Source organism: Diadema antillarum, unplaced genomic scaffold, assembly GCF_040938485.1.
Source record: "Diadema antillarum isolate AM-2024a unplaced genomic scaffold, OU_Dant_1.0 scf00000077, whole genome shotgun sequence".
Lineage (NCBI taxonomy): Eukaryota > Metazoa > Echinodermata > Echinoidea > Diadematoida > Diadematidae > Diadema > Diadema antillarum.
In genome coordinates this window covers 861,186-1,005,364 of record NW_027270966.1, presented here as the reverse complement: position 1 = coordinate 1,005,364, position 144,179 = coordinate 861,186, and the positions used below count along the sequence as shown (strand labels likewise).

Sequence of the window (144,179 nt, the reverse complement as noted above, 5' to 3'; positions counted from 1 at the left end):
CGACAGATTCCAGCATTCATCAGACAATAAAACAGCTTTTTCTACTGATCAGTGTAGTGATTCATTTGTTGCATATCATTCATTTTATATTTAAATTCTAAAGCAGGAGAGTCAACCTGCATATTGTCTCTAAGAAGCGTTGTATTTCTAGCTGTGTCGAAAAACCTTACAAAACATACGCCACATTATAAACATCAATGACGGTAACTACGCTTCTCCGGCAAAAGATGGCGTAGAAATCTTATTCAGGCCAATCTAATTTACAAGTATGAATTATTCTGATGAGTATTGTACGTCTACTTTCCCCTTGTTGTATGTAGCAGTTGCTAAAACCTCAGTTTGGTTTCTTACCTATGGAGAAGGGAATCATTTCTTCCCTCTGCCGAACCTGGTTAGTCTCCCTGTCCAGGAATCTCTCTGGGTTGAACTCATCGGGCTTTTCCCATAACTCCGGGTCGTGATGAACAGCCCACAGGTTTGGTATGATCACGGTACCCTTGGGGATGTCGTAGCCGTTTAGGACAGTATCTTCGACGGGTGCGTGGGGCACTCCCAGCGGCGTGATGGTAGAGAACCTCTGGATCTCCAGAAGTGTCGCTTCTGTGTACGGCAAGTTTGGCCTGTCCCGGAGACTAGGTAGGCGATCCCTGCCAATGACGTTATTGAGTTCCTCGTGTACCTTCTCTTGTACCTTCTCGTTCAAGATCATGTACAAAAGGGACCACTTCAGTGTCGTCGCCGTAGTCTCCGTTCCAGCCACGAACAAATCTGCTACGGCGTGAAACATGTTTTGGTCGCTGAAAGTGTGCTTTCCGGGGTTTTCTTTTTCAGCCTCCAGGATTTGATCGGCGTACATCTCGACGTAACACGTCGGAGATCCAGGAACGCGCTCCTCACTAATCGTCTTCACCATGGGTTTCATGTACTTGTCGAACTTCGCTTGTAGCTCCAGCATACGCCCAGCACCACTCCCTGGCATAAATCTCAGGAATGGAATAAAGTTAAACAAGCCAGCGATTTCCCCAATTTCGAAGCTCTCGAAGACGGCCTCAAGGATACCCTTGAAGGCTTCGTCCTCGTAGTCGAACCGCTTCCCGAAGCTCAAGTAGCTAATGATGTTGGACACGGACACCACGATGTCGTGAAACGGCAAGAACGGCTGGGACTTGCGACTAGCGAAGCTCAGGGCAAGATGGCGCGCCTCCTCGGCAATCGTCTCCTCCATTCTGAATTTGCCCATGCCCAGAGAGCGGAGAGCGGAGAGGGAGAAGCGCCGGTGTTCCTGCTGCATCTGGCCGAAGTAGGACACGATGAGACCTGGGCACAGATCAAGACAGCGTCAATGCAAGCTTTTTGTCAAGGCCCTTTCGCTGTATGGTGAAGAGGGTGGGATTGTCGCGCTCGGCTGGGCTCGCTTCGCTTGACCGTATAGCCAACATACAGCGAGAGGACCTTGACAAAAGGCTGCTTCAATGCAAGCAATAACAACGAGTTTAATCGTGGCCATGACAAAACTGAAGGAAGAATACGAACAGGAAAGGAAATAAGAGGAGGAAGGGGATGAAGATGAAACAGGAGATTGATTAGTGGTTATTTGAGAATGATTTTTATTACGCAATACACACGTTCAAAATCAGAATCGTTAATCAAAATTGTCATAATCATTGTACTAATACCGTCAAAACTATTTCATTACCAGTGTGATGACGGCAGTCATTGTACCAGTTATGATGAAACAATTGTTTTAACTGTGTTTATCACTGGATATGAAGTGCCCAAAGTACACGTAGGAGTAAACCATTGAGAAGACTAATAATAATCTACATTAGCTTGGCTTGAAAAAAGAAACAAACAAACGTATTAAAGCGTTTTATTTACTCTGATTTGATCGGTTTATGGTTTTTCGACAAAACTACAAATAACGCTTCTTTTCGCTTCTAACGCTTTCAGCGCTTTTTCTTTCTTTAAAGCGCCAAGTCACTGTTTTTCTTTTCCGTTGTTTTGTCTTGTTTTCTTTCTTTAGCAAAATGTGTTTCGTATATTAAGATTAGGAGTTTGATGAGTAGATTTATAATTGATGTTTTAGTATTATATTTCGTATTACATATACAGTATAGATAGGGCCTCATCCACGTCAAGCTCTGCTTATGATGACAGTCCCCTGTATTGATTTCTCCTTTGTTCATGAATACAGTATGCCTTAATATGTTTTTTGATTCATAAATATGTCATTGCAGACTGATGTTATGGAAATGACATTTCTTGTATTGATTTGTATGTTAAACTCTCCTTTTTTCATAATCACTTTGTTTTCATTTGTTATTGTATTTGGAGAAAGAAAGTGCAGAAATAAGCCAAACCAAAGAAAAAAAAAAAAAAACCTTCTGCTTTTCAATGTAGATAACCACATAAAGAGAAGAATGTGTAACAAATGAATAACAATAATTGATTGATCGCACTTCAAAACAATCAAACCAGTTCAAGGCAGTCTATAACGGCTTACAGTATATAAGGCAATTTCAATGCTTTCATGCTTTTTTTTTTTATTAGTGGAAATGTAAGCAAAGAACATGGGATTCCATCGGGATTCAGACCCGAGACCTCCGGATGCTAGCCCGGTGCTCTACCGACTGACCTATAGAAAGCCCTAGTACAGTGTTCGTCTTACAAACCCGAAATTCTCAATGCTCGGATGGTCAGAAGCTATAGTAAAGTGTGTTTGTGTGTGACACACACGCACACATTTAAACCTGTTTTCCTGACGCCGGAAAACTATCCTCCCGAAATAATGATGCAAATTGTCACTGCTAACAATTCCCTCGCCAATCCATTCATTATCTCTGACAAAAGAACATGCTGGTAAACTGTATCAGTTGCTTAGTGACACCAATACGAAACAGATAGCTGCCTTGCTCATTATCAAAGTGAACCTACCCGTACACACATCGATTTGATTCGAAAATTGATCCCCACTCCTAATCAGTATTCGAATTTATTGGTGATGCTTTAATATTATGGTACCATCTCAGCTCAGTTTGCTTGGTGAGTGCCCCTAGTATAGAGGCACTGTTTCGTAAACATTAAACTATAAATTGCAAGCTGTAAACTGTTAAGCCCTTGGCTGTCATTGTAGGCCTACTTAAAATTCAGAGAGGTATATATAACTGCGTGATAACAATTATTAATGTTGTTGAAGGTAATCGTATCATTCAAGACACAGCGCGTATTGGTGGTTACATCTAAAATGACTTGCTAAAACAATGTGTTACGTACATGACTATAATAAACTGGCTGTACAGTTGACTACTAACATGCTATAATGTGATTATAATGTACTCTGCAGAATGAAAAGGCTCACCTTTTCCCTTTGCTACGTGTTCTATCATAGTGATCTTGGGTCTATCGCTGAAATCGTCGCTGGACTTGGCGAAAGCCTGTCGGATGAGGGCAAAATCGCTGAGGACAACGGTAAAGAAGGAGCCCATTCGCATACTGAACATCGGACCGTACTTCTTCGCCATATTGGCGATGATAACGTGCGGCATCTCGTCCCCTGCGAGGCTCGGCAGGCTGCCGAGGATGGGCCACTCCGGCGGACCCCGGGGCGGGAGGTTGGAGTACGCCTTCGTCGTTCGCGATCTCACCACAATAAAGGTGAGTAGAAACGTGAATCCCGCCAAAAGAAAGGGTGTCACGCCATATTGCAGGAGTGAGTCCGACAGCCGATCTAACGCCATGGCATGCATTTTTGACGAAATGGAGAATGGTGAACACAGAAAATGTGCACTAAGCTGACCGAAGAACAAACCAGCGCAGAAACTGACAGATCTGCACAGGCTGTGTATTATGCCCCGGTCGCGATCGCCTGACTGGTACTTCCTTATAAAATACAATGCAAGCGCGATCGATATTCGTGTTTGTAAGAAATAGTCTTCCTCACAGACACTCTTCTTTTTTTTTTTTTTTCATTCAGTATTTATTGGTAAAAAGCAAATGCCATTTACAGCAAAGAATAAAAAAATCAATCGAATTACAGAATCACATAATAAAAAGTGCAGCAAAACAAAGTGGATACTTAAAATATCACATAACAAATATGACAAAAATACCGTGTAGAAAAAATATACAGTGCAAATTAAATGTCGAACCTCCATTTTTGAAAATGAATACCAAGTTTACCTTTCTTTTTAGAAATTCTATATTCTATTTCTTTATTATTATTTAAGTAAGCCTGGAAAGATTCAAAAGTAGGGGTTTTATTCTGGAATTTACAGACATATATGAAATACTTTACAGATAAAAAAATATATGATATATAAGAGTCTCCATAGAGACCGAACATTTTCTCAAAATTAGAAAATATATAATTTTTCTTTTCCTTGTGATTTATAATATCTATTATTTTTTGCCATAAAGGTAGTATATGGGGACATAAAATAAACAAATGTAAAAAAGTTTCAGGCGATTTATTACAAAAGAAACATAATGATGAATCTTTTCTTTTGATTTTAAATAGAAATTCATTTAATGCTATTGCCCTATAAAACAGTTTTACAAAAAAGGATCGTAATCGAGTATCAATGGTGCTTGTCAAATTTCTCATAAGGATTTTTTCCCATATGGGAGAATTTAGGTTAAATGAGTCATTCCAAAAAGAAAAATGATTAACTGGGATGACCTTTTCCAACATTACATCATATACATACTTGGAAACCTTACGAGTTTGCATAAGTTTACCTACAGTCGTTTCAAAAATAAAATCTTGATTTATTTCCGAATGTGTGAGCCATTCTTGTGAAATATTCTTCATTAAAAAATTATATTTCCTCCTATCAGATTTATCTATATCATAATCAAGCACCAGCTCTTCAAATAATTTACTCCCAGGGTGAACAGGATCCAATAACTCATTAATATAAATCAAACCCTTCTGTAACCAATTATCATATACAAAGTATTGTTTTGATCTGGATCGAATATTCTTATTAAACCATAAAGACTGGCATGCACCTATTTCAGAATAAGCTGATCCAAATTCAATTTTAACCAATTTTTCTCTGAATGAATACCAGGACCTTAAAGAATCGGCTAACTGAACAGATGGCAATTTCTTTAAAATAGATTCTGGAGCATTAGTTTTCCACAAAATATCCGTTATCGGAGAGAAATTCTCTAGAACTGAAAGCTCCATACGTTTCCAGAAACTGTCAAAACTTTCATCATGTAACATTTTAACCCAATTCAATTTCTGAGAAAGAGCAAAAATCGAGGGGTCGATCATTCGTAAACCACCCTGGGAGTAATCATTACATAAATACTGCCTTTTAATCCTATCATTGCCCCCATTCCAAATGAACTTATACAATATAGTATTCAAAGATTTGAAAAACTTACTAGGAATCTTTATACACAAGACTGAAAATTGATAGAGGAGTTGGGGCAATAATAGGGTTTTTACAACACAAATCTTCCCAATCAAAGAGAGATTCCTAGCTCGCCAACAATTAAGTACACTTTTAATTGATTCTAATTTGGGCAAAAAATTCAAATTAAATAACTGATTTAGATTCAAAGAAAATGTTATACCAAGGGTTTTAAATTGATTTTGCGTCCATTTAAGGCCTTTTTCAGAGAAAGGAAAGTCAAGGGAGCCTTTTCTAGAACCAATCCATACAGCCTCAGATTTTGAAATATTTAGTTTACAACCAGAACAAACAGCAAAAGTGCCCAACAAATTAAACAAAGTATTGAAAGAATTTATAGATCCATCTACAAAGCATGTGGAATCATCGGCTAATAAGGATATCTTTAACTCCTTTCCCTCCACAGGGATACCTTTAATATTATCATTTTGTCTTACAGCTTGAGCCATAGTTTCAATAACTAACAAAAACAAATATGGGGAGATAGGGCAACCCTGAAAGATTCCCCTTTCCATGTCGATGGGTTTTGTTAAAAAACCGTTATTTAAGACATAGCTCTTTCTTCCAAAATAAATTGACCTAATCCAACCAATAAATTTATCTCCAAAATCAAATTTTTTTAAAACTTTCAATAAATAATTATGGTTTACACTGTCAAAAGCTTTTTGAATATCTAACAGAAGAATTGCTCCAGGTATTTCATGAAAATCAGTATACTGAATTGTATCAATTAATAATCGAATATTATTCCCAATATGTCTCCCTTTCATAAACCCAGACTGATCAGTATGAATTAATTGATCTAGTATTTTCTTAAGACGGTTTGCCAATGTTTTGGCAAGAATTTTGTAATCAACGGTTAATAAAGATATCGGTCTAAAATTCTTTAAAAACAAAGGGTCCTTATCTTTTTTTGGAATCAGAGTGATTATACCATTCCGCTGGGAAGAAGACATAAAGCCATTTTCCATGGAAAAATTTAGGGAATTTAAAAGTAAATCAGAGATATCTTGCCAAAAAACTACATAAAATTCTGCGGGGAGCCCATCAAATCCCGGAGATTTATTGTGTTTCATTGATAAAAGCGTATCATATAATTCTTTTTTAGAAAGTGGTTTTTCCAAGAAATATTTATCATTCTCGTTTAAAGTAGGAATATCAATGGATTCCAAAAAATCATCCACAACTTCTTCATTATCCTCAATATGATTTTTATATAAAGTCTGAAAAAAAGTATAAATTTCATTCTCTACTTTAGTTTGATCTGAGATAACAGCACCAATTTCGTTTTTAATTCTATATATACTTTTCTTTTCACCCATCCTTTTTTCAAGATTACAAAAATATTTCGAACTCTTTTCTCCTTCTTCTATCCAACGAACTTTCGAACGAATGATTAAACCTTGAGTTTCATAATCAAAAATTTTATTTAATTGAGAATTCAAATTTTCCAGTTCTTCAATGTAGTGTTTATTACTTGTATCTCTGCTTAATTTCATCTGAACTTCCTCAATATTCTTAAACAATTTTTCTTTTTTGGAATTTCTTTCCTTCTTTTTCCGAGAACTATACTCTATACAGGTCGCTGTAATTGAGCACTTCAAAGAATCCCATATAATATTAGGATTGCATTCAGAATAACGATGTACAATTTTAAATTCTTCAATTTTCGCTTTTACGGTGTTAATGAAATCTGAATCATTATGTAAATAATTACAATTAAGTTTCCAAAACCCTGGCCCCCTTTTTACTTGCGAGTCCTTAAAATTTAAAACAACTATTGAGTGATCAGACTGAATCCCAGGAAGAATCTTTGAACTAACACAATTATTAACAAAATTTTCTGAGACTAATATAAAATCTAATCTAGAAAGAGCTATAGGATTCTTTTGGTGTCTTGTATACTGTTTTAGGTTCGGGTGAAAGTCTCGCCAAATATCATGTAAATTGAATTCTTCCATTAAAACTGAAATCATATCCCTAGATTTAACATTTGCATGAGTTTGCTTACCACCTTTATAGTCCAAGGGTGTCAAAACAGCATTAAAATCTCCAGCACATATCAGGGGGGTATAAGTGAATTGTTCAATCTTAGCAAATATTTGGAGAAAAAAATCAGGGTCATCATTATTGGGACCATAAACATTCACTAAAGTTAAAGGTACATTATTAATTACCACTGATAAAATCAAATATCTTCCATTAGGATCAGCAAATAAAGAATTAAGAGTAAATGAAATATGATTACGAATTAAAATAGCGACACCCCTACTATTAGATGTATAGCTTGAAAAAAAGGCCCTTTCACCCCATTGCTGTTTCCAATAAGATTCATCACAAGGAGAAGAGTGGGTTTCCTGTAAAAAAATTATATCACTGTCAATTGACCGTAAGTAATGGAACACTTTTCGCCTTTTTATATGATCTTGTATACCCCGGCAATTGAAAGTTGATAATCTAACATCCATAATGTAAATATTTAACACACAATGAATTAGTACACATCTGTATAAATAAAGATAACAAAAATATGTAATCCATAAAATCAGATTGGGTATTATGAATTTTAGCACTGAAAGCATTCCACAAGAAAAAAAAAGCTGCATAAACAAAAAACTTATTCAAAATGATTGACACCAACATCATCAAACGAAAACAGATTTAGGACAACTAATGAAGAAAAAAGAGTTGCACTAGGTTGCAAGGTAAAGGGCCTCAAATCAAAAAAACAGCCCAAACCAATAGTGCAAGGCATGTGGCGATTCGAGCAGAACTGTAACTGAAAGATGACTAGAGTGCCTTCAAACAGAAGATGCAAAATACAGTACATGCATAAGTTTTGAAATTTAAACTCTAAAATAACAAACAAAAACAATTTAATGGTCTTATGACCCCTGTCTCCACCATATAAAATTTATACACACTAAAAAAATACAAAAGTATTTTCAGCCCCAGATTATATCTTAAATCATAAGATATCACTACTCACCTTATCCTGACACTCTAGGGGTGACTGTATACAACTGTATCTCATCATTTAATAAACACACAGAATTCCTCAAAAGGTCAACCATGTTTGTCATCTTAAACAAGTCAAATAATTCCGGAAAAAATAGTGATAGTTACCTTTGTACAATGGAAATAAGTCGTGATTTTTTAATCATAATATTTGAATTGTGTCCAAATATGACGTGTGATAAATACCTTTTGTGTTTATCAAAAAAAAGAAGAAATAACAGTACTCGGTGCTCACTGGTCAAACTAGTGTAAGTGCTACTATTTTTTAATACAAATATGGTACCGGTAATGATCATTTTCTAAAATGATGAAAGCACATATCTTTCCTGGTCACGACTATCTTAATGATAACATAGCAAGGTACATGTATATGAACCAATAAAAAAAACAATCAACATGGGTGGCGATGTGATAACCGACTTTCCAGAAAATATACCATAGTGTTAAAGATTATGCTATGGTGATCTTTCCGTCTGGATTTCTAAAGCACAGCTTGTCAGGAAAAATAAAAAAGGGGCGCTTGCCCTCCTCCTTGAGCCGCTTGAATGCACCAGCCTTGGATTTTCGAAGTTGAAGAACATGTTGTGAGAGATCCTCTGCAACGAATGCTTTGTGATCCAGGTACAGCGATCTTGTAGCCTTCAGCTTGTTGATACAAGCCTTGCGTGCCCTCTCCTTTGCAGTAAAGGAACCAAAACCTATGTGGATCCTTCTTGGATGATGTGGAGCATTCTCCTGTCCCTGAGGTCGAAATGACGGTGTTCGATGACATCGCTGGATATCATTGATGTCTTCTTCGGGGACATCTGCGAAGCGCAGGAAATCTTGAATGAGTTTCTTGCAGTCCTCCTTGTTGTTGGACTCCTGAATCCCAAAGACAACAAGATTATTACGTCGTGAACGATTTTCAAGATCGTCCAGTTTCCTCTCCAGCTTTCCATTGTCAGTCTGAAGCGCCTGTACAGTATCTCTCAGGTTAGCGATATCAAAAGAGAGGCTCTTGATCTTCTCATCGTGCTCTGTGACTATAGATGTGAGGTCGCCAAATTTTTTGTCAAGCAGTGACTCAATGCGAACATCCAGTCTATTCTCAAATTCAGTGAAAAACTGTACAAACCATTGTGGAGGTTGTGAGCTCGATAGGCCGGCGGCTGTTACAGCAGCGTAGCACGGCTTGTCCGTAGCAGATAGAAGCTCTCGTCTAGCAGAGGGGTCACGCGCTAGAACGTCCCCGGCGGCTCCGGGAGACTCACGAGGAGGAACCGCAGTGTCCGCATGATCATTGATCAACTTTGGTTTCTTTGCGTACGGTGAATTTTTCTCCATGATTGTGACCACAGTTGCATACGAAATCCACACTGAGTTTCACAAAAGTTACAGAAAAGTAAGAGGAAGAAAATTTACCACTTAAAAGTCACTCTTGGTCATATTCGTCACCGATAAAAGAATTCTGCTCTCACCGTGAAGTACTCACGTCCACATGCGAAGGGCGGCCATTTTTTCCTCCACAGACACTCTTCTTCTAATGTTATTATTAGGTGATCCGAGTATCCTCTCGGATCACCTATTGTATCTGTACGGATTCTTTCTTCTTCTTTCTTTATTTCTCCCCAAAAGTTGTGCAGAGGTTAGCTCAGAAAGTACTCTGCCTATCAATTTCAAACTCATACCATGTATGTATCGTGTCCCAAAGACGGCAATCAAACTAAAATCAAAGTGATCAGTCGACCGTGACGTCACTATGACGTCATTATATGAAAACACATTTTCAGTCATATCTCATTAATGGAATGAAGTTTTTCAATGAAATTTACGTCACATATATTTCAAGTTATGCGCATTCTACTCATATTCTCAAAATTCACATTTTCTCTTGGTACGTGCGCGTACGCGCGCGTTGAAATATTTGTATGCTCAAATCGAGCTCAAATTTTTTTTGCACACGTTTCAGACCATTTGGAGCATTTTTTGAAAAATTCAAAAAATCGGACGGACGCGTACGCGCGCGCGCATATACGCACGCACAGCTTATATGCAATAGAAATTTCCCGTTTTTTCACACGTATCGGCTGCCTGAAATGTCAAGGAATATTTCTACCAAGTTTCAAGTCAATCCGACTCAATATGACGTCATACGGGCCCGTCAAAGTTGAAATTCCGCGCGCGCGTCAATGGCGATATGCAGTACAACTATGCCAAAAAACTGCCAATTTTAAATCCGATTTTACTCGTCAGGATGGACGGTGACCCCCCATTTTCTATACATATTTTGAAAACTGATGAGTTGTACATGTCATTTCATGGGTTGGCAACGCTGACAAAATGATTAAAAGATATCAAATTTCTTAATAAAGTAAAAAAAGTAAATTTTCAAAATGACGTCATCAAATTTCAAGTTCATTCGAGCGTATCTCACTAGTCCTTTGTCAATTTTCACCCAGATTTCAGTATGATGTAGCTTATTTAATGTTCTTTCAAACATAAAATTACAGTGTTCTGATTGGATAACGGTATCACCTCGTAAAAATGGATTAAAAGTAATCTTGTCAAATTTGACGAGTTTACGTGTTATCTCTATGGGAGTGCAGTTTTTCTGGAAATGAAAATTGACATGACTATCTTTATCGAGCACTAGCTCACTTAAGCTTCGGTAAATTTCTCCCAGATTTTAATATGTTGTAGCTGAGACTTTACGCTACCGTAAGTGTGCCCTTTGTTTTTTCATACGATGTCAAAATCACGTCAAAAAATTGGGTTGAAATTCAGGCTTATCTTCGATGTATTGAGATATTTCTTTCTTTCTGCAACTTTCTTTGCAATAACTCAAGAAAAACGGCCTCTATCACTTCTATATTTTGCACATGTTTAGTTCATGTCACGTGAATTATTTCATAAAATAACAGCTACTTGATCGGACACCATCTTGGGTATGTAAATTAGGGTCAAAGGTCATAGGTGTTTCACCCTGTATCTTAGTGAATACATGTCTTATCTTTCCCATATTTTGCACACGCAAAGACCATGTTACAAGGATCATTTCACAAAATAATCACTTTTTACTCAGATGCCACCTTGTCTGTGCAAATTGAGGTCAAAGGTCATATGTACTTCTTTTTGTATCTTCGTTATGACGTGTTATCTCTATGGGAGGGAATTTTCTTTAATGTGAAAATTGACATGATTGTCTTTATCGAGCACTAGCTCACTTACCCTTCGGTGAATTTCTCCCAGATTTTAATATATTGTAGCTGAGACTTTGCGCTATCGTTTCATTTCCTTCGTTTTTTCATACGATGTCGGAATTACGATAAAAAATTGGTTGAAATTAAAGCTTATCTTCTATGTATTGAGATATTTCTTTCTTTCTGCAACTTTCTTTGCAATAACTCAAGAAAAACACGCCCTATCACCCCCATATTTTGCACATGTTTAGTTCATGTCTCGTACATTATTTCATAAAATAACAACTACTAGATCGGACAACATCTTGGGTATGTAAATTAGGGTCAAAGGTCATAAATGTTTCATCTTGTATCTTAGTGAATACCTGTCCTATCTTTCCCATGTTTTTCACACGTATAGACGATGTCGCGAGAATCATTTCACAAAATAACCACTATTTCATCAGATGCAATCTTGGGAGTGCAAAGGTGGGTCAAAGGTCATATGTATTCATTGCTGTATCTTCGTTATTCAGTGTATACAGAATTTGGTACCAAAGATGGCAGATATGACTCCCTTTTCTAAATGAGAATGCAAACATCACACGGCCAATGTCTCTAAACACAGATGAAACTTGTATGGTCATGCCTATTGCGATCAGGACTCGAATCATTGATAAAAAAAAAAATCGGATCACCTTAATTTGTCAGTGATGACAAATTACAATCTCTAGTAGATTTTTGTCATTGTACGTTTCTGTACTACTACAGTCAAACCTGCCTTAGCGGCCACCTGTCTATGGCGGTCACTGAAAAATTCTCCCGAGAGAAAAGTCCTGCTAAACACCCTATGTATAGCAGCCACCTGTCTAAACGCGGCCGCGGCCATAGATTTTAATTCCCGCGGTAGATTGTAACCTGTCTAGAGCAGCCACTGGCACGTGACAGAGCCGATAATTCAGAGTGTTTTCTGCTTTATATCCGTGCCAGTCATTCATGGGCAACGTCCAGTGGTCTCCACCGCTGCATTTATTACTCCTTCAGTCAAAATAATGCACTAGTGTTAAGCTTTCTCCACGACTGCACACATGCTACATGCAACAATTTCATAAACACTGGCTTTGTTCAGTGCATGAAACACGGCGTATGCATACGTACACACATACATGTACATGCTAGTACTTATAGATGTATATAGCGAAGATACATTGTACATGTAGGCAATGCACTCAAAGTTGGATAACCCGTCTTTAGTGGCCACCTGTCTATAACGGCCATTTTTTCGTCTCCCTTGGGTGGCCGCTATAGACAGGTTTGACTATATCTTGATATGACGTACTAAATCTCATTGGTACAATGCTATGTTTCTTTTAGATGTATCTGGTATACAAATTGTGCGTGCATTTCAGTTTATGTTTAAATCCACATGAGGCCTATAAGAACAAGTTTCCTTTCACATCATACAATACAAGTGGATTCAGAGAATTGGCAGCAATATTGATAGAACATATCAGTAAACGTTTAAGGAAAATCAAAGAATATGTTCGAGGGTTATGAATTTTTGAAGTTTCATTTAATGAGAAGACCACTGCAGCTTGTGATATCACATATCAATAACGTTAAATACAGAAAATAATAGCATTATTTTATAAAGAAAATTCAACATTTTACACGTTTCTTACATGATAAAAAAGTACTTGACTTTCATAAAGGCGGGATGATATTCCCCTTGACCTACGTCAGTGACAATTTGAGGAAATGCGCACCTTTTTTTTCTCTCTCAAATAATGCAATTTTACAAAATTCTCTTTATATTTCCTTTATATTGTTCTACTCATTATCTGTTGTAGTCTTCTCATCCAGCAGTGACTGCGCAGAAACTTAAAAGATCGTACCGTTTGAACGGATTTTCTGAGTTTCCTCAAATTTATTATGCATGTATACACGTGAGATACTTCGAGTATTATATACAATATGTGACCCTGCATCACAAAACCAACAAAAAGTTGCCAGATCATGATTTTCAGTTAAGGGCAAATTCTTAAAGAGCACACTCTAAGCTTTAAACTGATGTATAACTCCATTCAAATAGACTCTCCTAAGTACCTATTTGAATAATAGAAAGAAAGCACACACTCTGAAAAAGTGTGTAGTGAGTAAAGAGGCACTGAAAGTAGCCAGTGTCTATTCAAGCGCTTAATCTTTACCAAGCCGTGCCAGCTGTGCCATGAAAGGGACAAAACACATGATGTAAACCACGGGAGCAACATCAATGAAGTGATTATCACAATAAGCTGAAATTGAGCATGTTGTTTTAACACATTCTGTCCATGATTAACGCTAAGTTTCAAAGCAGAAGAGTCATCCTTTCTAAAGTTACTAGACTTTCAAGTGAAGGATTTCACGAAAAGACAGGGGCACACTGAGACTTACCTGATCATTCTATTCTCCTTCAAAAATGAGTTATAGAAAAAACTGCTGAAAACACTACACTTTCTCATTCATGTTATGATCCCAAACTAAAGAATGATGTAGAAGGATAGCTCTTTCAGAAAATATGAAAAACTCAAGATTGACTCGGTTGACCCATTTTACCTTTTTCGAGTCTTCAAAATCAAGGGGTGAGACTTTTTGGTCGTTTTGTGATGCACGGTAATATAATTATATATATATATATATATGTTTTTATTTATGATATATATGCATATATATATATATATATATATATATATATATATACAATATGTATATATATACATATATAAATATATATATACATACATAATAACTTATATTTGTATGATATACATATATATTACATACAAGTATAATTTGCGTATACAAGACATACTTCGAGCATTTGTTCTTTTGAGTTAGAACAGAGATTTTATTTTTTTTTTCTTACCTTTACTACATGGGGTAATCGAAACACAAACACAGATATACTGAAACAGACATAATTCATATTTTTAAACTCATTATACAATAATGTACATGCATGATAGATGGATACTAGTACTAGTTTGAAAGGTATGTGTATGTGCGTGCCGGCGTAAGTGCCTGTATAATATTTTTCTATTATGTAATAATGCATTTTTTTTTGGGGGGGGGGGGGCAGAGAGATGTGTTAGCAAATTAGTTTTAGCATATCATAAAATTTGTGTCTCACTTTTTTTGTTTGCTTGGTCAAAGCAATAATAGAACAAATAAAGAAAGTGTTCCATTTTTTTTCAGTCTTTTTTTTTCTCTGTCTTTTTTGTTTGTTCGTTTGTTTTTCTCACTGTAGCAACGATGCGACAAAGTTATCATAGATTAAGACAATACTGTTAGGTAATGATTATTGAACGCTATTAAGACGATTATTGAGATTATGCATAAGACCGATTGATCAATATCAGTAGTTCGCACTCACATGACAAGTGACAAATATCTTAGACAATCATTTGTTTGTTTGTTTGTTTGTTTTCTGTCTGTTTAGTTTTTCTTTTTTTTTCTTTGTTTTTGGAACAACCATCTACCAATTTGCTACAGCGTCTTTTTTCTTGTGATCTTTGTGGGACCTGTTATTGGTATCCAGATATAAAAACACGAATCAAGGACGCTTAGGAAATTACTCTAAAGAAAACACATCGGGAAGCACCCACAATGCATCAGTCCATTAAATCTTAACCGCCAGTATCGAGGTGTGGCGTATCTTCATGTAGTTCCCGTAAACCAATTGTAAACAGTGGATTACTTTCGTATTTCAAACGTGTGCTGGAACTGAAAGATATGATTTAAAGCAAATCAGACGAAGGCTGTGTCCTGTTCAAAATGATTTATCACATGAACAATGTATGAGCATAATTATTATAATAAAAGCTATAATCATTTACTTTATTTGTCCGCAATGAATATTATTCGCATATTTCACATTGCAACGAGTATACAGAAATGACAGTAAGTGCATCCAAAGGCATTACACAAACTGTAACAGAAACTGAAACATATTGGCATACCGAATATCACATACACGATCAAAACGTAATACATTGAACCTACATTAACAACTTACGCAAGGACTTTTGGCATAATCTAATATTGAAATGTGTCTATACATCATGCAGTTTATAACAGTTTTCATTTGCATCCTTTCCTGGAAAATAAACAAGTAATAAGAATTGGATCATAATTATTCCACGTTAGAAGAAAAAAGAAACGAGAAAAATATATCATAAATATATTCCATGTCTTTCATTCGCTAACACAATGTCACAAGTTCATTAATTTTTATTTTCAAAATAAAGGACCTATATAAAAGAGATCATACGTATACCGATATACTTACACAAGGCATTGTTGTACAACATGGAGATTAGATAATGGTGTTGAGAAGTTGAATTTATAACAGAAGGTGTGACATTACTCATCCTTGTGCAATCTAGTGCAATTGTGAGAGCTAATGTGGCAACGTGGAAGCGTTCATATGACTGCAAGGTTCTTTGGAGAATCAAAGGATAAATTTGCTTCCATGTACCTTATACTGCTTCAGAAACAACACACATCGTTCATTGATTAATTCAAATTAAATTTTGTTTCCACTTTGTGTTCACTGGCAACTAACATAACTGAGTTACAATGATTATTACTATACAATGACATTTTGATATTTTTTCACGTAAAATAAAACTATCAAAATGTATAATAACATAATATATTTGCAACAAAATACATTAAGTACTATTCACAAGAACCAAAGTAGGAAGCCTGTAACAAAAGTACAGATTGTGTTGATTACCCCTCCCCCCCCCCCCAGTGAAACGTGAGTTAGTGTCCTTTTCAATTGATAATACACGTTGCATATTATCTTCTTGATAATACCAAGAAGACACTTCTTGATTTCGTTATAACGGAAGTCGCCTGTAGTATACGTAAAGTTGAACCAAACGAAGAAGGTGAGTAGGCCTACCTCCTTGATTGTTACATCAGTACATGGAGATTCAAACATGTGACACAAAGGGGCTTCTTCGGTTGTACCATGGACCAACATAGTTGTACTTGTCCTGCTCGTTTTATTCGACTGCAATACACGCGATCGTGGTCGGCCTGTAAAGTCTTCTTGTTGTTGTTGTTGTTGTTGTTGTTGTTGTTGTTGTTGTTGTTGTTGTTGTTTATATATTTCAGTGAAGTGATTGGGGGTGGTTACGACGGGAATAATCAAAAAATCGAACCATAGAAATCCATGGGTGTTGTGAATTTATGTTTTCCCTATCCTTTTTTTTTTTCAAAGGAGACAGGAAAAGGGAACCGTAGCCCGACCTCCCCCCCCCCCCCCCGCGCCCTTAGTGTAGCCTTTATAATAATAATGATAATAATAATAATAATGATAATAATAATAATAATAATAATAATAATAATATATATATATATATATATATATATATATATATATATAAATATATATAATCCAGTTTACCGTTCCACTTTGCGCATGAGCAGAAAAAGGTTATCAAATTTTGTACAATCAGGCATGTTGGTTTTTTTATTCACTGAGATAAGCATCCCTGATGTAATGAATATTCATGCGACCCCTGTAAATGGTGCTTACTAGCACATCCACCTGACAGCAAGCCTGGAATTTAGCAGTGTTGGTAGAAAAAGTTTGTTTATGCATTCAACACAAAACAATAAAATGAATGCCTACCGAAGTGTCAATTGACAGACCATTCTTGTCACCGTCCTGCTCTGCGCAAGTTCATTCTTTGTTTGAACTTGAAATCCATAAATTGTGGGCATGCTTATGCATCATGCTGCTTTGAAAACGAGTGAAGTGTCTAACCAATTGAGAAAAAAAAAGAAAGGTCATTTGTACCGATGTGCCCATGAGCTAACTGTGAAATGGCTTATTCTTAGGCAGTCTTTTGAAGCGCATTCCGCGGAATGGCACACACTTCAAACGCTAAAGGGGAATGTGCCACCAGGCAACTGGTCTTCAACGTAGGTGGCGCGACTCCCTTCGGTGTCCGAAAATGGAAGCGCTGCATGAGATGCGTGAAGAGAAGGAAAAGTTCGGCATTGGCGAGTTGCTCCCCGATACACTTGCGGCGTCCTGTCACCGAGGTTCGGAAGAAGAAATAAACAAGAATAAGACTGATTGATTGTTGAGTAGATAGATAGGGTAATAGTTTAAGAGGTAATTATAGATAAATAGACACAGAGACATACTTTGTGTTTCAACTTTGTATCTTAATTAACCATCGCACGCATTTCTGAAATCTTGATCAAATACAATCGTTACACTACTATTCTTCTTCTTCTTCTTTTTCTTCTTCTACTACTACTTCTTCTTTTGATAATGCTGGCAATTTCGACTTAATAATACAGTTAAGTTTATTGTGGATTGTATAACAGTGACAAATACAAGAGGAAAAGGTCGTCAATATCAATAGAAATATTTAAAAAATCGCATAGTTTTGCTATAATGATTATTTTGATTAATTTGTCATCCCGCTGATAACAATCAAAGGTACCTGGTTACGGACGAGTTTTTGCGTTTCGACTATCTCTCACTCTTGACTAGTATGCAGTCAATGTGATAAACAGAAAATCAATAAACATGTTGTAATACCTATTTTTTTAAATTGTCTGAGAATCATGTCATTCTGGTACACATTACTTCGGCATTGGCTTACATATATTTTGATTGGCTTACATTACTTGTCGTTATCGTCAGGTAGTCAAAGATCTACAGAAAAAGCGCATGATATACCTATACAAAATGGAATGAGTTCATTCCTCCGTCGAAGTTGATTAGTCTCCTTGTCCAGGAACCTCTCTGGATTAAACTGATCAGGGTTCTCCCAAAGGTTTGGGTCATGGTGGATAGCCCAAATGTTGGACAGAATAACCGTACCCTTTGGAATGACATAGCCTCCGATTACAGCATCTTTGGTGGAAGCGTGCGGAACCGCAAGCGGAGCGACGGATGCTATCCTCTGGATCTCGAGTAGAGTTGCTTCTGTGTATGGCAACTCCGCCCTGTCAGAAAGGCTAGGCATACGACCTGCGTCAATGTGTTGGTCCAATTCGACTTGCACTCTTCTCTGTACATCAGGATGTCGCAGCATGAAAAGGAGAGCCCATTGGAGCGTATTGGCCGTTGTTTCAAATCCAGCCACAAACAGATCAGTTACAACTGCACGGAGATTTTCCTCGTCATGAAAGGCCTCCGTACTCTTTACAGTCTTGGCTGCTTTTATTTTGCTGTCATACATTCTAACGAAACACTGCTCTGGACAGCCTTCTCTTGCGTCTTTCATTCTGAGTTGGAAATATCTGTCAATTTGTGTTTGCAGAGCACGGCATTTTCTGTAGCCACTTCCTGGAACAAAACGCAGAAGTGGCAAGAAGTTAAAGGGCTCGGCACAACGCTGGATTTCGTTAATGTTATTCAGGACATCGAGGAATTCACCGACATCACTGTCGATTCGCTTTCCAAAAGTGAATACGCTGATGATGTTGGTCACGGATGTCGCCAGATCAAAGTAAGGCAAGAAAGCGCTGGATTTACGACTGGCAAAGCGAGCCACAAGGTGGCGCGCTTCCTCAACAATAATTTGTTCCATTCTTGATTTGCCCATTCCAAGCGAACGCAAGGCTGACAAGGAAAATCGGCGTTGTTCCATCTGCTTAGGCCCAAACGGCATGCTTATGATCCCTGCGATATCAGATATGAAAGAAACAACGCCTTTTTTTTTCAATTTTATGATTTGCATGCCTAGCTATAGTGATGGCTCATTAGGCGTTTTCACATCAGCCCGATAAAAATCCAAGCTCGAGATATTTTTCGCAGAAAATAGTCAGCAAAATAGCGCGCTATTTCGAAACATCGAGCTGATGTGAAAACGCCTATTGTTGTTTCCTTTCGGCAAAATATCAGTACACAACAAACCAACATAAGTACAAAATGGCACGACTGAAACTTGGGCCAAACGAAAACGGAATAATTATGACAGCAAAATCAGTATTTCTCTTGATTACTTATTCATAACAACAGGGATTTTCATTAATGCTTGATATAAAACAAATATAATTGTGTGACTATACAAAACGGGGATGAAAGTAAATCTGCAATCCCACAATAGAGCACAAATTGAATAATACCATACATTTTTGTCCCTACATACAAGGCACTCTCGCGTGATATTTACGCCAAAGAATCCAAACATGTTCATGTTTCAAACCAATATCACATGACTATTTGGGAACTCTTAGTCAAAAAATCACCTTAAGTAATGATTACACATGAGAATCGGACTCGTGCTCTTTTTTGTGGGTGCGGTTAGACAGCCAAAGTGATACCCTGATCCATTTCCATGTTGAATTAATCTAGTAAAAGGAAATCAATTCAAAACTTTTACTTGAACACGCGCTACGTAAAAGAAAGAGAAGTAAATATAACCTACAAAGAGTCACATGTTTTCTCAAAGCAGTCTTGCGAAATCAGTTGCAATCACGTTATGTAAATTAGATGAAGCAATGTGGTTTTCACCGCACTATTCTCGTGTCAGTTCCTGGATTGGATGTGTACGTGTATAGATGCACTGTCGCCTGTGTGAGGGTGTGTGTGTGTGTGTCTGTCTGTCTATATTTGTGGTCATGGATATGTCTCTGTTTGTGTGTGTATGTCTATGTGTTGGTGCGTGTTTGTGTATTATTGTAATTGCATGTATTTTGTTTTTATTACAATTGTTTTCATTCAGACATATTAGACATTGTTAGACATTATGTGTTTACATCATGTTGTAATTGTGCATCTGTGAAAAAAAAAAGTGAAATATACACAGGAAGGATACAACTGTTTGGTTAATGGTGTCCGTATTATGTTACTTTGCTACTGAGCAGTACCAACTTGTATTGCCTATGTATCATTTAAATGGAAATGAATACCATTGAAAAAAAATTCCCCTTTGATAGACAGTATCCTGATCGCCATAATTAGCACATGCCATTGATGCAAGAATATTCAGCTGATCATTATTGTTAAAGAACATCTGACTGCTTTGTGTGAGTAGTTTTTTTTAAAAATATTTTGTGTTGTGTTGTCTTTTTTTGTTTCTTTTCTTTTGTAGACACGTCTGGTATACAGTTATGTAATTCAAATCAAATTCAAGTTTCGAATTTTACCCAAGGCCTCGATCTATGACAAGCTGCTGCCTATGATCGCGGTCTTCTACTTTTCTGTTATTACAATGTCTAGATATACACAATTTTAAAAACAATTCATTCAAATTCCCTTTTTATTTTTTCCCAATGTCGTTTATTATAATGACATGTTCTGAATGAATAAAACCAAACCAAGCCAAACATTTCCTTTGTTTTCTTATTTATTGTTTCCGTACTGTTTAGACCACACAAGGGAAGGATGTATGACTTTCGGGAAAGCTACGACACTCACCATCGCCGAGGTATAAGTCATTTATTATACCAGTAATTGTTGTTACTAAAACATAAGAACTTTGGGCGTTATCTTCAAGCATATTATATTGGATTTACTAGCATTGAAAGAACGATGTCAGGACTTTAGTAGCATTATAGTAAAGCAAAACCATATTTTCATAATATGTATATGTGACCGTGCACCTCAAAACGAACATAAAATCGCACACACTGATTTTGCGTGAGGACTGAAAACAAGTGTAATGGGTCAACCTAGCCGAACGTGACTTTTTCATATTTTCTGAAAGACCAGGTCTTCTTTTACATTATGCTAAAATTTGGTATCATAAAACGGGCAGGAAAGTGTGTTTTTTAGCAGTTTATCTCGAACATTTTTGATAGAATAGTGTGATTAGGTGTGTATTCAGAATCCCTTTTTCATTTCTGAAAAACCTTGTCCACACTCTTCACTTTCAACTCTAATGACTTTTGAAAGGATTGTGCTACTGCTTTGAAAGTTGGCATTAATTATGGACAGAATGTGTTAATGAGGCATGCTTAATTTCAGTTTAATCTGATAATCCCTTCATTGTTGTTACTCCAGTGGTTTACTTCCTGGTTTTGTCCCATTCATCGCACAGCCAGCACGGTTTGGTAAAGATTAAGCGCTTGAATAGACACTGTACTTCAGAGCCTCTTTTCTCAGTTCACACTTTTTCTGAGGTTGTGCTTTCTTTCTAATATTTAGATACGTTAGGAGAGTCCATTTGATTTGAGTTATACATCATTTTAAAGCTTAAAGTCCGCTCTTTCAGAATATGGTCTTAACTAAAAATTCATGTCTGGCGACTTTTTGTTTGTTTTGAGGTGCACTGTCACATATACAAACTATGATATTCGAGTATAATACGTCTGAGTGAGTGTCAACATGTTCATACACTATTGACTGACATAAGAAAGTGGATTAATAATTATACGGTATTAGAAGTCATCTTTATGATGGAAGATATATTATTCGGTTTTATTGGTGTCAACGTAATTCGACATTAAATTGTATTACCAAGTTTAGAAAAAAATAAAATCTGTGTTTGTATAATAAGAAAAAATAGTACATTCTTTATAAATATGTAAGTAATCAAAGTGCTTTATTGTGATAGCGAATATCATAAAATGAAAATCTATTGAAAGACTAAACACACAAAATGGTGTCTGCTTGGACACTTATTTTCTTGATATGGAATGTATTGATGCCTTGAGACACGACAGTTTTTTTTTTGTTTTTTGTATTTCTGGATTTTATTGATCAGATCATAAAAAACCCCGACAGTTCACCGTTTGTTAACAAAGCGCTTTGTTGTTCATTTGTTTGGAGGAATATTATGCATATGCAATAGAATAATACAAGAATAATCCCCTGGCAGCGAGAAAAAAAAAGATCCCTATAATATTTGCGTATCTAATGTATAACAAAATGCATACACGTATAATTAATTATATTCCACTGTTTCTCTCTCTTCTCTCTTTTCTCTTTTTCTCTCTTATCATCATTGTAAATAGAGATATATCATTATTATTCCTACCATAGGCTGCGTGGTTTGGGACAGAGCCAAGCCCCAAATGTTACAGATAAAATTTGATTATTACTAAAACAAAGAATCTCTCGACTTCTTGTGTCCATCACAAAACCAACAAGAAGTGGCTAGACGCGATTTTTCCGATTTTGTTTTGTTACTTTTTTTTCTTTGAGAGAGATTTTTGTAGAAATAAAAAAACAAAACAAAACAAAACAAAACAAAAACAAAAAAGGAGATGGTATGGAACCTGATTTGATTACGCACCTTTTCCTCCGGCAATGTGATGAAGCATAGCAATTTTCGGCCTGTCCATGAAATCATTCCCAGACATTGCAAAGGCCTGTCGAAGAATCGAAAAGTCGCTGATAACGACCGTATAGAAGGAGCCAATTCGGGTGCCGAAGATAGGGCCGTATCGTTTAGCCATGTCAGCCAGGACTACGTGAGGGTGGGCCCCTACAGCAAAACTCGGCATGCAGCCTATCACTGGCCACTCCCGGGGACCGCGTGGGGGTCGCTGCAGTCCGGTGCAGGTCTTCGGTCTCCGCCGCGGCGGCCGAAGCAGCAGAACCAACATGCATGCAATCAAGAGGATCAGGAGAAGTTGGGTATTGGCGAGTGAGCCAGTCGCGAGTGACGGGGGATCAGATATGCTAGCATTCATGGTGTCGCACCGGTCTCTCCCGTATAGCTCCCACCTGAACTTAACATCTACTCACCGCAAACTTTTACAAAACGTTTTCGTGAAGTGTATTAATATACCTTTCGCTTGTTATTATCCGTGAAGAGAGAAATACCTGTCACACAAAAAAAAAAAAAAAACATCAACAACACGCAAACACGCAAACCAGCAAATACGCAATCTAAAATAAATCACTTTCACATCCTGCTTTGCCAGCTTCGCCAACATTTTTAATAACGATCATTATTTTGTTTGGTTTTGTGTGTGCGTGTGTGTGTGTGTGTGTGTGTGTGCGTGTGTGTGTGTGTGTGTGTGTGTGTGTGCGTGCGTGCGTGCGTGTGGGGGGTGGGGGTGGGTCCCTAGAGAGTCCTTGGCATGCTATTTTGGATTTTGTGAGGTTATAACGGTTATAACGGTTAAACGATAGATTGACATGATTTTATACTGTAGAATTACCGACCAACCACAAGTTAAAAAAAATGTCTTGGTATTCTCCAAAACGGCTGCTGAGTCACAAGTACAGCAGTTATGCTATGCCTCAGATAACAGCCTTCGTTCAACTATGCAGCCAATTTCAATTTCAATATCAATTTCAATTCCACTCCATATCTGCAGCTTTTCTGTTTTCAAGAATGACGTAATCAAATGCATTTTTTGTGCCATTAAATTGTCTGTGAAAAAAAAACAACATTGACTTCTCTGTGAAAAAAACAACAACATTGACTTCTCTGTGAAAAAAGAATCAAACAAACAGATATATGGGAGAGTGAAGAATTTCGATACGAAATTGAACAAAAAAAAAATATATATATATATTATAATATTGCATTGCATAATATATACTCCCTTCATGGCACGTTTAATCCTGCAGTGACCGACACAATAAACATACGTGATGGTGCTTCATGAGATGACAGCCCTTTCGTCATGACAAAACGACTAAAAATCTGTTCTCAAGGTTTTATCCACAATAGAAAGGGTTGCAAGTGCGTGTGGGGTGGAGATGGGGAGAGGGAGGAGGGAGGATTCAAGAATGGCCTGGTTTGATTTTACTTTGTAATTGATTGCTATCATGCCATCATTAACCGTCCCTTTCACAGCCTGTGTATGAGACTACATTAATGATAGGGTCAAAGAACTTTTCCTCATCTGTGGAAAACTGTAAAGTGCGTGACTGTTTTGGTTCTGTGAAAATTGTCCTCTGCTTTCGATACTATTACGTGCGATGTCTATCTATAAAGGTTTAAAAGTATCTGGAGGACAGGTAACAAAACGTTGTGGTTCATGAAACGAATTCGGATATTGATGTGCTGTACAAGCTTCAGTAGTTAAACCCTATACCATTTACCACGTAAAATAAGATGAAGACCACGATTTTATGAAAGGTGATTAAGCAGAAAAAAAAAAATACGTAGTTGTTTCGGTTGGTTATTGGATGTTCTTTTTACTTTTTTTCGGTCAAAATGATTACCAGTACGATGCTTGTGTTCAGATTTTTTTTTTTTTTTTTTTGGTGAAATCGTAAACATTTGGATTTTTTTATGGGAAACAGAGTACTTAAAAAATGAGGAGAAAACGTGCTCCTTCACAACAGTGGGTGTGATTACAGCTCACAAAATACGTCTGGTATGTATTATTCTAATAATTCATATATCACACATAATTGAATTAAGTAGAGCAGTGTGTAGCAATGTAACAATTCTTAATGTCTTAATTTTAAAGGTACCACTGGGAGCAGTGATCTAGAAAAAAAAATGTTCGAGTTATCACATTTGATGCATATGCGTAGGTCAGCACGGTATCACAGAACATCGTACCATATTGACATTTCACAAAGCCTAGAATATTAGGAAATATCAACAAATGTCTCAATAAAGCATTCCTGTAGACTGTTTATCCGAGAAACAATTCTCACCCTTTTGTATATTCAACAATACTTAAGACTGATCAACATCTTTACATTAGATGTTTCCGATCCCTCACTCACATGTTAGAACTATTTTGAAGTATTAAAGCTGGGTCTTTGTTTTACCTGCACATTGCAAAAAAAAAAAAAAAAATGCCTTTAATCCAGGGACTGAAAAAAACAACAACTAGATGATAAACCTTTCAAGAGTTTCCTTTGACGAGGAATCCATTTCAAGTTTGTATTTTCAAATAATGGAAGTTTCATAATGTCATAATTAGCATAGTGATTTACATTCATTTTTTTATGGTACCAGTATACGTTATGTACTGTATAATGTGATCTAAAAAAAAAAAACCAAAAAAAAAAAATGTTATGTACGAGGTTTTGTGATGATTTGTATGTTATGTGGATGTTGAAACAAACAAGGCCCGGTTGCCATCATGGCAACCTATAATGAAATTATCTTTATTTTCCCGATTAGCATAATCAGCTAATTAGCATATTGTGTGATATAATATGGTCGAGCTTAATGCATGAAACCTGAAAACAAGAGTAACACCATTTTTCCCGTTTTTATTTTCTCAATGACAACTCTACTTATGGTTTTTTTTTAATCAATGCAATTGCAAGAATATAATAAGCATACTATTAATGAGCTAGTTAGCATTTGTTGTTGTTTTACAGAAAAAAGGAAGAGAGAGAGAAAAAATGGGGCCATATACAAATGATTTGCCCCAATTAACATTTGTATAGACGGTCATATGCATACTTTGTTCGTGTTATTGATGAGTAGCTTTGTTTTCATCCTGGCAGTTGTGTGGCAGAAATAGAAATAGGCATATAATTGCCATTGTTTATCTAGAAATATAGAAAGAATTTCATCTAGAAAGTTAAAAAAGCAAGTTTTCGCCTTGTTTATGATTTTTCTTGCTTTCTTCCTTTTTTTTTCCATTTTAACTCTGAATTTGAACGAGCATGGAACGCTTGAGCAATTTTATTCTAAATCACACACCAAAAATAAAGATATTTTGTTTAAGGAAGTATTCCCCACCTTCTTGCCCGTTTTCTGTATAAATTAAACGATAAAAAGATTAAATATATCACATAGTAACATAATCAGCTAATTGAGCTAATTAGGTAACAGTGCAAAATAAAACTTCCCAAAGTTGCTAAAGTGGCAATCATGATTTATCTTCTTAGATAACCATCTAAAATCCCAATCAAGAATTCCAGCAATCTTGAACTTAACAACACTACTGGACAACAACTACATAACAAATCAGCTCATGACGCTAGATATGATTGTAAGACACATATATCACTAAAAAATCATATGAGGTAATATTATTACTATTACGCTAATTAGATGAATATCCTTATCAAAGCTAATACAGATAATTTCCCGAGGAACTTAGTTCAAATCAATACCCATCCAAGACAAGAATCAACAGAAAACCTCGAACTTACACACTAAAAACATCGGTGTTAGATTTAACACCATAGGTGTTAAATCTAACACCGATCAAGCTTTAATAGAGGACCACACCCACAGGTGTAGAAAATGTATTGTGACGGCGTTAAAATGTGTTCACTTGGCACTTCGTGGTGTTAATTTGACACTGTGCCTGGTGATATTTTTGACACTGCGCTAGAGTTAATTCAGTGATGACACCGCATGGTGTTGAATTGATATTGGTGGTGTTAATTTCAATGGTACAACACCCGTCCAGCTTCAATAGGAGACCATACCAACTGGTGTTACTGCGGTGTAAATGTGTTCACACATTTTTTTTTCTCAAAAATCAAGTACTTTATCGAAAGGTCTTTGTCGTCTTGTTTAAGTTCAAAATTAATAAGTGCAGTAACTAAGAAACTGTTCAAAAAACAATTTTATATTTTGAAATGACACCCGGAAGTGTTAATCTAACACCATTAATGAACACCGGAAATTTAACACCAGCTCAGTGTTTCATATTTAACACCGGACTTTTTGCAGTGTAGCAGTGTAGGCCTACTGTTTCAGATCACTGCTATCATTGATACATGGTATAATGTAATCATCCACTAGACTATTTTACAGCTTTGAAAGTTGGCATTAATTATGGACAGAATGTGTTAATGAGGCATGCTTAAATTCAGTTTAATCTGATAATCCCGTCATTGTTGTTACTCTGGTGGTTTACTTCCTGTTTTTTGTCCCATTCATTGCACAGCCAGCATGGTTTGGTAAAGATTAAGCGCTTGAATAGACACTGTACTTGAGAGCCTCTTTTCTCAGTTCACACTTTTCCTGAGTTTGTGCTTTCTTTCCAATATTTAGATAGGTTAGGAGAGTCCATTTGATTTGAGTTATACATCATTTTAAAGCTTAAAGTCTGCTCTCTCAGAATATGGTCTTAACTAAAAATTCATGTCTGGCGACTTTTTGTTTGTTTTGAGGTGCAGGGTCACATTTAGACTATGTCCTATGACGATTCTCATTATGCTCTTTATGACACTTGCATCTTTTGAAAATGGAAACTAGTTATAGAAAACCTTTAAAAGTCATGATATCCTGTTAACATATGAAACGAAAATCCAGTTTAGTGCTTCAAAATACTTCTAAAATGTGAGTGATAGAAACAAACAATGTGAAGGTATTAATCAGTATAATAAATAATAAAGGGACTGTACAGCAATGGTTGAGGTGAGGATTTATGTTTTGGACATTCCTAAGTGAGATAATGAGAAATCTCTTATGAAATATGAAAGAGCATGTGATTTTAGGAAGGATTCAACGTTTATTTGATGAAAATTGGTTTTCAAATGGCTGAGATATCCCCCAAAGTGATAATAATAAAAGGCGACATGCCCCATCTTATAGGATCTCTTTGTTTCACCTTGTTTTTGAATATCTCAGACATTTCAAAACCGATTTTCATCAAATAAAATTTCAATACCCCTTTGAATTGCATGCTCTTTGACATATCATATAGAGTGGTTTCTGAATATCTCGCAAAACGTAAAAAGCTAAATCCTCACCCCGACCAGAACTGTGCACACCCTTTAAGTACTGTGAAATATACAAAATGTGAACAAAAGTAATAATATTAATTGTTACTAGAGTAAACAGTCTACAGTTATGGTTTATTGAGAAAAAAAGAATGTTATATCCCTTTATATTTTAGGCTTCATTGCGAAAATTTTATATGTGATAACTCCTTCATTGTTGTTACTCTGGTGGTTTACTTCCTGTTTTTGTCCCATTCAGCGCACAGCCAGCACGGTTTGGTAAAGATTAAGCGCTTGAATAGACACTGTACTTCAGAGCCTCTTTTCTCAGTTCACACTTTTCCTGAGTTTGTGCTTTCTTTCCAATATTTAGATAGGTTAGGAGAGTCCATTTGATTAGAGTTATACATCATTTCAAAGCTTGAAGTCTGCTCTTTCAGAATATGGTCTTAACTAAAAATTCGTGTCTGGCGACTTTTTGTTTGTTTTGAGGTGCAGGGTCACATATGGTATCATATTTCACATACACACAACACACAATGAAAATTGTTCAGGAATGACTGCTTCAAATGATGAGATTATTGGTACAAATTAAAACAAAAAACAAATCGGAACCATTTCGTTTTTGGTATAGCCCCTTCAAACCTGTACTTTTGTCCTATAGAGTGAATCGATTAGATCTTGATTTCAGGCAGTTTCTGTTTATATTATGTAACCATAGTGATGTTCCTGAGTGTTATCAGGAATAACATTTAAAAGAGGCATGAACACTGCTGACTACGTCCTTGATATGTCTGCATAAACCTTTCGAACTATGTCTTTTTTTAATAGTGTATATATAGTGTGCAAACGCACTTTTAATGCGATAAAAGTTACAACATGATCAGTAGAAAAGGAACTAAACAAACACCAACTGGAAAACAGGTCATGTTGCCTACATTCGCCGAACACTTTTTCGGATAAAACATTCTACGATAAACATAAAAAAAAGAAAAAATTATTAGCTATATATAGATGTTGAAGGTTGCGTTTTCGGTGTGACAATGACATATAAATAGTTATAATTCAAACATACCGAACACGGTAAACTATTCATTGCACTTTTTGCTCCAATACAGAGACCCAAATTCAGAGGGAGTTAACCTTCAGTCGATAGTATCCAGTTTAAAGGACAAGTTCGTCCAAATTATGCATCTGTTGAGTGAATGCAGGAATATTACGTCGTAGTAGAACGTACAAGTGGAGTTTGAAGATAATCAGATAACCCGTTCAAAAGTAATGAATTTTACAAGTTTCGGTGCAGTCATTCCCAGATGAAAAGACTACTATAGTTCGTGACGTCACATATATACCACGCTATAAAGAAAACAAGTCTCTCGACTTGATATTGACATAATTATAGTAAAGGCAATATCATTTCCCCTGCTTTCTGAAAGAGGTATGAGTGAAGCGTTATTTCATTGAATATGCGAAAAATTTCTTTTCTTTTTATAATATGAAGGAGATTCAACGTAGTTTCTCATTTCGTTATTTTCTTTATTATATAGTTGTAGCTGGGAGGTGGCCCACCGTTCTGGTTGTAGGTACGTGACGTCACAAAGTGTTGTAGTCTTCTCATCCATTGATGGCTGCACCAAAAATTTTGAACGGATTGTCCGAATTTCCTCAAGTTTTCATTGATGTGTTATGCTACTGTTGCTCCATTTATTCCATCCGCATAAATATCTTGGTGGACTTTTCCTTCAAACAAGTAATGTGTTGAACATGTGTGGGGCAGTAACACGCAAGGTTTAATCTCGGATCGCGTTGTTGCCTTGCATGTACCCTATGAAGAAAGCATCACGTAGGCACTGTTAAAATTTTGGCCATCCTGTGAATTACTGGACGAATAAAATGAAAGGTTTTATATTTGCAAACTTTAAAGGATGCAGAGAGCTATTTGAGTCTCCCCACAACAACAACAATTATGAAAATTTAAAAGGAATACGAGCTTCATCGAGGAACTGCTCGTTTTAGAAATTCGTTTGACAAAAACATCACACGAAATCTTGATGGCAACAATAACGAACAAAGTTAAACAAGAAATATTTGAAACTGTTTCACTATTTAAACTATCACTAAAACTATTTAGATACTAGACATGTAAGGATGTAAATGCTTTCACTCGTTTGTCTAACCTTCACAGCGAAATGATTTTCATACTCAACCTCATTGTTTATGCGAGAGAATGAAAATACTGTTAGGAATATACTAACTCTACTATCAACTTTTGATGAGGACGAAACAAATGAAATTGCATAGGTCATTGTAGGACAGGAAATATGAAACAGAAAGTTATGCTATTAATGTCAGGACAATTTCGGGGAAAGCGAAGCAGCGGAAGGCAATAAGCACGTCTCACATAATCTTCAGAGCAGGACATGTCCAGTTGGTGCAAAGAAGAAAAAAAGAAACAAAAGAAAAGGGAAGTCATTTGCACTCCCCTCTTTCAACCTACAGGGGAAGAAAGACAAGATTTAACCCGTTGAGGACGAGTCCCCTGGAAACTCGGGCAGGTGTCTATGGGAAATGCGTGAATGTTGTAGCAAAATTAGCCCGTCCTCAACGGGTAAGTAACTGCATTTATAGCAAACGTGATACGTGATACGTGTACTGTAGATGATGATAATTCAACGCAGTCTTTTGGACCGTTGCTTCAAGTGAACAAGGACTTTTAATTCCCCGGCTCTTAGTAGGTACGTATACCGTCTGTCGTTCTTATCTCTTCTTTCGTTAATATTCAACCAAGATGTCGAGCCATTTCTACACGTGCACTTTTGTCGTAGAGTCAACGAACTATTTGATAGCTGGAAGGACAGTTCGTTGAACTCACCTGTAAGGTGAAATTGACAGAATTCCTGCCAAGAATTATTTTACCTAGACACAGGAAGAGGATGCCATTGCAGTCGCATAATATGATTTATTTGGGCCAGTAATAGGTAGTGTAGGAAGGAGGGTGACTATTTTCTTTTATAGGAGACCTCCGGATGATTTTCAGATTTTTACATGCGAACAACCATAAACCAGTTATACTGGGTACAGAGTTTCAGAATTTATAGTGATCAGCTGGTGACTGGGATGAGGAATAAGAATGTTTTCAAAATAAATCAAAAGGAACAAGGATGATGACATTGCAGTCTCACTATAAGAATACATGAGTTGGGGCTCAAGGAAGCAGAACTAAAGAAGAAAGCATGCATAAATTCTACACAGATGAACTAGTTAAGCGCATGGTATTGCCATTACATTGCTACATTTCTAAAAATATGTCATCATCCCTGTTCAGTGTGATATTTGTTTTGGGGTTTTTACAGACTAAATAATTATCAGTTTCTCTGCTCAAGGACCACAATAAATTCCACAAATGAAGACTTTGTTTGCAAAAACAGATAAGTCTATTTTGAAGATTTTGAAGTACGGTCTCTGTCATAAAGTACAAAATAACACCTTTTAAATGATATATTGGTCACTACATATAAAGGTACATTTTTGAAGTTATTGTCAAAAGAAGCAAAAAAAAATCGTATTATTCTTTCTATTTTTCTTGACCTTTAATCGCAAATATCTCCATTTGACAATTTTGGACTTATCGGTTTTTGCGAACAAACTTCAAATATATACATGGCGCTGTTGATTTATATACTTTATGACGTGAAATTATGAAAATCGTCTGGAATGCCCCATGTAATCGACGATGTGGGCAGTTCTTGCTTTAACCCACTGAAGCTCGACACACATTATTGTGTATTGTGAGGAACATGGCCAATTCATTAAGCACATTGTCTTGTACCGATTGCTTTCATTCGTTCCGTGTACTAAGTTTTGTCTCTTTTTATGCATCCTTTGACAGAGGTTCTTAGATAGTTAGATACTTATAAGACCAATTACTTTAATTTGAGCCATTTTAGGGATTGACGATACTTTTACATGGCACCGGCCTTCTATCTTTCAGACATAACCATTGTATAGTGTATTCATCGCTAATTCTTTAGCTCACATGAGTATAAAAAACTAAAATCGATAATATTTCACACCCTCCATTTCCCTTGCTGTCTGTTTTTTCTGTACTGAATTCACCCTTTCTGCTATTTTTTCTATCACCCAATTTCTTCGACGGTGTCTCTGCCTAATAATCTAAAAATTATCTTACCCTACCATAGGCGCGCCTGCCCCGCGGGAATTAAAGGACAAGACTTCACCGGCGTCTCCCGATGGTTTATATGTAATGGTTTATATGTAATGAATTATCCCTTAATGTCTCTAAAACAAATTTTATACGTTTCAAACCTACTGCTTCACAGAACATTAACAGCAGTTATAATATCAATATCGATGGATTATCTTTAACTGAAGTAAGATTTACTAAATTCTTAGGAATCACAATTGACTCGAGTTTAACTTGGAACGATCACATTCATAATATCCACACGTCTGTCTCAAGAACTGTAGGAATTTTATATCGACTGAAAAACTTCATTTCTCAAAATTCCCTGACTATTCTATACAATGCATTGATCTTACCACATATCACATACTGCAATATCGCTTGGGGAAACTGTGGCTCAACTAAAATTAATCCAATTTTTACTCTCCAAAAACGTGCTGTACGTTTGATTACCAATTCCCGTTACTTATCCCCATCCAATCCCCTATTTCGTCAACTAAAAACATTGAAAATTGAGGATCTTCACACCTTTCAAACTGCTGTTTTTATGTATAAATATACATTTAATTGTCTTCCAAAAATTTTTGATGGCTTCTTCACTCCAAATTTCACCGTTCATTCATATCCAACACGTCAGTCGTCCGATTACCATCTCGAAAACCCCAGAATCATTTTAGCTCAAAAATCATTAAAGCACAATGGACCAGATATTTGAAATTCTTTACCCCCTAATTTAAAACAACGTACGTCGTTGAACATTTTCAAACGAGAACTAAAAAACACCCTCATAATCCAGTATACTTCTGACACATAAATATTCATACCACCTGGTCAACAAACACCCTAAACAATGAGTTCACGGCCATAACTGAAGTAACATTCACCTCATCACACTGATACACAAAATAACACTCAACGTACAAACCAAGATTCATCCCAACACAATGCACACCGCACTGCACCGCACGCCCTTCGCACAATTACTTCCCACTCAGTGAGTGGCAAGATTTTCTTTATGTATCTCTTCGTTGAGCCCATTGCACAATTACCCCCCACTCAGTGAGTGGCAAGATTTTCTTTATGTATCTCTTTACCTGGGGCCATCATCCTCGTCAAGCTTAGCTTATGATGATGGTCCCCTGCATTTCATTTTTATCATTTCCTATTGATTATGATATTCGTTCTTGAAAAAAAAAAAGAAAATGTATGTAAGATCCAAACGTTACGAATATTAGCTGTGTAAATGACTATGTAAGTATCTTGTTGATTTGTTGATGTGTATTGATTTTGAAATGCAGAAATAAAAAAAACTGAACTGAACTGAACTTCACCGGCGTCGGCTTGCGAGTCCTTGGACCTCAACCGGCGCCCGCCGACGGGAACGGGGTAACCTTGCACTCCGGTACAGGAGATAGGCAGGCGACGTTTGTTTTTTGTTTTTTTTTTTCCTGAAACCTTTCCACTTTATTTCCTGTAATCATTAATTTGACGTAAAAATATCACGTTTTGATAATGAATAATTCGCTGTATGGTAAATTTGGTATTTGAATTAAAGTAATTGAATTAATGAATAAAATGTGTTTTTGAAACAAATTGCCATCACGGCACAGCTCTATTAAGTAAGCAACAACAGCAACTACAACAACAACAACAACAACAACAACAACAACAACAACAACAACAACAACAACTTGCGTATATTGTGTATCACACGTGTCAAATACGGCCTAGTCTATAGAACTTACAGGCCGTCTGCGTACTGTACACTACCCTGCTGCCTAGGATATTAACGCCCTCTTGTGATGAAGCTAGTAGCAGGTTGAGCTGCTCAGCAAGAATGTGGCGATTCATGTCCGCGGGCCTGCCGAAGTTGGCAAAGGGTCTGGAAACCAGACTAATACGACAGCACGCTTGTCACAGGGAGCTCGTCATACTTCGAGGGTAGGGTCACTGGCAGTGCACACAGCGCATTACCGGGTCGTATGTGGTTGTGCAACTACGTATGTGCAACTACATGTATCTCAAACTGTATCCCCCCCCCCCCCTTTCACATTGATCTCTATAGAGACCAGTGCTCTTCCAGTGTCTCCGCAAACAAGAGACTACGTGAAACATGGCTGACTTCATAGGACTGGTAACCCAAACCGGCGCAACTCCTTTTCTGCTAGCCGCTCTGTCTTTCCTCGTCGCTCTGGTACTGGTACAGTCGATGAGTACCAAGACCTACGCCAACTTGCCCCCGCGTGGTCCCCGAGAGTGGCCCGTGATCGGTAGCCTTCCTAGCCTGGCGGGCGACGAACAACCGCACGTTATCTTGGCCAACATGGCCAAGAAATACGGTCCTGTCTTCAGCATGAAGTTCGGTTACTTCTATACGGTGGTGATCAGCGATTTGGACCTTATCCGACAGGCGTTTTCGAAATCCGGCGACGACTTCAGCGACCGACCGAAAATTGCCATGATCGAGTATCTTTCACAAGGAAAAGGTAGGACCTACGACCTACTAATTTAGTATGTAATAATAATTCAAAGGTATTGTTTACCATTGGGGACACCTGTATTTTGCATTATGTGTATGGTTGTATCAAATATCCTACACACCGTAGGATCATTGGATGTATCACAAAACATCCTACCACACAAAAAATTCATAAGAAAGCTTAAAGGGATCGTAGAGTTTTGGTTAAGACAACATTTCAGTTTATCTAGCATTTTTTGGTGAGATAATGAGAAATCTCTTATGAAATATGAAAGAGCATGTAATTCCATGAGGAATTCAACGTGTATTTGATGAAAATTGGTTTTGAAATGGCTGAGATATCCAAAACAGAGCAATTCTAGTAAAGTGTGGGACCCACACTTTATTACGATCGCTTTGTTTTACTTTGTTTTTGGACGTATCCGTCATTCCAAACCCGATTTTCATCAAATAAACTTTGAATTCCTCTTAGAATGGTATGTTTGTATTTCGTAAGTGTTTTCTTGGTATCTCGCAAAAAGTTAAAAGCCCAATTCTCATCTCCACCAATACTGTACTATCCCTTTAAAATAATTTTTAAGGAGGTATCACCATTATTTTCTTTTTTCACTATGACACCATAACTGGAAAATAGAAAGAGAATTTCACAAAATTTTACTTTTTGAAAAAAGTGTAAATTTCCTCGACTTGTCACTGACGTATGTTAAGGGTGATATTATTCCCCTTGCCTTCTGAAAGAGGGAAGTCAAGTGACCTTTTATTAATTCAACTCAATTCAATTTCAATTCAATTTTCAATTGAAGCTAGAAAAGTGAAAATATGTTGAGTTTTCTTTATATTTTCTTTATGTCGTTTGTACACATGCCATCACAAGCTCTAGTAGTCTGCTCATCCAGCAGTGACTGCGCAGAAACTGCACAAATTCATAACTTTTGAATGGATTGTCCGATTTTCCTCAAACTCTCAATGATGCGTTTTACTAATATTGCTGCATTCACTCAATCAACATGTCTATGAAGGTGGACTTGTCCTAGGGATCGTACAGTTTTGGTTGAGACCTAATTTCAGATTTCTAACATTTTTTTGGTGAGATAATGAGAAACCTCTTACGAAATATGAAAGAGCATGTAATTCTATGAGGAATTCAACGTTTATTTGATGAAAATTAGTTTTGAAATGGCTGAGATATCCAAGAAAGAGCAATTCTAATAAAGTGTGGGACCCACACTTTATTACGATCGCTTTGTTTTACTTTGTTTTTGGACGTATCCGTCATTCCAAACCCGATTTTCATCAAATAAACTTTGAATTCCTCTTAGAATGGTATGTTTGTATTTCGTAAGTGTTTTCTTGGTATCTCGCAAAAAGTTAAAAGCCCAATTCTCATCTCCACCAATACTGTACTATCCCTTTAAAATAATTTTTAAGGAGGTATCACCATTATTTTCTTTTTTCACTATGACACCATAACTGGAAAATAGAAAGAGAATTTCACAAAATTTTACTTTTTGAAAAAAGTGTAAATTTCCTCGACTTGTCACTGACGTATGTTAAGGGTGATATTATTCCCCTTGCCTTCTGAAAGAGGGAAGTCAAGTGACCTTTTATTAATTCAACTCAATTCAATTTCAATTCAATTTTCAATTGAAGCTAGAAAAGTGAAAATATGTTGAGTTTTCTTTATATTTTCTTTATGTCGTTTGTACACATGCCATCACAAGCTCTAGTAGTCTGCTCATCCAGCAGTGACTGCGCAGAAACTGCACAAATTCATAACTTTTGAATGGATTGTCCGATTTTCCTCAAACTTTCACTGATGTGTTCTACTAATATTGTTGCATTCACTCAATCAACATGTCTATGAAGGTGGACTTGTCCTTCAAGATGCAAAATCAAACAAGCGAGTTACCGCGTGATTACACGTATAGTTATCCCGATTGATTTTCCTTTCTCCTCTCCCTTTCTTTCACTGAAGCACGAGAATCGATTGTCTTGGTGACTGTGTTGGTTTTGTTTTTTCTTATAGTTTGTGTTACATGTATATACTACTGTTATAAACAGCCCATTGGTATTGTTGTTGCTCGTATTAAACTTCACAACAGTCATTGACATTGCAAAAAGTGGCACTTGTACTTATTATAATAATGCTATCGCTACTGAGGTTACTTCTATGCTGCTATTACTACTACTACTACCACTACAACTACTACACTATTAACTACTACTACTACTACTACTACTACTACTACTACTACATGTACTACTATTACCAACATTAATAATACAAGAAGAAGAAGAAGAAGAAGAAGAAGAAGAAGGAGAAGAAGAAGAATCGATAACCAAAATAACCAGCGCTTTTGGCTGGTTATATATTAACCAAATGGGGTTGGGGCTAAAGCCGTTGCTGCCGATTCGATTCCAAACTATGTTCTTGTAGCCAAGGTTATTATACACCGTCTCAGTTTAACTTCTTGTGCTTTTGCTTGTTTATTTTCCTTTTCTATCATTTCTTCTCATAATACTTAAAAGGTCTAATTGCTGGTTACTTTGGTGCTAAACAGACGGAACAGCGCCGCTTCTCCCTCTCTGCGTTACGATCTTTGGGAATGGGCAAGTTTAGGATGGAGGAAACCATTGCTGAGGAAGCACGCCACCTCGCGGCAAGTTTTGCCAGTCGCAAGTCGCAAGCGTTCGTTCCCTTTCACGACATCTCCGTGTCGGTCTCCAACGTCATCTGCTGGCTAAACTTCGGAAAGCGATTCGACTACGACGACGAGGATTTCAAACGGGTTCTCGAAGCGCTCTACGGTATTGTCGAAATCACCGAAATCAGTGGTGCCTTCAACTTTCTCCCTTTCCTCAGATTTTTCCCCGGAAGCGGGTTGAAGAAATGTTTCCAACACAAAGACACTTTCGACAAGTACATCTACCCATTAATTCGGCAAGTCAAAGCTGAATACACATCGGGGAATGCGTCGTGTTTCATTCACATGTACGCAGACCAGATGAAAGAGGCGGAGAGAGAGAACCCCGGTGAACATTTCTTCAACGAAGAGAACCTACTGCTAGCCGTCGCCGACTTGTTTGTTGCTGGCACCGAGACTACGGCTACCTCGCTCAAATGGTGTTTGCTCTTTATGTTGAACAACGTAGACGTGCAGAAAAGAGTACAAATGGAGTTGGACGAGGAAGTTGGGCGCGATCGAATGCCTAGTCTTCTGGACAGACCGAAGTTGCCGTACACAGAAGCGACTCTTCTCGAGATTCAACGGATGGCATCTATCGTTCCCTTGGGGGTGCCGCACGCTCCCATCAAAGATACTGTTCTTGGAGGCTACGACATCCCAAAGGGTACCGTCGTGCTTCCTAATCTCTGGGCTGTCCACCACGACCCGGATCTTTGGGAGAACCCTGACCAGTTTAACCCAGAGAGGTTCCTGGACAAAGAGACTAATCAGGTTCGGCAGAGAGACGAACTCATACCCTTTAGTACAGGTGAGCATTGTGTTCTACATTATCATTACGAGGACGTAGGGGGATTGGAAGGTTAAGGTTATGACAAAGTGGTAGGGGTTATACTATGTAAAAGCAAAATAAAACGAGAACAAGAGTGTAACAAACACGCGCACACACACACACACACACACACCCTGTCTGGCAAAAGAAAATAAAGAAAAAAAAAAGAAATCCACGAAAGAACAAATAAGTTATACAGTACAGCAAAGGTGTCATACAAAAACAAAGTTAGTAAAGAGAACAACAACACTGAATAGAAATCAGGACTAACAAACAAGAAATTTAGATGGAAAATACAAATTAGTAAACAAATGAAGTCAGTATATCTTTGATTCAGGAATGAAATGAAAATACAATGTATTCTCATTTGTAGCGACGCATCATGCACTGTATTCATGGGACTGTGACTTCGGTCACATTCAAATATTAAAAATAAAATAAAATGATAAACAACAAACTGAATGAAAGCAAAAGATTAAACAGAGGGATGAAGGTTGAAGTGTGAGTTTTCTTCACTTTGTCTCCCTCTACAAGAGTTCATGAACTTTCGGAACATTCGAAGAGGGAGACAAAGAAGAGAAATCACACTTCAACAACAAACTAGTATAATTATTTTTGCGATGATGTCGTTAGGATGGTATTGCTTCATTTGTCCTAAGGAACCATGTCTTTGTATATCTCATTTTCCAAACATTGCAGGACGTCGAAAGTGTATCGGTGAGCAGTTAGCCAGAGTCGAACTCTTCCTCTTTCTGACACACATCTTACATCAATTTCACCTGAGGATACCCGAAGGAAGCACGCCACCAACGATGAAGGCAAAATGCAACGCCACCCTCTCGCCAGTCGAGTATTCCATGTGTGCAATCTCTCGCGAAGATGGTAATAAGAATTTTGCCAAGTAAACTTTGGGCAATGTGAAGGAAGCAATAAAGTGTTTTCTTTTTCCTTACCATAAAAATATGTGACTCTGTATCATAAATATATGTGACTCTGTATCACAAAACCCAGCAAAGTCGCCAAACATGGATTTTTCAGAGCAGATTCTGAAAAAGTAGACTGTAAGCTTTAAAAATTGTATACGTCTATTCAAATGAACGTGCTCAACCTATAAAAATCTTGGTAAGAAAGCACACACTCTGAAAAAGTGTGTACTGCTAATAGAGGCTCTGATATATAGGGTTGATTCAAATGATTAATCTTATCAAGCCGTGCTCTGTGCAATGAATGGGACACAAAATGGGATGTAAAACTTCATAGCAACAACAATGACGGGATTATATATTTAAGGTGAAATTAAGCATTCTCTTCAAACATTTTATCCATGACTTGCACCATAGCAAAGCAGTAGCATTATCCTTTCAAAGGTTATTAGAGTTGAAAGTGAAGAGTGTGCAAGGGGTTTCTGAGAACTGAAGAGGAGCCTCGAAGACATTCCTTGTCACACTATTTTAGAAAAAAAAAAGTGTTATAGAAAAATAAATCACTTAAAACAACATTTCCAATTCTTTTCATGATTACAAACTTGAGTAAAATGTAGAAGAATTTTTTTTTCCAGAAAATATGAAAAACTCAAGATTGAAAAGGTTGACTCGATTCACCTATTTTGAATCCTCATGTAAAATGAGGAGTTGCGACTTTTTGATTGTTTCGTGATGCGCGGTCACATCTGCAAAAAAACAACAACAAACAAACAAACAAACAAATATGCATCTGCCATTATTAACCATTGACGTTGGTGTGCTGTTCTTGTAGCATTTTGAGTTGGTAGGATTCGTGTTTTCTTTTTTTTTTCTGCTGAAAACTTAGGTAATGAGAAGTACTATTTTAAAGCATTATGAAAAACTGACATTTTGCTGATTTGTCGCCTTGTAAAGTCCAGTTTGTTAGATAGTGCAGATGATTTTAAATGTAACATTGGAGTCACAGGAATTAAGCACGTTTCCAAAGTAATATTAGAGGCCCCTGCGTAACACATGCACTATACATGCAAATCAAATTAGGTGATTATGCATGTCCTCACCTGTGTACACAAAATAATTTCCAATAAAGTTTCTCATTTGATATGAAATAACAAAGAAAAAGCTTGTATCCCTCTCACCACTGTTATTGTTCTGCAATAACTAAGCACTGCTTTATCTATTTATACATTTATTTGCTAATATAGTCATGAAAATCATTGTCATTATTTTTTATGTTTGTAGTCATCGACCAAGTCAGAACATACATGTAAGTACCATTATGCACAATATTAAAGGGAAAAGCTGCGTGTCCATGACGTCATAATTGTGCAAAACCTGGACATAATTGTAATAAAATGTAAAGTTTCCCAAAATAATATCATTTCACTCATTTTTTTTTTAGTTCATTAAAGTACACTTGAAATGGAATTGTAGTTTTATTGCACTTAAGCGTCTATGTTATGTGTGCTAGCGAACCAATTTATGTTTACATTATTTTATGCTAACTTTCAAAGCGAGGACAAGTTGATAAAGAATCATCCAGACTTCTTGATGTTGATAGATGTTGACAGTTGATAACAGAAAGGCAAATTTTGTGAGGCTGTAGTAGAAAACTTAATCTGAAACAACTAATTGAAATACGTAATGAAATGAGCAATGATAGGAAATGTAAAGAGAAATTGTGGTAATGTATTGTTTGAAAAAATGAATTAAAACAGATATAGAGTGTTTACATAACATTTGCGCTATATCATAAACGATCTTTACTTTCTGGAGATCCATCCATTTGCCATTCATATTGTCATGTTATTTTCAACCATTTATGTAATTTGTATTATTATTTGTCTGTTAATGTTATGTATCATGTCCATTGTTCATGTTATCATGGAAGTGGAAAATGAATTCAAATTCAAATTCGAATTCAAATTCAAATTCAAATGTGATGTAAAGCGCTGAGAAACAACTACATAGTTCGTAGAGCATTATACAAAAATGAAATTTCAGGTATTGCATTGAATTGTATTGTAAAGGTATGAAGGTGCTGTTGTTGACAAACTTATATTATATATTTTTGTAATATTAACTTTTTGATGCGACATGAGTGTGTGTGTATGTTTTTCTTAATTTTCCAATGTTTACATCTAAATTGAGATGATTGGAGATACAGTACTTTGAGAAATCTCCCTGACATAAAAATAACAATCGACGTTAATACCTAGCAATACGTGGTAGATGGTGGGGGATAGCGTTCCTGTTTATTTGTCGAAACGTGCTGGAATTGATCGGAGCTAGCCTCTGCTAATTTCCATTTTGTGAATTAAGACCAACGTCTGGAACTTAAACTACCATTATTTCTAGGTTGTTAGTGCCATGAAATCTTCCCGTTCTGGTCGTCTCATTCTGTTAGTGTGCTCATATGAAAGTCACCTTGTCCATAACGTGTATTGTAATGCAAGTAAGATTGGAATAGTACGTTTGTCCTCACCCTTTTACATGTGGTTTGGTCGTTTCCGACGTATCCTGCCCTTTAAACTACATGTATTATGTAAGCCTATATACATCCCTGGGTTCAGCGTTTCGATCGTTTCGTCCTTGTCCTATATTTTGGGTACTTTAATCGCATGATAAAACCATCGCAGAAAGACAAATCACTCCAACGATATCTAAGACCCATACCCCAAATCAGCTTACGTACAACGACGTATAGTTTTTATGCTCTTTTATAATTAAATAAAATATTAATGCTATAATAACAATGTACGGAAGCCCGTTCGTGCCACGCAGGATAAAACTTCCAGCGGAGCTAACTGGCGGCCGCCACATATTCATCGATATCGATGTTTCTCATAATTATCGATATCGCTAAAGGATAATTATCGGGCGGCCGCCACATAATTATCTGGCGGCCGCCACATAATTATCTGGCGGCCGCCACTTATCGTTTAGCGATATCGATAATTATGAGAAATATCGACCACAAGTAACGTTACAGATCTCAAGTCTACAGTCAACCGCCTTCATCACCGCTCAAGGCTCAGATAACCAGACATTTTTTTTAATATTACGAAGTGCTGTCCCGTTGCTGCTAACGACAAATAATTATTTGGTACGTAAAATGTCGTTTCCAATGTTTTATACTCCAGGAAATAGACTGAATTGAGATCTGTAACGCTACTTGTGGTCGATATTTCTCATGATTATCGATATCGCCAAACGATGATTAAGTGGCGGCCGCCCGAAAATTAAGTGGCGGCCGCCAGATAATTAATTGGCGGCCGCCAGATAATTATCTGGCGGCCGCCACTTAATTATCGTTTAGCAATATCGATAACCATGAAAAATATCGATGTTGATAACTATGTGGCGGCCGCCAATTAGCTCCACTGAAAGTTTTATCCTGCGTGGCACGAATGGGCTTCCGTAACAATGTAGCGTGGAAATGTTACATTTTGTTATATTAAATGGATTAGTCAAATACCGGTTAGTGATTGGCTAAACTCAGTCACGCGATGAAGGCACATTCGTCATGTTCGCCCATGGGCGCACATTTTTGTAATGGGAAAACATTGTCACGTAACAAAATGACAGAAGGCCTGGGACTAACCCATATAACATAACAGATGATGACTTTTGTTGTCGGGAACATGTACCAAACGTTCCACCCTCAGGCCCAAATTCACGAAGGTGGTACGAATAAAAAACCATGGTTTAAACCATGGACAAAAACCATGGAGCGCCAAGTGTCGCACGGAATATTTCGTTTCAAAATTGGTCATTTCGTCGACAAAATGACCGTTTCGTTAACGAAATTATCATTTCGTGGACGAAATATTCGTTTAATAGTACAAAATGTTGTCATTTCGTCCAAAAATAAAATAATCATTTCATCGACGAAATGACTGATTTCGTAAGGACATATTCCATGCGACACTTGGCGCTCCATAGTTTTTGTCCATGGTTTAAACCATGGTTTTATTTCTATCACCTTCGTGAATTCGGGCCTCAGGGTTTGAAATGCTATTGAGGGAGGCTATAAGTCCCTCGACTTCCTCTCGGGACTTATAACCTCCCTCAATAGCATTTCAAACCCTTCGGACAATGTCGGGTGGAACATTCGGTGATGTTCCCTCCCCCGCACGTCATCATCTACATTATAATATTCAACAGGCTCTGATATTGTACAGGATTATTATGAATACGGTCTATATAGTGAATTATAGTCAAAAGGAAGTTAAGTTTAAAAGAATTATAATTGTCCCGCCAATCTCGCAATCTCTCTCTCTCTCTCTCTCTCTCTCTCTCTCTTTACATACAATGTATATAATATATATATATATATATATATATATATATATATATATATATATATTTATATATTCTGAAAAAACAGATAATAAAATACAAATGAATAACAAAAAAGAAAATGGTTTTCCTTCTTCCCCCTCCGTGGTCAGTTGTCAGCAAACTTGTAATTATTAAGTCACTGGAATGGATTAAAAACAAAACCATATTTTTTGTTCACATGTATCAAAGGTTTAAACATTTAGAATAAGACTTTACTCTTTACTTACATCTGCATTTAGACGTTGTATCTACAACACGATGCATGTTATATATTATATACACTACGTGAATTTTGTCTGGCAATATGACTTGTATGTGAGTGTATTGAGCAAAATAATGATGTGTTATATTTTAGTATTAATAACAAAGATAGTGATAATCACAGTGGTAATAGAGGTCCATTGCAGTGACGAAAGAAAAAAAAAGAAATGTGTATTTCCCTATAAAAACCGTTAAGAGCCTGTAGACATGATAGAGATCTAATCTTATAAGCCATTTTAAGCCTCTTCCCTGTCGACCTAATTACCACCACTAATGCTTGTAAACCTTTGAATTGCACAGGCAGAACATAAGCATCTGCTTGATGGGCGGGTCAAAGGACAGTGTCTCGAAAGCTGTGACGTGTAACTCTTTTCTTTTCTTTTCTTTTTTTTTTCGTCTGGATACTTATGGATAAGTTTCAGACATTACGTCATAATGAACAACATTATAGCTTATCCTGCGGACTTTAAGAAACAAAAAAAAAAGTTTTGTGGTTTCACATCATGTCTGGTGAACTCGGTCGAGGTATCATCCTGGTAGCGATGGCATGCTTGTATGTGGTATGTGTTTAAATGTGTATGCGAAGGGGGGGGGGGAGGGATATGCCAATCTGCAAGTCTTCCTTTTGTGAAGCCTGTAAAAGACGGCACGGAAAGAGAACACTCTTTGCATATCTATGCAATGAATGCATAATCTCGTGTCCATACCGGTGTTGGTGTGACTTGATTATGCAGGCCGGAGGAATAACGGTTTTTGAAAGTAAAAGTAACGAAAAGAATAATAATAAAAAGCAGGCAGACTCGCAAAGACGTCATTCAGTTTGAATTGAGCAGTCATTACTTTTACCAGCACTCCGGTGGGGTCAGCTTCCACACCATTGATAGCCGGCATAAATCCAAGGAGGTATCATACACATCTCTGCTGAAATTTCCTGTCCAACCGACGTGGCACATCGCAGAGATCCTAAAACATGGCCGACCTGCTAGAGCTAGGGACCCAATTCGGCATCACTCCCTTGCTAATTTTTTGCCTTTGTTTCCTGATCACCATGATCCTGGTACAGTCGAGACGAATCAAGACCTACGCCAACCTGCCCCCTCGTGGCCCCCGAGAGTGGCCCGTCGTCGGAAGCCTGCCCAGCCTCGCGGGCAGCGACGAGCCGCACGTCGTTTTGACCAAAATGGCCAAGAAACACGGCCCGATCTTCAGCATGAGACTCGGGTCCTTTTACACAGTGGTCATCAGCGACTTCGAACTCATCCGTCAGGCCTTTGCAAAATCCGGTGACGATTTCAGTGATAGACCCGAGATCACTTTGGTGAAATATATAGCTGAGGGGAAGGGTAAGTCGACAACACTGAAACAACACGTACACACACTTAGTGACTTTCAGCCAGTAATCTTAATTCATTTTGTTCATTATGAGAGTATCATTGTTTTATACTGAAACAAAAATTTATGCTAAGTAAAGAGTTCTACTGGCGAAGAATCATTAGTATAAGTGCATACTTGGCGAAAAAAAAGACAACCATGCTAATAATAACTGAAATGAACTTAATAAATCTTTTTCGACGATAAGTCCCCAAACCAAACTACTTTCCTTTAGGTAATTTTATCAAGACATTTTCATTGACCTGTTGGGACCTATGGAACATTAACCACCAGTTAAATTTGCTTTGTTTTTGTTTTTTCAAAATGACGACAGAATCATTTTTTTTTTATATACTTATAAGCCTTAAGGTTTGAAATAATATGCAATGTATCAGATACTCTTTTTTTCCCATCAAAATAATGATGCACTCAATCAACTTTCTTCATACACACCGTGAGCATTTTCGTTATCACCTTAGAATTCAGTCAGAAATTTCATGAATATCGATTTGCTTTATTTTCCCTTGATGGGGATTTCGCTTTCTTTTTTCTTTTAAAACACTACCGCAGCTTAAACATCTCTGCAAGCATTTTGAGACAGTGCGTTACTTTCACCGGAGATTTGTTTGTTCCATATTTTGCAATGACAAAACAAATTACAAGGAAATGTCATGATCGTGTTTTTTTTTTTCATTTTTTCCCCTGGTCATACTCTTTTTCCAAAAGCTTTTCCGCCACTTTAAACGTGCAGCTTTAACATAGTGGAGACCGAATCCAGTTACATTTTTTTTTTTCATTTTGAGGTCTACTAAAACAAACAAATAGAGAAATGTACTTCATTTTCTCTGTGAGAATAATAGTGTGCTTAATAAACATTCAAACATCAGACTGCTACTCTCAAAAACAAAAACAAAATTAAATGAAATACACCCAGGACACTGCAAAACATCGCCCACATACCCACCAATAACTGGGAATAACTGGTTTTGATGAACATTAAAGGAACATTGATTACTTAAAGTTTTACTAAAGAGAGGAGGAAAGCCTAGTCTTTTTTTCTATTTTTTCTAACTTCTCCGCATATAGAATGTTCAGGCAAAATGAAATTTTGCACGCAAAGGCCGTTAGATATAATTTTTATTACCTTTTGATGTTGTATACTTTTAAACGCCTTATTCTTGTTTCGCTTTTGAGAAAATAATCATGTTACAACTCACCAGAGCAACAACTATACCCGTCCCCTATACTGTACAACTAAAAAAAAAAACATTATTCGATATAAGTCCCCCTTCTCCATAATCTTGATAATAGTCTTGAAAGCGCACGGCTTCGTGTACAGTTGGTACAGTTTTCGTAAGTTTTCAATGGTTGCCCATGTTTTCGTCGAAAAGTTCGTTCACCTCGTCAGTCTATTGTAAAGCAGGTGAATTAATTACGTTTTCCGAGTTGAGAGTTCGCTCTTTTCAAGATGTACAATTGAGTGATTCTGCATAATAATGGGTACTGGTCACTTTTCTTTCGACCTCGTACGTATGTGTTTTCACAGGAGCAATTCTAGTCCCAACGTCTTGTGGTCTTTTGGTAGTAAGTATAGACCAAATATTATGAGACTGAAATGACCCCCGAAAGCAAAGGGTTCTTGCATCTTACAATTATAAGAACCCCCGGCACACGTTCTATTACAAATATTTGAACAAGGGTTAAGAATGTCATTATAAGAGAGAATGCTTAATAAGTGTTTATTCATTCGGGTATGACGACTTTACATGTTACTTGCACAGTGTCGTCAACTCCTAAACAGGTAAATACTGGACTGAACAAAAATGGAGAGAAAACAAAAACAAACGAAAAACAGCGAAACTTTCTTCAAAGGGTTATTTTCTGTACCATCACGTTTATGATTATCATCCCAGAATTATAACCAAAAAAACATTAGCCTTCTCTCTCTCTCTTTCGTCAATTTCATTCCATGTGTCGGAGTACTGTTATAATCTCTTAAAGGGGATGGCAAGTAACTGATCAGTGGAAATCATTGGGAATGCCGGAGGATGATTGTTCCAATCCCTGTGGGATTCATTTAAGAGTACATTATGTATTGTTGTGTGAAAATTATTTGCTTCAGATTGGTCTCATATTCAAGTAATTTGCAGTTCAGTGTTTCCAGGTTAGCATGACTGTACAGTGTTTACCTGGAAACATTGAACTGCACATTACTTGAATATGAGACCAATCTGAAGCAAATAATTTTCACACAATAATAAATATGAAATGCACTCTTATGAATCCCCAAAGGATTGGAACAATCATCCCCCAGCATTCCGACTGATTCCCATTGATTAGTTACTAGCCATTAATTCATGATAGCAAATTGCTTGGTTATCATTTAACGATTTGGTAACACAATTATAATTTGTGTAAGTAAAAATGTACTACACTGTAAGTATGTTCCCTCTTTGAGTCATATACATTGTAATTCATATACTGATGTTTTCTGTGATATTACTGAAAAGAAATTTGATTTACGTATGAAATTATGTTGAAGAAAATGAAATCAAACAAACATACTCTATCCAACTCAGCTTCAAGTCATAGTTCATCTTGTTGCACAGTATCAGCGCATATCTATCAAAAAATAAAATAACAAGAAAACAGAACAAACAAAAACTTCAAGTAAGTTTATCTTAAATGAAAGAAAGACATTATTCAGAGGGGTGAAGGCTCAGGTTTTGAGTTTCTTCAGTTTGTCTCCCTCTATCATCGTGTTCATCGTGTCACTGCCGGCAACCAGGGACAGCCTGGTGGTAGTGTCGCTGCCCGGAAAGCGGTAGATGACAGGTTCGAGTCCCACTGGTTCCTTTTTTCCGACATGCCACAGATCAGCTCTGCAGTTGCGATCTTAACAAATTTTCATTTGTAGAGGGAGACAAACTGAAGAAACTCAAAACCTAAGTTTATCTTGTTGCACAGTACCGTTATTGATTACATGATTTCATACAGTTTTGCTGTATTTTACCGTGTGTGCTTTTTTTTTCTTTCTTTCTTTTAGGACTTGTTGCCAGCTATTTCGGGCCCAAGCAGACAGAACAGCGCCGCTTCTCCCTCTCTGCGTTACGATCTTTGGGAATGGGCAAGTTTAGGATGGAGGAAACCATTGCTGAAGAAGCGCGCCATCTAGTGGCGAGTTTTGTCAGTCGCAAGTCGCAAGCGTTCGTTCCCTTTCACGACATCGCCGTGTCGGTCTCCAATGTGATCTGTGGCCTAAATTTCGGAAAGCGATTCGACTACGACGACGAAGTCTTCAAAGGAGTTCTCGAGGCGCTGTTCGGCATCATTGAGATGACAGAGATTAGCGGCGTTATAAATTTTCTCCCATTTCTCCGCTTTCTTCCAGGTAGCGGGATGGAGAAAATCCTCAAGTACAAAACGACGTTTGACAGGTACGTCCATTCGTCGGTGCAAAAAATAAGCAGCGAATACACGTCCGGCATCGCGTCATGTTTCGTTCATATGTACGTCGACCAGATGAGAGAGGCAGAGAAGGAAAAGCCGGGTGAACATTTCTTCAGTGAAGAGAACCTTCTTAAGGCCGTGGGAGATCTTTTTATCGCTGGTACTGAGACCACCTCATCTACGCTTAGGTGGTGTCTCCTCTACATGCTGAGTAATTTAGAAGTGCAGAAAAGGGTTCAGATGGAGCTAGATGAGCAGGTTGGGCGAGACCGGATGCCTAGTCTCTTAGACAGGAAAAGGTTACCGTATACAGAATCGACGCTTCTTGAGATCCAGCGGATAACATCCATCGCCCCATTTGGTGTACCACACGCGCCCATCAAAGATGCTGTTCTTGGAGGCTACGACATTCCAAAGGGTACAGTAATCATTCCCAACATATGGGCCGTCCACCACGAACCAAGTCTATGGGAGAACCCTGACCAATTTAATCCAGAGAGATTCCTGGACAAGGAGACTAATAAGGTTCGGCTGAGGGACGAGCTCATCCCGTTTTGCGTTGGTGAGGATTATGTATAATATCTGATATAAAACACGCATGTTATTATGGTACATAATAAACACAGTTGCTTGTGATTTTTAGAAACAGCTACATGTAGACACAAAACATGATTATTATAAGGAAAGAAACTGAGCAGATTACAATCATTACTATTGATAACAGCTATAATTCACGAGGACAAACATTTAGTTTTTTATTTAAAATCAAAACAAGATGAACTAAAAAGGATAAACCGAAAAATCTGACTCTTGCAGTGTTGATAAGAAGTTGAAAACATTTTCAACGCAACTTGTACTTGCGACCAATATTACTAGTCAGTGGCAATAATACATTTGCAAATTCATAACCTCGACATAAACTAACTGTAAAAAGGCTATTCCATTTGTCGTTTTTTTTTTTAATCTGTGCATTCATGGTCAAGAGATAATAATATTCATTTCCAACGTATTTGCTAGCAACAGAAAGGGAAAAGGAAGTTAGAGAAAGAGAGAACAGTGTGTGTACGTGTGCGTGTATGTGTGAGTGTGCGTGCTCGCGTGTGTGTGTGTGTGTGTGTGTGCGATGCAGGAACTTACTTTATCGTATCACTTTGTTTGAATTCTGTAGGGCGTCGGAAGTGTATTGGCGAGCAGCTGGCGAAAGTCGAACTTTTCCTGTTCTTCACCCACCTGCTCCATCGCTTTCATTTTCGCCTTCCAGAGGGAAGCCCGCCACCTACGATGAAGGCCAGGTCCCACACAACCCTCTCTCCATTCGAATATCACGTCTGCGCAATCCCACGGAATGATGGAAACGGAATTTTGTTGGCTTCTTAAATTCTTTTCTTTTTCTACATGTTGTTGTTGTTGATGTTTGGATAACCAAAAGACTCGTGTACGTTGGATATTTATGGCATTCCTCACAAGACGGGGGGGGGGGGGTTAAACTGATTTCGAGAGTCATGATATCATATCATCAACAATATAGGGGAATATGAAAATAATAAACAATCAAAAGCAAATGTACAATTTGAACATCATGAGAGAGATGATCAGCACTGTTAAATGGGGTTATTTTTAATCTAAAGCTGACATTACAACCTATTGATCACGGAGCTCCATGCACGATTAGATCTAGACTAATCTATTGAAATAAATGCAAAAACAAGTACCCCCAACGACGGACAAGTCATAGGATCCAACACTTCCTCATCTTCAATCTTTCCGTTTCCACGTGTTTGTGCATGCGTGCGTGCGCGAGTGCGCGTATATGTAGCAAGCACTGTACAAAAGTAGCAGCAATACATAACATACAATAGTAACCATGGTAACTTCGTTCATCATACTTCATGACAACGCTATACTTTACTTAGCCTTTAAATGATCATGCTTAGGATGTGAAGCTGCATTGCATTGCAGTCTAGTGTTCAGATGAATTTAATTTCAACATCACACTACGAACACTAAAGGACAAAAGGTCAAATCTAATAACATTATTAGGTTTGCGTGTGTGCATGTTCACGAGCGGGCGTATCATATTATTCAATGACGGATGCAGGTAAGATGACGCCATGCATCTATCATGTCTATAACAATGATTGTAATGTCCCTTTTCACGTTTGGCTGTTATTATCATTTCAATTCCGCCACTCAAAAATCATTTAAAGATTTACCGACAGATGACTAGAATATATTATTGTAAAAAGTGTCCAAGTGTGGATACGAGGAGTATTACTTTCGACTGGAAAAGAATGATATAAAAGTGCAAGTTCAGATAATCATGGACAAGGATGTATCCCTGTCACACAGCAGAAGCCACCTGTCAGACATTATTGTGTATTAAAAAGATATGTGATATTCATAAAGTTAATTATCATGACTAACACTAAAGAACAGAAATATATTATAACACACTATACGTGCTTTGTGTTTGCAATGAAACATTTGTAATCAATATCTAAACAGCTAGTAATGATCTACAACTTAACATCCAACATAGCTATTTTGCTCAGAACAAGAAATTTCATTGATTAACCCTTTTCTGTGCCAACAAGTCAAATATGCACAAATTTCACACACACAAATATGAACAAGAGATAAACGTGGCATTCAAAGGGTTAAAAAAAATGGAGAATGGTATTAAGGTAAAGCAAGGACGGGGTAATAATAAGGCATGATTTTTTTTTTTGCGTAAAACGCTTACGCCTCTGTCAAAGAACAATTTGGAGACAGATAGAAAACAACATTTTGATGTATATAAAAAGCCTTGTCGACGTATAAACTATTTTTTCTGTATGTCCCTCTTTTTTTTTTTCACTGAACATGCCAAACGTCTTAAATTACTTGGTTTCGTTCTTATTTAATTTACATTCATAGTCAACATATAAGAAATGATATATTCGACACAATGTTATTGCAAGAATTGAAAAAAAAAAGTTGTGAAATGTAATGTAGACAGACACAAGGGCGCTCACATCTAACTGCACTATTTTGCTGAACTAATAAATCATAAATTTCATTAAGAACTCTCACTAAGATCAATATGTGCATCATGTGTTTTGTAATCCTTTTGAGAACCATATTTAACATAATTATGACTGCAATAAAGATAATTTGTGACTGTGCACCTCAAAACAAACAAAAAGTCGCCAGACATGAATTTTTAGTTAAGATCATATTCTAAAAGAGCAGACTTTAAGCTTTAAAATGATGTATAACTCAAATCAAATGGACTCTCCTAACCTATCTAAATATTGGAAAGAAAGCACAAACTCAGGAAAAGTGTGAACTGAGAAAAGAGGCTCTGAAGTACAGTGTCTATTCAAGTGCTTAATCTTTACCAAACCGTGCTGGCTGTGCGATGAATGGGACAAAAAACAGGAAGTAGACCACCAGAGTAACAACAATGAAGTGATTATCAGATTAAACTGAAATTAAGCATGCCTCATTAACACATTCTGACCATAATTAATGCCAACTTTCAAAGCAGTAGCACTATCCTTTCAAAAGTTACTAGAGTTGAAAGTGAAGAGTGTGGACAAGGTTTTTCAGAAATGAAAAAAGGGATTCTAAAGACACACCTAATCACACTATTCTACCAAAAATGTTCGAGATAAACTGCTAGAAAAACACACTTTCCTGCCCGTTTTATGATACCAAATTTTAGCATAATGTAAAAGAAGACCCACTCTTTCAGAAAATATGAAAAAGTCAAGTTCGGTTAGGTTGACCCATTTCACTTATTTTCAGTCCTCACGCAAAATCAGTGTGTGCGACTTTATGTTCGTTTTGAGGTGCACGGTCACATTTATAATCAATAATGACTATCATGGCATAATTTCTGGACTAATTTTCTCAAGAAAATAAAAGCACACAGATATCAACGTCTTTGGTCGTTTTGTTTCTTTTTATTACAAATAATCTTTGTCATAATTATATACATATCACAATAACATCGCATATTGGATCTCCGCCCAGCATTAGAATACGGCATCATCGACGGAAAATATAAAGGCATTCTTTCCACGACGTTGAAGTCGCATACACTTCAGTAAAAGAGAGATATCAACGAGGTGATTACAGTTACCTATTAAAATGGTATCATAATATCATTCACCATCGACAAATCTCTCAGACATGTGACCTGTGCCGTCACTAGCCTCGGAGTTCACTCATATGTATCAAATGCTCGGACAATGAGCCGATTTCAATCAACATTAATTTTTGTCAAACAAAAACAAAATCGTGATTATCTCTTAAGATACACTAAAAATTCTTTAAAGGACATTGCTCAACAAAAATAGGACAACAAACGAATAAAGAATTTGTGTCGTTTTTGAGAGGGGAAAACAGATATGCTTTGGCCTGTTCAATAAATGAAGGAGTACTACTAAAGCAAAACCTGGTTCATAGAATGCTCTTTGCTCTGTGAGTAGGTTATGCACTTATGTGTTTCAACTTGGCTTTTTTTTTTATTGTTAAGCAGCAGTTAGTTGCCCACCATGGGCGAATTTATTGAATCCACTCAAACATTTACTTTTATAACCCAAAAACATAATATTTATCTTGGATTTAACGAACTCCAAATATCTTTACACTTCTCTCATTTTCAACTCATTTTGTCTTTGCTCCAATATCGATTCGTTTCTTTAATCTTTCAAATAAGTTCTTTAAAGTTGTCCTGGGTAATCAACTTCGGGTTCAATCTAAAGTTATCTACGTTCTTGATATAGGACGCAATATCAAGCTGGTCTTGTTCCTTTAATCTAATATCCACGATTGGACAATGCGTTCTCATTGATCCCAAAGAGATGAAGGTTTGCAATGAATGAGCGAAAACATCCGGAAAGACCCATTATACGAACAGGTGCATTACAGCCGGCAGCATCGTGTTTTAGTAGAAACATCCCATATGATTCTTAAAGGATGACGTAGATAAGGAGTGAATAATGGATGTTAAGGTGGGTAGACCACCCAAGTGTCATTTCATTGAAAAGGTTTGGAAGACCACGTCTAAAAACCACATCCTCTTTTGTGGGAGAGCGCGACAGAATGATGAGTTGGTTGTTGTGCTCCTTGATATCTTAAAACGACTATATGAAATTGAACAAATAGATCAATGAATAAATGAATATACGAAAAAATAAATGAATGCATAATGAATAACTAAATCACTACACGATCACATGACTAACTACATAAAGACCTAGATAAATAAGCAACAGCATTAAAACAAAGATGAAACGAAAACTAACGTATAACATTATTGGATAAAACCGAAAGCATTTTATGACACTTTTGAATTCCGTCGACCTGTTGCCACATCCTTTGAGTACTCAAAATACCGAATGAATGTTATCTTCAAAAGACTTTAATTCGGCTTTAATAGGAGGATGGTTCGGACAAGTCTCACTAGTGTTGCTTTGGTGTTCTTCTCAAGCAGATTACCAATGATAAGTACTCATCTCCAGAAAGTTGTCTTTCTTCTATTTGTTTGTCATGATGGTTTATCATAGATGTCAAAAATTCGCCACCTGGAATATATTGAACAATACGAATGTCTGTTTCTGAAGCAATGGTCAATGATTTCACATGCTTCTGGTTGACAATCTTAAGATTTGATGGACGTATTGTCAACTTGTTAACCCACTGCTTGTATTGCAAGGTGCAATCTAGTTGGATCCGAATGTGGCATGCAGTAATAGTTTTGTTTTTGTTTGCTTTGTTTTTCTTCCACTTTGACCCTTTTCATTTTCATTCTCTGCATCCATTGCCGGACACTGGTGTCACTACTTTCCTAGCTACTGAAAATCATTTGAGTCCTCTTCCTTGTCTTTTTTTATTACTTTATATATCATACATCCTAGCGTGTCCTCGAGAACATGACATCAACAGGACACTTCGTTCTCCGTGTAGGATTCGTAGATTTCATTGTCCACCATTTCCATAACGTCGCCAGCAGCTACCGTCGTGGCGGTGATGTCTTCGTGCGCTGTACTCCCTTCCGAAACGGGGAAAATCGCAGAGTGCGTCGCTTCTTCCCCTGCAGACGACGCATGGCTCTCACCAACAGTTCGACCCGAGGTATCAACCAAAGGACTACTTTGCGCCACCGACGATGTGTGCACGGGTCGGCTGGACACCAACGGCGTGCGCGCATCCTGCCTACGCGCAGCTACGCGACCACCCCCTTCGGAATTTGGATCAGGGAAGAGACTATAGTAAAAATGTTCGCTTATTTCGCTCATGGGACGTATAGTAGATGCGCTGGTGTCAAGAAGAATTGTTGACATGGTGCGATCGTGAGACACTTCCGGTTGAGTCGTTGCTGTTGACCTACTGCTCAGCTGATGACGTAACATTTCTATTTCCGCCACGGATAGGTGTTGGCTTAAGGTTCGGATTCTTCTCATGTGCACCGCGTGGAGAAGATTCTTGAGTTCGCGCACGATCGGAAACGTGCGGCTCTCACGCCTTGTGGGGAGTCTGGGCCTTGGTTCCGAAAAGGAGCTCGCTCGAGTGAAACTTCCCAGGGATATCCTGTCGCCGTTCTTGGACCGCGTCGTGTCGTGGCGGTCGGACATCGTCAGAAACTCCGTGGCCGTCCCCGATGAGGAAGCCCGACTTCCATCGAAATTTAGAGTCATGTAGCCCGCCCCCTCGTGGCTATGTCTCTCAACGTCTCGGTTGTAATACGACGGACCATGGTACACGATGTGTGATGGATAATGATTCTTCCTGCAAAATATAAGCAAAATAGAACCAAAATCATGATGTATCACATACAAATATATCTAAAAAAATATAATTTCTCTATTTTTTTCATTTACATGATCTCTCGTGGCCTTTTGTTTGACTTTCGTTTGATGATGCAAATTTTGTAATTCTTAAAGAAGTAACAGCTGAAAACATGACAGTAAATTCCGCTCTTACGTCATACTTATTACCAATACAGAGCGTATCAAAAAAAAGAAGGTAATCCAACTTTGGAGGGCTGCCATTTCTAAATTGTCAGTTATGAAGAGCACGATGTTGGTTGAAAGGAAAGGGGAACTCTTCCTCTTTCCATTGATACCTAATTATGTTGACAATTGTCATGCGTGACTGAGCACATGGACTTTAAAGACAACATTGACAAATTGCACTTTTTCCAAGTTTGCGTGTTTAATATTGTGAAGGAACAATGCATATCTCACTGCATGGATGAGATCTGTCAATGAAAGTTGCCAAATAGGCCAACATGTACGAATGCAGGTCTGTGTTTAATGATTTGTGTGTAGGGTTTGTGTCTAGGTTTTTTCTCCTAACATTTTATGGTCCATAACCTTTAACATGGCCTTTTGTCCGATAACTTGGTCGCTCCCACATAGGTCAACCCACACAATCCATGTTTTCTCTGTTCACATTCAACACATAGCTCCCAGTGGCAAACCATGTCTTGAATATGAAGTGAATAAAATTGATGATGGTTTCGCCTTAATGGGAGGACCAAGTTATCGACAACATGGCAATGTTGAAGGTTATGAACCATAAATCGTTGGAAGAAACCCTATAACATGAATCTGCAGTCGTGCAGGCTTGCCTGATGATTCGACCACTTTCATTGACAGATCTCATCCATGCAGTGAGACACGCACTGCTCCTTCACAATAACACACAAACTTGAAAAAAGTGCAATTTGTCATTGTTGTCTTTAAAGTTCATGTGCTCAGTCATGCATGATAAATTTCAACATAATTAGGTATTGATCAATGGAAAGAGGAAGAGTTTCCCTTTCCTCACAACCAAGATTGTGCTCTTCATAACTAACAACTAAAGAATGGCAGCCCTCCAAAGTTGGATTACCATTTTTTGATACGCTCTGTAGTGTCATAATATGAATCTACACTGCTCAGTTCAGCTAAGAAAGTGCCTTTGCTTTGTTGGTAGCTTCTGTAAGTGACACGACAGACAATCTTCTTTTCTCCTGCTTTTTTTTTCAATCGTCTCCTGTTAACCTTGTGTCAATCCTCCTTTTTAATTTGCTCTTTAATCTTTCTTTGTCTTTGTGTGTGCGCGCGTGCGTTATCTTCCTACAATCTTACTCATTTATAATAATTGCAGCCAAACACTATTGGCAAATTTCATCAAACGATCACCTTTACTACGTACAGTGTACATTTGATTTAGGTAAGTACATTAACACATTATCACATTAATATATTTATCATATAATTCGCCTCACATACATACAGACACCCACAAAAACAAAATGTGACTTGTGAAATGGTAGGAAATCACCGACTACTTCAAAATTGCTCCTATTTGTTGCGCTAAATATCTTCACCATCGGGGAATATCCATCATTGTAGTAGATAATCTCGAGCACAACGTTAAGCTACAGAAAAATAGGTCATCTGCCATTTCTAGCAGCGATAAAGGGTCCTAAGATCACAGGCACCCATCAGTCCTATTCCTAGCGCTTTTTTATGCCTTGGTCCCACCCTATTGCAAACGCTGTTTGTCACCTCCTGTTTCGGCGCGTTGAACAGGATACTAAAATGCCATATCATGTCACGGGGTAGTGGCGCGTCCCCGTGGGGTTCAAAGCAGCGCTCGGTCACGTATCCTGTTCGAGGAAGTACGGATGGAGATAAAAAAGGGGGGTCCTTTCAACTTGACATGAACCCTCTTTTTAGACATCGCAAATGCTTTCTTAACCCAGATAATACCCCTAGCTGTGTCTTCTTAGCGGATTGCCCATTTTCTAGACGCACAAGTTCATGACAGTTAATGTGAAACAATGCGACATCACTTGCATAGTATTCAAATTGTCGAACGTTTCAAAGGAAAGCGATTATCATTTCTTTAATGACTCTGTAGCAGGAAATGAGGATTTTCATTTTCTCTCCCCTCCAACTCCCTTCCTCTCTTACTTTAATTTTGAGATGAGTAATTCCGCTAAAATGCTTCTGTCGGAAATGCAGCACCGTCTACCGATGGGGAGATCGGATGTTAATTGAAAATACACCACGTGGGCGGTCACCCGCTTTGAATAGCATCCACCCGCTGCAAGACCAGAAAGCACATTAAAACATATTCCATTACTTGACATACATGCCCACATTGTGAAGACTTTCTAGTTTCTTTATTTCTCCCCACCCCACCCCTACTGGGAGAGAGAGAGAGAGGATAAGGATAATAGTCTTGTTTATAGGCCTACACATATTCTTTGGCCACTGGAATGAATTGATCAAAGCTACTTTTCAGAGCCGTGACTAATGATTAGCAGACCCTTTCAGAGTAAAAACAAAAATCGACGTATTGCACAGTGAACAACACCACAAAATGGGGGGGGGGGGAGGGGGGGTGAGGTGGTTGAGAGACGGTGGGAGGAGGTCATTCATCCCCCACGTACCTTCCACGAAAGAATGTTCTTTTATCTCCCCCTAGCATCCCATCACAAGACATGAGAGAAAACATCATGAACTGAACCCCAATTATTTTTTTCTCTTCTATTTTCTAAACATCAACAGTTTTACATGGGATGAGATGGATAGGAGAGTACCAACAGTGGGCAAAGAAAGCAGCGAGTAAAAAGGAACGTGGGAGAGAGGTTGAAATCGAAGCGTTCAAGTTTTAACTCGGGTACTACTCACAGAGTCCTCTTCATACGGGAACCAACGATACGTCTATGACTGCTTTCGTGAGACGTAACTATACACGTTTACGCCTACTAGCAGTGTTATTCCTGACATAAAAGTTTCTTTTTTGTCTGTATAACTTTGGATGTTTTTAGTCGTATGATTAGAGCTGCCAAAGTATCGACATGGATAATATAGGGCACTACGCAGGTTTCCACGATTATAATATAATATAAATACTTCATATTATGAAGTATTTAAGCTCTTGGGCAAAACGCTTTCGTCACAACGCATGCATTGATTATGCCCGGTTCTGTTGATACGGTTACGGAATAACCATATCATATAGCCACAATCATCATGAATACGTTGTACCAAGGAGGTATCACCGAACTTCAGTTGGTAGTTCCGTGGCAGTTATGTGATTTGCTTTCATTTTGCGTAAATTTTATTCTAAAAAAACAGACAGCCAAAAACAATGTTCAAGCATTCCAGTCTTGGCGGTAATTCTTGAGTACACTTTGAATTGCATCTCCTGCATTTTGGCTTGCCCAACATCTACGACATTCGTGCTTCGATGTTCACAACGGAAAAAAAAAAACCCCAACAACAACAATGACTATTCCACTTCATAAAAAGCAAACAAATAGAATTAAACAGAACGGAACACGGATAGAGACACAGACAAACAAAGAACTGTATGACAACCCCTTTTAGAGCTATTCACAACGAGCAAACACAACCGTTCAGCGTTTTGCTGTACATGCCACACACTGTGGCAAAAGGGTAAAGGTGATAGAAAAATATGATAATAAGATGAGGATAATTCTTGTTTTGCTCTAACTTTGCATGACTATAAATCATCGTTAGAGATTGAGTCATATGAAACATTACTTTCAGTGTAGGCACCAAAACATTTTTTTTTTCTTTGACGTCGACACCACTGCATGCATTGGCATTCAACTCGTTTCGTCACTCACCTTCGCTGACTGCAGACCTTGTAATGTATGATGACTGTCACCAAGAGCATCAAACAGGTAGCAGCGAAAAGTGCGACAGCAACTGTCACAAGGCTAACTATGGAATGAGGTCACAGAAAAGGCAAACAGAAAGATATTACAGTTGTTGTTGGTTTTTTTTTTTCGTTGTAGAACAGAAATACGAATCATCACATATGCTCTGAGCCCTTACAAAGGATCATGTCGTATGTCCGATATATTAGATATGAATTAGGGCCTACGTTGTTAATGCAAAACTTGAGGGAACTGGATCCGGTGATCTCTATTGGTCGGTAAGAATGCAGATATCGCAACGCCTTATGTAATGTTTGCCTTTAAATATGATTACAAATCAGTTATGTAATTCATATTCTACAATGAAACATTGCATAAGAATTCTTCTGGAAGTATGACAAATCCATCGATGCCACGAAAGATGCGTTAAAGTTCTGAGGTTGTTATGGTACCCTTTAAAATAGTTCTACTCGTGACGAAAGTAAGGTATTAGATAAGAAATCCACCCCCCCCCCAAAAAAAAAAAAGAAATAGATAATCTTCAAAAGAAAAAGAAGAATACTTGCTACAGAATGATACAAAATGACCAAAACCGGATAAGAAATAAGGAAGATATGACATTTTGGAATGCCATATTTTTTTTTTTTTTTTTTTTTTTTTTTTGGGGGGGGGGGGGAACATTTCTTGACCATATTCAAATGAGCGAACTGATGATGTCATATCCTCACAATTGTCATGTATATTATGTATGACATTCGGGGGGGGGGGAATAGCTAATACAAATAAAAGATCGTGCCCATACCAAGATATAATTATCAGAGTTAACATTTTATTCTTTTGTTTTGTTTTTGTTTTGGGTTTTGTATTTGTACTGCTGAAATATGAGATAGTTATTATTTCTTTATGTGTAATGAATAAGAAACTGTGAGAGCATGACATCGTCAACGAGCTGATTTGAATATTCATGAAGACTGGTCAAGAAATGTTTTCAAAAAAAATGTGAAATTTCAAAATGTCATATCTTCCTTATTAGTTTTTCTTATCCGATTTTTGTCATTTTTGTATCATTCTGTAGGGTATATGCTTTTCTATCTTTTGAAGTTCATTTATTTGGGGGGTAGAATTCCTACGTCCAGCTACAACCTACGTGCAATATCCGGGTCCACGTCATCGTTGGTTCCAGGTCCTACGGGTGGACCTTCTCCATTGGGATAGAGCGTAATTCCGATTGTCGGTTCCCCGTTGGCTCCTCGCGGAGTAACTTCCCTAGGAGATTTAGTTCCGTCTGGATCCATGGACGGGTTCGGCGATGGTGCTGGATGAACACAAAATACCATCATTGTTGATGAAACATGAGGTAAATTGATTTGATATTTCTTGCTTTCATTAATCTCTAAATTTTTTCTTATTCATTGCAACAAATGAAATTGACAAAAGGTCTATGAGAAAGGAATGAGAATCAAAATATTATGGGTATAACAGATGATAATGCCAATATCAGTATTGTTCCCGTGATTATTACCGTATGTACCTGTATCTAATCCTCAAGGAGATACTCAAGAAATAGATGAATAAAAAATCATAATAACACATGACATTAATACTAAGCAACGACAAAGAACTGTGCATAATATATTATCATACGCACACACATACTTCCATTTTCAGAATAGCTTAAAATGTACTCCAACAAGAAAGACTGTCATGGGCAATATAAAATGCATTGCCCAAAAAAGTCCATGATGTACAAAATATATAGCATAAGGGGAAAAAGAGGAATTTAACAAAAAACGAAAATACCCACAAAAAAGGACAACCCCCTCCATCCCTCGCAAACAGAGCTCAATTTGGATGGCTCCCAAACAAGGATTCCAGGGGCACAAGGGTTTGTTAAAATGCGTTACCTTGGTAACAACGAATCGAACGATCATAAACAGCCATGATTACAGCGTCTGCATTGAATGTCCTTACACCGTTCACCAGTCGTTAACTGTTACACAAGCAACACAGCTTTCGATGATCCAACCAGTGTTTCATTCACAGTTTGAACAAGTGTGGTGATGAACAGATAACACCATAAATGCACTCCATTCCATCATGTATAACTCGAATCAGATATGGCCCTTTTGCATTATCCCTTAAAAAAAAAAATATTAAGGAAGAACATTCGCGCCGACTTTCCGTATAGCGTCACTGACTCTTGCGGGCGACATATAACGCAGCTCCGTCCACCATGATGATGAATGTTATGAATGTAAATCAACGCGAACAAGCAATTAATATGTGCAACCTGTTACTTCACCAGAAGAAGGCAGGTGCATAATGATATATAAGAGCAGCTTTCTATTCAACCAACTAATTCATACCCGCCTGAATATAGTCCAAGGTGTCACTTTATCATGAGCGTTATTACGGTTAGTACGCGATGTCGTTGACACAGACTGAAATAAACATTTATGACAAGTTTAAGCGAACTTTCGATCGTCCGAAATGGCGAGCTCTGTAACCACGCACACGTTCGTGCCAAGGCAATGTCCCATGAAGCGAGCGGAGGGATCTAGTGTGAGTTCGTGAGTCATGTCTTACGGGTAGGCAGCTGCGTATGTGTTTATTCCCGACGGTGGGTGGATAAATACCCACGTGTATTTCATGTTTTTATTTTGTAGATGGGTTCTCATTAGGTTCACCCTTTTTACCCATCGTTAATGGGCCTCACCTTGCCTTGAACTACTGTAATACATTCACGGCTACGCCCGCCTGACCTACATAGGGATTTAAGAGGTGCTTAGAATGAAATTCTTTTCTCTCAGCCATCCTAATCAGCTTTAGGACTTTTATGAATCCATTAAAGTAGTGATTACACAATCCATGTTGGTTTTTTTTTTTAAAGATACGGAACTACAAACACACCAAAATCGGATTCAGACTTGTGTTGTTGTCCCTTTTAAAGAAAGGAAGGGTCCCGCCGCGACGAAATAAGGTTAATCAAGAATAAATCATTGTTTTGACTGATCTCTGAAGGTATGGCCATAGACCGCGGCAGGGAAGTGGGTGGGGTTCCATGACATTTGCTCTTGCGACAATTACTCCCATGCCGGTCTCCACGCTAAGCCAAACATTGATTGTACCCACAATCCCAACCCTAACCCTAATCCCAATCCTGACATCAAACTAAACCTAAAACCCTATCACAGCCATTACCCTAACCCAAAGTTCTTGGAGAAAATAGACTTGAGCAACTGCCGCGGGAGCAAACCCATATTAATGTCGTGTCACCGGTGAAAAGAGACCCTCCCTGGTGGGGCCTACTGCACTTACGGTGTCACAACAAGGCATGTCACGTGCAGACGAAAAAACAATGCGTGAGCGATGTGTCCATTGTTTTACACCGTGGCCACAATAATAAAATGCTGTACAAATGGAGTTGTGCATTTGTCCCCGTTCTAGAAAAGAAAACAAGTTGTTTGCGAATTTACTGCATCTTTCATAAAGGTGCGATTATCATTATTTGTATTATCATTATTATTTTGCATTCTTTGCAATCCGAAGAATACAGTAAGTAATGTGTAAAAATAACCTTTACCTAATTTCGTTTTAGATATAGAAATTTCGTTTAAATTGGCGTTCAGCTTCCTAACGTTTTCGTGAGTGTCTATGGGGGCGAGACACACAACTTTCTCTTTTCTCTTGTCGTGCTTTTGAACAGAAGAATTCAGTTAAAACCGGGTTTGCGGCTTTCTAATCTAATCACTACAGGGTTACGTTTCGTTGAAATAAATCAGCGAAATGTAAACAGATGGTGACGCCATTCCTTTAAGTGGCCATTCAAAAAAAGACGAACAAAAAAAAAAATGAACGAAACAATGCACGATAACACAAATGACAGAAAAACAAGAAGAAAACTCCCATGGTTCTCTGGTCACCTGTCGCTTGTTTTAACTTTTATCCTTACGAAAGGCATCGGAGAATATGAATATTTTGCGACAGTGGTCAAGGTTGTCTACAGGACGCGCACAATTAACTTGGAACCCTAAGATTTATGGGGCGTCCATTTAATATCGAATGTGAAGGCTTACCTATCGACCAATGTTTCATGATTAAAAAAAAAATGAATTCTCACGGCATCACTTTATCAATTCACAGCTTTATAAACAAACAAAAACACTGCCACTGCTAATTATCAAACGATTAAATAAAAGAAGATCCAGTTTGTCATTGTGACCACCAGCATGCAGATGTGTATATAAAGTAACCCGATATTTAGCACAAGTGTATCAGGCAAGCAACCTTAAAAAAGATGTAAATGAAAATGATTATGTACCATTCCAACTGTCCATCCAATGTTAAGTGTATTATTACTCACTGATATTGAATCTGTCGGTGACGTCCACGTCATCGATGGCTAAATCACTGTCCTTTGCTCCGATGATACCTTCAAATATTACCTAGAGGATTGACGAAGAATATGAAGACAAAAACAAATGACGTTATAGGCTTATCAGCGTAGCAAGAATAGAACAATATCTGATGTAAACCGGTATTTTTTTTCTTCTAAAAGAGGTCGTGATGTTCGAACTGAGTATTCATTGATTTTATGAATATGTAGTCCATGGGCCAAGACCCGAAAAATGGGTTGTTGGTACCATCTGAGGTGGCAAAACCTTTTTGGTGTCATTTTGTTTGTCGGACATAGATATGCTTATTAAGCTATGATAGCATTTCCAAATGAGTAGCTTAGTCATAATAAATGAATTTTTAACCAATTTGGTCTCGTTTTTATATCCCTATACTTCTGAATCGAAACTAACCGCTATACAAAGAAGAGCACTGTATTCTGTATGTTCACAGGTGTTCTGTTGTAAACGGGGTGCGCTTAGTCTTTATTCAAGGCAGCGAAGGGAATATCAAAAGGGCTATGATGTCCACAGCTCTCACGCGGTGCGCTTATATAGTCTTTATCTAGAACAATGTACCGTTATCATATCTAAAGTTCCTAATAAAAGGGATTATTTACATTGTTTTCATACTACCCTCTCAACAAATACATCAGTTTTAAACAGAAATCACTCTGTTAATTTACAATATTATTTATTATAATGTAGTGTAGTGTACCGGTACATTGTTTTTGCATTATATTTCATTGTTGGATGGAAATAAAGCGACATTGGCGTGGTATTAGCGTTTTCACCGAAGCGTTTTCACCGGAAAATGACAAATAATTGAAAAATACGGTAAAATTCACGAAGAATTGCTTTTTTGTTGTTGTTGTTGTTGTTGTTGTTGTTTTTAGATAAAGGGATATACACTGTATCATAAGCTTTGGATATTCCATTCGCCGTCTTTAATAAAGACTAAGCGCTGTGGACATCATAACCTTTGGATATTCCCTTCGCTGCCTTGAATAAAGACTAAGCGCACTGCGTTTTATACAACAGAACACCTGTGAACATACAGAAGACTGTGCTCTTCTTTGTATAGCGTTTAGTCTCGATTCAGAAGTATAGGGATATATCAACGAGACCAAATTGGTTAAGAATTCATTTATTATGACTAAGCTACTCATTTGGAAATGCTATCATAGCTTAATAAGCATTATGTTCGACAAACAAAGTTACACCAAAAAGGTTTTGCCACCTCAGGTGGTACCAATATCTGGCCTGGCCCATGGACTAATGGTACACGTATGCATATCGTTGTGCAGAAGTGAAATGCTACAACTGTTTACTGTTCTGTACATTCAGGACAAACGTGAGTCTATAAGGAATCACACGCGAACAAGTGTTGTATCTTTAAGAACAGGTGGACAGGAAGGACGACCTCTTTTGTGTCCAGGTCCGTTTGTTCGAGTGACTCTTCCAAAATATCCAAGGACACGTGTAGATTTCACAACACCTGGACGAACATCATGGAGGTTACTCCAGGGCATAAACGGGGTGAATGACTTTTTGATCACTGTAGCTGACTTGAGACGGTGATTCAGCCATGAAGTATGTACTAGCGCCTTTTGGAACAGACCAGCTACAAGGCAGGTACAAGGGAGGTTCGTGAGTAACTTCCATTTTTGTCTTGTTTCACACGTAAGCTTTGGGGAAAGACAGGTGCCGTTTTATTTTTTGGCATAAATCCTCCCATTATTTTTAGCAATGGATCAGGATAACATTATTCCTACAGGATTCTGCCACATCCCTTTACGTGCTTAATTACATTTTCACCGCCGTCATGATGTATATAAAAAAAGGCGCATACAGGACGGGTAAAGGAATGTTTGGATGGTTTGATGACACAAGTGATTTCTTTCCACAAGCTATTAGTAATTATCGTTTGCATTTTTTTTCTTTCTCTCTTCCACTTGAAAATGAAATGAGGTTCGTTATTCGGAAGGTTCATGATTCCGAATAACACATATTCCCTATAACTACACTGTAGATGTTCGTCAATTCGGCAATGAAATAAGGCTTGTTATTTCGAAGGTTCGTTCATCCGAAAACACTGGCGTAGCCAGGGGGGGGGGGGGGGACGATGGGGGCGGTCGCCCCCCCCCCCCCCCCCCCCCCTAAGATTTGGACCGGGGATTTGGGAGGTGGAAAAAAAAATGCGTGTATGCTGTATGCATGCACATGGAGCGGGTCTCCTTTGCAACCTTTCATCAAATAAGATATATATTTTTAATATTTCACTCAAAGTGTGCACCAGATCGTTGAATTTCAATTCAAAATATGCAAAATCTCTCGTGCTTGGGAGGGGGTATCCCCTCCCAAACCCTTCCCCTCTGTGCCTCTTTCCCTAGCCAAGTACACTTTTTAGATCTACAAAAAATTCTGAATAATTCTGAGTGCACAAGACTTATCACTTATATTCCGAAAACTGAAGGTTCCCTCATGTATCTTAAGGGGAATTTCCCCTTTTAATCGACCCTTTCCTCCCTCAGCCCCCCCCCCCCAAAAAAAAAATCAGTTTTTTTTTTGTGTGTGATTTCTCAAATGTTGATTCCATCAAATATGCGTATACGAGATATCTCAATTTCAACCTTAAAAAGATAAAAGCTCCATCGGAAGGGAAGGGTGGAGATAACACTCGCCCACGCCTTCTCCCTGCTCGCCCCCCCCCCCCCCCCCCGGCCATGCAAAGAAGTAGACTGTGGCTATACCCAGATCGCTTTATTTCAATTCTAAAAACGCAAAAGCTCCGCGAGCGGGAAGGGGAATCCCCCTTCCCCTAAGCTCTATACCTCACTAGACTTTATACATACGCACAGATGGTGCACATTCGGAATAAGAGCTAAATTCCGTGATTTTAACACTTCGATGAAAAAGTATTGCACCAAAAATTTGCACCAGATCGCTGAATTTCAGGTCTGAAAACGCAAAATCACCTTCGTGTGGGAGGGGATATGCCCCTATCTACACCCTCGTGTGCATGCTTTTTCTGTTTGATTGCTGAACAGACAGCGTTCATGATATTCAGTGTAAGAATTAATACAAGAAGACTAGTGTATCTAAATTATACCATTTTATAGGCAAATGGTTCAATAATAATCTACACTAAAATATACGGCAACCTTAAACAAGTGGGACTGTTTCAACTCGTTAAAACACGCAAAAACGTGCATCAAATTGCACCATTTGCAACATCCAAATGCAAAAAGTTCTCGCCGTGGGAGGGGGGACACCCCCTCCCACACCCTCCCCTACCCCCTCGCTCGCTCCGCTCGCTCGGGTTCAGTCGCGTTCATGATATTCAGTGAAGAGAATTAATACAAGTGTATCTAAATTATACCATTTTATAGGCAAATTGTTCAATAATAATCTACACTAAAATATACTGCTACCTTAAACAAGTGGGACTGTTTCACGTCGATGAAACACGCAAAAACATGCATCAAATTGCACCATTTGCAAAATCAAAATGCAAAAAGTTCTTACCGTGGGAGGGGGGACACCCCCCTCCCACACCCTCCCCTCCCCCTCGCTCGCTCCGCTCGCTCGGGTTCAGTCGCGTTCATAATATTCAGTGAAAAGAATTAATACAAGAAGTGTATTTGAAATATACCATTTTATAGGCAAATTGTACAATAATAATCTACACTAAAATATACTGCTACCTTAAACAAGTGGGACTGTTTCACGTCGATAAAACGCGCAAAAACATGCATCAAATTGCACCATTTACAACATCCAAATGCAAAAAGTTCTTACCGTGGGAGGGGGGACACCCCCCTCCCACACCCTCCCCTCCCCCCTCGCTCGCTCCGCTCGCGCGGGTTCAGTCGCGTTCATGATATTCAGTGAAAAGAATTAATACAAGAATTGTATCTATAAATTATACCATTTTATAGGCAAATTGTTCAATAATAATCTACACTAAAATATACTGCTACCTTAAACAAGTGGGACTGTTTCACGTCGATGAAACGCGCAAAAACATGCATCAAATTGCACCATTTGCAACATCAAAATGCAAAAAGTTCTTACTGTGGGAGGGGGACACCCCCTCCCACACCCTCCCCTACCCCCTCGCTCGCTCCGCTCGCTCGGGTTCAGTCGCGTTCATGATATTAAGTGAAAAGAATTAATACAAGAAGTGTATCTAAATATACCATTTTATAGGCAATTGTTCAATAATAATCTACATCAAAATAAACTGCTACCATAAACAAGTGGGACTGTTTCACGTCGATAAAACGCGCAAAAACATGCATCAAATTGCACCATTTACAACATCAAAATGCAAAAAGTTCTTACTGCGGGAGGGGGGAAACCCCCCTCCCACACCCTCCCCTACCCCCTCGCTCGCTCCGCTCGCTCGGGTTCAGTCGCGTTCATGATATTCAGTGAAAAGAATCAATACAAGAAGTGTATCTAAATTATACCATTTTATAGGCAAATTGTTCAATAATAATCTACATCAAAATAAACTGCTACCATAAACAAGTGGGACTGTTTCACGTCGATAAAACGCGCAAAAACATGCATCAAATTGCACCATTTACAACATCAAAATGCAAAAAGTTCTTACCGTGGGAGGGGGGTGTCCCCCCTCCCACGGTAAGAACTTTTTCACACCCTCCCCCCCCCCCCCCCCCTCGCTCGCTCCGCTCGCTCGGGCTCGGTCGCTTCGCTCCCTCGCAGACTAACCGCCCCCCCTAAGATGAAATCCTGGCTACGCCGTTGTCCGAAAATGAAAAGAATGCGTGTATCAATGAGCCCTCAAAATAACGAACCTTATTCGTTTTCGGATAAAGGAACCTTCGGAATTCTCCCTATCGCATATAGCCGATATCAAGCGATATCACCTCGCGATGCCGATATCTGATCGATCGCTCTTGGGACGTACACTTCCGGTTTTGCGGTTTACCCACGTCAAGTCCTTCATCTATGGATATTTTCCATAATTTCGTTGCTTTGCATCATCGGCCCAGTATTGGACCACTTCGCAGAAGAATCCCTGTCATGAAATGTAAAGTTACAGATTAGAAGATAACTCTATTATTCGACAGATTATAATACAGAATTTGATATGAACTGTGAATACCAGTAGGCCCTACCTAAATCGGCGTTCAATGTCCATAAAAGCGTACATTGTACACATCGCGCGTTCATAACCGGAAGTTATATCCCAAGAATCAAAGGTAAAACAATTAGAGCGCCACATGCGTTCAGATTCGAAGAACTATATGCGATAGGGAGAATTGCCAACCCCCACCCCCCCTTTTCCCTTCATTTTCAGATTTACGGACCTTCGGAATAACGAATCATCGGAATAATGAGCCTCCGGAATAACGAACTATTTTCATTTTCGGAATAATAAACCTTCGGAACAACTACAACTGTAACAGTAACAATTAGCAAACTCTATTCCATCCGCCTCACATACTCAACGCATGTCAATACCTGAAATGCATTTTGCATGCAATAATTATCGCCATATCTAGCAAGCCTCGGGTGAGCTTTTAGGTTGTCAGGTTGTCTGATAGCTAGGATTCATATCATATTCCGGTATTAAAGGTTTTAAAACATTATCTGGAATAAAGGATAAAAGAGAGAAAGGTAATGTCGATTAAGTGGTATAATTTTTCGGAATAACGAACCTTGAGAATCAACGCCACAAAAGTTCGGATTAACAAACATCCAAGTGTAGGAACTTTCGGAATAACAAACCTTCTGAATAACGAACCTAAGTTCATTTTCGGATTGACCAACATCGGAACTTTGGAATAACGAATATTATCCACGAATTTGTGTAGATAGTACGTAAACTGTTTTATGTGGGAATCTCGGCGAGGGTTGCAGCCCCGAATTCAAATACCGAACTCAGGGATCTTTCATCCGAGCGATTTGCCTCCTCCAGTCAGCGGGAAAACTTGTCTTAGTCATCGTTAGCGCGTCAAAGTCGTGCATGAGTTAGTCAGAGAGAAAAATTCTTACACACTTGACCTTACAACGTTCTCTGTCGGTCTGTATGTCTCACTCTGTCTGCCTGTCTGTCTGTCCGTCTGTCTGCCTCTGTTTCTGTCTATGTCTCAGTCTCCTTGTGGAGAAATCTGAATAACACATTTTTCATACATCCATAGTGATTCACTTTGATTCAAACGTCATCTAAGCAAAAATAGAATCTGCTCAATATGAGAGCGACAGGCTGTCACACTGTCTGTTGGGGAAAGCAATTTGTAATAAAAGGATAAATTATGACAAAACACCCGAACAATTGCCTGTGATATCATAAGTACAATCGTAGAACAGGTTCATACTGCATTGATAGGGGGCCTATACGAACTACATGGGGATTTCAGGCGGGAAATGCACTGTGATATCACGCTCAACCTGCGCTCCATTTCGCTTTAAATTGTTTGCTTTATTTTTTTTTCTTATTTTCAAAAGACGGAGAACCATACATTTTTTCCTCATGTACCACATTTTGCCAATCTATAATCTCTACATCTTACGTATTTTGAGTCTGTCTACCCTACAATTCACACTTCCTTCCAACGTATATGAAGAACAGATAGGTAGACAAACGTTTAGGAGTGTGGACCATCGTTCTCATGAGAACGAGGGGTATAGCTGTAGGGATCACGGACAGACGGCGTGCCCAACTCTAGGTAATGAAATCCAGTACATTAGGCAAAAAGAAACAAATGTATTATTATCATCATTATCATTATTATTATTATCATTGTTACTATTGTCATTGTTATTAGTAGTATTATTTTCAATATCATTTGATTTGGTTTGACTTGATTTATTGGTTCATGTATTATCATTGTACGTGCACATTGTTGGTGCCATAATACATGAATATAAGTTGTTCTTCAATACTTTACACTATATAATCGTATGTACTGTCAGCAAAACGTACCAGCAATGCAACAATGATGATACAACAATTGTTACTCAGCCTTATCTACACATAGACAGGGCAGTTATGTCAGTGATCTGAGCACTGTTCTTTCAGCAACAGTGGGCCCTGTTCACGTTAGAACTAATAGAATACAATGCATCAGCAAAAATAACAGAAATGAACGTCCAAACTTAATGACATGAATGCACAATATGATTTCACATTCGATCGACATGCTACCATCTATTCTATCTCAGTAAGAACACGATCAAGTGTAGAATAAGAATGTATAGGTATAACGCGGTGGAACGCGGTATCATCTTAACAGGTGGCTTGTGTGATTAGGAGTCTACACTAGGATCCCTCTTCATTGACATTAATGTCCTCCCTTTGGGAGCACTATGTCGAGGGGACTGTACATAATCACGGGAGGGAGGGGAGGGGGAGGGTGAGGGGTGGGATTGAGGAGGATGCGCACGACTAGCCTTTATGAGTAGTATAATCCTTGTAAGTACTTTAGTGTCTGACGACGCTTTTAGGTCGGAAATCGATTTAAGGTAGGATAGAAAGTCGTATTGATTTATAAGAGTTTGCTCTAGAACACAATCAAAACCAGGAACCCGTAACTAAACCATCACCTGTATAGTAATGTAGTAATTATATCAATTCATATCCATCTACTAAAAATTTCTCGAGGAAGGAGAAATAGAAAAAAAAAATGCCTTTTATAATTTTCAGCATAATTATGATTGTGTTGATGTTCGCAAGTGTGGTCGCCTCTATCAGTCTACTCTGCACACACAACCGAGAAAGTCGAAGATGGCATATAGCTTTAAAAAATGTATAGATGGATATTTGAAATTTTGAAAAAAAAGGAATCTAAACAGTTTAAAGCCTAAAATACTTAACAGATTTCATCTTATAAATCACATGAAAGTGAATGTTAACTGATGGAGGATATTTTTTGTTTAATATTAAAATAGCTAATTTCAGCATTTGATCCCTCCACAGATTTATCTATCGTTTTCTTGTCGAAGTGGGGGTATTCTGTATTATTTCCCACGCGCTTACCGCATACAGAAGTCGAGTTTCCCTAACATTGCATGGAAGAATAGGCCAATGGCTTGCGATATCGTGCAGTAAACACAGTATACCTATAACAAATGGTGTATTCGTCATGCCATTGTTATTGGTTGAATGTGCAAAGAACAATCGTTTGATGTTGGTATATAGTGCACGGCTGGGTTCTATAACGAAGTAGTATAGTACCCTCAGCTTTTCTACACGAAATGATAGACGCTATATCATCATGTTAAACCGTACCCTATAGACCAATTTATGCACTCCGAACTGCCGAACTATAACCATCATGCAAGTTTGTTCCAACGAGACGTCATACTTTACCAAAGTTTCAGTCTCGGCGAAACTGAAACTTTAATGAATCTATAATTGTATATCTCCCCTCGAAACCGGCGTATAATCTTTAGTGTAATGCATTCGAAACAGTGCATTACTCGATCACTCAAAATACCTCCTCGGCAACGAACAAACCTGCACACATTAAGATGCAAGACTCACCGTGTATGTAATCCTATAGGGATCCCTTTTCTTCAACAAACTTCAGAAAGCGACTAAACCCTGGTGCCTTTCACAGTCAAACTGAGCGAGTGAATTCAAAGGGCCTGCTGTAGCTGGCAGGGCATGTATGACAAATCCGTAAAAATGTACCTGTCCATCAGAGAACCTCCCTTTGCTGTCCAGGTAAACTCTACATGCGCTGTCTAGCGGAAGATCCGGGCAAGGACTTTTTTTTTCTTTTCTCGGGGGGACGTGTTACATGATCAACTGTCAACGAATGGCCAAAACGATGAACTTCAACCCCACTGGGAGAGGCGAAAAGGACGAGATTGAAAAGTAGAGAGGCCCCCAGCGAACAGAAACGGATTCTATGAATATCGCAAGCCACTCCTTACCTGCAGATGGTCAATAATCAATTCTATTTTCATGATCTTCCGAAGAGCGATTCTAAAGATAGCAACGCGTCCTATCTTGCTATAGTTCATTCATTACTATTCTAGCCTCGTTTACAAAACTTTTCCATTCACCGCTCGCTCTAAGCTGGCAATATGTCGAACATTATTGCCAATTAGTATGTGAATTTTTACAGGAAAGTCTAGATTATGTTGTCAAATGGAGCACTGATGGCGTCACGAACAGGCAATGGGGCAAAGATGACCATCGAGTCGTTATTTTGCCCGTACTCTATTCTTTTTTATGCTTGATCATTTTATTTAGAAAATAGAAATAGTATGACAAGTTTGTGTTGATTGATACAAGGTAAGTGTGCTAATCAGGAGCTTAGCATGTTCGAGACTTATCTATCGCTTGTCGATGACAGGCGGCTCGTTACAAATATGCGTGGGCGCAAAACGTTCATACATAAACAAGATATTTGTCACGTCTTCCACACTTTCAAACAGTAAACATGACCGAATATTATAGATAGATAAACAAACACATACAAGGAAGCAGACCTCACCATTCTCTATTTTGTTTTTGTTTTTTAGCAAATACGTAAAATTATGAGGGCAGAAAAGCTGAAGAAAACTCGTACCTTTATCTTCACCCTTTTGCTCAATACCTCTTGCTTTCACGTATGATTATGTCATCACTCACAAATCATTATTATGCATTGCGTCTTGTATTCTTTTTGCGTAACAGGGGAATAAAATGCAAGGGAATTATTACGTCATACTTAAAGTTATCATCATACAGTAATGAGATGGAAGAAAGAAATGCATAAAGGAAACTACTATGGTTATGATGAAGAAATAGATGGATATGAGATCTCAGAGAAAAAGAAAGAAACGCAAACAAATCAAAACAAATCAAAGCATGGCTGTTCACCTCTGTAAAGTTATAATTCATTATACACTACGAGGCTTCACATATCACTGGCCCGGTGGCCCTCTGGCCGCTAGAAGAAGAAAAAAATGTGAGGTCACTAAAATTTGCGAGTATGTAACTTTATTTGTTTTTTTTTTTTTGTGCTTTCCTCATCCAGAATAGAAGAGAATAACTCCAGCTCAGTGCTTAAAGGGGATGGCTAGTAACTGATCAGTGGGAATTAGTGGGAATGCTGGGGGATGATTGTTCCACTGCCCCCTTGTGGGATTCATTTGAGAGTACATTATATATCTATTGTTGTGTGAAAATTATTTGCTTCAGAATGGTCTCATATTCAAGTAATGTGCAGTTTAATGCCCCGTCACTGTACAGGCATCCTAACCTGGAAACATTAAACTGCACATTACTTGAATATGAGACCATTCTGAAGCAAATAATTTTCACACAACAATAGATAAATAATGTACTCTTAAATGAATCCCACAAGGATTGGAACAATCATCCCCCAGCATTCCCGCTGATTCCCTCTGATCAGTTACTGGCCATCTCCTTTAATAAATTTTTGCATAGATATTACAGCTCGCTCCTGGGATCAGGGTTGCCACATCGCCACTGGCATGTATGGCAAACTCAATCTATTTTACGGCCAAATTCGGCCAAACTATTTTTCTCACGGCCAAATTATTCTATAATACATAAAGATAGAAGTAGGTAATTCCCTAATATGTTAAATACAATTTCATATGAGAGTGTGGTGTTAGGAAAATCATGTGTAGTCCTCAATTCGATACACTGTATCGAATATAATAGACGTACAGTGCTCTTTGTCACAGTACGTTGTATCGTGAAGCCTGTAATAACTGCCAATATATATCGAAAACTATCATACGGTTTTGTTAGATTATATTCTTTTCTAATTTTTCCTTTGTTACCTCTTGGCTACAGGATTTGACGCACTGTATCATCATAACTGCCAAAGTTTACATAATTATCTGTTCATCGTGTATTTTTGTGTTTTGTTAATGATATTTTTTTCGTTTTGTTTTCATTACATTTTATCGTAAAACATGCATACACAGTCTCACATTAAACAAAATTACACATGCTTTTTCTAAGTGCATAAATCACTTTCAATCTCAATTTCATTTCATTTTCGTATTTCTAAATGGGAAAAAGATTCATGAAATATGAACAAAATGAAATTATACAATATGTCGTTGTATATCATGCTGGATATCATGCTATGATTTCCATTTTTGATGTACAATAAAGTACTCCTAACATAGAGCATGGTGGTCAATATATCATAGTTTAATTAATAAATCTAAATTATTTCAGAAATTAAGTATACATCACATGAAAGGTATATTTGACTTAGACGATCTTCCTCATTTTCGAATATGTTTAAAGTGGAGAGGAAGCGGGGGTTGGGGTAAAACAAGCATTTTTTTTTTTTTTTTTTGGGGGGGGGGGGGGTATCACAACTTACCCTAAATGGCTCATCGCAGGAGATCTTGATGGTCGCTTTGACCCAAAAGTTCCCCAGGTTGATGGACCTGCTCCAGACCAGGTCCCGGTTGCAGCCGTAGACGTTGATGGTGCCCTTGAAGTCGCTGGGGACCGGGTCGAACATGTGATAGAAGAACGTCACCTCGGCGTTTCCCGCGGTGAGCTGCAAGGGAGGGGTCATGATGCGAGCCAGTCCCCCCGTGGTGTTGGGAGGCGTGGCCAGCCTCGCGTAGTGTCCTGAATAGGGGGAAATGCCAAGAGTTGGAGACAAAATATTGCGTCTCTTTTTATAGACCTTCAGAGTTCTCTTAATCTACATCGATGGCTATCATTGTTCAAAATAACTTTATAGTTTATACGTAAAAAAAAAAATACTGAAAATAATTCAAATACCTTTCCAATATTCGCTCCTCCCCCCCCCCCCCTCTCCACATCATAGACGGGTTTTCTTATAAAAAAAGTGTCTGTGTAGATAAAACTCCAGTTGCTCCTAATTCAAGTACAATGGCATTTATGCATTGGAAGTGCAGCTATCACGTTGTGTTTGTTCTTCTTTATTTAGCCCAATTATTTTGCCTCAACTAACTGATAAGTGGTGTACCTGTTCCTCTGTTGTTATTTGCTAGCTTCTTCGCTTTATTCTAACCGGAATACCTGCAGTAGATTATCATAATCGATACTCTATAACTCTAATCCTTAGCATTATTACATAATCACGCTTATGGTGCTTTTTTAATGGTGATTGTGATGATGTTTACTTTTATCAATAGTTTTTCTCTCCAGATACTAACACAAAACAAAACAAAAAAGTGACATAAATCACGGCTTAAAATCATTTCTTTAGATACATTTTGGGTGGGGATGATGCATGCGTCAGTCATTAACTACAAGCCGGAGGATCATTATCAAAACATTCAACTAATACATGTTGGTTTTTTTCGTGACTCGATGATATAACGAATTATTTTCAGAGTGACATTATTTTTTTTTTTTTCCAGCGCAACGTACAAACGGTGGAATGTCAGAAATGTTAGTCCGCGTTAATCCAGCCAGGTTTAGAGCGCATGTCTTATAGGGAGCGGGATAAACAGAGGACAAGTTCAGGAAACCGCCCAATAAGTCACGCATCCTCGGAGAGCGGGCTCCGTAGGCGAGTAACAGACTCCATCACAGCAACATGCAGCCTATATTAACTGTGGGCTCGAGTCAATGTCTCTTAAAGCTCCTGTATTGTCATGGTATAACGCCTATATTTCAAGCAAAGCCAAAACTGTTCTATCTGAACGGTTGATCTTTCTAATTCCCACACGTTTAAATATCCTCGGCTAGGCACATTTGAACAAATAACAGAACAGGGAAGATACTATGAGATCGCAGGATAAAATAATACATACACACTCATCCACACCCATACACACACACACACACACACACACACACACACACACACACACACACACACACACGCATAATACCCTGCATCACAAAACCAACAAAAAGTTGCCAAACACGGATCTTTAGTTAAGGACAGATTGTGGAAGAGCAGACTCTAAGCTTTAAAATGATGAATAACTCAATTGAAATGGACTCTCCTAACCTATCTTAATATTTGAAAGAAAGCACATACTCTGGAAAAGTGTGAACCGAGAAAAGAGGCTCTGAAGTGCTGGGTCTATTCAAGCGCTAATCTTCACCAAACCGTGCTACCTGTGCGATGAACAGGACAAAAAGAGCCTGGGTGTTAACCACCGGAGCAACAACAATGAAGAGATTATCAGAATAACCTGAAATTAAAGATGTTCTATTAACACATTCTGTCCATGATAATGCCAACTTTCAAAGCAGTAGCCTTATCTCTTAAAAAAGTTACTAGACTTGAAACTGAAGAGTGCACATAAGGATATCAAAAATGAAAAGGGCCGCTACGACATACCTGATCTCACTACTCTACAAAAAAAAAGAGTAGAAAAACTACTGAAAATGCACTTTTCCATTCATTTTATGATCCCAAACTTAAGAATAATGTAGAAGAAGGGTAACTCTTTCAGAAATATGAAAAACCCAATATTGACTTGGTTGACCCGTTTCACCTTTTTTTGAGTCCTCACGTAAAATCAAGGGGTGCGGCTTTTTGTTCGTTTTGTGATGCACGGTATAGGCCTATATGATAATATAAAGAGCAATTAAATCAATTTCTCCTTCTCATTGTTGTTTCATGTGTGTAAATGGGAAAATGAAACTACTGACTCTCGCATCAGTTGTTGATATCGAAGCAAATTTTCTCTCAGACTTCATTATTATAGGTTTTCCCGCCAATTTTGCACTTTTGTCAGTCCAAAATCTTATTGCTGCATTCAATTTAGCAAAAATTAGCGTAGATGACATGTTCAGGTATTTCAATTTTATGATCTCGTCATTCAAATTCAGTTTGGAGCATTCAAATTACCTTTAACCTCATTCTAATTAACACTTTTTCAACTGAAATTCGTAAGACAAGCACCATTTCGTTATTCACTCATTCAATATAGAATGATATAGTCACGTGATCACGTTATATGCTGCGCTCGTTCATTCGAATTCAATTTTTGGAATCCAATTTAACATCTTCTGCAGCCTATTTAGCACACATGTTTAAGCTTTGGTTCTTTCTTTAGTTTCTTTCATCATAGTTTTTTAACCATTATTACATTCATATCTTCGTATTCATTTTAGAGATTTTGGCAACATTTTTTTTTCCAATACGCTTATTGAGTCTACCAGTCCGAAGAATACAGATGTGGATAGTACATCATGTGGCCACAACTTATCTGGCCGTTGAGCGCTTTATTCCGGGTGTGTCGGCCAGTTCAAGGAAGTCAAGGTTATGATGCTAAAATGTTACTATAATTCTTTCTCTGTCTTCCTGAGATATACGTCATTATCTAACTTGCGCTGTCATGACTGTAAGAAGATGAAGTTAATCTGTAGTACTGATACATGTAGGTCTATAATGACAATCCGCCATGTATATGACAGAAAGGGGCGTTACCGAACAACAAACTCGAGTTATGTAGGGTCAAAGATAAATTATGATACTTTTACTGCTTAACAGCAGCCTATGTGGATGAAACAGAAACTCACATAGAAATACACTTTAAAATGTTCTCACCTTTTCAAAAAAGAAATAGCATGACGTAAATTTGAATGAAAATGTTTGGAATTTGACTGCCCATTCGCCAAATTGAATGACTCAAAAACCCTGAACGTGGAGAACCGGCCAATTTAAATGCCCTTTTTTACGAATTCGAAAGCCACGTGTGCAAATTTCATTGATCGAAATGCTAAATTGAACGCACAAGTTGCAATTTTGAAAGACAGACCGTGTGATAACGAGGGCTTTTGCTAAATTGAATGAACTTTTTATCAAATGGACTGACAAAAGTGCGAAATTGGCCGGGAAAACCTATATTTAACAACGTAAATGATACGAGTTTGAAAGAAAGGCGAAGTTTGCAATGCTTGTTTATTAATTTGTTTACTTCCATTTTGATTGGTTCTTAATTCTTTATTTCGGCATTGTTTGTTTTGGGGGTGTATCTGATGTGTCTGTTTCCCGATCGATTCTCAAAAAAAAAAAAAAAAAAAAAACTAGACTCGGGTTTAAAAGTAATCTACCTTGCCAGAGACTCTAAGGTATAGTGTATCCACTCAGTTTAATCCATGGACGTCTGTTGACGTCAGAGGAGTGTGTGTCACTGACAACATCAAAACTATAAACCAAGCTGGTCGCCGAGTAAGGTGGATATCTTTTGTTGTTGTTTTTTTTTGTATGTTGATATTATTATCGTTATTATTACTATTATTATCATTATTGATGTTATTATTATTATTATCATTATTATTATTATTATCATCATCATTTTCATTGTAGTTGTTCTTTCCCCAAGGAACTTCATCTTTATTAAAGGCATAATTTACCATGTGCAGATGAAACAAAAACCAAGCATTAATTAGTGCTTTAAAATAGTTCTAGAATGTGAGTTGGGGATAGAAACAACCACTGTAAAAATCTGAATCGGTAAAATCGATGTTAAGTATTGTTAGATACACAAAATGTGAAAAATAGTTATAATAAAAATGTTTCCAGACTAAACCGTCTACAGTTAAGGTTTATTTAGAAAAATATAGATATCTCCTTATATTCAAGCTTTATCGCGAAAATTGTATGATAGGATGTTCTGTGGTACAACAGATTTTTCTATGTCTACTAAATATCATATCTGGAAAAAAAATTAAATCACTGTTCCCATTGGTCAACAGGACAGGGCTTCAGACCATTATACGGGTGTTATTGAATTCAAAGAAGGGGTGGGTTAATTATCCTAATTGTTGTGATCGTACAGCATTTGCAATGGTCATTCGCTGGACATCAGTGAAACTTACATAGGCTACGCTTTTCTTGATAAGCCACTCATTTTGTTTTGTTTCTTTGTTGTTGTTTTTCATAGACATTACATAAATTCAAACATTTAAATGTTCAAAGTACGTGACAAGACACTCTCCGATATTTTTTTTTTCATAACACTTTAAATGAAATGATTACTGAACGCTTACATATTATCTAATCCTGTAGGAGGTTGATACAAGAAATAGAAGTAAAAAAGAACAAAACAAAGCACAAACGTGTTCCTGTACAAGGCTGTATATCCTCAGGTCCCAACGAACATACTATTGCCATTTTGATCTGACCAGTGCCATGGCATTCAAAGGACACCTGCTCTTTATGTAATTTTGTATTAGGTAATGAGGAATACTGAACATGGAACAAAAAAAAAAAAAATGACGAAGAACAACAACAGAAATGAGACCAGAATAGGTACGTTATAGGAACGAATGGAACAAGCGGAAAAATCAATTAGGACGATTATGCACATATCCTTGAAAGTTGGAAGCAACAAGATAAAAGATAATGTAGGTCACACGATAAGTTCAAACATACACATACTCGTAACAGCAGAGGGAAGAACGTTTTACTTGTTTTAAAACATGTTATTGTGACGTCGTATGAGAAATAGGTTTCCTACTATAATATCACATCTTGACGATAATCATGATTCAACTGCAGTGTTATTATTTGAGTTTATCATAAGAGATTGAATGGTGGAGGAAACTAAGCATTATGAAGTCGGTCGAATAAAAATGAACATAGGAAGAATTTTGCGAAATTGATGAAGCTTAAATAAAGCTTTAAAGCTTAAGTATTAGTGCGTAGTATAATCTTTGTATTCCATGCTGAACCTTGTTTGTTGCTGTTGTTGTTGTTTTTTCGCCCATCATAGACGTTGCAAGGCCTATTATGCATATCTATGATCGTTTTACAAAGCCGTTGTCAGGGTGATGCCGTGGGCGTACCAGGTGGATGACTCAAACAGTCAAAGCTCAGGTGTTGCACCTGTCAAAGGAATTCATGTGTATTTCGGGGCCACCGGGGAGAGAAAACGTCTTAATCTGTAATACTTCCATGTGGTGCGACGCATTCTTGACATTGTGTCATTATATATATATAAACATATGTTGTTATATACATGTAATTTATCTCGGATATTACATGAATCTTTTGCAAATGTTTGAACAATATCATTTCATGACATGTATACTTTGTACTATGTTTTGATTTTTGTTGATTGGAAATTTATACTATGGATTTTGATTTTCGTTGAATGGAAATAAACTGTGATTGATTGAATTGAATTGAAAATTGAATTGAATTGTGTAACTTGTGTTCTTTAAGTATTTCAGCGCTCGAATTTGGTCACTTGAATTTGCCCCTGTTCGACTCTCTGATTGGTTTCCTTATTTGTTTCTGTTTTTATCGTGAGTATGCAGAGCAACGCTATTTTTTTTTTTGTTAGTATACAAATGATGCACAGGATAGAGTGCGTTTGCCACGAAATAATCATGTGCATCATTTGTTTTATAAAATGGGTCGAAAACTAACAGCATTTTTCACGTACCTTTGTGGGTCAATACCAGTCAGCTACATGTAGCACTCGCTCAAGAGTCAAGATGTCCGAAGATGTTCGTCCCAAACATTTACGCACGTCGCACTCGGAAATTCCGCACATATAAGTACTGTACGTATAGGAGTATACGTACGCCACATCACATATTATGCACAAGAAAGGCCGGCCGGCAGCCCGAACTAGAAGTTGTTTACAGGATTGACAGCGCGTACAGTAGCGCGCGACGCACTTGTAACAACAACTGATGGAGTGCGCACTGCTAGTGTAAACATAATGACGTCAGGCCGTGCATGTTAGTGAGAAATTAATGCACGCACACGGTCATGACTCATTTCAGCGCTTCCAATTGGTTACATTCTTGAACCCATTTTATAATTCAAACTAATGTTATCATGTTAATGTGTTACACAAATGGGGACATTCATAGTCATCATTTTCGTTCTTCTCAACTTGAATATAATGAAACCTGTGCGCGAGAACGCCATTTTCCTTATAGGGTGACGCAGTGTGTTGTCTTTTAAACGACACTGTCCACATTTCGGACGCAAAATCATCGTTACTCGTTGTAAGTCTTGTTCTGTTTTGTTTGATCATGTTGTTTTTTATGTTCATTACATTTCAAACATGATGAATGTCTTCATAAATAGGATAATTAATGTATAATGAAGTACAATGTATAAACGTCTTTAGAGCGTACATATAACCTTGCAAACTATTATACATGTGCAAGCCATGCAAGATGATCAAGCTATGACAAAGATGCGAAACACAGAACATGTATGAAACACGGCAGGCTAAAGGATACGATACGGATAAAGTTAGATGCACTGTAGCATGCCTATCTAATGGTCAGCGGCAAGGAGAGTGAATAACCCAGTGCATCGCTCGGAGAGCTTGCCCGGTAATTGGAGCCAGGGATTCCGTCTTCCCTACTTCCTGCTCAATCAGCAGTGATCGACCGGATAACTTAGCTTCGTGCCAACTTCAAGATTCAAGACATTTTTTAAAGCTAAAAATGAACAATGGATATCATACAATACGATGGTCAAATATCTATTTTCGTCGTTCTCATTAAGTATTTTGCCAAGATTCAGTGGTCACATAAGCACAGGCTGCCAGGAAAATACAAACTAGTTTATCCTATGCTGTTACCCGTTATATCAATACAAAGAACATAAAGATCGAAATATTTTGCAACCTTATGTACCACGATAATGTGATCGAAAATGGTGGCAATTTGTTTTTTTTTCTTTTCTCTTATTACCTTTGTTTCAATATCTTTTCCTTCTCCAATCTCTCTTCCTCCCTCCTCCTCCCCTCCTCTCTCTCTCTCTCTCTTTCTCTCTCTCTCTCTTCCTGAGGGCTTTGTGAGGATGCCCGGCGGATTATATCGTTCCTTAAAGATTCATGTTTAAAAAAAGCAAACGCAAAAAAAATCAAGCAAAAAAAAAAAACAATACAAAACGAAACAAAGTCATTACATTATTACTTGTTTATAAAAAAATGTTTGTTTTCAGCTGCTCTTGATAAGAGCGGCGCATACTTTGTTAAAAGTTTTTTTCTTATCACTCGGCATGTTTAAGGGAGCTCTACTTCAAGTTTACAATAAGGTTGTGGTCAATCAATCTCGTTGTATTTATATGCACACCATATACTTATACAATGTATTAGGAGAAACTCCAGGGGGCCGTTGCATAAAAGTTACCATTGTGGTAGCTTTGCCATCTAATGGTAACTTCCATGGCATTCTTGATTTTGATTGGCTGTTGAGTATTGTTGCCATGGTAGTTACCATTGAATGGCAAAGTTAAAAGTTACCATAATGGTAACTTTTATGCAACGGGCCCCAGTTGTATGTTTTAGACCTTTGGACAATTTGTTTGTTTGTTTTTTTTTTTCATTTATCTATCTATTCAGTTTCATTTCAACAGGGATGAGTAGACAGGTGCTGTTCTTCATGAGGACCTGAATACATACAATCACACAATACACAATATACAATCAATGACATTTACAAACATACTAGTCACACAAAAAAAGATAATACACTGCAAAAAGTTCGGTGTTAAATAGTGAACACCAAGCTGGTGTTAAAGTTTCGGTGCTCATTTATGGTGTTAAATTAGCACCTCCGGGTGTCATTTCCAAATTTTAAACTGTTTTTTGAAGAGTTTCTTAGTAACTGCACTTCTTGTTGATTTTTAATTTAAACAAGACGATCAAGAATTTTACATTAAAATACTAGATTTTTGAAAAAATGTGAAAATAAATTTACACCAAAGTCACATCAGCTGGTGTGGTCTCTTATTGAAGCTGGACGGGTGTTAAACCATTGATATTAACACCAACAGATATCAAATCAACACCATGTGGTGTCATTTTTGAATTAACACCAGTACAGTGTCAGAATAACACCAGGTACAGTGTCAAATTAACACCACGAAGTGTCAGGTGAACACTTTTCAACACCATCACAGTGCATTTTTAACACCTGTGGGTCCTTTATTGAAGTTTGATCGGTGTTAGATTTAACACCCGTGGTGTTAAATCTAACACCGATGTTTTTACAGTGTACCATGGTGGCTAGGCCCACATATCTGGCCAAAAACATTGAACAAATTATTTTAAAAATGGTGTCTTAAATATGTCTTAAAACTGCGGGAGCAAGTTCAATCCACATTATTGTCTTGTTTCCCACTAAAAAACAAAACAAAACAAATGCCGCCACCATGGCAACGCATTACTCAATATTGATCAAAAATGTGTCCTGCTCATTTAAAAGATATGTCAACCACATGTTGTGCAAAGCCTGAAATCAAATGCTCAAAAACTGAGTGAGTGCACTGTGAGCTAAATGCACTGGTAATTTGCATGATTGTCATTAAAAAAAAAAAAAAAAAAAAAAAACACTCAGCAAAGAAAGAAAGTAAACGCTTTTTCAAGTTTAGATTTCTCATAGAATATTTGGCTGAAAGCTAATGTATTATATACCATATTGGAGGTAATTTGATTGGCTATCAACCTGGTAGGTCAACAAAAAGGGAAACTTAACGCATGAGTGAACACCATTGTTTTTTTTTTCTATTCCAGGGCACAAAAGTAAAAATAGCAAAACTGAACAAGTGTCATTCATGCGTTTGTACTCTTCCATAGAACTATAAGAACAAACATCAAATTTCACACAAAAAGAAACATGAATTAAGTTGCAAAAACAAACCTTTGATCTCTATGATATCTTTAAAGCCTAAAAGACCAATGAAGGCTGAAAATAATGGAAGAAAATAAAGCATCTCATGTGAAATCTAAATTCAAATGAAATGAGAGAAGAAGTAATAATTAACAAAAAATTGTGCAAATTTGAGCTTTTTTTTCAAATTTGGAGTTGTAATTAATGTTTGGTTTTTGAAATTGTCACATGAAGTTTAAATCACTAGTTAAAAAAAGATAAATTAAGAAATCCTGCTCATTTAACCATCTTTTTTTTTATTCCCTATGTCATTTGAAGTTTGACTTGACAGAAAATTCTTATTTTTCCCCTTTAGTTTCCCACTTTGTTTTTCTCAGAGGTAATAAAGACATAAAAAGGAACAAAAACTTATTCTTCCTTTTTCATTCATGTCTTTCATTGTGTAAAACTGGTCTTTTGTTGTCAATTTTTGCAATTTTTAATTTTGTGCCTTGGAGGACAAAAACGAATGTGCTCACTCATGCGTAAAGTTTTCCTTTTTTAATTAACCTATGAGCTTAATAGCCAATTAAATTACATTTAATAAGGTATATAATACATTGATTTTCAAAGAAATCTTCTATGAGAAATACGACCTCGAAAAAGTGTTTACTTTCTTTTTCGCTGAGTGTAAAAAACAAACAGACAAGCAAACAAGCAAGTGTAAAAAAAAAAAACCAACTAAACAGACAAGTAAGCTAAGTACATTTTTGAAACAGCTGTCAAACATCTCAACAACAAAAACAAAAACAACAAAAGAAGAAAGAGTAATCTGTCTACAAGTTCATTTGACCCCTCTAATAAAGTTCTGGATATCTGTGTTGCATCAGACACCTAATTCCCTGAAGGGTGTAGGGTGGAGCGTTCTTATACTTTCTTTTTTACCCCTAAAGCCACCATCCCTTCCTGTATAGACGAGCCTTGTTTAACCTATGGCGAGTTGACTTTGCATCGAGGTGAGATAATTATAAACTGCGTCTTCCATTATACAGCAACAGTCATATAGGAGGAAAAGCGGTTGACCTTAAAACACCGTAAAGATAGATGGATTCTAGGACGAGGGGTTGTGGCGAAGCTTTCAACGATTAAATACATTGTTATGAATACAGCTATTGAATTTCAGTTTTTATATCACGGGTACTGTGTATAAGAATGTAACATCTACATGTATGTTGATGTTCTCAGTGAAATTTCTGTCACAAATGTTATGACCATTAATTACCGCATCCGTTTTTGCATGATTCTACTTAAACAGATCCATGCGAAAACGAAATACTGCTGCATATGTGGTTGCATTGAAAAAAAATCATTGTCAGTGCAAATATTGAATGTAATTGGATTTATTTCCACATCATGGGGTAGAACACCCAAAATCAGAAAAACTGCTTTCCCATAGGGGTTCATACTCTCTAAAAAAAAAGATCGAGTGAAAATATTCACTCTTGAAGGAGTGAATACAAAAAAACAAAGTGAATATAGAGTGAAATTGGAGTGACTTTCGAGTGAAGATGTTAATTTTCACTCATTTTGGAGTGACCTCAGGGATCACTCGAAGATTTTGGAGTGATCCCTGACGTCACTTTAAACATTTTCACACATTTTCACTCACTTTCACACATTTTCACTCATTTTCACACATTTTCACTCAAAATTCACTCCAATTTCATTCTGAAATTCACTCTTTTTTGTATTCACTCCTTCAAGAGTGAAAATTTTCACTCGATTTTTTTTAGAGAGTAATACGATGAATGCTAGTACTGTGCTACCGAGTAACTTCTAACCTTAATGACAGATAACCATGTCGACCGCATCTTCAAAACGGACGTAAGGGGCGTAGTTGGCCGCTTGCCATCGTTCCCGATTGACTGCCTGTAACTTGCTCCCTTATGATTGTACATCATTCACGTGTAACAACGCAAATAGATAGGGAAAATGCGTTAAACACAGGCGGGGCAATGAAGAATTATAACTCGCATCCATAGACTTATAGAAAGATCAGAAACAACAAACAAACTGCAATGAGTGATATTGATATGATATTCATTTCATAGAGAAAATAACAACTGTACTCCAACATCATACATAATTATGACAGTCAGAAACACATTCCGATCACTTGCTATATTATATGACATGCATTCATTGCTCAGTTGTTATTTAGCTAATAAATGGCCGACAACCTTCATTCATATTTCTCTTTCCTTCAGTATAGCAGTATCAATATTCATGTGAAATAGTATTCAGAAATACTTTCAATAGACTAATTAAATATAGGTGTTTTCAAATTCGGCCATAAATTTGTTTGTTGATTTGTCTCGCTTTCACTGATTCTCCAAGTTTGTTTTCTCATTAGTTTTTCCTAAAGTATCCATGAACGGGCCAAGCAAGAAAAGGGCCAAGCAAGAAAAGATATTAAGTATAATGACAAGCTTGTAGAGTTGCCAGTTGTTGTTGTTTGGAGTTTTATCTCATTCTCTTAACGCGCTGGGTGTTGTATTGATTTTCTTTATGAGTATAATTGCGGGTGATTCATTTCATTTGAATTAGCCCCTCGCTAATTTCACCTGTTCCTTGGGATATTTCGGCATCTGGCACGTTTACGAGCTCTGGCGGGACCCATAGAACTGGATTCGGAGCTAATCTCATAATGGAATGATTCCATGGAAACTCCTCCAGTAAGAATTAGTCAGAATCTTACTCTAGACTGGAAAAATCTCGACAAGAGCTTCTCGGGATTAGAAATAGGCAATTAAGGATTAACCGAAGTACTCGGAGAATTGGAGAGTTGAGTTATCTTATCTCAAAAACTGATGCTTCATCATGCATTAGTTTACTCTGCTTAATTGTCTTGGGATTATGGCATAATCTGTATCGTCGATGCAGGAATGAGTACTAAAGAACTGCACACGCCTTTATGGATAGAGAAATGTTTTATTCCAGTGAGATAATAGTTGTAACATTTCAACGTTAAATTTGAAGTCCCCACGGTGCAGTACTGGAAGATTGTATTGAAACTGAGGATTTAAGGAAAGCATGTTTTGTGTTTTGATTTCTTTCCTGATTTGCTTTGTTTTTTTTCTTTATCGCATGTTTTATTGTATCATATCAAAATATAATCAAATTCCTTACAAATGATTTGCAATGATTGGAAAACCAATGTTCTTTCTCTCTCTCCTTCTCTCTCTCTCTCTCTCTCTCTCTGAAAATACATGTGTAAATGAAAATATAAAGATGAATACCTAAACAAAATCACTTTATCTTGATTTATTGTGATCGGTATTTCTCGGTACCCTCATGTTTTCTGAAGTCACGTTCAAGTTTCCATGGCAACGACTGCAATTTGTTAGAATTTCCCCTCCGTCCAGACAGATCGAGTATATTTTTAGCCAGACTGAGAGTTTTTGCTATTTCAAAGTCTAGTCTCTCCAAGGGCTGCCCACGATAGAGCGTGATAACCCTGGTCATAAATAGTCACCCCCCCCCCCACCACCACCACCACACACACACACACACATACTATATTACCACCACCACCATGCAAACCGCCCCCAGAAAGGTTCCTGGATTCTGTTTTCTCTGCTTAACCCCACACAACCCAAACTCGCACCCCCCCCCCCCGCTCCATACGCACACTTTAAAGGTTTTACCACATAGAAATGCATTTTGATTTGTGTTGATTGATGATACCCTTAACATCAGTTTTGCGGTGAAACGAATATTTAGAAACAATCCATGTATTCTTACATGATTTTCTTCTATTTTTCTTCAGATTATTTAACCCTTCCAAACCAAGATTCTGATTGTGACCTCATCTGCCAATCATTGCTAAAGTACTGCATTATGTTTAACAAAAGACATTGGAATGCACCTTCCTCTCGACTCAGCATAACTTGCATGTTTCTGTGATATTATGTGACTAGCAAAAGATATGGCGAGGGAAGATGCAAGTTATGCTCGGTCTCGGGGGAGGGTGCATTCCAGTGTTTTTTGTTAATCATAGTACTTAAGCAATGATTGATAGATAACGTCACAACTAGAATCTTGGTTTGGAAGGATTTTTGGCGTATCCAAGTAATTTGAAGAAAAATAGAAGAAAAATATTTACAAATATATGGAATGTTTCTAGATATTCGTTTCACCGCAAAAGCGATGTTGACGGTATCATGAGTCAACGCGAGTCAACATGCATTTGTATGTCATAAAACCTTTAAATACTTAACACTTGTCCGAAAAACGTGCATTCAGAAATCCTTCTTTGTTTTTGCTATACTACTTGGACCTCTTTATCAAAAGAGGAATTTTGACCTGGCATTATGTTGCGTCATATATGACAACAGAAAAATCAGAGAAGTTAATCAGTGAACATTTGGGAATAATCAAAAAGTACAAGTCGAATTGCATGGCAAGTCTTTGTGATGTATAGGTGTTGAGCAGTTATACAATTTTAATCATTTTCATTTTTCTCAAAATTTCAGCACAAACAGAATTTATCAGCTCAAAAGGAAGCGCAAAATCATTTCACTCTTGCTATTTCGAACAGGTCAAGGGATTATTTTTGTTGAGAGAGAAATGAAAATTGACATTTTTTTTTTTTTGTGTGTGTGTGTGTGTACAAACTTAAGGGATACTGGGCTGCTCAACACATATGTCACACACAGCAGCTGAATTTTGTTTACTCTCTAAAATTTAGATGTTCATAACTCTTTTTCTGTGTCAGATTTGCTTTCATCAAATTTTCACTGACCTTCTTCTCTTTTTCCCATACAAAGTAACATCACATCAGGTTGGAATTTCCCGTTAGGTTTGAGTGTATTGATAGAATATATCAATGACTCCACAACTAAATATCGCAATATTATTGAAATGTTAAGTTGTGGAGACACTCACAATTTACATGGAATTATGATTCAGACTTTATCATTCAATGTGCGTTATACGTTGCATACACACATGTGTGGTAATTGAAAATGCTGGCCTATGTAAACATACATAAACATACATAGAACGAGAGAGAAGGCGAAGACAGATAAAAGATGAAAAAGTTAATTTCTTGTTGCTGCGTTGGGATGTATATTCCTCACGGCTACCTACTGTATACGCTATATATTTCGCGGGGGGTTTATTTTCGCGAATTTCGCGAGTCGGGAGCTATTCGCGAAATTAACAACACGCGAAAATATTACCTTCCAAAATGAATCCCTTGCCTTGATGATACGAACATTTCAGTACTAGTATACCGTGTCACGGCTTACCGAACAGACCATACTGGCTAAGCTTGTCTATGCTCGTCCACGTCTACTTATGAATACTGTAGAGAGCCAATCCAGGGAATATCGCAAGGGGACCACTCGTCAGAAATCTAGCGCGATGGACTTAACCACTTCAAAAATGTTGAATTCTAACTTACTAGTTCGCAGAGTTTGGCAAGTCTTTTTCATGCAGTGTATAACTAGTATCATTCTTATTTGCTAGTAAGTTGAAAATTCACACTTTCTTTGCCACTTCATATTTTCTCTGGTCCCCCAATCGCGAATTTAACCACTCGCGAAAATGTGTGACAGCGACAATTCGCGAAAATTTATGTCCGCGAAAATTATAGCGTATACAGTATCTGAAGTACTTTTGAGACGCTAACACATGCATGCTTCGATGATATTGGCAAAATTAACGTTCGAGCATGGAGCTACAAGATCGTTGGTTCAGATATCATCGTATCTGGACGCCCATGTTGAAACGGTCGCCACTTTTGCGTTTGAGGCACTTCGAACTGAACATGCAACCGAAAATAACTATTCTTAATTTCTAAAATAATAATAATAATAATAATAATAATAATAATAATCATCATCATCATCATCATCATCATCATCATCATCATAATCATGATGATATTCAAAGAAATGTTTTAACATTTTGTTCTCTGGTATTCATTTTCTCTCTGTTTGTGATAATAATAATAATATGTGTAACAGTATTATGCTATATCAAGGCAATTTGTGCACAAGGGGCATATTTTTATTATTGTGTCTGCTTCTTGTCTGTGTGTTTGATAATAGGTATGGAGTTTTCATTTGCTTTGATATACATGTGGAACAGCCATAATTTTGGCTCTCCGAACTGCACTCTGTTCCACATGCCATTAAAAGTTATCATTAATGATATAAATTAATTGTAATTATATAATAATCCTTTAAATGATTTGCATTGATAATTCATATCTCTCCCTCTAAGTACTTCCATCTCTGCTTATGATGATTATGTCTATTAGCATTAATTATCATGATACCAGCATGATGGACGAAGGCAATTTATTGTGAACACCGTGCCTTCATGCATGTCTGTGTCTCGCCTGTGTGTATGATATTACGTATCATATGAGGCTTTCACTTGCCTATGTATGGGTAGGTGCCAATGTTCCTCTCGTTTGTTAGTGAGTGTGTGTTTCTCATCATGTTCATCATCCCCAGCTCAAAGCCAGGAATAACGCCAGAATGCCACTGCGGGGAGCACGGCGGAAGAGCGCGCCTTCCTGGCGGAATGTCACATACTCAATCATGGAATGAAATTTGCGAAACTAAAAGATTAAAAGAGAAGAAAAGTCTAACCTTAAAAAAGAGAGATGGAAATATTCTTCTGGGAGACGTTCTAAAGTGGCAACATTACTAGTCTGCGAACAGCATAGACTGCTTGTGGGTATTCAATGTCTGCCATTGTCCAGTAAGATGTGAGGTTAGTAGCCAGCGTGTTCGTTTATACCTTATAACCCTTTCTTTACCAGGGGCTTTGGGCAGTGTACAATGCTGTGGGGTTGTCTGTGCCAATCATCACTCAAAGCACACACAGGGTTAAAATGTGATCCGTCACAACGAAATCCTGTTGGATACCATCATCTTCTGAAGAGCTTATGATTACGTTTGTAAAGACCAAGGAAATAATAATGTATAAGAAAGTGATCCACTTGATAAAGTTTCCAGGCAACGTACAAGCTGTGTTCGATTTTGATGCAGTGTAGCTTGCAGAATATTATACAACAAACATATTACATTAATCAAATTAACAAAATGACATGGGTATAGACAAGAAAAAAAAAATGATCAATAATGTTAAAAGTGAGAAAGTGTGCGTATTGAGATATAAGTGTTTATGGTCGACTTTTCGGATGGCATTTCAAATTGCCCAAATCGTCCTAATGTGCAATGTTCTCGGCTTTACTATTACCTGCTGACTTCATCAGGGATAACATAGTGATGGATCCCAAGTTATTCCATGTCTCGTGTTCTAGCATCTTCAGTGGGAGTTAAAATGGGCCCCACTAAAACGAACTTTAAGATTAAACGCAACTCCACTATCAAATTCAAATCACTCTCATACATTCATAAATGAACAATTCCAGGGACTTCTCTTTGATTATACAGTTGCAGAGTAACATGACGCGAAATGGCGAATTTCATAGAAATAACCTCGTGTCCAGGGTTAGTTGTATTTTTTTTTCAGCAAGAAAAGGGAGAGCATAAACAATAGATAATAATGATATTTACTGTTTTAACCGTAATCATCATTCCGTGGATATCACAACGGATATTTGTTAAATGCAATGTTCAATTTCAATTTTTAGATTATATTTTTTGTTGATATTCATGATGAAAACTACTTCAACTATAGCGAAATAGAATGATGCATCTTAATCTTTATTATTATCTGTCTTGAACTACCAATGAAATGTTACTAACTACCGTATGAAAGTTGATGTATCAACATTTGAATGTTAGTGACTGGCCTATGTGATTTTATTTTAAGCAAATGCAATATTTTCATTTTTTTTAATATCGTAGTGTTATGTTAATTCAGTTTCATTAGCAAACATTAATTTTGAAGAAAAAAAACTCTAACAAACATCTTTAGTTGAAATACAGGCATTGACAGGAGAGTTTTTTTTTTTTTTTTTAGTCATGTGGACTTCCAGTGATGCCACACCGTGTTAAAATTGGATGGAATAGCACGATGTTCACTTGTTTTCATGAAGTAGTGGTGATAGGTCCTTCAGGACAAGCAACAGCAATGCTGGAGTGGTAATAATGTTATAGCCTCATAACTTCATTGCAATTTAGCTTACAAATTTGTTTGTTTGTTTCTCTGACTTTTCTAAATTTTCCCAAACCAGCTCTTCATCCAGTGAGTGGATGCACTATTGGAGGTTGCAACTAACTGCCTTGACGAAAGTCTAGAGTTCATGATAAGTAATTTTGGTAAGCTCAAAAGTGCAGTGCGCCACCAAGTGTTTGGGAGTCGCCGCTCTATCTGCGTCTGTATATTGCAGGCTCTTTAAATTACGCCGGTTTACTCTCCACCACATGGTGTGGACAGGAGATATTCCTCACACAAATTACATGAGACGTCTCCAAAGTTCAAATGAAGAGCAAAAGTCCGGTCAGATCAAGATGGAAAGCATGAAGGGGGATGTATTTTCCATGTTCTATATGTTTTACGAATCAACATTTTATTTCTTTATGTGTTTTATGTGAAGAGGGAGAGAGAGAGAAAAGAAAAGAAAAATGTTTCCCACCCACCTCCTTTTGCGGGCACGTAGGGGTGATGTATAAACCCCTGCTTCCTAACCAAATGAACGTAGTCTAGCTAGGGATGCGGGGAAAATCGTTAATTGCCGCGAAGTGCATCGGAAAGTCGCCTAATTGGCGCAGGATGGCCCCCTTTTAATTTGGGGAATATGTGGAAAATCCATAGCAACAGCGCAACGAACGCGGCAAATAGAGCTTGCCGTGCCGCTGCAGGCATGCATGCACGGTTATGTGACTAAGGCGCTGAGGCAAAAAGCTGTTGGATGCAGTCGAGTTGCATGCATTCAGTGAATGAAAGAAGATCAAACAGATAAGTATATACATATGTACACGTCAAAATTAGCACAACATCGTAATAAACGAAGATACTGTGAATTGCAGTACAATATTAAACGACATAGATCACACACGTTTCTTAAGATTGTTTGCATTTGAGATCGTCATTGTTTGTTTTAAAACCGGTACTCTCGTTATTTCAAGTTGCCTTTTTGCAAATTGTGTCGTCATGTGCTATGCAATACCAATTATAATATATTATGCTCCAAACTTCAATATATTATTCAGTTTCTTTTTCATAAGCCGATAACTTTCAGCCATGACTATATAGGATTCGTGTAATTAAGACTGGGGTATGGCGAATCTCGAAAAATGAAAACCGCTCCGACTAATGAAAATGAAGACCATAAGAGACCACTGCATATACTACACTCTGACCTAAAGTGTGCCTCAATGATCTTAGATACACATATTTATGCAAAGAAAGAGAGGGTTCCAATACTGGTTACAGTCAGATACATATGGGTAAGGACCTATATGCATAGATTTTGCACTGTCCTGTTAAGTGTACACGGTATGGTTATGCAGTAAGAATCCAAATAAGTTTTGCCTGTTCTGCAATATGCAATTAAAACTATACATATTTATACCTAGTTCGTTATCAACATAAAACATTGTTTCTCCATTTCAAACAACAGTAGTAAATAAGAGGTATCTGCCATATAACTCACTGTTATCATGTTCATAATCTTGATGAAAATGAAGAGAGTTTTTGCTATCTGGAGATATTGAGTATCATCATTATCAATTCAATTCAATTCAACATTATTTTCATTTCCATTAAATAAACAGGGAAAATTATATACAATGTATTAACAGAACATATTTGTAATAATTTCAAAAAAGTACATTAACAAAATACATGTGATCATGAGTAACAACATAATTGCATTTATAAGGTATATATACATGTACATATTATGCATAGTACAAGAATGGGAATGGAAATGGAGGGTCCCACTAAAAAGCCAATCTTGTACAATATGGGACCCTCAGAAATACATAAGAGAACGAATAATGACTTCATGAAACTACAAACAAATATATGAAACCAAATCAAAGAAACCAATGTCAATTGACATGAAATTAAGTAACTGGAAGGAACGAAAAATAAGAGAAAAAAAAAGGGAAAAAGAAAAAAATGAAACTGCAACATACGCCATCGTGGACACAAGCAAACTGAATTTCAGGATGTAGGAGTAATGTGGGTTGTAACATTGTAACATTAGTATCATCAGTTCCATTATTAGAGAAATGGTCATTAAAGTTTGCAATCCAGTTTGTTTTACAAGAAGCACCAGAGTATTTATACCGGCTATAATCTTGAATTTGTTGGTATTACAGTGAGTCTTACGGACCATTCAAATATCACCCATTTTCACTTTTTGTACAAATGCACATTACCATACTTGCAGATAGAGCCATTAAGAACAACTGTCCACGGATGAATACATTACGGAATATTGCAGCATACCACAAGTTTGATAGATTATCAAGATTAAACACGTTTCGAAGTTAATTTCCGCTTTTTGTTCTTTTAATTTAACATTATGAGTTTATTTTAAAGAAAACTGTTGTAATATGTAGGATAAACCCTTCGTGTGCTTTAAATCCCGACTAGCACAGAAGACCCTACACCATTAAAAAAAAAACGGTATAAAATCCCTGGCTCAAAAAAGGGATAATTTTTTTTTATGTCGTCTACATTTGGCACTACACTTTTTGACAGAAAAAAGAAACAATAAAACGTGTTTATCTGGTTGGTTGGTTGATTTCATACCAGATCAGGGATATGTGTTTGTGAGTACTATTCTTGCCTTGCTTGTTATAAAGTAATTGTTTGAGTGATAAAGCGGGACATTATAACTCACATCTTATAAAAGAAAGCCTAGAATTTGGGGAAAAACAAAACAAAGCAAGCGACTTTATCAGTCGACTGTACCGTGCTACCGGTCATATCTTTATCTCGAATGCATCATTTCCAAAATGCCGAGGACTGGAGGCTCAGATAATCCTTCTCCAGGCGAACATAATAGAAGTGAGCACATAATGATAATTTGCAAATTGGAAGAAGGGGGAGGGAGGTGAAACGTGGTCGTTATTCCATGGAAGGGGAGAATCAATCAAGGAAATTGAGTTCAGCATTTTGCGAAATTGAAAGATAACCATTCGTGATAAGTAGCTTTGAACGATTGAACCTTAAAATACCCTTCCCAACCTGTAATCGATAATACGATCTCCGACCCTCGGAATTGAAGCTTCTTTTTCCCGCCACCCCCCCCCCCCCCCCCCCCTCTCTCTCTCTCTCTCTCTCTCTCTCACTCAATCTATCTCTCCCTAACGTACTCTATCAATCTGTCTTCTCATCCTCTTTCTTACTCTTTTTAAATTGTTGCTGTTTTTTCTCTCTCTGCGGTTTTTTCCTGTTAGTTTTATTTGTTTTTGTTATGTTAACATTACACCATATCCTAGCCTGCGTGACAATCGCTCGATTAACTTAAAATCAACACCTAATTGACGCAAGAATCACATCCGAGATTTCAAAGGAAAGAGAGATACATACATAACAATGCATTAGTACAGGGGAGGGAGGGGGAGGGGGGATTGCGCGCGCACATCGCTCTCACCGACTATACGTCCAGTATCCTATTCAGACCTAACTCCTCTGGATCATCACCATGCCAGCAGTTCTGACTGACTAACTGCTAATCGTCTGAAAATCAGTGTGGTTTTGTTAAAGCTGAAAGTGATATAAACAAAAAAAATACGCACGATCGACGCACGACGTTCGCGTCACGATGCGCGACGCACGACGGACGACGTGCGATGGGCGACGAATTATGATGGCAATACCAAAGGCTCGGGTGAGCTAAGAAGACATGGAAGCAACTATGCATCGACTGTAATTCATGTTGGCCTACTGCTATGAAGTCTCAGCAATCACCACTCAAGCATGCATGCTTAACAAACTGAATTGTGAAATGGTTGCACTGTTACTGTGTGTTTATCGGTATTCGCTAGCCCGTCCCCTTTTATTAATAATAACAATAATAATTATAGCAATAAAACAACCGTCCACATTAAAAAAAAAGGATCTGCTGTGCTATAACACGAGATTGAATAACCGCCAAATGAACATTCTTACATGCATGCACTAACTCATGAGTCCTCCTATATTACATAAGTTATGTTTACAATCAATGAATATGTGAAATGGATAGGTGATGGAATTGTTGTCGTACGTGGTGGTGTGGGGAGCAAGACAGGAAAAGCAAGGAAAGCAAGCCTTCAAAGTGAGAAAGTTGTGATGTTCCCTCTTTGAGAGTAGCTTGATAAAGAAAAGGTTGCAGATTAATGGGATAGGTTGCAGCCAGGATAAAATAATAAGCGGCTTTTTGAATTTTTTGGTTTTTAATTCTCATCATAAGACCACGGCACACTATACACAATTTGATTTGATCTGCACACGTCTCTGAGCTATATATTCAAGCAATTCACGAAGATGGAATACGTGGCCATTTTTGGTTCCCGTATTTCATAGGCAATGTGAAATTTCTCCCGTAGCGTGCACAGTTTAAAGAACAGAGCACGGCACTGGTTCCTGTTCCTCCGAATACTCACAAAGTCTGAGAAACCGGAAACACAAAGTTGTCCAGTGTACCGTGGTCATTCAAAAGAGCAAATCTAGCAAAGATGCACTTGGGATCGGGGAGGGGTACTACGAAAGCGGAAGCCTGGTCATAGGTGTGCTTTTTGAAGAAAAAAAAAATCGGTAAGAAGGGTAAAGCGCTATACATTCAATGCAAGTGCACTGCATTTGAAGCGAAATATTTAAAGGGGAACATCACTCAACTTGATCGACGAGTTAAGAGGTCTGCAACCACGTGACCTTCGCGGAAGCCTGGCGAAAAAAAAAACGTAATAAATATAGGAAAGACGGAAAAGGAGAGTATGGAGAGACACAAGAATGCGATGATGATACATGGTGACCATGGAAACCGGCTTAAAAGAATAGCTCCCTCGTGCAAATTTTCATTTATCGTCCTTATTATCTACGACATGTAACACTTTACCCGCCTCTTACAGTATGTCCACTTCTCATGAAGACGTAACAATTTGCATACTGTCTATAACCATCACTATGGTTATTACTTATATAACTACACCTAAATGTTGTCATTGTTATTGAGCCTTTCTTCACTGGCAACACTTCATTGGACGGTTAACTTAACTCAGTTATATTTTATTCAAATTGCAATGGACTATAGTATGAATGCGTTACATTATCAGAATAACTGTAAAGTAATCTTGCATTTTTACGGTAAACAACCTGTAACAGCTAATAAAAGAACATTTATCTTACTAGGAATAGTATTTCTTTTTTTTAGCCCTGTTATGAAGAATAGTCAATTGCGGTCAAATCTGCATTTAGAATACTTTTTTTTAATTTGTCTAATGCGTGATTGGTAGGCAATTTACAAGGAAGCAGACAGGTGGAATTTTGAAAATGCAGCATAGACTGCTAAAAAGGTGCGTTCTACGAACAGGTGCATTTGTCTTTAAAAGAGTTGCAGCCATGCCATTGTAGCAAATGGAATGTGAAAGTGAAAACATTAGAATCGATATGATAGTTAGATGCAGATTGACGGAGAGATGAGCAGCTTTAGTATAGATGTATACTGCATTCCATTATTGTTCAGTGTCGATCGATGTATCTTCGTCATCACTGTAGATCATTCCTAACATGCATGTCTACATTGATCGATGATCATACACCTTGCCTGATAACAAAAGGACATGATAAAAATCATAACGGTAGCATAACTTAAACGTCAGCGATATTCTTCCGGATTCATGTCTCAAGTACCGAACTGACTTTTGAAAGAATAATTTAAAGGCTAGTAAGCGTTTTAGAACACAGGTTTGCCCACAAACAGGTGGGAATCAACACGCCGGCGTTAAGATGAGAACAAATGTGGACATTTCTGAATGACCAAAAAAGGTCCTCGAAATTGTGTCAATTTCACGCGAAATAAAGTTCCAGAGCGCTTCCGTCAGAAACACTGGATGTTCAATTTGATTGTCATTTGGTGACGAATAATCGAGTGTCGGTCGACAGCTTCGAAGCTCTTTAACTGTTAGGTACTTACCTATTACCTTCCCGTAGGTGTGGTCAGAGTAGGGTCCGCGGAGTAGCGCCGAGACGGGAGGCGAGTGGTAGAGGTCCCAGTCTAGCTCGTCGTTTGGGTCCTGTTCAAACGGGCATAGCTCCAGCTGTTCGAAGTTGCAACGGATGATGTCTGGAATAAACAGAGGAGAAAAAACATATGCAGTGATCAGGAGGATTCCTGAGCACCCTACCGTACAGATATTAAAATGCCGTTGACCCATTACCTGATTACTAACCCAGCTAACTCATTCAATCACATGTATACTCGACGTGAACACCTGTATTTATCTTGTAGTAATAATCAGGTCGGTAAATGGCATCCAGATGGGCAACTACAGCTGGCTTGCTACCCTTCCTTTTCTTCTGCACTTCTTCCTCACATGTCACCTGCATGTACAACCCCTTTCCCCTCTCTTCCCGCTTCCCCAGCTGTATGTACAGGCAGCAACCTCCATCAGTCTTCCTGTCCATAATCGCCTCTCTGCTTGCAGCCCAACCCCTACCTCCCCGTGGTACCGACTGGATATCTCAGGCTTTGCAGCCAGAGTAACAAACAGGGGCTCTGGGTAGGGAAGGAAAACCTGACATAAACCCCAAGGAGTAGGCTGGCGGCCTGCTTCTTGCCAGTAACTAACATCTCACCCACCTGGGAAGTCACTGACCGCGTGCCCAGTCGTGCCCTAGGTCAAAACTCCTACAAGTACTTATCCATGAAAGTCAACTCCCTGAAAAGGCCCAGAGTCCCGGTGGCTGCTCACTGGCAACAGAGTGGCAGGGGTGCTAAGAATGTGCCGGATGATCCGTTGCCAACTCCACAGGTACGCAACACAGCGCCGAGGAGGACCACAACGATGGAGGAAGCAGTAAAGACAACATCCAGGATCAACTCAAGCAGCCTCTCACCATTGAGTTGCAAGCAGAGGACATCAACAAGGAAGATACACATGGAGCGAGTCAACAATGTAAGTAGGACTACACCGATAATGACAAGTACTCAACAAAAGACATTTCACCAACCTGTGACGGATAGGAAGGACCACGGTGTCCATACTGGGCTAAACATTGGGACATGGAATGTGAGAACCCTCCGAACAGCAGGGAATTGGGATATACTCCTCAATGAAGCCAGAAGATTTAACCTGGATATCTTAGGATTATGTGAGACACACCTGGCCGCCAATGAAACCTTGATGAATAAAGAAGAATATACAATTGTATTGTCGAGCAGAAAGGATGGTCTGAATAGAGAAGGAGTAGGCATACTGATGTCCCACCGAATTGCGCAGTGTTTGCAGAGCTTCTCAAGATTGGTGACTGCTAAGTTCAAGGTGAAAGAAGGCATCCTGAATATCATTCAAGTATATGCCCCAACATCAACATACAGTGAAGCAGACAGTGATGCCTTTTATGAATCACTTCAGCTACATATCCAGAAAGTTACTTAGAAGGAAGCACTGATAGTTATGGGGGACTTCCATGCCAAAGTTGGCTCAGATAACAGTGATTGGGTCACAACATTAGGCAACTTTGGTCTAGGGAAAGCCAATGACAGAGGGGAGAAGCTTCTGGAATTTTGCACACTACACAAGCTGGCTGTCTGCAACACATACTTTCAGCACAAAGAATGCAGACGAGCCACGTGGACATCTCCAGATGGACGGTACAAAAACCAAATTGACTTCATCATCACCCAAGTGGAGAATTTGAGGACATTTCATAGCTGCAGATCGTACTGCTCAGCTGACATAGGTTCGGATCACAAGCTAGCAGTCGCCTATGTCAAACTGTTCTCAAGTAGAGCACGACGACCCAAGTTTCTGCCAAGAAATTATGACGTCAGCAGACTTGGCAATCCGGTTATTGCAGAAGAATTCTGTACCAGAATAGGTGGGGCCTTTGAGCCACTCCTCCAACTGCCTGATACGGATGTGGAAAGCCTGTGGACTAGTTTCAAAGACACTACCAACAAGATCACAGAAGACGTTGTTGGCCATAAAAGAGCAAAACAAGTGAAAGGCCTACCTGAGGATGTCCGCACAGCCTGTGAGGAGAGAAGGAAAACTCGTCTCCTTATGTTAAACAACCCTACATCCAGCAATAAGGCAAAATATCGCAAGTTAAACAAAAATGTAAAATACAGGGTGAAAAGCTGGAAAAAGAAATTACTTGACAGAGACGTGGAAGACATGGAGGCTGCCTATGCCAGAAATGACAGCCACGAACTCTTCGAGAGGGTGAAGAAGCTTGCTAGTGACAGAGATAAAACACTTCCGGCAGTTAAGAACAGCGATGGCATACTTAAGACGTCCCCAGAAGAGGTAATAAAGTGTTGGGAGGAATACTTCTGCACCCATCCGAATACACACTTTCCAAGGGATGAGAATGTGCTCAAATCCATCCCAGACCTCCCAAGCAAGGAGGACCATTGTGAACCATATACATTAGCAGAAGTGGAAGGTTCAATTAAATCCCTCAAGATTAATAAAGCATGTGGATGGAACAGAATAGCGGCAGAAACCCTGAAAGCAGGAGGAGCTCCAATGAGGCAGATGCTACTCAAAATCATCAACGTTGCAAGGGCAGAAGGAAAAACACCTAAAGACTAGAGCAAAGGCCTCATAACTCCAGTTTTCAAGAAGGGAGACAGACTCAAACCTAGTAATTACAGAGCCATCACCCTGCTTTCCATCCCATGGAAATTATTCTGCAGAATGATCCTCAGCAGAATTCAGGACAACATTGATAGCTACTTGACTGAAGAACAGTGTGGCTTTCGGCAGTCACGTGAAACAACTGATGTAGTATTTGTTGTGCGGCAAATCATTGCAAAGGCCAAAGAAAGGAATGTTGCACTTCACTGGAATTTCGTAGATTTAAGGCTGCATTTGATACAATCTGGAGAGAAGCCCTGTGGAAATGTCTGCGCTCTATTGGCGTAGAAAAGGTAATGGTAGACCTGATTGAGAGCATGTACAATCAAACAGAATGCTCTGTCATTGTCAACGGAAAGATCACAGAATGGTTTCAAGTAGTGACAGGAGTTAGACAAGGGTGTCTCCTTTCCCCCAGCCTCTTCAACTTGTTCCTTGAATTTGTTATGAAAGACGTCCAAAATTTAGACAGTGGAATCCGGATGGGCGACAGGTGCATTAACAGCATCCGATATGCAGACGACACCACACTGATGGATCTTGTCGTTGAGAAACTACAAGTCTCAACAAACGAACTGGAAAAGGCCTGCACCAGATGGGGTATGAAAATCAATCCCAGCAAATGCAAAGTCATATCACAAGATAAACGTCACATATCCTTGAATGGAGTAGACATCGACACAGTTGATGATTTTGTATTCTTGGGTAGCAACATTCCTACATTGGCAAATGATGTGAATCGGCGTACCAGATTAGCGGCCTGGGCATTTGGCAAACTGAAAAGCACCATATGGACGAACCAGATTATCCCCAGATCACCTAAAGTGAGAATTTACAAAGCACTCATCCTCCCTATTGCCATCTACGGTGCTGAGTCGTGAACACTACGCCAAGCCGACCAGCGTCGATTAGACACCTTTGAATGAGATGTCTTCGAGTAATCCTTGGTGTGAGGCTCATTGACAAGATAAGGAATGAGGAAATTAGTCTCACCAACACCATCTGTGATGAAGTAACCAAAGGGAGATTGGAGTGGTTTGGGCATGTAATTCGTATGCCGTCACATAGGATCCCATTCCAAGCCTTCAAGAATAACTTTCTCAGGAAAAGACCACCAGGACACCCTCCTGCCCGCTGGAGAGACCAAATTGAAAGAGACTTGGGCATTCCCCTGAAAGAGGCTGAACATCAAGCCCGGGGAAGACCAAACTGGAGAAGGATCACTCTAGGAGAGCAAAGGGACACATTGTCCTATGCAATTAAGTCAAGTAAGTAAGTAAGTCAATAATCAGACACTATGGCCCGAATTCACGAAGGTGGTACAAATGAAACCATGGTTTAAACCATGGATAAAAACCATGGAGCGCCAAGTGTCGCATGGAATATTTCGTTACGAAATCAGTAATTTCGTCGGTGAAATGATTATTTGGTAACGAAATGACAATATTTTGTAACAAAATGAACATTTCTTCCACGAAATGAAAATTTCGTTAACGAAACGGTCATTTTGTCGACGAAATGACCAATTTCGTAACGAAATATTCCGTGGGACACTTGACGCTCCATGGTTTTTGTCCATGGTTTAAACCATGGTTTCATTTGTTCCACCGTCGTGAATTCGGGCCTATGAGATAAGGATTAATGACCATAATTTGTTTATGCTTATCATACCAACATCACGAAAACAGAAAATCAAGTCAGACAAGATCGGTTTTACTTTATTTTCAGTGTGCCTCAATATCTTATATTTTCAATAAAACGTAAGACAGGACATCCATGCATCTGTCTGCAAGTAGCCATGGCATGCATAAGGAAGAGAATTTTTGTCTCAAGAAAAGGGAGATGAAAGCTATGCAATAAGCATGAGGAAGGGTGAGGGAATTGGACCCCCCCCCCCCTTCTCTCTCTCCCTTTCAATGTTTCTCTTAGAGTCTGTCTCTCTCCTTCCGCCATTCTGGCCCCTAAAATAAACTCTTCCGTGGATACTCCATCTTAGGATAGATTTCATTCCCAAGTCGGCATGAGCTATCCGATAACCCTATCGGCTCTCCCCAATCCACCGCTGGGGGAATCAAGATCCAAGCAGGGACACCCTAATCCTGGAGGGGCGTGGTCCTCTTTACCCCTCATGTTCATGAAGTCCAAGGGCAGTGGCGATTTATTTATAGCTCCATAAGATTTGGCTTATCCCGTTTTGAATATCCCTATGCGGAATGTAGCAGGAAAAAAAGAGGTGAATAAACAGCAGGAATCAGCGTATCGCGGTTATTCACAGTGTTTGGTTTGACGCGCATTCCTTGAGCGATGGTGTTAGTTTGATAAAACTTTATGCGGGCTTTCTGCACAAAAAGTACGGCATGTCGTCGACAATGAAACACATTGGGAATATAGGATGACCTCCATCTACCTTGAGTTATACTTGTCAAGTTCTATAGATCTTCATTCGCTATCGTGACCCATTAAATGACGAGGCAGAAGTAATGGCATCCTTTTCCTTCTTTTGTGTGCTTGTATGTGTTAATAGTGTTGTATCTCGTTACACTTGCATCTTATTTTCTCATAATGTGTAATAGCATTTCTTTGTCGATAAAAGAGAGCTCCCTTTATAGCGCAGTGGCCTAGAAAGAGCTCCATGGATGTGGTATAGCGTCATACATGATCATATTATGGACAAATCTCAAATACAATGAGACTACAAACAGTGCAGCTTTGCCTGTAATGCATAACTCACCTTCAGCAACATTAACAATGAAAATAAGCGAGAAAGACTTTCAAAGCAGAACAAAATAAAGCAAAACCTTATTTCACTTCATAAAAAGTTACAGAATAGCCACCGATGTTAGTTTGAAATAATAACAAAAAACACACAAAATTAAAGAAATCAGAAAAGTTGAAATTTCTGACGGGAAATTATAATATTTCATAGGAAATGAGATAAATAGAAAAACTGATCAAACACTATAACCATGATTGGTCAGGATAACGTGGCGATGATAGCTATCAAAATTGTAATCACATGTCTTTTTTTTTTCAATTACACTTCTAATATTACAATGAGATATCGCGCATGGTCGGCAACATTATCACTCAGTGATTTTTTGTTACGTTCAACCATGAGTCTACCAAACAACTTTTTGTTCAGCACAGAAAATACACTCATTATATTGATTGATCACGTATAAAAGAGGAAAATTTTACTTTCAAAATCTTAAGGTATAATTAGCAAGAAAAAAACAACAACTAGAAATTTACATCAATTTCTTTAAAATTATTGTTTGGCTGGTACACAAGAGTGAATGATAACTCACACACCACTTTCAAAAACAGTCGGCAGTACCATTGGTACATAATCATTGTGTGTTTATTGATAAATGTAACATGTGTAGAGGCATGTGTTTCAACCCCGTTGAAATCAGAAAGATACTTTAGATATTTGGGTTGTCTGATTATAGTGATAACACAGAAACAGACGCAGCAGAAAAATTAGATTTGTTAAACACACATGTTTGAATGTTAAAACTTACGGAGCTTCAAAAATATTCGCTATATAGAAGGTCGAAGCTCGTTTGGAAGGTTGTCAGGGTTTATGGTTTCACACCTAGCACACCTGCCAGTCAGACGTTACACCGTACCCTTAACTCCTGACAGCCAGCTTGGACTCCAAGCCGCAGACGAGTACTCCCTTTTCAATGTCAATAGCCCCGTCCCTTGGTACGGTAAAACTCCCATGTGCTCGTTAAGCTGTTAGAAGTCATTTCCACTTTTTTTTTTTTTTTTTGCTTCTTCTAGGGCTTCTGCTCTTTTTCCCATGTACCGAGAAAGAGTCATGGGTGTTGATAGAAACGGCAGGATATCAGCAAACGAACAGACAAGATGGGATATTAAGGGAGGAAAAGTCAGTGACTCCAAATTAGTAATCGAGATGTTATTGGTATACGCGACACGCAGGCTGAACTCTGCATCGCTTATTCGTTTCAATTTGGGGGTTGATTATGCCAAACTACCGTCATCCTTGTCCCGTATGTATTTTTGTCGCATGAGGCAGCGTTACATATCCCTGTGACATTATCATTACTGATATTTTTTATTTCCTACTACCTGTCGACATTTCCAATAACTCGTATATATAGCTAACACACTAATCACCTGCTCTTCGCACTGATGACAAAATAATATGCACTTTCCGTACATGGCGTCAAATTTTTAATCCCTCCGTCGCTTTAGATTGTTACAGGTTAACAAAAATTCGAATGCATTAGGAGTAGTAAATATAGGTACGTCCAATCGATAAAAATGCGTAGTCATCGCTTCTACCAAACCGGAAAGTATCTTTAAGGAGAAAGAGTAATCGTGAGAGTGTGTGTGCGTGTCTTTCAGTGCGTGTAAGTGCCTGTGCAAATACAGAAAGAAACAATATTATTTATAATGGAAAAATATTGGAGATAACAATCGTAATACTAATAACCGTGACGGTAATGATAAGAATACTAACAATGATAACGACGATAATCATAATAGTACATGTATTAGTATTAGAAATGATCGCTATGAGAGAGAGGGGGGCAGGGGTGAGGGAGGGAAGGGTGGGAAGAGGAATTACAGAATATTGAAATAATAATCATAATAATAATAATAATAATAATAGTGAGACTCTTATAAAGCGCACATTTCTACCTAAAAAAGATACTCAAGGCGCTATTATAGAACAGAGTACATATTGTGTCACGTTTCAACAGTATCACAGAAAATAATAAGACAATAAACCAACAAACAATAGGCGTATATATATACGTACACGTACTATACATACAGAAATAATCATAGGTTGTCTCTGTGGTCAACAAAATTTGCCGTTGTCTTTGAGCCCAGGCAATGCACAACTGGACAGAGGTATATGAATTTCGATATCACCGTGTCTCGGAAAACACACCATGGAGTTCCGAATACCATGTCATATTTTGTGTTTGGCACGGTAGCAAAAAGAGAAGCAGAAAGAAAAGTTTACGATAGTTACCGAACTTATGCGATTTTGTGATGGCCATATAATAGTCAACATTATCGTGAAATGATATTGTATCAACTGCATTAGTTTGATTAGAGTATGTTATTCCGTAAAAGTGTGTTATCGTCTCCATGACACCAAATGAAATCGTGTAACGTATCAACGAGATCTAAAAGTAGGAGTAATCAAATTATGATGTCAGGTAAGTATTTCCTTCTCATATCGTCCCTGCAAAAAGTCTGGTAGTAAATATGAAACACCAAGCTGGTGTTAAATTTCCGGTGCTCATCAATGATGTTAGATTAACACCTCCGGGTGTCATTTCAAAATATACAATTGTCTTTTGAATAGTTTCTTAGTTACTGTTCTTCTTGTTGATTTTGAACGTCAACAAGACGATCAAGAATTTTCCGAAAAAGTACTTGATTTTTGAAGAAAAAACTAGATATATCGCTACGGCGACTGATATGCCTCCGCCATAATGCATGGTTCTCCTATATAGGTCTATAGTACAATATCTTGACAATGTGTGATGACAGTTTCACACAATTGGCAAAATATTGAAATGACAGGTTTGACACAAATGTGCTGAATGTTCACTTTCCTAGAACTAGGTTCAATTGGATGAATGATTAAAATGTCAGAGTGCATGGTATTTTTGAAAATGATGATTTTTACTTGACTTTTGACCCTTTTATAAGTTTATGCATTGAGTAATTTTCAAGGTATTGAGAAAAAGTATAATTTCAGTATCAAATTGGAAAATAGCATTATCTAAACCTGGCCTTTGACCTTTGACCTCACAGTTCCAAAGAGAATCACTGTTAGGTTGAACATGCATAAATATGTAAGTTTCATGATGATACCTTGAGTTACTTTTGAGATATGGAGGAAAAAGTGCAATTCAGCACTTTCACTTGACCTTTGACCTTTTGACCTTTGACCTTTTGGCAAGAAACTTCCCACAAAATATATATTGGGTAATACATGTATACATCAAGTTAAAAAAAATAAAAAAAACCTTCAGGCATTGCATAAATATAAGGAAAGTAGTGATATTTTGAGGAGTTGACCTTGACCTTTGACCCCCTGACCTTTGAACCATGACCCCCAACTTCTTTAGATAATCACTGCCCATTGGAACAAGCATAATTATATAGTAAGTTCCATGAAGATCCCTTGAACCATTTGCAAGATATGGAGAAAAACATGAATTTTCAACCTTTTTTTCACAAAATAACCTGTGACCTTTGACCTTTGACCCCGTGACCCTAAAATCCAAACAAAGTATTACCCCCCAGGATATACCCTCATACCAAGTTTGATGTAAAACCACCACACGGTTCTTGAGATATCGACAAAACAAAACGGGACGGACGGACGGACGGACGGACGGACGGACGGACAACCCGAAAACATAATGCCTCCGGCCACTTCGTTGGCGGAGGCATAAAAACAGGTGTGAACACATTTACACCACATTTACATCATGACGTGTGGTCTCATCTTGACTCTGGACGGGTGTTATACCACTGACATTGAAACTAGCAATATCAGCGCCAAGCAGTGTTATTGTTGAATTAACACCAGCGCAGTGTCAGAAATATCACCAGCTACAGTGCCAAACGAATACCACTAATAGTGCCAGGTGAACGTTTTTCAGCACCATCACAACATGCTTTCTACACCTGTGGGTGAGGTCCTCTATTGATACTTTATCGGTGTTAGATTTAACACCCATGGTGTTAAATCTAACACCGATGTTTCTGCAGTGTAATTGTGAGCCGCTTTAAAAGCAAGTGTTGCATGACCAAGACGAAATGGATTTTTGCTGTTTTTTCTATATTAGTACTGGTTGAATGATTATTTCATCTCAATCGATATTCAAATATGACACCAATAGAATGATGATTAACTATCAAAACAAATAATATAGATGAAGTATTACACATAATTGACGATATGTTAATATTGCAGCACCCTTTATAACTGGTATAATTCCAGCATATATACGGCACAACGCACATACATTACAAGAACAGCACTGTGGAAATTTGAAGCATATCCTTCGTAAGTTTGCATACCCATTTTTTGCCCAACTTTTGCTACCTCCGTTTTGTTTTCTTCGCTTTGTAGGAGTAAGGGTTGTATAGGGACCTCCTTGGTCGGAGCACTTTCGACAAAAGGTGTACACGCGCGCAAACACACTTCTTACTCATCGGCAATATATCTGCGAGCGCAGGCAAACAAAATTATACGACCGCATGCACAAAACCATACACAAGCAAATATATAACATAATACCAATACGAGCAATAAAGAGAAAACATATGACAAGATGATTGTTTTAAGACGATGGCGATCGAGTGAGTCAACCATAACATCCGACAAGGGGGACTTGAGGTGCTTAGTCACAAGCCAGAAATACCCGGGCCCTGTCGACGGCTGGCCGCCGCTGGGCATGACGAGCTGCGATATACGCAGCTGTATAAAGTGGTGTGGATAACTGGCTTAGCGTTCACAGTGAGTTTCTCAAAGCTGGCTGACCTTAGAAGTCGCGTGGTGTTCACGAGGTTCAAGATCATTTGTAGAGGCTTTAGGTATGGTGCGAAGTGTGTCCCTCCTTAGTCAGAGCAAAAAAAAGTTCTTGCGAGGGATACACCATACCCTCCCCCCCCCCCCAAAAAAAAAGGTGGTCATACAAGATATATCTTGTGTTTACTGAGCCTTAGTTCTATACTACAAAGAGTGTGCATTCTTCCAAACCATTAATGTATTCCACAAGAGACGTCATAATTGCATATAGTAAATGCTAAACCGATACGTATCCTGTTGCTGTGATGGACTGATGTAGTTGCTATCTTTGGTTGAAATTTCCAAACTGATGCTCACTTATTAATACAGATGAACACTTTCAACCACAAGTCTTTTATAAGGGTGATTTCAGAGCTTTATTCATCTTCACGGTGCTACGTCCTTGTTTTAATAAGCATGAAGCACTGGTTTGGGTAACACAACTGTTTATGTATACGGTATCTTAAATGTTCACCTTTTTTCTAAGAAAAATAGTAATGACCATTCTTCTGTCCTTTAAAAACCTATCATTCGTAGAAATTAAAGTTGCACATATACACCTGTAGCACATTCAATGACTATCAGATCAGGGAATAAGCATAAAACCAAACATGGAAACTTAACACTCATTGACAAGAAAGTAACAATTAAAACCAGTTCTGGTATATTCAGAACAGGTGGACACCTCCCTGGTACAGCACACATCAAAATCCTAGCGGCTGCTTTTACTCGTTTACAATTCTGTGGCATTTTATCATACTTGGATAGGGCGCCGCATTCACACGTTGCTCTCATGACGACCCCGAGACGCAAAGGAGGACGGAGGTAGTTCTCTAAGAGTCATTGAAGACGCACACACAACTTAATCCGTTGCCTCCGAAATGTGTTAGTATTCGCACGGTGTCCGTACCTGACACATCCGGGTTCTCGCAATCAACGGGTTAAGCAGCACGGTATTCCTGTAGTCTAACGGATATCGCGGTTTCAGCCGCCAACTTCCGGGTGGTGCCGATTTCTGTCTTTCGTCACCCGCACATTCATGCCCGCAAGACATGCAAACGTCAAACTCCTTCCGGTTCTTGGCACTCGCCGCATTCGTGGTCTCTGACGATAAAAAGCCTGTGTAATCCAGGGGCGGTTCCTTAAAGACTCGACTCCATTTTATTTGAACTCCCATAAAAATGTTTTTGAATAAACGAGATCAGCTGTGCATGAACAACACAAGGTCATGTCCACCAGTGAAGTCTTCACGATGTTAACTATCTCCCCATTCTGCACTATCGTCTCGAGAATCCCACCATTCTCATTAATGTAACCCGTAGCCACGAAAGCTTGACTGAAGTTGTCGCACATCGAATTCGAAATGTTTGTGTTCGGGAGTTTCTAAACTCCTTCCTTTAAAGTGACCAACTTTAAAAGTCCAGAAACCTTCAGCAGAAATAGACAGGACCTCGGCAAAAATTAATATACACAGACAAAGAATGAAACAAGCAAAAAGTAAAGCGCATGATAAATTAATCTAAGGCTTAATTCAAAGCTGAGGCAAAGCGCCAGTAAGATCAATCATTTGATTACATCAGGGAGGTGAGATCCCCTCCCTGAAGTTGTGAATATCAAACACCTTTAAAGGCACAGTCCTTTGCATTTGGGTGACGGGCATTAAGGATATCTGATGGTTCATTTTCGTCAGTCAAAGTGTCTTCTTCTCTAGTTTGGTGGGCTTTAATGTAAATAAGTTTATCATTGTAACGTGAGGATGGGTCACTCATAGACTGCATGTCTTCTGAGCATGACTGGCTCAGTTCTAGGCACACGCACACTTTTCATACCCATACCAACTGGAAGAGAATTGAAGCAAAGCAAAACGAATTGAATTAAACTCACTTTTTTGTTAGAATACAAACTTCGTTTCTAGCAAACCGGAGGTCATCTCAGTTTCAAGAACATAGTCTTTTTACTCTTCTGTTAAAGTTCATCTGCCTACCGGTACACCTAACAATACACGTGTTGTCAGGCGAGTCCTTATACCAAAAAAAAAAAAAAAAAATTGACCTATCTCTTTAGCCATGTTAGCCCCAGACCTTATGCTCTCACACATTCACTTGGTAATTCATCCAGTAGCAATCAGTTCGTAGCTCACAAAAATGAAACCATAATTATGATAATAGCTTCCAAACTCCCAGACGAGACCAGCCACTGATTTTGATAGTATTCCTGATACTTCTGTAGCCTCTATGTGTACAAAACAATCAATATAGTCGACACAGACACACATTTGAGCTGCCCCTTGGAGATGTATTGTATGCCATCGTGAATCGTGATAAAATGTCTCCTTGTCAAACCGTCATCATATTCCCTTCATTTCCACAAGTTTGCTATTCTGCTGACCAAACCCACATAACCACGTGTACCAATGCACAGTGCAATGTACGCAGATATTGTAGTTACCATAAAAGGTACGGCAACAGTGACATGTACAAGCGAAATGCAAACACCAAAGCACAGGCCAGCAATGCACTGACGATGTGCTGACTTATAAGTGGGTGAGCACAGCCTAACAGATGTTTAATACAGCCTTCTGTATGATACAAGTCACGCATGGCGCTTGCCTGAATGCAACAAGCTAGTTTCATTAATACTGTATAGCTCTATTGCCTGAAGTACCCTACGTTTTAATCAACGTGTTCGGGTTAAAGAGAAGGAGGGGGATACGGGGAGGGGCGGAAAAAAGAAAGAAACAAGAGGATGTTCATTATTTTGCCTTTGGTTTCTATGATATTATATTTCCTGTCAGGATCGTCAACCACAACCTCAAGAAACGCGTCTTCACCTCCAGACCGGCTGGCGGATAGCATCGCTTTTATCAGAGACGTCGGTCCAACTTTGCTTCTTTAAGGCACTGCCAGTGGCGTGGCGCCTAAGAGGTCATAACTCCTATCAAAGGAGCCCATTCTTATCGCCCTTCCTGCAGTGGGCGGTGCATGCACGCTGGGCATGATTCGATGGAATCGGTTTCGAAAGTTAACCAATCGCTTCTGCTGAAACCAAGTACTAAATGTGCCGAATGCAGGAGAGACGCCATTCCTAAGAATCAAGGGGTTAAGATTTGCGCCGGTTGGCACTTCGCCACACCGAAACAACAATGCCGAAGCCATGATGGCGATCTATGAAAGTTGCCACTGTACTCTCGCCAACTACAGAAGGCATGACGTTTAAGAACTCCACATGGCACACAGCAAACGAACGGAACTTTATAACGGCCCGAGATCTTTCACAAGTCGACGACAGGATTGCTGCTTTAGATGCCGAGGCAGGCAAAGGCACGGGCGAAGATGTGATTTCTGGTACACTGCCAAAAAGTCAGCATCATGGGGGACAATATATTCAGTGCACATGTCAAGCCAACGGCCTAATACAGCTCATCATTGTTGGTCCTTCACATTGATGCAAGGCAAAGTCAGGGACCTGGCAAATCACTTTGATAAGCAATATACCCATGTAATACCGTATCACGACGACATGCACAGCTGATGAGCACAGCAATATGTACGCATACTGCTTTGCAATGTGGCAACTGCAGATCTAGTTTTTGAATAACTGGAAGCCAATAGATTTTTTTTAAGGGATAGGCCAGAATTCAAGATAACATCATTAAAGAGTGGTGAAAGAGAGCTGTTAGTTATGACAGAAACATTAGTGTCATTTGCTTCTCTTTCAGCTTCCATGGACTTACCATATCTTTTTTTTTTCTTTCTCAGTCGCATCCTCGATCGATTGTTCGTTCGTTCGATCAATTAATGGATCGAAAATATTATATCTTAATTATTTTGTCTCCTGTTATCCTCACCTTCATTATCACCACCAGCATAGGTTCCAAACTCTACCATAATGTTGATCTGATCACACAACTGAAATCTCCTTATATGCAACATGACATAACTACAATTGACCATAATTAGGCATTTCCCAAAGTGTCTGTGAAATCTGACAGCATGACAAAATGTTGAATAATTGAATCGAGGCAGATGCCAAATTTGAGCGGATTGCGGAGATTTAAAGAGGTTTTCCACTACGATTAGAACAAAGGACTTCTCGGATATGAGATAGGCCAAAATTATTGGAGTGGAAAGCAGCAGATTTCTTGTCTAACGTAGTTCTTGCCAACTACAAGTCTTCTGTCGCGCGTTCAGATTAAAGCGCTGTCGCCAATAGGGGCCCGTACTCTGCTGCAGGTATACCGCGTCAAAATTATTTTTTTTAAAGTATTTCATACAGCGTGTTCGATATTCTAAACACAAATGCTTTTAGGAGTGGTGTGTTTGTGAATTTAGTGAATCCGCGTTATAATTTTGTATTGAGGATCATATTTCATGTGTTTATTACTATTTAAAAAAAAATCGCTTGAAAAGGATTTTTGAGTCGACAAACTGACAAACATGGATGAGCTGATAAGCTTCGTTTTTAAAGACAGTTTTTTTTTCATAATAGGAAGACGGGATTTTTCAAGTCATTGTCAGCATCTGCTTACTTACTCTGAATTTTCTTATTATTACGAGGTTGTGGATGCATGGACAACTAATCATCTATACTGTGAACGAGCTTTTTGCATTGTCGTTGTAATCCTTGCCCTTATCGTCGTTTCCGGACATTAGATTGGGGGGGGGGGGATATTAAGATTTCAAATGCCTCAAAAGTTTGTTTTAAAAGTTAAAGCTATAAAACATTATTTTCATTGATTGATATCTTATTACCTGCCCATATGATTAATGTTTGAAATAGCATTCATCACTGTGGCAAAGGAAACGTTTCAAATTGTCATTTGATTTTGGTAATTCGTATAGTGGGCGCTATACAGGAAGACGGGATTTTTCAAATCATTGTCAGTATTTGCTTATTTACTCTGAATTTTCCTATTATTACGAGGTTGTGGACGCATGGACAACTAATCATCTTACTGTGAACGAGCTTTTTGCATTGTCGTTGTAATCCTTGCCCTTATCGTCGTTTCCGGACATTAGATTGGGGGGGGGGGGGATATTAAGATTTCAAATGCCTCAAAAGTTTGTTTTAAAAGTTAAAGCTATGAAACATTATTTTCATGGATTGATATCTTATTACCTGCCCATAATGATTAATGTAAACATTCATCACTGTGGCAGCATTAAGGAAACGTTTCAAATAGTCATTCGATTTTGGTAATTCTATTGTGGGCGTTATACACCCCATTTCCCCTCTATTTACTAGTACAAATTACTAGTAAAAAATAATTGCTTTATTTACTACACTTGCACATAATTTTCTGTGTAGACAGCATCGTCTTCTCCGATTCAGACTTCATGGAATCATGCATTTTGATTACATTTGCGAAGAACCAATAAAAGTTTATTCATGCATCCTCCCTTCGTGCACTCAGGAATACATGTTTCTATACAAATTGGCCCTTTATCGTTTTCTGCCGCACTGAGAAGAGGAAGGGAAAAAATGGTGACAAGTTATCGAAGATAGGGTGGAGTTCGAATCTGTGGGGAGTTTGTAAAGTCACAGCTTCACCTAATGTACCTCATTATGCGAGCAATGCCCCCCTCTTTCCCTTTTTGGCCTTACCCCGCCGTGGATTCCCAAATCCTTCGGGGGCGTCGAATTTGGATGCCGCTGGAGGTGTAGGAGAAAAAGGGAAGGGGGCCCCGATCGGAATACAATAACCTGGTGTTGTTGGTAACTTCATCCCCGTATCTAGGATCTCAGGAATCCCCCCGAGTCGGTCGGCTTCCAGGGCCCGTGTCTGACTCACGACTCATGGCTGCAGCTCGTAATGAAATCGTTTTACCTACTTCGTGACTTTTAAAGAACTTTCATCTTTACGTGTGTGCCATTCCTATGTCAAGCTTTGATAATGGTAGGTACACCTGTATATCATAAGGACTTAATCTAAACGGTGAATTTCATTTTGAGAAAATGGAGCGTAATTAGCTTAATTCTGACATAACCTGCTTCAGTCTCATCCGGAATGTCTTTATTTGAATCTTACTTATTATAGCACATGCTTCAATTCGCCACAAATAGAGCATTTGCAGGCAGCAGCTTTCGCTACTCTGATAGACCGAAATGGACTTAACAGACCCCCCCCCCTTCTCTCTCTCTCTCTCTTCCTCTATCCCTCTCTACCCGCCCCTCTTCCCTTATTACTTTCAAACTTTACCTCTTGCAGGCGTTTTGGCGTCATTCTGTCCAGCTTGTCATAACAACAACAGCAACAAAATAAATCGACAACGCAAACGTAGACGCAGTATTTCGTTTGAATTTTGCCTCCAGACCTATAAATAGTCTTTGAAAATCGACCAACTTAAAATGAATGACCTATTTAAGCCAATTTGAAACGATACTCAGTTGGTCCTCGGACTTCAATGCCCGATGGACACGCTGCATCTGAGCAAGAATCTGAACCAGGCTTGTTCCTTTTCTTCTTTTTCTAGCTATTACAGGACGAACCTATATTAGATATTCAATAGGTCACCTCAGACAGCTGCAGTTTTCTATAGATGGGTCGGTGTTAGAAGTCGAAAGACGCAATTGACATCACAATCGAAACATGATGCCATCAATTTCTGGGACAGAGGAGATAGGGTGGGGGAGTGGAGGGATGGAGAGAGGATTAGATTCAAGCGTGGACCCTACCATGATCCAAGGAATGGCAAACAGGTAGAGACGTAAACAGTCAACAGGATGACAACAATCAGCATTGATGATGGTCTTCTTTACACAGGAAGGCTTCGTCAGTGTTAACACTACTTTTCCAGAGGGCCCTGCCATTTTTATTACCCTAGCATTGATAGCAGGTACCTATTCATACACCTGGGTCCAGAGAGGGACACGATAGGTAAAAAACATCTCGTCCAAGGACGTAAGCACTTGGCATGACTCGAACTCGGGGCCTTTGTTTGAAAGAGTCTTATCCACGATACCACATTACCACCAATAGTCATACTTTGCTTTTGTTTTGTTTGTTTGTTTGTTTGTTTGTTTGTGAGGCGGGACCACTTGCGATGAATGAATTTACGTGCGCGAGTTGTGACTCTCGAGCACACGGCACTTCCATTTTATGTCTTATCCGAGGGACAGTGTGTTTTGCCTCTTACTAGAGGGGGTGGTATGATTACACACAACATTGCTCAGTTAGATTCGGGAATCGAACCCGAGTCCTTTGAATATGGAGGCAAATGCGCTACAGACTGATCCAAATCACCGTCCTATATAGTAATTGGAATTGGAACAACACAGCTATAACATACTACAACAAGAGCGACGACGTCAACGGCACCAATATCAACGGCTGCTTCATCGATGTCGGAGGCAATTACGTGGGACGTTGCAGTTAGTTGTTATCCCAACAATGTGTTCGCATGTCATTGCATGCCACCACCAGGATTGACTTCTCCTTCACACACGGCCGCACGGGCGAAGTCAAAGTCACCGGCTTAAATGCTAATCCACGTTTATTGTTCTAATGACCTTGCCCCTTGTATATCGGCATACAATACTTTATCTGGGGCTCGTTTTCTTTAATCATGGGCAACAAAATCAAACAGCCGCGTGTCATGAGAGGGGTACTTAATGAAGTCAATGTTCAGGGTATAATTCTAAGAAGATCCGCCCTAATTCAAATCAGCCAATCGGTGGTCTGGAGTAGACACATAGAAATAAGAACAAACAAAATGTTGATGTTGTTAATGCTATATGTGGTCCTACCTAAAGACGTTACCTGATCAATTTTGCTCTCGCTTTGATAGACCAATGCCCACCCATAGGCCCCAGTCCTCCCCATGGTCCATGCCCTCCTATTGGTCCCTGCTATGTTACAGTTCTAACCATCCTAGTGGGTCCTAGCTCTCTTATTGGTCCCTGCATTCCTAGTGATCAAGCTCTCCTATCATATTGGTCCCTGCCGGCTTAAAGTTCTAACCCTGCTAGTGGGCCCTAGCTCTTTTATTGGCCCCTGCTCTCCTTCTGGGCTCTTTCCTCCTATTGGTCCCTGTACTCTTATCGTTCCAACCCTCCTTTTTTGGTCCCCTGTTCTCCTATTGATCCCTGTCCTCTTTCTGGGCCCTGCCTTTCTATTGACCCCTGCTCTCTCATCGGTCCATCCCTCCTATTGGGCCCTGGCTCTCCCATTAGTCCCTATCCTCCTTCTGGGACCTGCCCCCTATTGGCCCCTGCCCTCCTAGTGGGTCCTGCCCCCGTGTCGTTCCCACCCTCCTATTGATCCAATCCTCCTATTTGATCCCCTGTTCTCCTATTGATCCCTGTCCTCTTTCTGGGCCCTGCCTTTCTATTGACCCCTGCGCTCTCATCGGTCCATCCCTCCTATTGGGATCTAGCTCTCCTATTAGTCCATGCCCTCTTTCTGGGCCCCGCCCTCCTATTGGCCCCTGCCCTCATTGTTTCCCGTTTGGGTTTCTAAGTACACAATAAGTAAACACTGGTGCCATGAAGAGGAACGTCGTAAAACGTCTAGTTTGTCTAGTAAGTGTGATACAAGCGATGGGCTGAATTCAAACTAAATAATTCCCGAAAGCTAGAGTCCTAGCCACCAGGACGTAATGCTCTAGACAGCTACAATAAATGACTTTATAACTATTTCTTCCTTTATTGTATTATGAATTTTATGATATGATGTATTAGTATGGTTGTTTACTTATTTCATTTTCATCTTTATGTATCGCCCCTGCTGCTATAGAACACTTATGGTCATCAGCAAGTAACCACGCGAGACCGATGGCGGTAAGCCCCCTTCCGAAGGCTTTGGCATATTTTGGATAAAAATGTCTTGCCAAGGGGTACAGCCGCCTCAGCTATGAATGGAATTCGAACCGCGGACCTCGCATAAACAGTCGTTTCTCTTATTCTCTGAGCCATTGTAGCTTGTCATTGATGCCTTGTCCATCTACACAATCAACCCATTATGATTAATATGACTGAAGATTATTGTGATTAGTATACTACAAATCTAGTATGAACATTTTTATTCAAAGTAAGTAATTATACTCTACATGCACCATTATGTATGGTTTTCATGAAAAAAAAAATATACAAAGAAATACGAGGAAATTCGAAGGTGAGGATTCAGTGCTAAACCATTATCTTTTTTAACTTCAACACGATTATGATTGAGCCAACGGAGATCTCTGGTTCATTTGCATTAAACAAAATGTAGCTGTACATGTAGAAAGGTAATAACACCCATGCACATGCCGTCAATAATCGTCTCCCTTTAGACGAGTGCCTACCTATGTTTTCAGCCCCGAAACCGCATTATTGGGAAAAAAAAACAGACCTTAGGTAAGGCGAGTTATTAAGGTTTAGCAGACAGTTACTCAGATATGGGTCATGGTCGGTGCATAAAACTCCCACTGTCATATACCAATGTGTTGTCATGCTTTACATCAGACAGGATGAGGCTAATGATTTGTTATGACCCAAACAACGTCTGAGATAAGTTAAACAAAATACTAAAACAAAGACAAAGACGAAAAATTCAGGTGCTGAAATCCATCACAAACATAGTAGTTGATCGAGTGTATTGGAAATGACCTTAATTGTTTTGTTTCAATTTGCGAACGCTATAATCTCCAGCTTAATTCTCACAGTGCCCTGGGTAAATACGTTTAGGGAGAAACCTTGAAGGTATCACTCCTCTTCATACCAGTATCGTGGCTAATCAATCCGCAACAATACTCCACGTCTTAGAAAACGGGCGGCGCTCGTTATTCCGAAGGTTCCCTAATCCAAATATGAACAGAAGGTGCGTACTTTACTGACGAATACCTTCAGAATTCCGACCCTTAATGTGTCTTCGGATTACCGAACCTTCAGGATGACGAAGCCTTTTTTGTTTTCTTCGTCTTCTTTCTTTTTCTTTTTTTTTTTTTGGGGGGGGGCGGTCATTTTTGGATTAACGAAACTTTTGAATAACGAACCTTATTTCAATTTCGATTTAACGAATGATTTGAATAATGAACCGTAACCAAAAAGCAACAAAAGCAAGCAACAACAACAACAACCGGCGTCACGGGCAGGCAGGGCGATGAAAGCTGTGAATAACACGGCATGATTAGGTAAAGATAAAAACAAAAACAAAATCAAGAAAGGAAGAAATTGAAAAAAAAAGAAATGTGTCTCCGCCAAATTCGAGTATTAAATACCCGAAATTTACACATAATTTATATGTTGGAGGTTTTGACGACAAAGCGTGTAGTTGAAGACATGGATTATATCTGTTTAGAATTCCTAATGACAGATAGTCATCACGATAACAGATGGATAGATTATCTCAACCATATTTTAACATTAATTAATATCTTTGTCGTTATTACGTGACTTTATATTGCACCGCAACATTCAAATTTGCAGAGTGCACTAACAGTTGGAATGTAACTTAACACAAGAGAGCCCTGCAGTCAACCTTTGACGTGTTACCTAACATGACCTTTGACCTTAGCATGTGACCCAAGCCAACAACTCCATTAGTAAATCCACCAAAATCCATAAGATTATGCAACACAAGATGATTACCATTATTGACGTTACTTCTCACAGGAGAATCGAATCATGACATATGCTATTACACTTTGACATCCGACATTAGATGACCTTTTACCCATATTATTATTATCATCATTATTATTATTATTATCGTTATTATAGGCATTTTTATTATCATTATCATCATTATAATCGTTATTATTATTTATTGATTTATGTATTTATTCATCTATCTATCTATCTATGTATCTATCTATTCATTCATTCATTCTTCGGTTTGTTTTTATGAATGATGATGATGTAAGAAAGCGAGACTAAGTACGCGAGGTACAAATAGGCGGAGGGAATTAAGGCAGTTTATACCATGGCGGTACGCTATATCCGCTTGTTTGTCGAATCGGTTAAGAAACCCTACGTAGCTATTGGATCATGATTATCTGCATAATTCAGCCGAACAAACAATGGTATTGTTTCGGAGGAATCCAGTTATCAGCGATAGCAACAGGTAGCGCATGGCCCATAATGTGCTAATTCCCCTCTTTAATTATCGCCCCTGTTTTAATATCCTGACAACACAGCTTGTCGCCTGCAAACACCCTCTATATGAAGTCTGTAGGATATTTAAAAAAAAAACTATGCCTCCCGGGGTAACGCGATGTTTGAAGTGCCCTTTGTACATCCTATTATTAAAACTTCTAATCAAATTAAGCACTTTCCAACTATCCACCTTGGTGTCACTGCCATACACGTTCCACTTCTGCATGATACCTGTGTATGACGTTTATTCATTTCTTTGCAAAAAAAAAAAAAAAATGTTGGTGAATTTTAATAGCCACGGTCCCGGGTAAAATGGATATGAGAGAAAGATTGTGCATATTTTTAATCGATATATCGAAAAAGAAAGAAAGAATAAAAGAGCGCACATCAAGTAAAAAAAAAAAAAAAAAAAAAAAAAACGATCATAAATAACCCTATTAAAATCGTCCGTATCCATAAATGTCGATATTAATGCTTCGCTCTAAAGGGTTCTTGAAAATCATTTTGTCCAACATGTGATTCTTTGGCTATTAATACCATTTAAAACCAAGTTATCATTATGATTAATTTTAATCTGTTCTTATTACAAGCAGAACTCACATTTTTATGCTGCAGAAAGTGTATGAATTGAAGCAACATTTTTCTACGTTAGATTAATTTTTTACCAAATTGTTACTGCGACAATGTCATGACTCGTGAGGCGGTAGTATAATAACAGTGGTAATATCGGTGATATTACTAGCAGCAGTACAGTCAGGATTGTCCATATTTATCATCTGCATAGAAATAGGGATGCATATTGGTTTGCATTTGGTCAGTTCTCATAATAGTAAATGATATGATATCATTCAGCGAGACTATTTCCTACAGTCAAAAATCTTATAAAACACGTTTGTAAACTTTCCGAAGATCCAAGCAAATACTATAGCTGGTTATATCAAACCGTAATAACAGAAACTTTTTTTTTTATCCTTACGGTTACTATTAAAGCTTTTATGATCATTGTCATCACTCGTATTATCGTATTATTATTGTCATCATCATAGTCGTATACATGACATTTGATAATACAATCATACTTCAACTGGGTTCAGCATTCAACATGATAATTGAAAACTCCGTAAAAACTATAATAAGAAAATCACTTCCCTGGATAAAACGCACTTTATCAACATGAATTATGTTCGGAGTTTTGCTCTTGAATGAAGAGTCAGGTCTTGAAATAGAATCGTGGTATGATTCTAAGAGCAATCTCCCTCTCTCCATCTCTCTTTCTCTCTCGTCTCTTTCTCTCTAAATTACACGCCTCTGGGTGTTCCTGTCTGCGTCTTCCTGTCAAATTATTTTATTTTTCAGATTATAAAAGTCATGGGAAGAGACCTAGTAAGAAGCTATTTTTGTTACATTTTGATGTTCATTAACTTAGGTTCAAGGGCATAGTTACAATGTGTGACTGGTCCATGTGTATAGGAGGAGAACGACAGACTTGGAACAAGTTGTTTTAACGCGTGCAAAGTCACACATTGATATCATATAATCGCTGATATAATCATCAAGTAGTCAATCATTCCACTGATTAAGTAGTTATATCAACGTGTCGTTAGATGTCACATTCCATAAGGAATTTCGATTGCTGACTTTTATATTTCATAACCTGTTATAATTTTATTTCCGATTTTGATTGAAATTTTACTAGCTTTTTTATTACTACATTTATTTTAGACAACATTGGTATGGTCTACTATCATATTTCTGTGTTTTATGCTATTACACTTTTTTCCCCAAATATTTCGAAATAACGACAACCCCTCCACCAAAAAGAATATGAAAACAAATCAAACTGCACATATGTTAAAAAAAAACCGAATCAAAATCCGTGCTCTCCAGAGCAGGTGATGTTTTGATATTCTCAAGGTTCGCTCATCCGAAAATGAAACAAGTTTCGTTATTCCGAGACACATGAATTCCGTTTACCTATATGTTCGTTAATCCAATCATCAATTTTTTTGTTGCATTATCGCGGAATTTCGTTCTTCCGAAGATTGTTTTCCGACAATGAAACAAGGTTCGTTGGTCTGAAAACAACAACAACAACAACAGTGCGTAGTAACGAACCTTCGGAATTACGAACCTCCGGAATAACGACCTGCATACTGCTCCCGAGCAGTACCAATATAACCGGACATTCAAAACTGGGAATGCTATCAATCTCGGGGTAGATATGGCTAGTAGTTGATGACGACGCTTCAAAAGCCGCTGGATTATCCCATAACCCTCGGCTTTAACAAACTTTACATATCGACAACCTAAAGGCTGGACAGCTGAGCAGTAGTGTCATCACCTTGACATGTGAAGCAGTGGATGTCTGTACTGTGGGCAAACACACACACACACACACAAATCGTTCGTGATTGTCACTACCTTATAAAGAACTTGCATGAACTGTAACAATTCTACATGAACCATTTTCAAACTAAATGGCAAATGACCCCAACATTGAACTCATGGCGACTGATTGGGAGGAACACTGTTGAATTAGGTAACAATACGATTATGGAGATATTAAAGATTACGGAAATATTATAACACAAACTGTTCATGTGTAATCCCGTGAACTCTCCCAAATTTATTTCAAATAACTTGCTGATGTCAGTAAGCTTTTAATGCATTTATTCTTACCTGGCATATAGAGAGGTAGTTATATTTTATCTGGTCTTAAAGGACAAGTTCACCTTCATATACATGTGAGTTGAGAGAATGCAGCAATATTATGGAACGCATCAGTGAAAGATTAAGGTAAATCAAACAAGCCGTTCAAATGTTGTGAGTTTTTGACGTTTCAGTTTTGCCATTGCCGGATGAGAAGACTAGTACAGATTGTGATGTCGTACGTGTACAACGACATAGTGAAGACATGAAGGAAATTCAACGCATTTTTACTTTTCTGGCATGAAAAAAGAACACTTGACTTGCCTCTTTCAGAAAACAGGAGGTAATAATTGTACCCTTAACATTCGTAAGTGGTAAGTCAAGGGAATGTGTATTTTTCTTTTCTTTAAAAAAAAATGAAATTCTCTTTGTATTTTCCTTATGTCGTTCTACGCATGTGACACCATCAACTGTAGTAGTTTTGTCATACAGCAGTGACTGTGCAGAAATAAAAATAAAATATTAATTCATAAGTTTTGAACGGATTGTCTGATTTTCCTCATACTTTCCCCGGTGTGTTCTACTAATGTGACTGCATTCACTCAATTCTCATGTATATGCGAAGGTGAACTTGTCCGTAAAACTCAAAAGGTGTTTTTTTTTTTTTCAAAGGATCCTATACGGCTTTTATATTTCGGCGGGAGTGCCGTATTTGATTAGAGTGATGTCGTACGCAGCATGACGAACTACACATCTCCCTCTTTATAGGACAAGATGATTTCTCACATGGACGTATGAGAGCGACACCCGTCCCAGACTCTAACCAAAAACGGTTCTTCCTAATTTCCTTGCGAAAACAAGCAATGTTGTATCGACGTGACAAGGCTAAAAATGTAAGCGGTGACATGGCTGGTAACATCTCGCTCTTTTAGCAGACGAGCGTCATTCCGGAAGCTCTTTTGGCCGTGGCAACATGGTGTGCATGGTTAACCCGGCAACATGGATGCTGTCTTTAATCGCTTTGCATCTTCAGAGATCGTGCAATGAAAGTGGAGAGAGACAAATAAAATACTAACGAGCGCTGTGACGACCACGGCATAATATCGAGCTTATCCATTATCAGGTCACCATACAACGGACATTTTTAACTGTTCGGCACTACTTGTCTTGTGACAGCGTTTCTCTTTCCTATTATAGGCCTATTGACCAAAAATATAGAAGTTGGCACACAAGAAGACTACTTCAGAATTGCGGTCAATGCGTGTTGCTGTACTCCACGGTGTAGAACAGGTACAGTTTTTTTTTTTTTTTTTATTGAGCAAATAGATGAAATGGGAAAAAAATACAGCATTCTTTTCTAAATCAATAGCGATAGTGATGTATGAGAAAGAACAGTCGATATGCATTGCATTTTAGGAGAACATTACATCGCTAAAACAGAGATTAGAAATTCTTTAAAAATCACTAATAATGCCATATCGTAGGTTCAGGGTAGTCGCCCCGTCAGCGTTGAGCAGCGCTAGTCTCTTTCAAGACGCAAAGGTTAGACACGCATGCCAATAATTAGTCAATGTTGCAGACAGATGAACTCGTGATTCCAAAAGTTGTTAGTCATACGGGTGAGTCACATACGTTTTTTCCCCCTCGGATTTATCGTTCTTTTTCAAGATTAAAACCCCAATTCCAAGAAACTGTTGACGAAGGCAAGTATCAATCGCTATTTTTGGTAGAATACTGAACTTCTGCAGAAATTCCGTAGTCTACCATTGTGAATGATCGACTGTACACAACATATAACGCTTTAAGCTAAGGACGGGGTACGTGCACGGGTAACTATAGTAACAGAGTGCTGTTTCGATGTTTTGATCAAAATCGCCAATAGATAAACGCGTGGTGATAAAGAATTCGTAGATGATGTCTAACTATAGTCTCGAATGACATTATTGTTTTACTATAGTTGGTTCGACTGAATTTGAATAAGCATGGTCAGCTGCTATGAAAAACAACGACAAAACAATGACCTGTTTGTGTTTCTTAGACTCCTGTCAAAAAGGGTTTTCAACGTTCCTTTAAGATGGACCTGTCAAACATCAGACATTTTCTTAATATTATGAAGAGATAATCTGTTTGATTAAAGCGCACATTATGAAATAATCCATATGCTAACAAACAGGCTGGCCAACAATATTCACTAATTGACTAATTGGTGGTGAAAAGTGCATGACCTTCCTAGTGTTTTAAACTATTTTATGACTACGATAGGCTTTGGAGCTGTAACACCTGTGCCTCTGGAATAATTGATCAAAATGAGTAATGACTGTAGGTCACAATGCCAGCAAAAGTGATTGTTTTCACTGGTTATGCAAAATGAAAATGTAAAGCGCCTGCAACAGCTATACACAAGCTGTATTATTATTGGTTGGCAAAGAACTCGAAAAGAGATTTTTGAAAAGAGCGTTTGCGTCGGGTGTTTCAACGCAGCCAATGCGCGACAAACGCTTGAACGCTAGGACTTGGCAACGTGCACAGGGGCTGTTGAACAACCCTTTGCAATTTTTTAGGCCTTCGTTGAAATAAGTCGAGTCAAGTCTTCACTCTCCTAATTGATAGAGGAGCATCAATGTCGCACGTTTAAAGGGAATTTTGACAGGAATAGCGAGCGAACGAACATAGGGGTTTTTTTGTGTGTGTGCTCGTTAACATCCCCGTGATATAAAGGTACAATACAATGCCAACGTCACTGTATACAGTAACAATAGCGCTATTCTTAACCCATTGATGATGTATCTGGTTCATATTATTCTGACGTTGGTAAATAACATACAAACTCAAAGTGAAATTCATAGATTATAGCGACAGACCGATTTCTTTCTGCAGTGTGATTCCCTGATTTTTTAGCATGTTTCTGTCTGGAAGGAATTATTCAAAAAATAGCGACACCTACATCAACGATGAGTAACCTATAGGATGACATTTTGATCTGGTTTCCAAAAGCCCAAAACCGGCATATATTCACTCATCTGGCGCCATCCAGAGTCACACGAAATATGGCGCTCTTCGACTGAGTGAGTATGTAATATCATTATTTGTCGTCTGCGAACACGTGCTGTGTCATAATAGTATAATCTATACTGTATGTAAATGCTGATTTCGAGAGAGGCTGATGCCGTTTAGATTCATGAACTACTTCGAAATCCATAATGTTTAGGCCACCCAATAGAAACCAAAACATATACATGTAAAAAACAAACAAAAAACATAATATCAATATTCCTGCTATCATAATTCAATCCGTCGGCAGGATTATAGACATAAAACATGCATGGCACCTACTATTGGATGTCAGATTTACATGAAATTCGGATTGGGGTATATATCGCAAGAGCAAGGAGCTTCTGTCTGTCTAGTTTTCTTCTTTATTTCTTTGTTTTTATCGCACATTTTTTCGCGGAGTGCAAGAATACAAGAAACAAATATCTCGTTCCTCAATCTGTACACTCTCAGTATTCTGCAGATGATATACCTGTCTATCTATATACATCTAAGAGCTGCCGGAGTGTGTTTGGTTTACTTGATTTTTTTTTTCCATCATACTTCTTTCGTGTTTGCCGCAGTTTATATAATCTATGACTGATGAGTCACGCATGCCCGTCCACTGTGCAGTGTATATGTCTTCAACCTATGATGGCTAGCCAAACAAGTACAATGGTTTCCATGGAAACCCGTTACCATGACCTACACGAGCCATTCACAGCAGAGAGGCCTCCTCCCCTTAATCCCTCGTCGCATCTTTTGCGCTGCCCTTGGTTTACATAAGTCTAGTTGATAACATTTTTGCATTGTTCTTGGGCTACAGAGAAAAAAGAGAAGAGAAAAAAGGGCAAAGAATAAGAACAGAATAATCGATCAGGTTTCTGTCGAATGTTCGTTCTCTGCCTGTTTCGTTCGTGCTCCAAATCTAAATTAAATTATTATGATATTTGTTATATTTCTATTCCCTAAATGGGTGGAAAGACCACAATAGTTTGTTGTTGTTGTTGTTTTTGTTTTTACAAATACAAATTAAATTGTTACAAATTTAAAGTACAAATTTGTACCAATACAAGTGAAGAATTCTCATCGAAAAGAAAGTAAGTGAACAAGGATTTTAATCGAATAGCGTTATGGACATAACCAGAGTGCTGTATTACTCTATAACTATCGATGGCTCGGCCGAGTGATTAGTAAAACACGCTGCCAACTGTTTTGGAGGCCTGCATGGCTATTAATATCTTGTCTTTGCAGAGGTCAAAATAGCCAGGAAACTCCGGTGTTCTCAAAGGGGATGGGTACATGTGCGACCCGATACTGGGAAGATTTCCCTCGTGGCCAATTTTCAGACGAATCTTCCGTTTCACGAAATTGTTGGATCATTTTGTCTCTTTTTTTTTGCGTTGAGGTCAAAAGCTGGACACCTGCTCTTTAGCATTTTGCTGGGGTGCTGCCAAGTAGAGTGCGCATGTCTTTGTCCAAGAACTTTCGCATAACCGTTGCTGTAGTGATGAAACAACAAAATGGACATCTTGTTTGTTATCTGTATATTTTGTTACATTTGTTTGTTTGTTTTTAAATGACTATAAGGTCTTCTTCACCAAAGTGTTTTTGCATCTGTGCCTGCTTTCAGAGGATACTAACAATAAGGACTGCTAACATTACTATCGTAACAATGTCACCAGTTACAGAAACAACTCTTCCGAAGGTCGGTTATTCCGAAGGGTTCGTTATTCCAAAGGTTCGTTAATTCGAATATATACCAAATGCTCTTTTTCCGAAGGTTCGTTAATCCAAAAATGCAATAAGATCCAATGTTCTGACGATTCGTTCATCCGAAAACGAAATTAGGTACGTAATTCCTAAGGTTCGTTATGATACAGCTTTCTTTCCTTTTTAGACTTTGATATAAACGCAGGTTCGTTTGTTTGTTTGTTTGTTTGTTTGTTTTGTTTTTTTTTTTTGTTTTTTTTTTTTTTTTTCATTTTCGGATTAACGAACCTTCGGAACAACAAATATCGCTCAAGTCTGTGGCCTGTTTAAAGTAGTGAGAGATTAGCTGCAGGGTTGTGCATGCTATTGATTGCAACCCAGTGTCTTAATCGTTTTAGAGTGCATTTACTCCAACACAGTGCGTTCATACTCATTGTGACACTGTTTTATCAACAATTGCGTTTCTTTATGAGATAATCCCTCTTCGTATACTCATTCTTGTATCTCACAGCATTTTTGTTCAATGTGCTCCTTGACAAGGGTACACATGCTTCTAAATTTATGCGCGTGTATGAGGTGTTTAAGCCATAACATCAACAGGTAGGTGTACTTGGTACATAAGCCAAAACATCAACAGGTATAATATGCTGCAGGCGTCTAATTGACAGGCTCAGAAATCCATTAGAATCGCGAGGTGTGAAGGTAGTCCAGATCAATTACACACACTTGAAATGGAATCGTGATTACATTACAGTTTTTTTTTCTTAATCACGCCTACGTGTAGGTGACTCATGCGACCTACCCCACGATTAAATTACTTACTTGGGAATGCAGAAGGTATCTAGGCAGTCAGGTGCAAATGAATTCACTGAACAGCCAGGTGTTGACAACTTGAAATTGGATGCTATTGTTTAATTCAATATGACGCATCGCTCCTTTTTTCGGTTTTTTTTTTTCCCACACTGATACGGGTATTGCGTAGACGAGTAGCTGCTCCTTGGAGCCTGCTTTTTTTTTTCTCTCTCTCTCTCTTTCTCTCTCTGTTCTTTCTTTTCGCTAATGGGGTAGGTTACTAATTAAAACACATGTAACGTCATTTTCTCATCCGTTGTGTTATAAATGACATTAAATAATCAATAACATCAATTACATTATTACCATTCTTGAAATTTAGAAAACTGCCTGGTTGTTACCATGTCGGGCTAATCCCCAGATGCTTTCTTACCTGCATAGATGTCGGGACATTCTTTGTTGTAATGATATAAATAGATGAAATTCTAACTACAATGGCAATAATGCTGAAAACAGGTCTTATAGGCAGGCAGGGGATGGGCAAGATTTCCTCGTTTAAAAAGAGAGTTAAAAGCATCTTTTCATAAAGAAAATATGATGCATGAATGTCTAATCCTGAAAGATAAATTTGTAATTGTTACTATCACTTTTTTTTTTTTAAATACAAAGAGTCTTTAACTCGGAGGCGGTGATGTATAGAATTACAAAAGTAAAGATGGTTTAACGTGGCAGTAAGAGCATAAGCGTAAATGTCGGTGGAAAAACAAGGGAAATGATGAATAATTATGAAATGACTTGTTTGAAATATCCAATGTTCTGGGCTAATTTAAGAAATCTACCACTTCTTGTGAACTCAAAAATGTCACCGTGGTCCCATGATTCGCTTGCTAATTCTTGTCAGGCATTGCTTGTTTGGGAGTTATTAGCCACCAAATCTGATGAATTACTGGTATCCAAGGCGGAACCATGTTTGTTATGATGGCAAATATCTTATGCTCTGAAAACACTGACATTGACTGATAAAAAGTTAATCTTTGTCCCGCACCTTGCTTGATACTAAGAAGAGAGCAAAATTTTATGTTCAACTTTGTTTTTCTTGCCAGAGTCTTGTTTTGAATAATTTTTTTTTTATAGATTTCGCCTTTATTCTCTCAGAGAGTGTCTTTTTCACATTCTTCTTTGTTTTGTTGGATGTCTCGTTTCTTAATCTGACATACAGTAATGTATTTATGTAATTATCGATCGATATCTGTAATTGCTTATCAGCTGGAAATTCAAAAGGCTGTTAAAACGCTAAAACTCGAATGTAACCCAAATCCTCAAGATGTACATACCATTTTGAATTCCTTCGTCTGCAACTTTCATCAACATCGTTGAGACAAACATCCAAATGTCACAATCGTTCAAGAGCCGGAAAAGTTAGATTTTAGAGAATGCTAAAACCAATATAACCATTTGAATTGAATTGAATTGAATGTGAAAACCTTCCGACAGATTTTTTTTCCTTAAAAGAAAAGAAAAGAATGAATGATTCACAAACGGCTATAAGACATTTGTCTGCCACAGACACCAAGTCAAACATAAAATGAAGACTGATTAGATATATCAGCCTAATTGGGCGAATTAGGTGTGAATGCGATAAGAAAGAACTTTGATTACGGCCACTCTGACCGAATATCCGCAAGCGGTAATCGGGGAAGCTGGTTTCTCTTCGTCAGGCACAAGACAGGATTCAACAAGGAGGGATTAGCGATATAAATCGGGTTCAGATGACTCGCCGACCTGTGCTCATAGGAAAATTACCGAACTTACTTTCTCGTCAATTTTGTGGATTTGAGGGACTTAGACCAACCATTGCTCATCTAGAAGTCAATGACAATTATTCTCTTGGATTCTAAAATTGCTTGCCCCAGTTCTTCCAATTATGAGTCCCTAACTTGTTAAAATGCTACAGAATAAGACGAGGATTATCACCAGACATGGATCGTCTTTGGTATAGGTTTGAGGTCAATCTAGATCATGGACCTATGAACCATTTTCATTTTTTTTTCCAGAAATAAGGTCAAAAGCCTTATAGCGAAATCCACGTTAATTTGAAGTCAATGTTTTTGAACAACGTGAACACTTCAGAATCTTTGATGCACATTAATCAAATGCATTACGGCATGCAATGCTAAATCAAACTCAGATGGCAGGACATGGTATAAAGAATAGAAAGGAATGCAGTTATACAAAAACGTATTACAATAGTTCGACATCTTCCGATGATGACGTTGTGTAAGAGGACGCCCTCTGTCGACCAAATGTTTGACAGATATCTTTTGACAAACTGCGACCGCCGACGGACGGGTAAACTCTCCTTCACAAAACCCAAGAAGGTTTTTTTTTTTTTCTGATCTCAGAATACACAGCGCGCACTCTAATCTATAGTTTAATAGGAATAGCCACCATAATACTTATAATCGCAATTTTGAGACAATGACCCATGCATTTAGATGATAACGAGTCTCGGGCAATCACCCCCTGGGCAATTACCCCAAACCCGATGACCTTCCCCTGACCCTAATCCTAAATCCTGAACTTAAACCTAACGCTAAACCTAATCTTTACGCTAACCTTATCACCAACCAGTATTTAGCTGCCGATGACATAAAAACACCAGTTGTAGAGTTCATGAATAACGAACAGTTCATACTGCAAGTACATACTATAAGGTTTGTTTGGGTTTTTGTTTTTTTTTTTTTAATAATGGACATACAATGTATAACATAAAATGTGGAGTCAGAACGATCGACTTTTGCAACGGCCTTCCCTTTTTAAAGTATCAGGAGAAATGGTCGTGATTCAAGCGCGGGCTGTACTTTTCCAGGGTAAACACTCCCATGTCGTCTTGGCAGCATCATCGATTAGAATACATGAGAACAGGTGGTAGCTGTGAATCAATCGAGCCCTCGGCGCGTGTTCATTGTACCTGTCACGTATGTTTGTGGTTCCCAGGTGCAACGTGGCAGGATAGGTTGTTGCCATTAACTATCGTTGTTGTTGATGGTAATGTTTTTACAGTATCAGCTGCTTTTTGCGCTTTTACGATCATTTTTTTTTTTATTGTTTGTTCTTGCTTTAGAGGGATCGTATAGTTTTGGTTGAGACCTAACTTCAGGTTTTTAACATTTTTTTGTGAGATAATGAGAAACCTCTTATGAAATATGAAAGAACATGTAATTCCAAAAAGGAATTCAGTTTGATAAAAACTGGTTTTGAAATGGCTGAGATATCCAAAATATAAGAATCCTAATAACAGGCGGGACCCACATTTTATTAGGATCGCCCTGTTTTACTCTTTTTTTTTGGAAGTCTCAGCCATTCAAAATCCGATTTTCATCTAATAAACTTTAAATTCCTCTTTGAATGGTAGGCTCTGTATTATTTCTTAAGTGGTGTCTTGGTATCTCGCAAAAAGTTAAACGCCCAATCCTCATCTCCACCAATACTATACCATCCCTTGAACGTCTCGCGGCTTTGAGTGAATAGAATTAAGCTCTATTTCCAGATTAATGAAAATGAAGACGATGGTGAAAAGAAAAATTAAGAAGGCGAATACGCTTTCAAAAAATGACACCGAAAGAAAAAAAAAATCAGAAAAAGCGTCTTCCCTTATCGCGAGAATCATGTAGTTTACCAGCATGAATATGTGTCTAGCTGCGTTGTAGTTGCAGGAAAGTTCGTTTTCACTATTAAAGCTGTATTTTCAAACGGTGTTGAACAGTGACCGGCTATGGATTTTACCAGTTCTTTTTGTTTTCTTCTTCTTCGTCGTCTTCTTCTTCTTCTCCTCCTCCTTCTCTTTTTATTTTAAACCGTGTTCTACGTACTGTGCACAGGAAACAACGTTGACGCTTGTCGACATCATGAAAATCGGTTTAGTGAGAATGATTGTGTGTGTGGGTGGATGTTCTTTTTTTTGTTTTTTTTTTTTGTTTTTTTTTACTTTAAATCACTTTAATTTAATTTTACTTTTGCCTGTTCTGGACTTTTTTATTGCGAAACGATACCCCACAATAAAGTAAACTGTTTATTTTTATTTTTTTTTATTTGAAGCTACTGAATCCATGGAATACTGAACAAACAAATACTGGTATCTTCGTAAGTGCTGCAATAAAAGGTAGACCCATTACCACATGATACCTATTTTTTTTTTTGATCTTCCTTTTTGCATCCATGGTTGCATTTCCTCGCTTTTTATAAGAGAACACCCTACTGCTACACATTGTAGAGTTATTGTATTACGGCGGTGGGGTCAGCTAGAGACCGCATGATGAGTGTTCTATGTCATTTAAAAACAATAAAACAACAATGGAAACAGGAAATATGAAACAATAATGTGTTAAATATGAATCTTGTCTACAGCGATGGGGGGGGGGGGGGTTCTACTGGGTAACCGTGCCCTACATTCGTGGTGCACTAAACTAGACGTGTGTTCAGCGGCCGTCCAGGTCATCTGACCGCAGTCGGCTACGATCAAAATCGGTCTTACCCGCTTTAAGAAAACATAAATCAGCTACGAGAAAAGAAACTACAAAAATAGCCAAACATTCATGGATAATGTCAAGGCGTGATCTTTACCACCAAGGTGTCAAATACAAGGTGATGGCTCCTTTTGGATGACAAAGAAAACCGACAACGAGGATACATATTACACTCTTTCCACCCCCACCCCCCCCCAAAAAAAAAACCAAGACAACAACAATAACAACAACCATCACCACCACCACAACAACATCGCTTTAGATGATAAAACGAAGCAGGCATCGGTACATCTGTCTACATTGTAGTTAAAACTTATTGCGTAAAATAATGAGGAAAACTATCCCAAACAACAGACATATTTTTTTCAGCAGAATTGTTGTAGCTACAAGAAAAAAAAATAAAGAAATATACGAACAGGCAGGAAAAAAACGTAGGTAATTAAAGAAAAAAATGATACCATACAGTAAATGTACCATACATATGTCTGATGTAGTAAAAACCGCCTCGGGTGAAAAGATGAAAGAAATGAAACGGAAGTCAATGCATGCTTTTGCAACGTTATGAAATTGGTTGAAATGGTTCGTGCCTGAAATTTGACTCGTGCCATTTCGATACGAAATATCATCAGGCTCGCATAGATGACGAAAATTCTACGGACTTTTCGGGAGAGGTCTTCAACCTTTCCAGAAGTGTTGTTTCTCCGTAGGCTGCCTAAGCAACTCTAGATATATGTCAGTTAGTGTATGAATCAATCATTTTTAATAGCTCGCCCCTATAAATCGGCTAAATCCAATTTCCATAAACCCACGAGATTTTGTCACCAACGCTTACATGAATTCTGACTAAGTTCTTCTTTCTCGTGGTCCCGACCACACGAAGTGATTTCTTTGCCGACATTCGGGCTCACGTCCTGCCCACAAAACGTACAGGGAAAAGATAAGAAAACTCAGCATTTTCCTAACATTATTGGCAGCATCATAACGGTGTTACATGTAGCGTGTACGACTTGCACTGTAGTAACGTTGTCAGAGCTTCGCGGCTTATCGATTTCAACGCCTCCGTGTTTTAACTGCACTGTGGATTTGGCGGAAGACACCCCCAAAGTTCCGGGCAGAAATACGCCGACGAATGGGGTTCTGAGAACTGCAGTGGTATCTTAATGAACTACTCCAGAAGGATCTATCTACTTTGTTGCAGCTATTGTTTTAACTGATGTTGCTCTTTCTTAAAGAACAAATTAATGTAGATATTTTCCGTTTCATTTTATATCAATTTCGATCAATTATTTTTGTACTTTTTTTTCAAGAATACAAAGCACAATTGAAAATACAGCAATACCTTAGGGAGAATGGTTGAATAGGATTTTCTGGGGGACACCGTATTTTCCTAACAAATTCAATAAATCATTCAGATAAAAAAATACGGTAGATTGTTGCATTTTCTCTTCATTGATACGTTCCATGTCGCAGTGTCCGACACAATAAACATATGTAATGATGTTTAATGAGATGACAGCCCTTTGCTCCTGAGAAAACCCACTAAAAACATATATTCTTATTAAAGGATTTTGGAAAATGAAAACGAGGAGGTCCAAGTGCAGGGTCTGGGGGAAATCACAAATGCCCTAATCTGATTTTACTTCAGAATATGACTATATGCTTTAAGGGATCGTGAATTAGCATATTTATGGAAAGATTGGCATGTCTTTGCTGGCAATTTTGGCAACTCAAATATGACTTGGCGTTCATAATTATTCATTTTCTCTCTCATGTCACTCTCTCTATCTCTATCTCAGTCTTTCGGTGTCTCCTCTTTCTAAAACAAACCTCAACATAAACAACTAAAATGAACACGTATACTGAGTGCGTCATTTAATCAGAATTGCCCTGGACTGACCAGTTCAGAAGGGCGCAGATATCGTCGATTTTACATGCACTCGATTAGATTTTTTAACTACTTTAAGGCGATTAATGGTTGTTTTGCCACCCCTTTGTTCTTCGATGGTATCTCTCCTTCGAGTTAGAATCATTTATTCTGTGCCATATATGAGTAATAACAAAATAGAAATACAAACACAATTAGCCATTGACAAAGCTAGATATTATACCCGCAGACGCGACTTAATTCTCATGTTCTATTTTCGGCACACTGCTCTGTTTGAAGGCAAAATGGATATTATCACCAGACAAATTCAATCAACACTGTCTCTGGCTGTAATCAATTGGTTAATATTCTCACTACTGACATATTGCTGGTGCTATATCAACTGTCCAAACGCCATCACTGAAACAGCTGTCTACGTGACAGAGTCAATAGAATCATTTCATATCATATGTATATTATAGTGGAGGTTTTTGATCGAGCCAGGATATTTCACCAAAGTATACAGAGGCGGTGCTTTTCCTTCAATTTTTAAATTGCCCCCTATCTTAGAAAACCCAAGACAACAACTAGAGTCTATAGACATTATATGATTCGTTTCATTGATGTCACCTTTTTTTCATGTTGTTCAATTAACGTAGCGTGCAGCTCTACCAGATGTTAGTAATACTGAAATGATCACTGAATTTGACTGAAATGTCATATCATACCAATAAAATGTGATACCCTTTCATTAAAAAAAAAAATTGTCTCCTGACTCTTCATCTTCCTACAAAAGCTTCTTTAATATGAACCTCACGAATTCTCACAATACAGTTACATTTTGTACTCTTAAGATGCAAAATGCTCTACACACCATGAAAGAAAAAAAACTTACGGAACTAATAGTAATGTATTAAGAAATGAGAGTAGCTATACAATCAAACAGACTTACGTTTATCCTGAATAGTTGCCTTTATGAAAGGTAAAATCCAAGGTATTATCCACATGATAAGCCGCGGCAGGGGCCCCTTCATGGCTGCTTCCACAGTGTGCCAACCAACAGCAGCGATCGGCAGCTCAACTTTCGAACAAGTTTACCGTGTTCAGACAGGGTCAGCGAAGAATTGTCGAAGAAGAGAGCACCATGGATCCAAACGGGTCTTAGAAGGAGGACCGGGGGGTACCGCAACACGTTTCACGGGGAGCGACAAGCGCCAAATGGCGTGCTTAAGGAAGCCCCTGGACAAGATCGCAGTAGTCGTAGGAGATCAGAAGAAACGCTGGGATCCTACACCAATGTGCAGTGGCTGTGGCGAACATCCGCGTGCGACGTGAAGTGATATCGAGTAGTTATCGCCAGCTTTCGTCCTGATTAGGCGTAGAGAAGAGTGTTTTCAGTACATCTTAGGAATGTCAGTCCGTAGGACGTGCCTGTTTAGATACAGCCATTTTTACATAAAACAACGCGGAAGCAAACGGATCTTTATTAAGATGGTTGATTGATGATGAGCGTTCGGAATCTCTAGGAATTTTGTCGCAAGATCTTCGCCATGATGCTGTAGAAAGGAATATGTTTAAAAGCAAAGATGATAAAAACGGAGGGGCTCCTTAAATAGAGCACCTAGCTATACAAGTATGATTGTATAGTTTATCTATACATACACTCGTTGTACAGAATGATGACTGTGTTGTCAGCTCGAAACAATACAGTATCTGGTGGGGGGCTCCCCGCTCCCGCGTATAGCCGTAAGTGATTTCCTTGCTTCAGCGACCGTGAGGTCTTGTTTGAGGCTGACGGCTGGCTGCAACGTGCTGCAAACACCAACCTTCCGATCTGTCAATCCCCAGCCAACGGTGTTCGACCCGGCGAAGTGACGTACCGACACCCACGTTCCAGGAATCTCCTAGCGGCTGCTGAGCTGGGTCGCGGCTCGTCGCATCGGTGTTAGATACTCGTACCCTTTCTCGGGCAAGACTGCGGTAAAGGAGGGGGAGAGCGAGTCAGAGAGGGAGAGGGGCAAGGGTGGGGGGGGGGGTATATTGCTTTGGATTGCAGTCCTTCCTGACAGCTATTCAGGGCAACGGAGAAGCCAAGACTCGTATCTTCGGTGCATCATATCTTTCCTTCTCCCATTTTCTGCACGTCCTTCTATCACTGGGTCTCGATTATGTCTAATACGCACATAGTCAAAGTAATTCATAACAACCATAGAATGACAGTACGTCCTTAATATGCAAACCACAATAGAATTATCATTTAAAGGCACCGTTTTCCTTATCGATTTTCTTTTTGCGATGACATCCCTGCTTTTAACTCCAAAAAGGCGTTAATATTAAAGACAATAAATTTTAAATTATAGAACCGACTGGATTATTCAAGTGTAATCTGGGGCCACCTTTCATCATAATGATGGTAACATCAGGCCAAAAAAAATCAAATAAAAAAAAAGTGTGCTGAAGATTTTAAATACTTTGGAAGATCTGTGTCAAGCTCATGAAATTTGAGTTATCAATCCATTCATTATCCTACTTCATCTATACGTAGTGGGCATTGGTCTAATATCGATTTGTGCTTTAAAATTCTTGGTCACAAGTTCGCGTGCTTTGCGGTTTTACGTATACTTTAGCGTGCGTTGTTTTCTCTACAACTCAAATTGAATTTTTACATTCGATTCTTGAACTTGATTTTCATACATTTTTCTTTTTACAGAGTATTCAATTCTTTGGTTGGAATTTCATGGGTTTTTGTTTTAACTTCTCAAAGGAGCTCGGTAAGTGACATTTCTCGAAGCACTACCTGCGAGTATACTCTCCAGATAGTAAAAAAGAATACTGTGACGGGGCGAAAATGCTGTCATTAGAAAGTTAATCTAAAGAAGATCACGTTTGGAGCATCGGGTTTGTTGAACTGCGTCCGTTTTTACTGTGGCATATGTTCGTACTTCTGTGTGTGTACAAAGGGCAAGGTCAACCATCTTAATCCGTTCCCTCTTATCCCCTCTTGTCACACACACACACACACACAAACTCTCTCACACACACACACACGAACGCACACACGCACACACACAAAGCACGCACACAAACGCACACACAGGGAGAGAAACAAGACAGACAAGGAGAGACAAACGCACATCTACACATACACAGGAGACAGACAGAAATACATACAGAGGGAGAGGGAGAGACAGAAAGAGACACACACGCCCAGAAACAGAGGGATGAGGGAAAGGTTAACACACACACACACACAGACACACACACACACACACAAATTCAGACAAACCTATTCTGTCTCCTTTTCTTTCTCTCCATCTTTTTCTTTTCTCTATCCTCCTTTCTCTCCTTTGATAACTTCACATTTTTTTTTTTGAGTGTTAGTCTTTTGCACGTTGCACCTTACTATTTAATTCTCTAGAGTCGGCTGTTCATGAACGCCGTTGACATCGTATGCACCAGCACTTACCGGTCGTATGGATGGGGTTAAACGAGACTTCTGGATGATTTTCAAAGCATTTGAACATCTATAAACTGGTTATACTTGATACAGAGTTCCAGAATTTATAGTGATTGAGATGAAGAAGGAGAATGTTTTCAAGCTTTATTTCGAATCACAATGAACAAGGTGGAAGACATATCATGCGTACATTCACATAAGAATGCGTGGTTGTGTGCTCAAGGAAGCAGAACATTAGAAGAAAGAATGCATAAATTCTACACAGGTGAAATTGTACAGCAAGGGGTATTTCAGTGAAATTACACTGCTGCATTACTCAGTATGCTGAAATATGTAATCCCCCACATATGGCATCACCCTTGCTCGGTGCAAATGCATCTACGGTTTTTCAGATTATGGGTTTATCTGTTGTAAGACCACAATAATTTCCGCAAATATATACATGAAACTATTGATTTCTATACTGTCTTGATTTTTCAAGTATTGAATGCCCACTTAAAGCTCTCAAACATTTGCATCTCGGTTTGTTTCGTTTTTGTTTTGTTTTTGTTTTGTTTCGTTTTATTTTATTTTCTTTCTTTCTTTTTCTTTTTTGCTTCTTTGAGCTGTACAGTTTCTCCCCTTCCCTCGCTTCATACTATAATTGCGTTTCCCGCGCTCGTTTCCCGTTCTCCCTAGATCAACCCGTACCCGCTCCCGTCTTGTTCCTGCCTACGTGATTCATTCCACCTTCCCCCTCTCTGCAGTGAACAAGATGCACACTGTACCATTCTCCTCTTAAAACAAAACAGGGCAAGAACAACAACTAGCACCCCCATCGTTTAATCCTTCACTTATCATACGGAGGAGGTTTTCCAATTATGACCCGGTAAAACGGGTCACTTTGCCACTTTCCGAACGAGGGAATTGTTAATAATAGACGTAATCTATCTTTGAATCTGAGCATTCAACCTCTTCTAATTCACCCCTCAAGAAAGCAAATGCAAGATGTATATCATAATTCTCTCAAATTTATGGTTCTTCCATGCATGTTCGGAATATAGCATTACGACTCTGCTAGGTTTTAAAGGTTGTAACGGTTAACTGATGTACCTTCTTTAATCCTTAGTATTATGATTAGCGTCATCAAGGCAGATTCAACAAATCAAAGCAACTCAACTCTGCTCACAATCGAATTTTTATAAAGCAGAGAGTGTTGATGGTTGCTTTGCGTCAACAATTAAATAAATTCACATTAGCTCGCATTTTCCTGTCGTCTTTGGTGGTCTTGGAATACTATTTTTAGTACTATAGATGAATTTTCGCACCTGCACCCATACAGATGCTATTTTACAGAACATTTTACCGCTCACAGGAACACACCGTTATCTCTTTCTGTGACAGCTATAAGGGGTTTAACATTGTACAGCGGCTCTGCAGACCTGTTCGAAGTTTGCTGGTTGAACCATTATGGTATATACTGATCCTTAAAATGTTAAAAGGGTAAAGGAACGCTTTGAAAACAGTTTGAAATTATTATAATGCTACCAAAATCTACGAACAGGTATAATGACTGATGAGAAACCGTTTCCGTTGTGGCCAATTTTACACTAGAACACTTCAACAATACTTTCTATAGAACATTCAATATCAATTATTCATTCGTATATGCTTCCTATCATAATATATTTTCAATTCGACATTCGCGTTCCGCCATATCGACAAATAGCTTTCATTTCTTTTCTTCTTCTTTTTTTTTAGGGGGGGGGGGGGTCGCGACACGTTTCTTTTTCAAGCGGTAGTGGTAACTTCTGTAAAATCCAAAGGTCTGTATATAAAGTCTACAGACCGATTTTCGGTGATGCGAATATTAAATCATGCATGCCTGATAACATGACAATGGTAGAAATGATTATGAATAGACAAATCAATCGACATGGGAAAATGACTGAACCATATTACAAAATTGAATGAGTAATGGTTTGTTTTTGTAGTTATTTGTTATACCTAATCGCGTTCACGGAAGGTATTAAGGGCTTTCGAAGACAAAATGCTTTTTTCGAGAAGAACTTTGAAACAAGTTTTGTCTCTGAAATAACACAGGTCTTACAGTGGAAGTCCAAGATCAAGCAGGCGTACTTTAAGAGGATGATAGCCAATCCTCGCTGTATTGTTGAACAAGATAACAATTCCGCCCTGTCGACCGGTAATGGGGAATAATTCGATTATGCCACCATCCTTCCAGAAAACATAAAATTTTATAAGCATCCACTTGTCAAGACTTCCGTTTTGCCAAATGTCATTCGGTTTAACATCTTACGAAGATTTCCTGCCTATTGAGACCCCGCTATAAATGTGCATATCTACGTACGCTAGGAATTCATTTCCTTAGCGCCGATCTTTCGCTCTATATAATATCATTGAGACCCCGTTATACTAATTTAACGCGTCCACTTGTTTGTAGCACAGAATCGTGATCATTAATAACAACATTCTCGTAATATGATTGGACGGTCCTGTGATTGTTCGCTGGCACCCTTGTGATCGTCGGAGTGTAATCCGCATGGTTTAGTTTACGGTCGGCCCTTCCTGTCGTTAGGAGCAGCCAATTTAATCCCGGTGAAAGTGTAAGATAGTGATTGTAATCTGGTGTTTCCGTTCACGCAAGGTACAAGGCCATTTTTATTCGCATTCATTGAGAAAGTCCACTTCATGCTTAAATTCACTGTAATAGATAGGCAAAATCGACTAGACATAACGGATAACGTTTTACCAATGTTAAACTTACATTGAAACAAGTTTGGCATGTTTTTTTTTTCTTCAATTTCACCCAGTTACTTTTGCATATAATTTTGTCTCCCTTTTCTAATAAATGAAATCGAAAAGAATCAAAGTACGTTTCGCAGTGAATAATTGTAATAACTGTTTTCCCCATCCCCCTCTATCACCACCTGCCCCCCCCCCATCTCTCTCTCTCTCTCTCTCTTCTTATGGCTTCGAAGATTATTCTTGTTATTCCTTTATTCTTCGAGACCGAAATCCCACAATAATAATAATAATTTTAATCCTTAAGCAGTTTGAGGATTTCAGTCGCGTATATGTGGTATCCCTGTGAGTTGCAAGCATACTATATGCAATCATATTACGCTACCATGGAAAACAATGAATTTATTCAACAAAAAACACTCACTCACGGAATCACAGAAAGCTAATGAAATATGAAGGGAAAGAAAATATCCATTTTGAAAAATCGCAAAATCAAAACAGGCAAAAGATTTGGCTGAGAGCACGTCTATAAGCCCTTACAACATTCATGAAAAGGGAATCGCGTTTGTTTACAATCAATTGAATATGAACGCTGCATTTAAACGGATTTACTGTACATTTCAATGCTATAGCTTGAGTAAAATGTTAGAGGGAAGTTTGCACAAGAAATCATTAATCGTTTTTATAGTTGGATGTGTAAACTGATGTTACTCCTAATACTCTTGCACACGCATATCCTCAAAGAATTTTACTTACTTTTACTAAAATGTCAGCTTGTAAGCTTGATATTTTCGTGCTCTGATTAACATTCGACTCTCAGAATCATTACCTGCCAAAAATAGTTTATCTTGAGTCATTATGTTTCACAGCTGGTACATAACAGCATGCCTGCACTGCAAAAAGTCCGGTGTTAGATATGAAACACCGAGCTGGTGTTAAATTTCTAGTGCTCATGTGAGGTGCTAGATTAACAACTCCGGATGTAACTTCAAAATACAAAAGTTGTTTTTTTTTTTTCGAATAGTTACCTAGTTACTGTTCTTCTTGTTGATTTTGAATATCATCAAGACGATCAAACAATTTTCCGATAAGGTACTTGATTTGTGAAAAAAAAAAATGTGTGGACACATTTACACCACAGTAACACCTGTTGGTGTGGTCTCCTATTGACACTGGGCGGGTGTTATACCTTTGACATTAACACTAGCAATATCAAATCAACACCATGCGCTGTCATTGTTGAAGTAACACCAGTGCAGTGTCAAAAATATCACCGGCTACAGTGCCAAATTAACACCACGAAGTGCCAGGTGAACACTTTCCAACAAAAACAGAACATACTTTCTACACCTGTGGGTGTGGTCCTCTATTGACACTTGATCAGTGTTAGATTCAACACCCATGTTGTTAAATTTAACACCGATGTTTTTACAGCAGTTGTACAGGGTGACTTTTTAGTACATGTGACACCTGATCTCGCTCGATTACAACGGCCAAACTAATAATGTCAATCCAGGCTTAATATACTGGGCACCGTTAAAATCCAGGGCGTAGCCACCTGTTAACCCTGAGCCCCCCTGCACCTGCACTCCATGCAGTCAATCTCATTTAACTATAATATTACGACCCGAGCCGTTTAAAATGACCTGAAAGACAATTGACTCCGATTATTATACCCCTCGTCTGCGGCAAATATTTACTCGGGAAATTATGCATGAGCTGTGTTAGTACAGCGTAGAAACGCTCCGACGCCATTTCGTCGAAAATCCGTCTCTGGACTGAAACAACTACATTCCCTGTGCGATGTCCTACTTATTTCAAATTGCTGTCATAAGATTGGCCTAAATATGAGAGTGCGGTAAAATCAGAAGGAGGCCAAAAACTTCCAAAGGGGGATTGTTTCAAGAGGCAGCAGGGATATGACAGTTGGTGAATCATATGACAGGTGATTGTTTCGAATTTCTTACATTGTCAATTGTTCTGAACCTCCCTCTCTCTCTTTCTCGTTCTCATTATTTCTCCTTCGTTCTTGTACTCTGAGGTCCATCCACACACATACACAATTCTGATGTCTTCAGCTTCTGACAAGGTGACCTAAAAAAAAACTGCCACTTAAAGGAGACCTCCGGATGATTTTCAGACTTTTACATTTGAACAGCTATAAATTAGTTATACCGAGTACAGAGTTTCACAATTTATACATGTAGTGATTTGGGTTCAGGAATAAACATATTTTCAAAATTTACAACAAAATTGCAATGAACAAGGATGACGACATGGCAGCCTCACCATAAGAATGCATGAGTTGGGGCTCAAGGAAGCAGAACAAAAGAAGATGGCATGCATACATTCTACACATGTGAACTTATTAAGCAAGTGGTATTGTAATGAAATTACACTGCTACATTTCTGAAATATGTGAGGCTCCTATGTCACCAACACTGGTCAGTGTAATTTGTTTAAGATTTTTCAGAGTATTGTTTCTCTGCTCAAGGGCCACAATAAATTCCACAAATCTATACATGGAGCTGTCGATCTATGTACTAAATGATGTGAAATTATGAAAATCGTCTGGAATGCCCTTTTTAACTCTTCTATCAAAAGCTGACAAAAAACCCCGACAAGATTTATATCATTGATTATGAAAAACGACATTTTGTGTCATTTTCATTAATCTTCCATTCTAATTACTAGCAAAATCTCCCCTCAACAAACAATCAAACGAAAATAATTCATCGAAGAAGTGTATCTCTTCGTAAAGCTATTTTCTAATTGGTGTGCATAAACGGTGTAGCTTGAAGACAAGGTTGGAAAATGATGGATATAGAATGGTTTTGGATCACATTTGCTGCCACCAGCTCAATCATAATAATAATGATAATGGTAATAATAATAATACTAATAATACTACTACTACTAACAATAATAATAATAACATTGATAATAACAATATTGAAAATAACAGTAATAATAACAATAGTAATAAATGATAATAAGAATGATAATGATAGCAATAATAATGATAATAATGCCTACTTTACAGCATGATTTCAAAGAGTAAGCTCTATAAAGCTTGAAAATCATACATAAACATAAAAATTGGACCATCTCAGCCCATTCAAATAGTGACTAAATAAGAGAGAGTTATAAGAGGTGCATTTTCATAAATACATGTAAGAAAGAAAGAGGATTTGAATATCAAATAGGGTCACTCAGGCGTGCCGTGCAGAAATTAATGTGTGTTAAAATCTAGGCCTGCGATGTGCATCCATTATAATTATTTCACCCATGTGATGCGGTGAATTCACAGCAAGAGTCATTACCGATGATCAGAAAATATATCCAAGGTTTGCCCGATAGAGCAAATGTATACATGCACATTGCATTCCGAGAATATGAGACTAAATAGTTTGAAATCGTAAAGCTCATTACTAGGTCATCAAGGAAGTCCAGCCGTGAATTTGGAAACTTTGTTAATCATGGGGTCATAAAAGCCTTGACTTTGGAACAAATTTTCCAAGAAATGAGGCTGTTGCGATCATCATTAGGTTGTTTGTGTGAGGCTGTAGGATTGTTTGGTTGTTTGTTCTGGTGAACTCT

The 144,179-nt window shown here is 38.2% G+C and overlaps 5 protein-coding genes across 5 annotated transcripts in view; 2 read left to right on the top strand and 3 right to left on the bottom strand.

Moving 5' to 3' along the window:
• LOC139717566 (cytochrome P450 2U1-like) overlaps positions 1-3,746 on the bottom strand; it is a 6,563-nt gene extending 2,817 nt beyond the window's left edge. Inside the window, exons 1-2 of the mRNA XM_071629073.1 lie at positions 3,359-3,746; positions 352-1,317 (exon numbers count right to left, since the gene is read on the bottom strand). Of these exons, the coding sequence (XP_071485174.1) occupies positions 352-1,317; positions 3,359-3,746 (1,354 nt within the window). The remainder of the gene's footprint in view (positions 1-351; positions 1,318-3,358) is intronic.
• Positions 3,747-17,490: 13,744 nt separating this feature from the next.
• On the bottom strand, positions 17,491-19,287 carry LOC139717565 (cytochrome P450 2U1-like). The gene is made up of 2 exons (XM_071629072.1): positions 18,351-19,287; positions 17,491-17,690 (listed from the first exon to the last, which is right to left on the bottom strand). Exons 1-2 carry the CDS (start codon positions 19,285-19,287, stop codon positions 17,491-17,493), a joined length of 1,137 nt encoding a protein of 378 aa, XP_071485173.1.
• A 15,205-nt stretch (positions 19,288-34,492) lies between these two features.
• On the top strand, positions 34,493-39,279 carry LOC139717564 (cytochrome P450 2U1-like). The gene is made up of 3 exons (XM_071629071.1): positions 34,493-34,865; positions 37,388-38,353; positions 39,074-39,279. Exons 1-3 carry the CDS (start codon positions 34,493-34,495, stop codon positions 39,277-39,279), a joined length of 1,545 nt encoding a protein of 514 aa, XP_071485172.1.
• Positions 39,280-44,911: 5,632 nt separating this feature from the next.
• LOC139717562 (cytochrome P450 2U1-like) lies at positions 44,912-50,139 on the top strand. Its single transcript, XM_071629070.1, has 3 exons — positions 44,912-45,284; positions 48,359-49,324; positions 49,931-50,139. The coding sequence occupies exons 1-3, from the start codon at positions 44,912-44,914 to the stop codon at positions 50,137-50,139; spliced, it is 1,548 nt and encodes a 515-aa protein (XP_071485171.1).
• Positions 50,140-54,689: 4,550 nt separating this feature from the next.
• On the bottom strand, positions 54,690-135,411 carry LOC139717561 (uncharacterized). The gene is made up of 8 exons (XM_071629069.1): positions 135,330-135,411; positions 98,481-98,630; positions 97,184-97,231; positions 75,171-75,427; positions 63,801-63,882; positions 60,585-60,752; positions 59,405-59,501; positions 54,690-55,539 (listed from the first exon to the last, which is right to left on the bottom strand). Exons 1-8 carry the CDS (start codon positions 135,409-135,411, stop codon positions 54,690-54,692), a joined length of 1,734 nt encoding a protein of 577 aa, XP_071485170.1.
• Positions 135,412-144,179: the final 8,768 nt, after the last annotated feature.

Bases quoted from the DNA above. Each gene is read 5' to 3' on its own strand.
- LOC139717565 (XM_071629072.1), bottom strand. From the start codon at position 19,287: ATGCCGTTTGGGCCTAAGCAGATGGAACAACGCCGATTTTCCTTGTCA. The intron at 17,691-18,350 runs GTATATCATGCG...CCTCGGTGACAG, and splicing joins ACTCATTCCATTTTGTATAG to GACGCCGCAAGTGTATCGGG.
- LOC139717564 (XM_071629071.1), top strand. From the start codon at position 34,493: ATGGCTGACTTCATAGGACTGGTAACCCAAACCGGCGCAACTCCTTTT. The intron at 34,866-37,387 runs GTAGGACCTACG...AATACTTAAAAG, and splicing joins GTATCTTTCACAAGGAAAAG to GTCTAATTGCTGGTTACTTT. The intron at 38,354-39,073 runs GTGAGCATTGTG...CAAACATTGCAG, and splicing joins ACTCATACCCTTTAGTACAG to GACGTCGAAAGTGTATCGGT.
- LOC139717562 (XM_071629070.1), top strand. From the start codon at position 44,912: ATGGCCGACCTGCTAGAGCTAGGGACCCAATTCGGCATCACTCCCTTG. The intron at 45,285-48,358 runs GTAAGTCGACAA...TCTTTCTTTTAG, and splicing joins ATATATAGCTGAGGGGAAGG to GACTTGTTGCCAGCTATTTC. The intron at 49,325-49,930 runs GTGAGGATTATG...TGAATTCTGTAG, and splicing joins GCTCATCCCGTTTTGCGTTG to GGCGTCGGAAGTGTATTGGC.
- LOC139717561 (XM_071629069.1), bottom strand. From the start codon at position 135,411: ATGAAGGGGCCCCTGCCGCGGCTTATCATGTGGATAATACCTTGGATT. The intron at 59,502-60,584 runs GTAGGTTGTAGC...CTCATTCCATAG, and splicing joins CGTGGACCCGGATATTGCAC to TTAGCCTTGTGACAGTTGCT. The intron at 55,540-59,404 runs GTGAGTGACGAA...TATATTTTGCAG, and splicing joins AAGGTCTGCAGTCAGCGAAG to GAAGAATCATTATCCATCAC.